General features: G+C 41.0%; 2 protein-coding genes across 6 annotated transcripts; one reads left to right on the top strand and one right to left on the bottom strand.

Moving 5' to 3' along the window:
- The first annotated feature begins 40,614 nt into the window (after positions 1-40,614).
- Positions 40,615-52,616, top strand: FGF16 (fibroblast growth factor 16). The gene is made up of 3 exons (XM_084294305.1): positions 40,615-40,976; positions 46,998-47,101; positions 50,835-52,616. Exons 1-3 carry the CDS (start codon positions 40,703-40,705, stop codon positions 51,078-51,080), a joined length of 624 nt encoding a protein of 207 aa, XP_084150431.1. The 5' UTR covers positions 40,615-40,702; the 3' UTR covers positions 51,081-52,616.
- A 4,179-nt stretch (positions 52,617-56,795) lies between these two features.
- Positions 56,796-142,010, bottom strand: ATRX (ATRX chromatin remodeler). 5 transcript variants are annotated; one of them, XM_084293985.1, is made up of 36 exons: positions 132,471-132,566; positions 131,640-131,752; positions 129,795-129,926; positions 128,515-128,570; positions 127,107-127,159; positions 125,304-125,428; positions 123,920-124,039; positions 120,299-120,408; positions 118,166-118,233; positions 114,363-117,280; positions 110,983-111,061; positions 104,442-104,572; positions 103,718-103,900; positions 102,637-102,730; positions 101,975-102,083; positions 101,139-101,318; positions 100,610-100,751; positions 99,303-99,412; positions 94,250-94,396; positions 93,867-94,044; positions 86,363-86,500; positions 85,248-85,423; positions 83,091-83,208; positions 79,191-79,321; positions 78,822-78,910; positions 78,450-78,622; positions 76,058-76,211; positions 75,656-75,759; positions 73,525-73,633; positions 72,473-72,650; positions 70,803-70,997; positions 63,602-63,751; positions 62,268-62,393; positions 61,223-61,318; positions 60,582-60,710; positions 56,796-59,749 (listed from the first exon to the last, which is right to left on the bottom strand). In XM_084293985.1, exons 3-36 carry the CDS (start codon positions 129,811-129,813, stop codon positions 59,471-59,473), a joined length of 7,167 nt encoding a protein of 2,388 aa, XP_084150111.1. In that variant the 5' UTR covers positions 129,814-129,926; positions 131,640-131,752; positions 132,471-132,566; the 3' UTR covers positions 56,796-59,470. The 5 variants fall into 5 exon arrangements, with proteins under 5 accessions (XP_084150111.1, XP_084150109.1, XP_084150110.1 ...); XM_084293983.1 differs by lacking the exons at positions 129,795-129,926; positions 132,471-132,566 and adding an exon at positions 141,865-142,010; XM_084293984.1 differs by lacking the exons at positions 129,795-129,926; positions 132,471-132,566 and adding an exon at positions 141,865-142,010 and having other exon boundaries at positions 103,718-103,897.
- Positions 142,011-144,179: the final 2,169 nt, after the last annotated feature.

The following is a 144,179-nucleotide window of genomic DNA, read 5'->3' as shown; positions in this document are numbered from 1 at the left end:
CAGTGACTTACTGCACTTGCTCTTTTTTCAAAGACTCAGCTATTGTGCTCTCAAATTAGGACTTGGCTTTTAGAACGACATGAATAATAATAAAACCATATTGCCGCACATATGACTTATGATTAAGCAGCTCTCTGGGTTATATACAGAGGAAATGTCTGAAAAGGCACTGGCTGACACTTATCAAAGAATTTGAAAATGGAAATTACAGCAAAAGAAAGTAAATTAGCCAAGAATTTTAAAAGAAACAGGATATAATGATCAAATATATGACATCAAATTAAAACCCCAGATCATGAACTAATGCAAAGAAACTCGGGAAGACTTGCTTTTAAGCCGGTGACACCATACTTATGTATGTCCTATGTCACTCAGACATATTCTGGTGGTTTCATTAAATACACAAAGCACACAATTTTGAACGCCTGTGTTTTTTTCTTTGGTGTATGCTAACAGCTTTCCAGGGCTTTGCAGATTAGTGAAGTCCCCATTCACAATTTTGCTGCTCAAATTCTACTTAAAGTCAATGTTGGAAGGCAGTGCTTTCCAGTACTGTGCTTATTGTGAACTAAGAGTACAGCATTTTTCAAGACCTGAGTTAGTAATGAGTCATACTGTTTGTGTTTCCCAAAGAAATTAATAACAACAACTAACAATTCATTCCTAAAGTTCCTGCATGCCCACAATTCCAACTGAGTGCAGGAGGAGCCAGAAATGCTCTGCAGCTCTGAAAATGAAAGCTGTCCTGTGTGTTCCAGCAGGGCTGTCTAGAGCTCAATCTGGTGATGTTTTAAAGGTGACACTTAAAATATTTGGAAACTTTACTTTAAATTTAAAAATCCTAAATTAGTAAAGCACAATAGCTTACCTTAGAACACAAAACTTCCTTTGCTTATGCAACCTGCTGCTGAATAGAAGATTCTATATTTATTGATGTTATTAACACTGAAATTGTCATTACATTTTCAGCAAATCATTTATTGCCAGTTATTCCTGACAAATTATTGACAGCATTGGTAAAGTAATCCAAATACAAAAATGCTCATTCTTATGAAATCACCAGAACATCACAAGAAAAGCTGAAAACTAAACTAATGGCCTGGATAAATCCATTTTAATAGCACTACTTTAAATGTGCCAGGCTTCAGCCTGTAGCCTTCCATCATCAATACTGCTGACTGAGACTGCTGTCCCATTCTTCTGGGAGACCAGTTTTTAAGATCTCAATGCAAGAAAGCACAGGAACATACAAAATCACTTTGGCTTCTGCAGCTGCTAGACAACTGTCTTAGCTCTGCTCTGAAAAGAAATCCCCCAAGGCTGAGACTCTTGGTTTAGCTATTAGAAACAAGCCAAAGAGAAGCAGAAATTAAGACTGACTTGTGTATAGTAAGCCTGGATGGTGGGCGAGGACGGCAGTGCTGTTTTAAGCAAGGGCAGCCTGCAGTTCACCTATGTGGGGAGAGGAAGGTAGCGCAGTGAGGATTATATAAGCAAAGTCACTTGTGGAATGTGCAGAATGTACACAGAGGGTGTGCCCGGCGCGAGGGCAGCACCAGGAGCTGGGGTGCACAGGGAAGAGGCTCTGAGCCCACGTGCAACAGGTTGCCTGCCCAAAGAGGCTTCCAAAATGCAGCCTGCGTTCTCTGCCCTTGCTGATGCTTCTGCCCTTGGCATCAATGCCACAAAAGTCAGGTACCAGCACGGACAGTACTGTGCAATATTTAATGCCACTGTGATAATCATAAATAAAATAGTCAACATTTCTCGAGTGCTCTTATACCCCTCCCTGAAAACAGGCAAGACTTCTGCAAATGTTGGCAAAAAAAAGAGGCAAAATGTACAACCAAAGGTGAAGAAAAGACTTCACACCATTTCCAGAGCTGTTTTTTTTCTCCTGCAGCTTTATATTTTTCTCCATGTCTAATTAATGTCCCCACCGCAACCCCCCCCCAAAAAAAAAAAAAGCAAATAATGCACAAAATCCATGAATATTTACAATTTCAATGAGTCCGCTCATTAACATTTAATTGCTGTAATGCTCCTTTTGTTTTCCTCTTCAGCTGCCACTTGAAACAATCAAATCCAACTGGCATTACTGAATTTACAGATGTTTGTAAAGAGAGTGCATGTCAAATCAAGGAATCCAGCTCATCCAGCTGAGCCATAAATTTATCCAGCTAATGTACAAACTGGGGAAATTTGTGTGTTGAATGCATACACTAAACATTTGATCACATTCGTGGCCCTGCTACGAGCACAGAAAAGCGAGCATGGGTATCCTCTGACTTCCAACACAAAATCAGCCAGGGGCAGAACTCTGCTCCTTCCCACTCAGCAACAACACTGCACCCTGAAAGTGTTTCACAACTGCCAATTAGAAAACTGAGTTAAACTACCTACAGCAGTACCAGAACTAGCTGTACTGATCAGAACTAATTATAAAGGAAAGCTCACACATTGGATGTCAAAGATGAATCCACAGAGGAAATATAATACATGAAACACATTCCACACATGCTGTTTAAAAAAAAAAAAAAAAAAAAATCTGAAAAAATAAGGTCAAGGGACCTGGAGTATTTCTCACAGAGATTCTGCAAGCTAAGTAGTGAAATGCCGTTAAACAAATTATAGGGTTTCAAATTACTCACTATGCAATGACAAACTACAGAAGAATATGGCTGTTCAGGAGCACCCTGCCTATCGCAGGGCAAATGTGTCTGCAGGAATAACGAGGAGTAGAATCTGTTTAACTGTTGACCACTACTTACTTTCTTGTTCTGCAAACACCAGCCCTCTGTTCATCAGGAGCAGGATTTTGGATGGACTCACCAAGCAGTTCTTCTGAAATTTCAAAGGCAACTGTTAACAGGCACTGAGAACAAAACATCCAGCATCACCCCAGCGTACACAAACACCCGTCAGCAAATAGTCCCAGACATGCAGACCCACAAGCATCTCTGAAGCCCTATCACAGTGGCTCTGGGCAGACATCGGTATAGGATCAGGGCACTAAGGTAAATTTAATTTGGAATTAGTTCACAGAATTTAGTCAATTTAGCAGGTCCAAAGCTTCACATAGGAGCACCATTTCCAGAGACAATATCGTGTTTTTCTTCAAAACAGACTGTGCACCATCCATTCAACTCCTGTGAGAAAAGGAATCCCCATTTCTTCTGGAAACTTCATATTCTCAAGTGCCATTTTTCATACAAATGGCCTCATTTTTGAGTTCATAGAAAGCGGAAAAAGCAATAAAATCCTTAGATGGGAGGTGATTTTTCATCTTGCTAGAAACACTTCAGCACAATTCTAATTCACCATCATCCCAGGAAAGGCTGCCTATAATACACTGAAAGCCAGCTTGGGCATTAAGCCAGCAAAGCACTTCAGCATGATTTCAGCTTTAAGCTCTGGTGTTGCACCGCTGACTTCACCGAGATGACTGAAAAATCATTACAATTAAACATAAACTTAAATAGCTTTGGTGCAAACTTCCTATAACAAGGATCTCAGCATACAGCAATACCAGTTTGAGTTTCTAATGCCCTACCATATGACCCAACCAGGCCCTACAGATGAGCTCCAGGTGAAATTTGATGGGAATGGACAATATTTGCAAGCGCTCTTCAGCACAGGCCTTTGTGTTCAAGAGTCTCTTATCCCAGTGAAGGTGAGAGTATACTTTATACATCCCAGGAGGAAAATAACTTAGTCAGAGAGCTCTCAAAGAAAGATAAAGAGTACAGACAGGAAAGCTATTGTACATAAATCCAGGTGGAATCATAAGTCTTTCTCAAAATGCTGAAAGAATAAATCCCCCTCCCACAAACTACACAAGATGATGTGGTTCCCATCCACAAGTGAGTGGCAAAGCAACTTCCCACGTAGTCACATCTGCCTCCTTTTTCCTCTGGTCCATCACTTAAATTTTGTCACGAAAGTAAACGCAGGAGGGGTAGGGGCTGTATATGCACATTGTCAGGGGAAGGGAAAAAGGAGGGAAGAGGATTTCTACCTCAGATGTTTGCACATGAATTTGGCTCCAGCCTTCGTCGCGTTTACATGCCTTTGAACGCTTTCTGTTTCTTTCTGCATTCTTCACTGCTCCATTTTATTTATTTTCACCTTCTGCTTCTCAGATCTTCTGCCAGACTGCTTTTTTAAATTCTACTTGTTGCACTAAAAACACCATTGTTGTCATCCAAATTAATCCCTGAACATAATAAAAACCCCAAAATAACTCAGATGACCAGTTTTCCATCCTTTGGTCTCACTTTAAGCACAGTATAAATGCCAGTACTTGGGAGCTCTGATAGTTTACACAGGACTGGTTCTAGGTATGTGACATTTCAGGAGGCAGGGAAGCTTCTTCCTTCCCTACCTATCTTTTCCTTCTGCCAGTTAAGAGTCCTCAGAATTCTCCCCCATTCCCAGCCCATTTAGCCCCTCTTCCAATGTAATCCTTTGCAAGACTCATGTTTTTCAAACAAACTTGGTGCTTTTCAAATATTGAGATGGCTTTCTGTTAGCTGAGAAGCTAGATAAACTAAGATCACCTTTACTTTTAGGGATGAGGGAAGAGAACGTTCTCCTAAGAGTCTGTGGTGAGGGCACAGACACTCTGGCTACAGATTTCTTTTTAAGTCTCCTGTGTTCCTCTCCATTCAAACTGCACAAAATAAAATAAAATAAGTAAATTAAGAAGAGAAAGAAAACGAAAGAAACGTGTTAGGACCAATATTTTCCCCAAACCGGTATCGTCGTCATCTTCCCGCATCTGTTACTTTTTCCCATAAAGGTTTCCAGAGATGAGAAGGGCTCTGAAAAGACTAAACATTCCTTTGCTACAGATCAAATATGCATCCTTCTAACTGTTGATCAGAATGGAACAGAACTAAAGTAGATGAACACAGCAGACTTTGCCCCTAACCCAGTCAAATATGCATTTCACGCGCCATGGGGAACAAAGGGGCAACACCACTGTGCTGCAGAGCAGGACAGTCCTCCTCAGGGTAATGCTTCCAGGGCCAAACGTGCGTAGGGCTGCTCTGCAGATGAAGACACCCAGCAGCTCACACAACACGGTCACAGGACAGGACCTAGGTAGCCTGTCATACTTGTAGTTTTTAAATACAAAAAATAATAATAATATTTCGTTTTCTTACAATCTCAAAACCTCACAACAACACAAATTCTGAAACTAAATAAAGAATCAGTCTTTCCTTGTTGGCTTTGTCCAGTCTGCTTGTAGAAAGCATGACTATACTTTTTCAAGGGCAGCTCATTGATTACCCTTCAGCCTTTTTGATTTGCTTGACTGGAACTAGATGGCAAGTAAATACTCTAACATGAGTTTAGATGCCACTTCAGTGAGAAAAATATTTATTGAAATATAAGCAAAACACTCACATTGGGACTACAATATTTTCTGAAGCTGTTTTTCTTTTTAAAGGACTCCTTTAGACCTTTTCTTACAGTTTCAAGGATTCCCTTCCATTTTCTTTCTTTCTTTCTTTCCTGCTTTCCTTCCTTCCTTCTTTTCTTTCTTTCTTACTTCACATAGAATTTACAATTATTCCTACCATTTATGTCATCCAGTTGCTCTTCTGAATTAGAAAACCAGACTGGAACTTCAGCAGCCTGTCTGAGCATTAACCCATCTCAGCTCCTCCACTCTGACTAAGCCCTGGCTGAGATATAAAAAAGAAATACATACCAACTTGTTAAGAGCTCGTTATGCCAACTCTTTTCCTCATCCTTCCCCTCACTACCATGCGCCAGTAAGAGATTAGAAAACATTTCAATGTTGTCAACAGAGAGCTTATGCAAATCCAGGTGAGAGAAATAAATCAGAAAAATACCAAAATCTTGGAGCTTATGTTGCTTTAGCAAGGAATTAATTTTATAGAGCTGCTTTCTAGTGTGTAGGTATGTAAGACGCCACTGCAGCAAGCAGTGTAGTTTCACAACTAGGTCCTTAACAATAAAAATTGTGACTAAGCTATTTTAAGCACTCGCTTTTTGCATTTAGGATCTTGCTTATTTTTGGCATTTGCTGATTTGGGGAAGCCAAATTGTAGTTTTCTGCATCACTTTCTGTTTGCACCAGGTTCACTTTTTAGCTCTGACACTAAACACAGCAAGGTCATGTTTAAATCAAAACCTGCAGTTGCCAGTGGTCTCGTGGATGTATTTTCCAACACACAAATATTCCCACTCATTCCAGACTCTGTAAAAAGCAAAACAAAAAGCAAAGTCTACCCCACAGTTTAGTCCCAAGATATCTGCCAGGAGTCCTTTAATCACGAAAGATAAAACCACAATAAGATCACTACACTTACAAAGAGCAAAAAACCCTCTAAACTAAAGCCTTAAAACTGTGATTTTCTTCCTGAGTGTTTTATCAGGCACTGAAATAGCCACTTGCACCACAAGGTCTGAGACACGAGCAAAAGCTCTCTCTACATCGACACTTTCAGCCTCCACAGAATTTTTTTTCTGTCATTTGAAGAAGTGTGTGTCACCTTGCAGCTGTGCCCTCCCACACGAATATTCTGTCCTCTAAAAACTGCTCGGGAGGGATGGTTTTCCTTATTTATCTGCCATCAATAAGGGGTGACAGATAGAGAGGAAGAAGGCCGTGTGCATGGCTCCCTCTCCACATCTCTGAAATCCTTTGAACTAGGAGCCCCTCAGAGCTGTCACTGAAGAGCAGTTTCTCATACTGGGACAGGGGCTGATATCCCTAAGCCATAACATTTACATTCGCTTTTCCTCAGCACTTCCAGGAGGCACTTAAAAACCAAAGGCGAGCCACTAACGGGGCAGGAGGCTACTTGGTGGCCTAGTGCTCCCCGTGGCTTGTCCTCGCTTAGTGCTTTCTGACGCGTAGGGGAAATGCCTCCTAGGTCAACTGGTGCATCTCCTCCTGCTGGTGCAAGATTGTGACATAGCTCCCCCCGTGCTGGCTCTTGCCCAAGGGACTGCAGTGTCACTTGCACAGGTTCTGTAATGAAAGCTGCCCCAAGCGTTACGCGGCTTGCTGACTCACAAAACCGAACTGGCTTTTCTCATGGACGATCCATCTGAGATGCTTCCCTGATGTATCTGACTTTCATGTCCCTTTGGCTGCTCTCCACGACTTGTTCTGCGAGGTTATTTGGCGTTGCAGCACTTCAGCATAATTTTAGGATTTTGTCCTTTCCTAATTCATGCTGTCATTATTTTTTAAGCAAACTTAGTTTTCTTTCCAAAGTCGTTTTTTTAAGGTCTCCTTACAGTAACTATCTTCTTGAACATGTAAGTCCAATAAAGAAATAATAAAAAGTACGCTCTACCTGAGGTCCTTCATCCCAGAAAGTTTTCTGCAGATGTGATCTGCTTTATATGGGGAACCTCCACACCAGTGTGAGAAGAGAGACTGTCAGACTTTTTGCTGCCTTCTCACCTTTCTTCACAGGTTGCCAAATCCTATGACACAAATGATCTGGGTGCAGTGTCAGAATGAGGTCATATCTTAACATCCCTCGGAAGAATTACTCTTATTTGGTGCACAATTGACAAGCAAATGTGCATTTACTGTGCCCATGCTGTGTCACATACACACATTTCAGTTAGAGAAAGGTAATTCATACATATACTCCTCATAGTTAATGAAAAATAATAGTCTCCAGCTGAAGGGCAACACAAAGAAGGAAGGCTACCTGAAATTGCCAGTATCAGTCAGTCATCATTTACTTCCTCAGCCTGCAGTTATACAGCTTAGAAAGCAGCAATGTTAAAGTGCATCTGATGCTTTTCCACCCTAAACGCATCTTTTCCACAAATAATGCTTAAATATGTTTAATTGGATTTCAGCTCTGAAAAGGTAAAAGTGATTTCACTAATTGTACTAGCTTGATTTTAAAAATCCAAGTATTGGTCTATTTTTTTCACATTTTAAAAAATCATAGCTAAAATAGTTCTTTTAATAAGTTTTCTATTCAACGGAGGTTTTTGTTTGTTCACATTCTTTTTCTTACAGAAACCAACAGAGTCATCCCTACTCACACTTTGCAAGACCATTTGTGTGGGTGTTTTTTTTGTAACATACAAAACAAAAGAAACATACTGGAAAAATAAAATTATAAAAGTTTCCTCCCAGGAAAACAAAACTCCCACTTACTATTTATGGTTTAAAACTTTTAAAACTCCCACTTAACAGTCTAATGCATTTAAGGACCTAAAAAACATGGCACACAACCATGAAAAAATCTATTCTGGGTATTACACAAATGTAAGGAATATACCCATTTGCACAATGGAGATGCATAAATTGGGGTTTTTTACCTGGAAGAAGACTGCAGAGTACGCCAGTCATTAGTTCCCACATTTGTGCTGTTTCCTTTATAGCTTCGCTATAAATATATCAATGTCTATGTGCATGCAAGTGCACTCTCACACACACATATCTATTTATCAGGGTTATCATGGCCCTGGGTCAGCAAAACAAAGACTGTTGCAGATCACCCTCCTGTCATGTTTACGACTAGGTTTCTCACTGCCTCCCATGCGCATTTATTCCATGGAAGTAGAACATGCCTACCTTCAGAAGCATTTCCAAGTCATTTTGAGAGCATGGTATAGTCAATATTGATACAGAACAAGTTCCACTGCAACGTCTCAGATGCATGGTGGACCCAATACACTGCCAGCTAATCCACTGCAGGCACACCTGTTGGTTGTGCCCGCAGGACCACTGCAATTTCTGCTGAACTGCACAAACAGGAACAGTGAGGGAGGCATAGTTTAAATGAAGACCCAATGCCATTTAAGCATCCCCTTGCATTAACAAAATTAGCAGGTGCTGCATTGGCATTACACACGGCTCACAGTTCGAAAATAATACTTAGTCTCTTCACAGTATCTTATATCTGCAATAAATTGCTAACAACATCACCCCATTAACTACCAATCTTTCTTATATCCCTTAGAGGTTTCAAGGCATTCTTGTTTTAATTCTCACTTCTAATTTCTATGCTCTTTCTATTTCTTCCTCCTTAAGTTTGCTGCTTCTTTGGTTTATTTTGTGTCCAAGCTTTTGCTGCTCTTTATGCTTGATTAGTTTTTCATTTTGCCTGCCAAATGCCCTCTCAATTTAGATTCCTCCTCAAAACCATTAATTTCTCCACACCAACCCCTTCCTTGAAATGTAACCAATGCCTCATCTCTGTTAGGGTGTAAATCTTTTCACTACAGCCTAGACTCTCAGTGTTTATTTGTACAATACCTGATTAATTTGTAATTCTTTGAAAAATCTTACTAATATTTTACTAGGTGGTGTTCTTTTTTTCCTCTCACTTAGGAAGTGATACAGTGTTTGTCTTTTCTGAAGCCAGAGAGATAAAATGGTCATCCATAACTAGATATACAAACCACAATGGAAAAATTAGGTGGTTTCAGCCTGAGAAGCCAGCAATCAAGAACCTTTTGGCAGGTCTGAATTTTAACTTAAAGCTGCAAAATACATCATCTGAGAGTTTCAAGTCTTGACCAAATCTTTACTGGAAATTACAGTAGCAAAACAAAGCAGAGTCTCCTGAGGCACCCTCCGTTGTTCACATCTCAGCAAACATTGTTAATCACCTGGCAGCTCACAAGCATTTATTTCACGTAAAAGGGAACGTTCCAGATGATTCTGGAATTTGATGGAAAACTTTGTTGAGCTCAATAATATTTAAAACTCTGGCAGCAGTCAATGTCAAACTTGCTGGGCCCAAAATATGATTTCCCTTCAAATATTACTTTCTTCTCACAGGGTTTAAATGCCATAGTGCTCCAACTTACACTTGTTCTTAGCAAGACCAACTGGCTAGAAATTTTACAGACAAAACCCAAACAATTCGCAGTAGGGCCCCACCATAAACAAAGTCATATATGAATGCTATTTTTATTGCAAAATCTGTAAAGGTTTCCTGGAAGCTCATCTGTGAAATTGCTGAATACTACATACCTAACCAAGGTTTCCAAGATACTGCCTCCGACTCCAGATTTGCCAGGAGACAGGAAGATTTTGAATGTCATGCTCTCGTTCCAGCAGAAGTACTCAGGTTAAAGGAGACTGTGGTTAGCCAGAATCTTATAATTTTTATAATTCTCATTAAGCATCCATTTTTTTCTTCAGGAGATGGCAGTAGCATCCATCCACAGATAACTTAATTGCCTTTCTGACATTTTATCTCTGATTTTTCATTTCATAGCCTGGAGAACATACTATTGCCTTCTATAAGTAGCTGTGACAGAGGAATATTTTTGGACTATGTAATAATCTAGCTTCATTTACTCTGCTCCCCATCTTACATCCTCAGCATGAGGAGTTTCTTCATTTCCTCTCCAATTTGTTTTGCACTTGCCTCCCTTGTCAGTCAAACTTTCACACATCGGTCACCAGCCCTGAAAAGCAGTGGGAGCACACAGGAATACATTTCTCCTAAAGCCAGACCTTTTCAAATGACTTGGTTCTATGTTTCTAGACCAAGCTTGTATCAACAATACCCCACCAAATAAATGCAATTGAGGAAATAAAAATCCCAAACATTATATGGGCAAGCTGCAACAATGCCATTAATCTGCTCACCTGCCTGTCCTGCCTCCTCCCACCCCAGCCCCACATCAACTCAAGATCTTTCAGATGTCTTTAGTGTTTAGTTAAACAAAGGTCTTTTCCCCTGTTCCAAGTCTTATCTTTCAGTTACTTGCCTGGATAGTTCTAAGTGACAGTTTTTAGCATATAGCCTTTTGTCTCCTTTCTAGCATTGTGCAGACCACCCATCACTTCAGCTCCTTTACCCTCGCTTCCCCTCCTACGGCTTGTTGCATTCCTCTGTTGCATCTTGGGTTGGATTTTTTTCAGTGGATCAACGCAACGTGTTCATCTCATAATAGATTCAGCTTTGAAGTCCTGATCCTAACTGGTCCTTGGATGCTATCATAACACAAAGTGACACCCCGTATTTTGGTTTTTAAAAAAGCTCCCGTTATTGACAAGACCACGTGAGCATGACAGAAATAAACTGTGTGACCTCCATACCAGCAGAGGATCTGTTTTAGGTTGTGCTCACAGAGCACAAATGGGAGAAGGGAGAACCAAACACACCACACTTCAAACTTCGCTCTTTTTCCCCTCTTAGCGTATACCTTAACCTATTGCAGTGCTCCTCCAGAGCTTCCATCAGACTTGAACTTACATTTGTGTCATGGTGTCATCTCAACATTGTGAGTGTCATCTCACAAAGAGATCCAAATTCTACAAACCAAGTAGCAGTAGTTTATTATTGCTTACAATCTAAAGACAAGTGTCCAAAAGCAAGCTACTGTCAAGCAGCTGAGCTCTAAATGCCTTTCTAACAGAGATCACTGTGCTGAATTAAAAGCACTTCAGAACCGAGCAATAATAATGTTTATTTTCTTAGCTCCTCAATAAAGTAGAACTAATTTCCCTTGAGCTCAAGGAGATTTTGCTCACAGAGTTCCATTTTTAGAATTGCAACACTTAGCACTCTCATTAGGTTCTCCTTGCAATTTAAACTTATGCCAGCAAAAGACATAACCTGCTGGGTGTGGTCTAATGCCCGACCAGGTCTCTCAAAACATATTTCTAATGGTTTTTAATCTGTGATTAAATCAGCCTAAAAGAGCAAAATGCTCTGTGAAAAGAGAAAACATCTCAAAAAGGGAGAAAAAGTAATGTAGTCTCATTTTCTAAAGCATTTAAAAGGTGCTGCATCTGCCAGCAGGTGCAAAACCCAGGAATTCCTTACCCCGTGCCTTCCCTCATGCACAGATGAATGGGTTGTGGCCCTCATCCACAAATGGTGAGGTTGGTGAGCAGCTTTTGTAGGAGATAACATAAAAGGATTTGCCCTAAAAAAAAAGAGTAAGAAAAAGCCCTCTCACAAGAACTCCTCTTGTCCTTCAGAACCCTTTAGAAACCCTCTTGTTAATATTTTCTTCATGTTTCCAATTGCAGGTATGTTGAGGATCACAGGGCAATAGGCATGTCTGAACCGTGTGTCCGTATGACATGACACGTTCACTTGTGCACAGGCAGGCAGGTTAACCGACACAGCGAGATACAGAATTTGTGACAACGGTACCCCAACATTTCAGGGGAACACAATAACGTGCAACTACTTCGAAACCTGTACCTCAAGGACCTGAGATGAAACCTGTTCAAACCTGTGAATACACTTTTCAGAATAGCCCTGTTTATAACAAATAGCACATACTGGATCGTATGAGAGCTCCAACAGGTCTCTTCTGAAGCACAGTGTGCCCCTTGCCTGGCTCTGTGCTGGGCCTGCACGGCTCCACCGTCGCTCCTTTTGCTCCAGCACAGCACATTCCGAGGACCCCAGCCCTGAGGGGCATTACTGAACTCGCTGTGTATTATGCTCACTTGGCTGTCTCATTAAACACCACGTTTGGCAAATTCCATCTGCCTCGGGCCATGTCTACACTGTAAAGCTTTGCCAGAGTTTTGCACACCCAAGGTCAGCTCAGGGCATGGAAAATGCACATCCTACAGCTGACACTGTTACACTGCTGGGACTCCTGGTCCCACCGCTGCTGGTGGTGGAGCTGTGCTAGCAAGAGTCAACACCAGCAAAACCTGGTGCTGCTTAGAAAGGTGAAGTCCCTGAACCTGCACAGAACTTTCTGGCAGCATACCCTGTGCCTCCACCAGGCAGCCTGTCTTGAGGCCACAGTAGAATAAATAGCTTTTGCTGGGTGCACGAGACCTACTAATTGCCAGCGCAATTGCTTGTACGTTCCCATCTGGGCTGCTCTTTGTTCACGCTCTCTTCCTCATACACCATGTAGCTCCCCTGCCTTCACTTTGGAAAAGGCTCCCAGTTGCCTCAGGATGTAACAGAAATTCTCTGTGAATTTTTCATGTCGTGTTTACAAAATACACAGGTTAAAACATGCTTTTGGAGCTCAGTTTATTGGAGATATCAATTACAAAAAAGCTCTTTTTGTTAAAAATATTATCAACATTGCACTGGGGGAGACGTCTTCGATACCAAGATCTTAAAGCAACGGGAGCCAGGGGAGTCAAACGGTGATTTGCAAAGAGGGCAACGCCAGGTCTTTTGAATTGTCACTGACACATCATGACAAACATTCCCAAACACCTTCTGTGCAAAATAAACTGTGCCCTTTCTCCCTAAAATAAACACCCTTGATATAGTTACTGAAACCAGGAATGTGCCATTAGTAATGATAATGTAGTGCGGGAGACAGCTTTTCTTAAGGTTACCCAAAATATTTTTGCTGCCTCATCAGATGTATTGTTAAAGCTCACCGAACCCAGAGCTGGGGTGCACCTGTTTTCTCTCAGACACATCTTATTTTTCTTCCTTGGAAGTCCCAGCTGGCATCCAGGTTTTCTTAAATTGCTACCAGAGCTAATTGCTAAATTGCTACCAGAGCAATGCCCCAGAAGATGGGGAACTGCTTTCTGCAGCAAGAGGGGAACAAACAGGTGGGCTCGGTTGACCAGGATGGCCAAGGAGAGGGCAAGAGCTGGAGCTACCAAGAGGGAAGAGGGGAGGCGGCAGCTGTAGCCAGGCAGGGAACCACACGAGCGGCAGGGGCTTTGACTTGGGGGTGCTGGAAGCAGAGAATTTTAGGTAGGCTGAGGGGAGAAAGCAGTAGCTTGGGGCTGGTAAAAAACTGGCAAAGAGGTGGTTCTGTTGGGAGGCACTCAGCTATGAAATCACAAACTCAGGGAAAATATTTATGAAAGCCCAGATTTACTCCACCTGAAGGCACAAAAGGCAGTCTGCTTTCTTCATTTGTTTTTAATTTCTTTTTCTTGTTTGGATGCCCTGTGATACTATTCCAACATTATTTTTAAGAGGTTTCTCATTTAGGCAGATACTGGATTCTGCCTCGTGGAATGGATTCTCAGCCTGTGACTGGGCTCCCAGGCACAAAAAATTCATCTCACACAGGAACTGCAGCAAACCCAGCAGCAGAACTAGCAAGTAGTGAAAGCAGAGAACAGACAAAGGTTTTGAACTCGCATCCAGTTCAGGAACAGAAACAGTACTAAACTCACAACTAGGGAACAGCTTCATTCAAACGCTTGCAGAGAAATTATTTACCACAGCACCATGCATCTTGTTAAAAAAAAAAAAAAAAAAATGTTATCACTAAACCCCCTGCTCTAAGGGACGCATAATAACAATAAAAAAGTAAGTCTGGGCAACTGCATGCACACACAGTAGAAAAGACTGCTTCCCTCCAGTAATCATCTCGAGAGGCTGTATCAACGTTTTTGCACTCTGGCTTCAGGAACCACATCAGGAAACCAAACAAATATCACATGCGTGCAGTGAACTTTCCTCCTTGCAACAAGCAAACAAAAATTATTTTCTTAACAAACATACAACAGACAAACGTGCTACTGAGAAAGATCTTAAGACTAAGAAAATACAGCAATACTGATGAAAACAAACACTGGGGAGAGGTGATTCAGTGTTTTCTTCCTTCCAGTCCCAAGTGGCTGGAATTTATATATGCTGATTACTTATGGCTGGTGTTGCACAGAGGGAGCTTCAGAAGGTGCTGTGGCCATGTGAAAGAGGCTGCCATCACCACGTGGGAAACTGAAATGAGCACTTCATGCTGTTGGGAAAATACCCAGCAATAATGAAGAGGAAGAAATAGATGACGCAACCAGACCTCTGTGAGCTCAAAATCACTGGAATCACTGGTCTTGCCCAGGCAAGGTAGGACTTCTCTTCAGGAATTTGATCTCAAGAAGGAAACATCTCTGCATGAAAAAAAAAAAAATCCCAGTCCAATAAATACCAAGATGTGGCATTTTTCAGCAGCTATACTGCTTGAGGGATTTCAGGGAGCATCAAGCCTCTACTGCAGGGAACACTCCCTGAATTAAACTTGCAAAGCATCTTAAAATGTAACGTGCGTTATAAGAGACAAAATTTGGTGAAAACCTCGGTCCCACCACACTGAACATAGACTGTTAAGCACACAGGCACAGTCAAGTGATGTTAAACTTGGCTTGCATCATGTTCCTGTTGATTTCACACATAAATGAGAGGCTGGGACGTTGCACTAGCGGGAAAGGAAAATGCCATTAAAGGTGATTTTTAAGAGTTATCTTAGGGATTTCTTTTAAAAAGTTTTCAATCCAAAGGCCGTTAATTGCTACCAAACCAAACCACACTGAAAACAGCAGAGGGTACTTGTTGCATTTCTCTAAGCAGCCCAGCACATCTAGATTTCTATTTGCCCACTTCCCCTCATGTATTGCACATATTGCCTCCTCCCTTACGTTAGGGAACGCAGTTCTCCAGAAGCAGGATTAGTCTCCTGTGAGGTTCCATTACTAACAGCAATAAACAAGCAATAACCATTTTAAGTTGAGGAAGATTTAAAACAAGTTTAAAAATGAGATTCAAAGCAATGCTTGTGCTCTACTTACACTTTCAGGAAAAGAAGAAAAAAAAAAATGCAGTGGAATTAAGGGGGGGTGAGGGGGGGGGGGCAATTCTTCCCTAAAGGTTCAAATATATCTCCCAGGCAGCACAAAAAAATGTTGGTATTCTGTACCACCCAGTGCCTGCCCACTTCTATGCTTGATTACCCCGATAAATCAGAAAACCTGTTTGTTACAGGCTCTCCTTCCATTACAGCTGTTGCTCTGGTTAACATCTTCTGAATCATCCAATTCATCAGGATCACACACATAGGGGTTTAATCCTTTGATTTTTTAAGTTACTTTGTTCTGAATTTTTCGCTTTATCCCCTTACTGACAGAGGAACTGGATAAAGATAAATAAGTCAGAGTAGCATTGTTTTTCTCCCCTGCTTTTTATTTTGCAGGGGGGATGAGGAGGGGGGAACGGGGGTAGCTCTCCGTTTCACAGTTCTTTAGTGGTATCACTCAGCATTGATGTTACAGCTTGAAATTCAAAGAGTATGAAGACCAGAGCTGAGCTTCTAAAGTACAGTTAGCCCAGTTGTGTTCTCCCACTCATTAAAATGCTGTCTTTGAAAAATTGTATGTTAAACAGACAAATAGCTTGGTGGTTATTCCAAGCCCTCAGTCAGCACGATGCCTTTCGGTACTAACTTCTGTAATAAGAACAAAACCAGGAATTGAGTTACAACTGAAATATAATTGCACACATAAATTATACTGAGCTGGAAAGGGAAACGGGGAACATAGTAGGTCAAATTCTCGCTAATGGGCTATCGAGTCATTCACCTGCTCAAATCAAAATCAGACAGGAGTACCAGCACTGGAAGGACACAAGATAACGTGTACTCTTCAACCCTCTTTTTCTCAGCGTGGTTTTAGGATTAACGCACACAAACACCCCCCTGGGCTAACCCGTGGAGTTAGGTTAACCTGACAGATTACAGGCAAGTGGGGAATACGAAGAAACCAGACTGCTTCGAGAACAGTGACAAGACAAACCTCCATCCCTTTGGAGAGCTTCAGGAGCAAGGCCAACTCCTCCCCAGGCAGGGCTGAAGCCAATGAACAGCAAGTCCTTCCTGCAGGAGCCAACTTCACTCGCTGTCTGCACGGTGCCCAGTGTATGGGAAGCTTGAGCTCTCGGTGCTGCTGCAATACGAACAGTAAATCATCCTAACAGCCCATAAATAAGGGGAAGACACTAACCTCTAATGGTGCTAGCTCATTTTTACAAAATCACACACAAGCATACAAAGATAGGAGAAAAGGAATGACTTTAATAATGATCTCACACCCTTTGTTTGGAAAATCAGACGTGTATTTCTCTTGAAAGCAGCAGCTCTACAGAGATTCCTGAGATTGAGTTGTTCCAAGTCACAGCTACCTTTAGGATAGAGAATTCCTAAAACATATCTGGACTATTTATTGAAGCAAAAATGAAACTTGATAGAGAAGGAACATCTCTAATATTTTACATACCTCATGTTGGATAAGACTTACACCAGCATTTATGCATTCTTTAAGAAGAAAATATGAGTCGTCTTCTTCTGTCCCTCTCACCTGCCTTTTTGGCCCTGTATTTTTCCCTTTCAGAAGTGGAAAAGCTTCATGGCACTACAAGAAAGTACTTTATTTGCCAGTATAATGAATTCAAGATCTGAATCTAAGGTTCCAAATAAAGAAGTATATTCCTAGCTTTATTACATGTATGTCAGAAAGAGCTAGTCTAATTATTGAGTTCCTATAATTAATAAGAAGAATTTTGCTTTTGATTATCTTCCCAGGAGCTATAAGGAATATATGGATCCAAACAGAAAAGCTTATGAGATCAACAAAAGTACAATTTTAGGCCTTTCAAATTTAAGCTAAGGAAAGAAGGATGAGGAAAACATGAATAAAAGTAAAAATAAAGCACATACAAAAGCCTTCCTTGAAAAATCTGCCTGGTATTTGCTCTAGGAAGATTTGAATAGCTGTTTTCGATTGAATTTATCTGGTGTATCAAGCACTTGCAGAAAATATTTTGCACTAAAGGCTTTGAGCTCTTGCCCTGATTTGGCACCACTGTGCAGTATAAATCTCACTTGTAGTGGAAAACCCTAAAATAATAAACTAAACTTCAACAGAAAGAATTTTGTGAAGACTGCTGGAATCAAAGAAGATAGTTTTTCACAGAACATCTCCTACAAGTAGGAGATCAACAAAGTATCTGGGTTATCAATAACAAACTGTAGGCCCAGTCCTGTGAGAAGCTGAAGCTAATGGAAGTGCTCAAGAAAGGCATTTATCACTTCTCAGGGCTGCACCTGTGTTCCACAAACTACAGAACAAATTAAATCCGTCAGCTCCTGAGCAAAAAACAGCCATTAGGAAAACATGTGAGAGTAATGACTAAAAGCAGCAACGCACACCATTTCCCCCATAACTTTTCCCCATTTAATCTTTTGACAGAAGACTCACAAATACTACGAATACATTGCAAATGCATGTTCTTCTGCCCAATGACACTGTTGTTCAGATAGCATCACGTCCAGTTTCATAATGGATAAACTGAGGTGCAAAACAGTTGACATAAATGACTTCAAACACAGCTTTGGGGTAGGAACCTACATTCCAGCAGCACGGGGGATCCAGAGCTTAATTTAACAGATTGACAGCCCAGGTAGCTGCATTAAGGCTATCTGAAATAGGCAAATAAATAAAAAGCAACTTTTGACTCTCAGACTCTAAATGCCTGACAGTGAGGACTATGCTGACAGCAAAAAAAAAAAGAGAGTACCTTTGCTTTATCAGAAAATGCCACCTGCTTGGTACTGTAGCAAAATTCCCTCAAACAGAACAGATTAAGAAGTAGTAGCATGTGGCATCCACCTCCAGCTGGGGAAGACAAACATAAGCTAGGGCCAAACAGCATACCGTAAGAATGAAAACAGACCCACACTAAGGGAGACAAAAATGCAGCACATAGAAAGGTAACAAATAGACCAGCGAGAACATTTATCACACCGGGATGAAGCTTGGGCTGACAAACACAAATGGCATTGCTCAGAAAAGGGGTTGGAAAAAGTGACACTTTTAGAATTACTTGCTGAAAAGAGAAGGGGAAAAAAAAAGAGAGACAAATAGCAACACATCCCTGAGCATCAGCCTTCAAAACTACAGACCGGACCTCGTAAAGGTCACTATTATTTTTTATATAACAGGAAAGCCTTTCTACTCTTAAGCCTATAATTAGACTTCAATGGAAAGTTACTTCGTAAGCTCAAGAAAATTGCCAAACTTTCAATATATTTTGGAGAATAGTACAATCTTTATTCAAGCCTGGTCTAGTCTGGCCTGGACACGCGTTGTATTTTAACAAGTACTTTGCATTGGAAAAGTTCTCAGTCACAGCAAATTTTTAGTACCATTGGAACCAGATATTTCAAAATACGTAAAGAAACAGATCATTGTAAAAGGGACATCAAAAGTTTTACCTTGAAGCTCTCCAAGGCATCCAAGTACAGCGGGGTAAGAATAATAAAGGCCTACTGCCTACCTCCATACCTCCCACCCTGTGGGACTGCATATTTTGCAGTCCTCCATGAACGTCATTGGCTCGTGGAGGCCTCAGTGGACGGTGGGTCCTCGTCACATCATCATCATAACTTTGTGCAGTTGGCAGACTTTCTCCCAAGGAAGTCAGAACACACTTAGCTCAGATACTGAATTTCCTTTTGCCTCTCCAGAGTATGGTCTTTCCAGCTCAGGGTTAAGCCTATTTGCAATTCCTGGGGAAACAGATTGCTGCTGTTGCTGTTGTCTGCACTGTGTATGGCTCATGAACAAAGAATTCTGGTTTCTAGGGTTCTTGCAACACTTTTAGCAGTCACTCCCCAAATGAAAGTTTCCTGAAATCCAACCCTGGGATACAAATTTCTTCAAAACTCACGGATAAACAGTCTGGATATAAATCGTCAAAGACCAGTCTTGAGCTTCTTTGTTTTTAATTTATCCAGATCTTGACTCAACACAAACAGATCTAACCCCGACATGGCCAAACCAGAGACCTCGGCCTTAACAAGTCTCATCCCAAAATGACAGAACCGTTTGTGGAGGAGAAAGTTGCTCCTGCAAGAGACCTGCCACCTTCCAGTCTAATCGTGCAGGATCTGGAGGCGAGATTTCAGCAGTCAGTAATCCCTGTCTCACCAGGTAGGCCTGAACACACAAACCTAAGCTGAACATCACCTCTTCAGGCTCTCTGCAGTCCTACAGCACGGGGAGCTGGACACTCCTGCAATCAACAAAGCCATAAGCAATTCATTAAAAGTAACAGTACCTTCCCCTTGCTTGAAAATAGTAGTAACAACGTTAACCTGCACTTTAATACTATGTACTATTGCAGACATTCCATAAACACCTAATATTGCTCATTTATTAAAGATTAAATATAGCTGCCGTTCTCTGCCACTTTCCAACAGCCAAGGAGACTCTCTCCAGACACAGTTTTGATTTTCCAGACAGTGGGGGTCAACCGTGGGCAGACAAAGAACTGCACTTTGAGAGCTCTGCAGCGCTCCCTCCAGTCATCATAAAACTGCTCTGATGGGATCAAAAGGCAGCGGTGTCAGATGGGACTCAGGGGAAGTTACATCAGGCCTTTATTTGCCCAAAGAAGGTCAGCAAGTCAAAGGGTAGAGAAACAGCATGCAAAACACGGCACACATTGCAGGGCGTGGAGAAAGAGGAAGGATCTTTCATAAGAAAGAAAAATAATTGACATGGCATATTTCATCTAACTACAATTTTCCCCCGTTTCCTGGAGAAACCAAAGCACGGAGATAACAATTTGCACACATTCATGCACAGCAAGGGTATCAGGACACATATCTCTTGGTCTGCACGACACACCCTCTCTGTTTCCTAACCTGCAGTGCTTAAAAATGAATGCACTGGAGACTATTCTTGTAACTCCCCTTCTTGAAGCGTTACCTTGTTTATGCTTGTCACCCTATTGCTTGAAAACCCAGGCAGTTTCAGCTGCTGGTCCTCTCAGTCCCAGCTCTGCCCAGCTCCAACCAGCTGTGCATGTATTTAGACCCTTGCTGGTGAAAGCTCCAGCAAGCTCAACAGCTACTTCTGCTTTCCAGACTTAGCACTAAAAAAAAAAAAGCAGCAAGTCTGAACAAAGGAGGGCAGCTTGTAGGTAACATTAACTTCCATTGTCAAGCACAGCTCAATTGTATTATCATTTATTATTTGTAGCAAGATGGCATCTTTGCCAGCTTGTCTGCATGCAAGATGAAATTTCTGTACATTCTCACCACACACCTGAGTAGTACTCTGCCTAGATGCTTGACCAGGACTAATTGGCAATTAAGAAAGAGGTCGGCATGTTCTGACAGTACAGCAGAAGCCACCTAGCAGTCCTTTCGGATAGTTGCACTGTCCCCTGACTGCCAGGCCAGAATTCTAGGGGTGAAGGCTCTCAGGGCAGTCGGAGAGGAGTGGGACCCATGACCACACCGGTCCCACCAGCCTCACATCTCATCTCAGCTCAACACCCCCAGGTTGCCCTGGAGAAACAGAGCTCAGCGTCCCCATTCTTGCAGTCTCCCCTCCTCACTAAAACTGCCTTAAATGAGCTTATTGTGGTACTTCCTGTAAACTACAGAACAAAAATCACTCCAGAAACCCATCTAGTTGTTTCCCAGAAAACACGCTCACCAGTTCTTTTCAGCTTCGTTACAACACAGTGAGTATTTTTCTTAACCCAGAGTTTGGATGGAGGCTCACAGGGGCAAAGACTCCTGCTGTTACTTAATTCCCTCTCCAAAGTTTGAAACAAGGTCTTCTTCCTTTCCTACCTCAATAGTTTTTAAACTCCTCTGCAATGTACATGTGCTTGAGCTCTCGCACCACTAAGAAAGTGTAACTCGGGTTTAGAGAGACCTATTTAAAACGAGATGAATGCACCAGAAATTCTATTCTGCTGTTGAAAGGCACACTGACCTTGAGGCTTGCAATAATGTCCAAAATTAGCTTGTCAGCAGCCCAGAGATCCAATCTCAGTTTTCTTGGAACCGTTCCCTGAGCAGGTAGATAATGCCCAGTCTTCAAAGTAACTATGTCTCAAGTTTATCAAACAAGCAGAAAAAAAATGACAGACCAAAGGGCCCATTCACTAAACAGTGGCTTACATGGATCGGCCAAGCATGTGAAGATCTATTTTTCTTGCTTGGGTGACAGAAACGTTGCACTAAAAAGGGCAAGAACACAAGTCGCAGGTAGATTAGGTGGGTTCAGCAGGGACAGGATTAATTATTTCAGCCTGATCACAAATCCTCTTTGAACATCAGAGTTTAGAATTTGATTCAAGTATTAAGTTCAATTTGATTAGTGAAGACCAAGAAAAAGAAAGCTAGAAAAAAAAAAGAAGAGAACCTAATGAAAAACGTAGACAGTCTCAGCAGCTCAAGAAAAGCACATTCCCTTAAACTGGGGTAACACTTGCTGGACGTTTCTATCCAGAGACTGAAGAACAAGATGTTTCAAAACCTATTTAAACAAGATTCAAACCCCCTTAAAGAAACAACAACAACAACAGAATTAGCTATAGGTTTGCACTACAGGAAGCAGGCGTTGAGACTGCCGGGTAGTTTGGGGGGTCTGTGTAAATGACACACACAAAAAGTTTCCAATGCAAAGAAAACTTGGTCTACACTTCTGCTGCAGCGTGGATGTGCTTGGAGCAGAGAACTAAGGAGGGTGGCTAAGACATGCTTAATATAAAATTCGTACCTGTAATCCTCAAACAAGCAATGCAGACAAACCCTGACTCCTACAAAGCTGTACTTGCGTTCCAGTAAAGGGGAGCCTAAACCTCAATCCTCCTAGCTTTTGCTACACACATTTTATTCCCCGCTGCCCCTGTACATCACCACACTGGCTGATACACCAAGAGACAGAAGTAGACATGGTTTTCAAGTAACTTACTGCTTCTAAAGTCTTTGTGATGAATTCTGTATTCCTCACACAGTTTTGGTCACCCCAAAGCATCATCCCCAAAACATCAAGATAGCTCTCAGTTCCACTCTTAGGCCATACTTATCAATCCACCAATCCTGGAAACTCCTGTCTCTTCTCTTCCCCTTCTTAGTCAGCATGGACACAAGATCTGCTCCTCGTCCCAGGGCTGAGACAGCAGCAGCAGCTCTTGGCAAGCAGATGGAGATGATTCAAAGCAATTCCCCTTTAGCCCACAAAAGATGCACAGCAGAACTGGCAATGCAAGAGCACAGGGTCAAAAAAAAAAAGCCCAGACCCCTCCCTAGGACCGTAAAGAAAATGTTAGACAAATGTTTCTAGCCTCAACTTTTTTTTTTTTTTTTTTTTTTTTTTGAGACAAGCCCAATCTTTTGACAGTGTCTGATCAAAATCCTTTTGCACTTTTAGGTTTAGGGAAGAAGAGAGATTATGAGGGCGTTACACTTTCTCACTGCCAAGGATGAGGGAGGGCAGCTGTACCGAGAGGTGAAGCTTTGATGTGAAGCAACACGCAAGTATTTGCCATAGCCTCTGAGCCTGACACTAAGCTGACCAAAGTAATCCATTGAAATCAATTAAATGACATCAGTGTAAACCAGAATAAGTTAAAATAAGGTCTAGGGGCTCCTCAGCCTGACTGCAGAGATTTGCCAGCAGTGTAGAGATGTTTCTGATTTAACATCTTCTTACAGGTCTAATTTTGTTTCGGTGCTAGGAGGAAATAATCAGTAGAAGAAAGAAAGAAAGTTGTGAACATGATAGGAGCACGTCATAACATTTTCCTTAACAAAGGTGGGGATAGTGAAAGGCACATGAAGTATCTGGTGCTCAAAGCCAGAGGTTGAAGCCTTTAAGCCATTCTGTGGCAACACAGGCAGGAATTTCGGAGCTGGGAGAGATGCACTGCAGGAAGTGCATTCTTGTCTCTCATCGTTTCCAAAATTTCTGAAACCCAATTGCTTCAAATCCAGAATTTAAAAGCCTCACCCCACACACACACACACACACACACACACACACAACATTGTAAAGAGACTAAAAGCTCTGTTAAGCTGATAACAGCCTGGACCAGCTCCATTCCTCTCCAGTGATGGAGCAGGTGACCAAACGTAGGCCTCCCATTTCAGGCCCAGAACCTTGTTGGTGAGCGCACCTCTGCCATTTCGGTCCTGAACTTCACAACTTCATCCTAGATTCAATCCAGATCTAGACACTGCTTCTTCAACGCATCCAGCCTGACGAACAGGAAGAAGAACTTGCTAAGAATATGCCAGGACTCAGACAGAAGTTACCACATGCCAAGTAACGAGGTACTGTGTAATGCACAACAGGGAGCTGATGCTTGCTCTGAAATGCTGGCAGCGTGCAAGCCAAGATAGAGAAGACAGACAAGGAAGAGAAGGCAGAGAAGCTGATGTTATTTTAATATATTGCAGCTTACTAACTCTGAATACGGCTGACAATGTGAATTTAAAGAAGGTTTCTGAACCCGAGAAGTGATGGTTTAGGAAAGCAGAATGAAAAATGGGATTGGCATTGAGGCACAAGTGGGAGAACCACAGCCTGTAATACAGAAACCAGTTCAGAGGAGAATGTAGAAGAGACCTGACAGGAGATAGCACAAGCAGAAAAATCAAGAGCTTAAAGCATGTTAACCACACAATGTAGTTTTGTGCCCAGTCTCTCAAGGACCAACTATTCTTTGTGTAGCTTAACAGAATTTAAATCCTAAAAGAAGCAACACAAGTAAATGTGTGTTTTCCTCTAGACTGAACTCTCAAAGATCACAACTTAATGAACAGTACAGTAGAGAAGGAACACATGACCTCACAGTTACATTAACATCTGAATATTTTTTGGGGGGGGGGGAAAAATCCTTTATAACTTCAAAACTTAAAAAATTGACTTGCTTGTGGAGTCGGGTCATGCCATTTCCTGCTGTTCCCATTTGGCATAATTAGAAATACTGTTACTGAGAGAAAAAGAAAAAACACGCAATTCACACCAGCAAATACCAATGCAGAAAAGCAGAAAAACAGATTGGGTCAAAACTTCAGCCTGAATGCATTTGTTTCTATCCATAATAATGATTAATATTACGGCAACACCCTGTATTGAGGATATAAAAACAAAATCCTCTCCCAAGAAATGACTCAATGTCTTCACTCTCAACTATCTGTGAGATTCCTTGGAAAGAATTTGAGGTCCTTAATGCACAGCTCTATTTCATCCCAAAAAGCTGTCAGTCTTCACAGAGCTGCAGGGCAGCGAGCGCTTCATCACAGTGTCACACCTGTCCCTGTACCTCCCGATGGCCACTGCGGCTCTGGAGCACAGAAATCGTCTCTCAGTCTCAGGCTCCCAGTAAGAATAAGCATCTTCACTGCGAATGACACAGACAGAAATTTCAGGACATTTTAAAAGACAAGTCAAATGAACCATGACTCTCAGCCAACGCCCACTGCAGTCTATTGGAAAGTGCTGCATTAATTTTCTTTTCTTCGTGGTTCATCTTTTTTCCACTCTTTACAGGATTACCTAGAAAACCGCAGATACGGGACTAAGTCCTATCTTATGTTTCACCATTTCTTTTTAACAGAACTTCAATTACATTAACTAAAGTTTTCTGCTTATGCATATTTTACAAGAAAGAGTAGTTTAGAAAAGGTTCTATTCTCCTCTTTTAGCTCAATGAACTGCCCATAAAATAGAAAGCCCGTGACTCATCCCTTTTCACTGAAGTTTCACTTTTTGCAGCAGAGAAAGTCAACTGTCTTCCCAATTCAGCTTCAGACATCATCTTAAATCAGATCTGCTGCTGAGTTTTCTGGTAAAGAATCAGAGAGGGGGGAAAAAAAAAAGAACAAAACAAACAAAGAAACAAACAAACAAAAAAACAAAACACTTCTGCTATGCTAAGGCTGGGAACCCCTTTCTGCTAAACACAATTCTTCCAGGCTTTTGCAAACAGACACAGAATGACCTAAAATAGGGCCTCTCAGAATAGGGCCTATGTTCCAAACATAGGGGTCATTTGAATGCTCCTGGGACCCCTAGAAATAATTTTCTTCGGCTTGGCAGCATCTACCCAAGTTTTATTTGCACAGACGTGGGGGATCAAGCCAAGGCTCCGATCATGCCCACATAGCCTCTGCCACTTGACATTGACTGCAGATGGTGCATGGCACCTATCGCCCCACTGGGGAAGCGGAACTGAGTACAGCATTTAAAAAAAAAAAAAAAAAAAAAAAAAAAAAGGTTTGGCTCTCCATTGGAGCATAAAGTCTAATATTCATGACCCGAATGGATTACATTGCATACATACAAAGTGGGAGGCTGAAAGGCTTTCTAGCCCCAAAGTTCTCAAATGGGCTGTGCAGTTCAAAGCAATGTGCAGTAGCTCCTGAACCTGCCCTGTACCCAGCTGGGATGCAAGTCCAAGCTGTGGCAGAAATCTGAAAGGAGACAGTGCTGGGGGTGAAGACGGTGTTTGTGAGAATTTTTCTCTGTGGAGGGCTATTTATTTTTTAATTATTTTTTCCTGAGTATGACAGAAAACGCTGCAGGAGCACAAACTGTTTATGAGAGCAGGATTATGTCTGCAAATGTCACAGGATGACAGAGAGGACATTAATGCACTGAATAACAAAGTGGATCAGGGGAAGGTAACTGGATTTAGGACAAACATTGCACATGGAGTATTCAGGATCCTCTTTCTATCCTCTTTCCATACGAGCTGAAGGGCGTCAGTGCCATTCTCCCATTGAGATAGGTTCTGAGGAGATCACAGCTGGAATCAGTGCATGAGAGCAGCCTGGCCATTGCTGTCTGAGTATCTCTTCCCATTCTTCCTTTTGGCCCAGGGCATTGGTATGGTCTTTGAATTTCACCTTGGAAAAACAAACAAACACATCGTGCACATGCCAGGCATCCACGTGATTTAGTAGAGAAATACTTTTTGTACTTTTCCTTGTTCTAGGAAACACTTCAGATGCTGACGTAAAACAAAAAGCAAATGAATAAACCCGGTGAATTTTCCTCAGACACCTCAGATTGGGCAGCTCATTACTCAGATGAAGCCTACTTTCCAGGTAGATTCTTACCTCCAACGGACAGGTTCTGCACAGCTAAACACCAAGTTACATTACAGCCTACATTGACTTCCGGGACTTTTCATCTAACAGTATCTGTTTTCACAGGTTTTGACAGAAATTGTAAGTCCTATGAAGTTAAGAGCGTTCGAGTTTTGCTTGCTGTAAGAGTCTTAGAATAAGATTTAAAAAGTCAAAGAAAACATCAGACAGTCATGCTTTTATCCATCCCTGAATTTGTTTACTGGAATTCGTACAATTAGCCAAATTTTCCAAAATATCTTTATGGCCGTCTCTTCGAATTACAGAACCCTGTGGCCACTGTTGCACTGCAAATGCAGCTGAGAAAAGAACTGCTTTAAGGCCAGCCAAGTTGATATTTCACGTAATCTTTCACAGCGATGAGATCATATTCTACCACCACGCTAATTCTATAATCAAGATAAGTCCTTGCTTTAGAGGGACCATGACTGACACATTCCTTCCTTCTGCCTTAAAGGCACAATCCTGCTGCTCTAGCAATCAAGTGCCTGATGCTTTAGGATTCTGAAACAACTGACAAAATCTATCTTCAGATTTTAGAAAAAGAAATATTTGGTTTACCCTTATATATAAGAATAGGAGAACAAGCTAATTTAATGAATAAAATATCCTTGAAATCCCTGGTCAGATTTTAACTTGTGTAAAGTTAGCTGATCTCCACGCCGGCCCACGCTCCGGTTAACCCTGCACACAGGGCTGCCTCGATGTACAGAAAAGGCTTTCGGAGTGCACACTACCTTAAATTCCTCCAGATAAAGCTCTTCTCAGGCAACCTCTGAAGAATTTATGCTGCAGAATTTATGCACCTTATTTTTGAGTGCTCTAGCTAAACTCACTCAAGCATATTTAGTTTTCAATCTGCAAAAAGGCAAATGTGTTTGTAATTAAGCCAGTCCTTACTTTACTGTATATAAATCAGGAAAAGGGAAAGATATTGTTAAATGAAGACAGCTACCAAAGGAACTATTTTGCTGCCAATTAGGTTCATAAGGAAAAGGCCTTTTCAATAGCTGGTTTCCGTTGTGTCTAACTAGATGCTCTCATTTGTTTTGCAGGGGCCCAAAGATTAGCCCTTCATTAGGGCAAAGTTTAGCGAAATGGCTAATTTAAAACTCATTCCCTTACTCCACAGGTTTTTGTCTTCCTTTTAAGTACAATGATTTGCTGGTAAGTCATTTATCTATTTATCTTCTCTGACAGATGCTGCTGTTCAGCTTCTGATCACTCTGTAAAGTGCATACACACACACACAAAAAAAAAAAAAAAAAAAAAAGGAATTTTTTTATGACTTTTAAACAAGAAAAAAAAGTCAGTTTTGTAATGGTGTTGATTCTTCTAACATGTTATCCTACCACAGTAGTTAGCTAGCTATATTCTCCTTGATGCAACCTCCTCCCCCGTTTTATCCATCAATCATAACTAAGCAATCACTCGGCTCAAACAGGCACAGTCACTATTTGACAAGGAAGACAGCCTTCCTAAAAGCACTTAAGAAACACCGTGGAAACTCATACAGGTAGACTTGACGTGCAACAAATTTTTCCTTCTGAAAAGGATTAAACAAAAAGCATTGCTAAACGTACCCTTTTTGAGGACAAGTCCAAAACAATAACTCTCACTATTTCTTGCCCTTTTTATTTATTCTTTTTGTGTAAACTTTGTGTGTATGTGTGTGTGTGTAAACTATGTTTCAGAAGGCTTCAGTAAGGAAGAAAGCAACTACTTCCACAACCACCTCTGAAGGAAGGGAAATGCTACTCTGCTCTAATTAAGTTATACTGCAAGAATTACTTCCACCCTCTCAGACTTGCCCCATCTCACTGCAGCTTCTAATTCACTTCCTGGCTTGAATGGCTAAAATCTAGGTGCTGTGGTAAACCATTCCTTCATTAAATCTACAGAGGCAGTAGCGACAGGCAGGCAGTTCAAAGAAAGATCTTCCTTCAGGGTTGTAGGCATCATTCTAAGTAAACCACGCCATGTCACTGCACTAACAAACACATCCAGTGTTATTCACTAACTCTAAGCTACACAATGTGGCCCTGGATAGCATATAATCGCACATTACCTCTATTCTCTGAACTCTGAAACTGAGAGGGTCTCCCTTACCCAAAGGAAAGCTGAGTAGAAACACGCTGATGTTGTTTTGCAGCTCTGTGCTATTTGATTAAATCCCCATTTGTGGTGTTCTTTTGCCACCCCTTTTCTCAAGGCTGTATCTCTCACACAGCTGTTGCACATTGGGTTGGGGAATTCACGTGGAGACTCAGGAAAGCAATAGCTTGGCAATTCCAGCGCTGCAAAGGCAAAGCTGAAATGCCTTTATGTAGCACCTGCTGAGGAGACCTTTTACTGCTTTCATAATATGGAACAGGAGTTTGGCCCCAAGGGGAGGATCTCGCTATACGCATGCAAAACCCCAGGTTCTGCCTCATTATGGTTATTGGCCTACCAATTAACTCGCTTCCTGTGAGAGCTGGGAGGAAAGCATTTTGTTCATGAAGATATTCAGACTCTACAGTTGGTGAAGTTTTTTTTTTTTTTACTTTAAGGACTGTTTATGTCCCTAATTGGCAATTGTCACTAGCCATTCCAAACACTTTTCCTAGGCCAGACAAAGCATCACACCCCACTTTTTACAGACGGGCAACCTGAGGCCCAGGACAGGACATCCCACCCCAGCTCTCCAGGCACGGTGTGCAATCTGCCTCCACGCAGCTTCTCTGCTGGCCTGGGTTTCAGGTAACTATTTGTACGTGGCTCTAAATGGGAGTGTCAGAAATACTCATTCCTGGAAATGTTCTGTGTTTGGGAATGTTTCTGGGATGCCCAGTTCTTAGAGAGTTTATTCTAGGTCATTTTAAACGTCTTTCTGGGACCATCATGCAGAATTATCCATTGGTGGTACCATCTGCAACGATCAGATACTTCATTTGTAATAGGACTGGAAAAAACATCAATATAAAAATGCCTGAAATAAAAATTCCCCTCAAAATAAGCTGTGCAATGCTATTTAACTCGAAGACTTTAATACAAGCAGCACCTATGATGTAGCACATACCTACACAGTGTTAAATCACGCTACTGCGGTAAAGCTGTTGGTCTTGATTATTTAAAAGCTGATGACCTGTAGGCTTCACTTTCATTAACTGCTGGTATCAGCACATCCCACGGGTCTGATCGGACTGCCCAACGATCCACGTTGCTCATACTACATTCGGCCCCTGCTCCTGGTTCATCAGCCGTAGATAAAAGTTTGGCTCCCACTTTCTGAGCAACAAAGACTTCTCTGCGGTCAACCGACAGTGACGCACGCCAGTTCTCAACAAATCCACACCACTGCCATCAGCACACAGCAGCGCTGCAGCCAAGACGGTGACTGTTTGTTGTGACAAAAGCTGCAGATCGCACCAGTGTTGCGGTTGATTTTGGCATATAATAGAGCTGATGTGTGAGCCGTGGTTTCCAAGCCCACTTGTTCCTTCCCACCCGCCACTTTTCTTCAGGCTTTTCCAGCTCTGCCTGTGGCCCCGTCTCATTCCCTACATCTGTAGCTCCCGTCTGAACTCAAGTCTAGCCTCTGTTCATTCCATGCACCACTGAAATGGGGAATACTATCTAGTCAATCTCTACACCGGAGTTCAACAAGCATGCTTTAAAATAAATACAGGCTGGATTATCTTTGATGTGAGCCTATAGCTGGGATTTGTATTGCTTACCAGATTAATTAGTCTAGCCAAAATTTTTAATACCATTCTGCTTGCCTCAGAGAGACAGAAAGATAAAGATTTAATTTTTTCTGAATGGGCCATTACAAACTATGAAATTGCTTGCTGTTATCTGCAGCAAAGCTCTTTGTGGTCTAGCTGTATTTGTTCTGCATAATGAACAGAATGCCAGTGGTTTCCATCTACATGCAGCTCTTCACTCAGGGCACTTTACAGACACGGCTGACTACCTTTGCCTGCTACAAACGGAGTAACCAGAGGCAAAGAAAGCTTTAGCGGTCAAAACCCACTTCTGCGGCAGAGTCAGGAATAGAACTTGGAGCTCCTAAGCAGCTCCCAAGGGCCTGTTTTAACCACCACACAGCACCACGCAGGTAGGGTGCAACCACAGGTCGAGCTCTGCTCCAAAGGGAGCAGCTGGCTGCAGCGCCGTCAGCTCCCCTGGAGCTGTCTGCGTGCATGTGTACAAACACATTTCCCTCCCATCCTCTCAGAGCTGCATGGAGGTGGGACTTTTTGTTTTGTTTTAATGTGTCACCCGAGAATAAATGCCCGAGACATTATCTGCTCATTCCAAGAGTTCAGAGAATGTGTATGACATCATGGGCACGGCTCCCCCACTAATCACATTATATGCTGTTTAACTTAACACTGCTCAGCTTTGTCTGATAACGTTGTAAATACCATTTTATTGTAAATTAGATTATACAGACCTTCCCAGAGCTTAGGTCAGTTCTTGCGTGAGGTCCTTGTTCTCCCTCCCCTGTACTATCCCAAAGCAAATCGCTTCAGTGTCTAACCCAGGGCATTTCTACAGGAGGAAGCACAAGAAGAAAAGCCTAACCCATTGCCTGTTTCTAAGTCAGCACTGCAGACTGCAGTAAGTGGACAGAAGACTCCATACATCTGTTCTTTTTCTCATTCTTTCCTCAGAATAAAATCAGTATTTTTTGTTTTTCTCTTGAAGCTGGCTGGATTTCATTACAATCTTCCTGTGAGGTAGCTTATATTTGAGACCTATCATTTCCTTCTACCAAGCCTAAGCTGAACTATTGCCGTTAGTAGCTGCTGTGTTCTTATCCAGCAACAAAAAAAACTGGCCTTAAGGTTTCTGGTTTGTTTACAAAAGAAGCTGTAATTTTTCATTTATTTATTTTTGCATTGTGCCTGAGAAGTAGATGATTTTAATTTTCCAAATTTTGACATGTTTATTGCCGAAGGAGTTATCTGAAAAGTTTCTAATCTTTTAGAAAACCTCAGCAATGGTATATCTCAATATTTTTAGACTATTGCATGAGAAGATACTCCTCGTCTTCCTTCCCTCATTTTACCAAGGCCGTAACTACCCATGCTATTAAAGCAGAGGTCAGAGAAGCCAGATTTCTGGGTCTATGCTCAGTTCTGCCCAGCTCTGTGTTTCTGTCCTCGCTACAATCAACACGGTCTCTTGGTGTCAACCTGAATTCTGCTGCACATCCAGAAGCAAAACTCTGAGGCTCGCGATGCCTCAGACAGAGCTATACCAACCCGGGACCAGAAATACCAGCTCCCTACACCGAAAGGAGGCTTTGATTTTGGCTGGTGTTGGAACCAGTTCTCAGGAAGGGTTTAGACCGTGCCTTCCCCACCTCCCATACTCGAGGCAGATAAATCTTATCATAATCAACCGAGAAAGAAAGCATAAGCAAGGCTTATCTTTCCTCAGCACAAATAAGAGACACAAGAGAGTTGCCCGTGCTTGTTGCTCAGGGCCCAACACGTCCTTAGGACAGCTTTCCTGCAAAATATGGTCTTAAGGAGTGCTAGCAGCTCGCAAAGGGAATGCAACACAGCCCAGGTGACTGCTCAGACCAAAGCAAAGCTAACACAAGTGCTAGCAAGGCACCAGTTAACTCCACTAAAGATAGATTCTCACGTCCTTGAGCGAGCCACCTGCTTTTTGCTTTCCCACATGTTCCCATCTGGAGAAAGGCCACAGCAATGCTATACAAACAGCGAAGGATGCTGTAAAATAAACATTTTGGGATCCTGCATGAAACTCAATCTGTGATTACTATATAGTGCAGTTGTGTAAGGGCAATGCTATAAAAACTGGATCCTATTAACTCCTGATTTCGCATGACATTTGAATGAAACTCACATTACAAAACTCAAGTGGCTGTCCTGAAAAGAAACACTTCTCATCCCGAAGAAAGTTAATGCACATTTCAAAGGGTGTCCATCAGATGCAAGCAAGTCTGTGCTCCCTTAGATAGCTTCTTCCTATCCATTGGCCACTGGCAGAATTCATCAAAAATGTGTCTTTACAGTGGTTTTCATAGCCAGTTAATTCCATTCTTCACAGACACATAGCGAGGAAGCAGTGTGACTTGCGGGGCAGCTGGCTGCTGGATCTCGGAAGTCTCATACAATGCAACGTTACTCGAGTCAACTTTGTGAAGTACCTGGCTCTTTTCCTGACAGCAGGTGTGTTATGCTGGATTTTAGTTAACTGATTCACTGAAGAACAAACCAATTAAAGTATAGAGGACTTATATACAGAAAAGAGTAATTACAAAATAATAAGCAAATCAGGCTATTCACTTTTTTTTTTTTTTTTTTAAAGTTTCTATGTGTCTCACAAGCATACAGCCCACTACTATAAAAATCAACTTGAGTGATGTTACTCATGTGAACCATCAGCAGTGAGGCTGAGAAGTTTCAGTCATCACAAGTGCCATAACCATGGCCTATTAGCATATTTAGGTATTTATTTATTTTTGCCCTTTTCTGTCCCTCTGTTCACTCCAGGCTATCCCATAAAAAAAATAGTCACCCAGTTCTAGAATAACTTCCAGCACAGACTTCCTGACCCCACCCCACATACTAATGCATTCCAGTTTTAGTTCTGCAGGGAGAGAACAAGTGTCACTGTCCCCAAAGACACACACAGAAAAGTTCAGCTACAGGACCAAAGATCCCAAAGCAATTTGACCACAGACAAATACAGAACTCTGTTCCAATTTGTAAATCTGCGCTGCAGTCGCAGGACAAAGTTCACAGAAACAAGAGCTTGTGGAGGTATTTAGAAAACACTTCCAGGCGATAAGGCAAGAAAGCTCAATGAATCTTTGTATCTATGTTAAATACACAAAGCTACAGCCCTTTAGCAAGGAGAATGAACTTGAGGCAGCAGCACAGATAAAAATAACAAACTGATATGAGGAATTAACTGATAATCCCTACAGGTACCACAAGGGAAATGACCAGACTATTAGCTATGGCATGAACTCAAGCTCATAAAGGAATCTCGCTGTAAGAAGAGAGAAAGAGAGAAAAGGCGACATCATGGCTGGTGAAAACATCGTAGCCAAGAGAAAAAGATGTTCAGCATCAGAGATGTAGGGAGCTCCCCAGAGGGCTCAGAACAGCATCTGTGATGTGCCTATCGCTGTTTCATATTCCATAAACTATGTGGAAATGCTGCAGGCAGGTTGCTGATGATACAAAGTCATTCCCAAAAATGAAACCTAAAATGCATTCAGTGAGTGGGTGTTAAAATAGTAAATTTAATTCAAAGTTCATAAACGAAAAATAACATATGAGGAAAGAGCCAGCCTCACTGTTCTTTAGATCAGTTATTGCCACTTCTGAAAGAGATCCTGGAGAAGTGGATAGTTCTCTGAAGAGATTGGCAGGGTGTTAGAATCTAGGAAAAAGACATCTCATTAGGAATTTTTTGGAGAACAAAGCAGAAAATGTCATTATTCCTCTGAATATACCCATGGTACGCCCACCTCTTCAACACTGAGCAGAGTTTCAGTAATTGTGGAAATACATAGCTACAGAATAGACAAGAATAATGGTGCTCCAAAGCTGCAGGTGATGTTGGGAAGCCTTAGCGTAGGGAAAACTTAAGCAAGCCAGAGCCTTTCAGCTTGGAAAACAAGAATAACAATGAAGTTCTAGACAAGCTGTTACAGCATGGAAAAGGTAAACAACAATGATTATTTAAAAACAGTCTTAACAGAAAAAAAAAAATAGGGCATCAACTCAAGCTGGCAGGCAGCAAGCAGGTTCAAAAGCAAACAAAAGGAAATTCATTTTCACACAATACCTAATGATGTTGTGGAACTCACTGCCACGGGATGTCATGGCAGCCAAAATCACAAGTGGGTTTCAAAAAACTGATTAGACAATTTTATGGAAAAAGGTCCATCAAGGAGAATCAAAAACAATGATACAGCTACAGACTCCAGCTCAGGAAGGTGCCTACACCAGAAAGCGCTGGAAGCTGGGAGGCTTTGCCAAAGGAAGTATCACTCCATCCTCATCCTGTTTTCCATACTCTTTCCATACACAAGTTATTAGCCATTATCAAGAAGCAGGATATGGGGCTAGACAGACTTTTGCTGTGACTCTTTTATATTTGACCAATACCAACTGATACAGATAGAGACATACACGCCCCCATGGTCATGGACAATTCTGTAAAAATTTGATATAGTTAACAGACACACATGTAAGAATAACACAATACATGACATTTTTCACTGGAGTAGGACTAGAACTGGCTTTTGTGTTTCCATAAGTATGTTCTGAGTCTATGCTTTCCAGAGAGGAGTTACGACATTATCCTTTTTATTACCTAACTACAGCAAGAGACAGATCCAGTAGAAAGAACTAGCTCCATATTTCACCTGTAAGCCACAAAACAATTTACATCCTGCTGACTGAGAGCTTCTCAGCCTAAAACAGAGAAGTACTGAGGTACTGAAGTACTTATCAAGTCTGTTGATCACAACCATGCTGCACAGGTGCTTCAAAACACAGATTACAGCTTTAAGTCCCACTGTAGGTCTAGGATATAATTTGAAGTCACAGTAAGGCTCCAACACAACAAAGTGAAGCAGTCCTTTAAGATGTTCCTTACAGACTTCAGCATCCTGAACACACTTTGCAACTTGAATGGCCTCCTTATCTTCTGCTTCTCCAGCAGTGAAAACAGAAAAGGAAGTGACTCACTGCTAACTGGGCGGCCCCCCCACCCCTTAGCAGCCACGACAAACATGCTGTAACAGATTATTTACCACCCTTAATTGTTTCCTAAACCATGCTTTAAAAAAAATAGATGATAACAAAAGGATTTTACCAAGATACCCTTCTTCTAACTTCTGTCATGTTCCTTGGTTCAACTGGTCTGGGAAGGACATGCTGCTGTCTTGGCATGAAATTACAGTCCAGACTACAATGTAAAAGGTACGTGCAAGATACAAGCACCGTGGACAGAAAACTTGTGCATCAGTCAGTGGCTACGTGGCAAGCTGCACTGGCATTGTAATACATGGAGTGGCACAACTACACAGGTAAATTTATTCTGGTACACTTGGCCAAAAGCAGAAGCCTAACAACTCAGCAGTCCTGTAATTCCAGCACTAATCCCAAGAAAAAGTTCCAAATGGAAACTACTGTGATATGCACCACTTTCCCCCAGTTAAGATTCCCCCTCTGTTCCTGACACAGCCTCTAGTACTGGGAAATGTATCAGTATGAATAATTCCAGTCAGGAACCAAACCTGTGACAAGGAAAGGTGTAATTTTTCAGGGTGAATAAACCTCCTCAGTTTTCAAAATGGGAAAGAACCAAGGCAGAATTGCATAACTGAGTATCAACAAAGTGCTGACGTTCCTTTACACATACATGTACATAACTTGCTCCCCTATACAGGACTATAGAGAGCTGACTTAGATACAGGAATTCATGCTAAGTGGGTTCTCGTGAGTCAGCAGTGAGCCAGAAAAACTCTGCTTCCTACTTACTGATTCATATTGGGATTACTAAAAGCAGCAGATCCACGTCTGACACTGAAATAAACAGTAACTGGAGAAGGTGGGATTTCCCCCTTTGAAAAACACATCATTCATTTAGGCACCTGATCCCAAGACCAAGGCAGGCAAGTCTGGAGCTTTATCTCCAGACCCGCACTTTAATCTGCCACCAATTCTAGACTTGCTGCAAAAATATATACATACTTCTATATATTGACTGAAATCCAGCTGTTTCATTCATGCTGCCTTCCATTACAAACCTTTCCAAAAGAGAAAGCAGTGATGTTTGTAACACACTTCTTAATGCAGAATCTGGCACAAACCAGGCCTACGCTGGGTTTAGGGCCTGGAAGTGCTACTACAAACGATAACAATAACACGAGCTTAAGTAAAAACAACCAAAGATAAAGACCAATAAACCATCCTTCACCCCCCTTAAGAAAATTTGTTTATTCACCCCCTCACAAAGGTGGTTGCCCTGTTTATCTGCCGGGGAACTTCAGACATTCCTTCCATGTGCAGCGCAGATGGTCGCCACACAACAAAAGGCAGAAGGGCTCCCTGCACACACACAGTGGACGTGTCTGGTTTCTGGATAGACAGATGCCTGGCTGGAGCTACTGCTCCAGCAGGGCTGCTGTGCACTCAAAATCTCCCGAAAATACAGAAAATCATCAATATCCTTTGAAAACATCTCTTAGTGGAAAATGAGATTGTCTGGGAAAGCATAGATGCACAGTGACCTTGGTTGTGAGTCTTAATTCATTAGTGTACATAAATTGTTTTGAGATCCTGCGGTGGGATGTGCTAGGGAAGCAGAATAATTATTCTAAAGTACAAGGCTCTGCTTTTTTCCTTTATCCTCAGATATTCTTCATGTCTGATTTTTTACTTATGGCCATTGTTACTTCAATTTATTTTTATTTTTAGCTATCCTGACCTTTTCTTGACCAAATGGAATTGCCCCAGGCAGAGGATGTGCAGTATCTAGGTTTGCTCATTGCATTTGTTTGTCTTACTCTTTTCTAATTAATTTACTGCTTTGCCCCCAGCCCTGCTCTTCCTATCATTTTATAGCAAGATATCAAATGCAGCTGCTCTCTGCAAATAGTAATTATTTTGCAAATAAATGCCATCAGTATTTTTACTACCTTGCTACACATCAATCACAGTGTATGGGAAAGGGCCTGCAACGTTCACGTGTGCCAGCTGAGAATAAATATCATTGGTAGTTCTTCCGTGAATTGAAATACAAGATAGTTTGGCAATAACCATTTCAATTACCAAGGTAGACAATACAAGCTTTAATCAATGAGTAAGCCAGGTGAACTGCATAAACTATAACACAGCAGGGCAGAAAATTAGTTCTGTAACACATCACACTTTGTGTCGCAAATTGTGTAAAAGTGTCTATCCTCGTTCAAGAAATTGCTGAGTGCATACCTGTTTTCTATCTGATATAGGAGAAAATACCTAAAAACATTTCTTTTTTCAAAGAATTTATTCTAGCTTTGAGTATTCAAAATACATACCTTTTTTTCTTCAAACAATACAGGGCACAACTCTCTCTGCTCTTTCCTCAGCTTAGTAAAAATGTAAACAAACCAGGAAATTAAAGACAAAAAAGAAAAGAGAAAGCTACCTTTTCTGCATCCTGTTGTGCCTAAATAGAACATTTTGTACCAGCCCATACAACTTCTCAATAAAACGTATTGCGGACACTTCAAAAGCTGGCCATAATCATGGAGAGTTAAGTGAGGAATGTCAGCTTGGATGAGGGATTTCTCTGCTTTTGTTATACATTATTTAAGTATGGAGATTTGTGTTTTGTTTTGTTTTTTTTTTACTTTATCTTGGATTTTACTGTAATGTAGTTTAAATCTTACTTTTTTCTTTTTTTTTTTTTTTTTTTTTTTTTTTTTCCAGTTTCCTAAGTATTCCTATAAGTGATTGTATGGTTTTGGGCTTAAGGATACTGTAACAGATCCAGAGCCTGTTGAAGTCAGTGGCAGAAGCCTCCACAGGGTTTACTTAGTCCTTTAATAAGAAACTGTCTTTTTCTCTCTCTTCTTAATACTCCTATGATCTACCTTCAGACATATTTAGGAATGAGGTGAAATCCTGGTCTCTATGAATCCAGAGGCAAAACACACTCACTTAATTCAGCAAGCCCACATTTTACAGAAGAGCGTATTTGATTGTACTGGGATCATTCACATTATACGAATTTCATGCATTAAATTCACAGCATTAACGGGATTATGACCTTAGCAGTTACTCAGATTTGGGGTGTTCCTCCTCGGGCTTCTCTCATTTTCGGCAGGCAAAGTTTGTTTCCTTCAGTTACCCAACCACACCTGAATCTTCATATAAATAACACAGACATAAAAACACCATCTTTGCTATGGGATGCCTGAACTCCACAGACAGTGGTATCCCCACATAACCATACATGACAAATAGCCAGCAAACACACTTCTGCAGATTTTACTACCTCAGGAACAGACTACGTTTTAAAAACACCCATGGTTTTAGGCTTCACGTGTCAAGTTCTGCATCAACTACACCCCTTTTACAGCCGCAGCTCTGACAGGAACAAACACCCCCATCTCACATTTAAAAACCAGATCCCTCACCCGCTGCAGATGCACGTGTGGATACTCCATGTTGTAATATCACAATTTTCTTCACGTCCTCACAACAGAGCATTGCCCGGGCCTGTGGGGGAAAGGGGGATGCATGTTATGGTCATTCCAACCCTCCCTCTGCCTTGGGATAGATGTGGGGAGAAGCGTCCCACTGCAGGGGGGCTTAGGGGTGAAAACCCTTCACAGGAGAGACTTGATGAGAGGAAGCCCATGAGGGCACAGATCCCACTGAGGGGAAACCTGTCGAGGGGAGAGACTTGATGAGGGGAAACCCATGAGGGGAACCCTGCTCCTCTGGAGGGGAGCTACTTGCAGAGCCTCTGAGAGGTGGAAGACTTGCTGAGGGGCACCCACTGTAGGAGAGACCCGTGAGGGGACAGCCAGGCTGAGCAGAAACCTGCTGAGAGGAGCTCCCCGAGGAGGGGTAAGTCACCCTGAGGGAAGCTGCCTGCCAAAACAGGAGACCAGAGAGGGGAGATCCATGAGGGGAAGGACGCGCAGAGGTGACAGACCTACCGAGGGGAACGCCACTGAGGGGTGTCCCCTCCTGAGGGGAGCTGCCCGCCAAAACGCGTGACCCACTGAGGGGGCACCCATGAGGGGCAGGACCCGCTGAGGCACAACAAACCCACAGAGGAGCGAGTCCTGAGGGGAGCTACCTGCCGAAGGGGCAGATCCCTGAGCTGTGAGGCCCCTTACGGCTGCCGAGACCCTCTGAGGAGGGGTCCGAGGCTGCAGCCCGAGGTGTCCCCAGCGGCGGAGCGGGCTGTTTTTGCGGAATGCTTTTGCGGGGGGGTTTGGGGAGCTGTTTTTTTTTTTTGGGGGGGGGGCTCTCCCCTGGTCCTTCCCCTCCCCTGGCGGGGCACGGGGCGATGCGGATCCCCCGCTGCCCTCAGCGGGCTCTCGGCGAGCAGCGGCAGCGCCGCCTGGCGGGGCCGGGCTGAGCGGCTCCGGCTGCGGCTGCGGCTCCTCGGCGAGGCTCGGGCGCTGCCCGGCCGGGCTGGCGTTTTCCCCTCCCCTGGCGTCCCGCACGTCTCCCCGTGCCTGCCCTCGTCCGTCTGCGGCGCTGCCGGCAGCTGCTGCCACGGATACGGTGTCGGAGGGCGCGGAAACACCTGTCTGCAACGGGAGGAAGGTGGCGAGCGAGCCCGGGCTGCCCAGCGCCGGCCCCGGCCCCTCAGCGCCCGCCGCTTGTAAACCCGGCCGTAAAAACGCCGCGGGATCACTTTTCAAAGAGATCGCTTTGCAGCTCGGACGCTGGAGAGAAAAAAAAAAAAATATATATATATATATAAAATAAAAAAATAAAACACGCTCCCCTACGTGTTAGTTTTTCCACAGCGGTCGGTGTGAGGCGGGGGGGGGGGAAGGATACGGCGGGGGCTGCGGGGCACTGACAGACCCTGGGGGGGCCGGGAGGAGGCTCCGGGCAGCCCCCGAGGGGAGCCGGGCCGGGGCCGCATCCCCGGCTGCGTGCGGGGGCTCCGTGCTCCCAGCCGGGACCTGCCCGGAGCCTCGCGTGGAGCTTTTCCCTGCCGTGTTTTTTTTTTTTTTTTTCATAATAAAAGAGGGAGGGAAGCTTTTTTTTTTTTTTTAAAAAAAAAAAAAAAAAGGATCAGAGAAAGGAAAAAAAAAAAAAAAAAAAGCGATAGCCAAAGGGGATGCCAGTGAGGTGTGGCTTGCATTTAAATATCCAATATGTCAATGTAAGGGGAGTGTGTACGTATATAAAGTGCCGTTCGCATCCGCGAGCGGGCCCCAGCCAGCCATGGGAGGCGCGGGGAGCCGGGGCGGGCCGCGCGGGGCCGGCCGGGCTCTGAGGGGGCCCTGAGGGGGCCGCTGCTCGCCCGCGGCCCCATGGCCGAGGTGGGCGGCTTCCTGGGGGCGCTGGACCCCGAGCTGCACGGCTTGCCCCCGGCCCTGGCCGGGCTGCCCCTGGCCGACCCGGCCGGCTTCCTCAACGAGCGCCTGGGGCAGATCGAGGGGCGGCTGCAGCGCGGCTCGCCCACCGACTTCGCTCACCTCAAGGGCATCCTGCGGCGGCGGCAGCTCTACTGCCGCACCGGCTTCCACCTGGAGATCTTCCCCAACGGCACGGTGCACGGCACCCGGCAGGACCACAGCCGCTTCGGTAAGGGCTCCCGGCGGCAGGTGGCGGCCCGGCCCGGCGGCAGGTGCCTCCCCCGGCCCCGCTCATTAATTAGCCCGGCAGCGGCCGGATGCAATTAGGCTGCTCAGCGAGCGCGCCCGGCGGGGCGGGCGGGTCGCGCTTCCCCTCCTAGCAGCCCTGCAGGTGCACAGGGACGAGCCCCGGGGAAGATAAGAGGGGGGAAAGAGGCAAAAAAATGAGTAAAAGTGGATGGGGGCACCGCGGGGTGGCCGCTTCAGCGCTGCCCGTGCCCCTGGGCTTAACCCCGAGGCAGGCAAAGGGAAGCAGGGAGCACGTCGGAAAAAGAAATTCCTGGCTTTCTCGTGTATTTTTTTTTCTCTTTCTCCTTCTTCTTTTGGCCTCGGCAGATATCTGTGAGCTAATGTGATTTCTTCTCCTTGCGTGAATTTCGTTAGGAGCGTCTCCCCCGAGCAGGCAGGGATCGGTTGGCTGGACGGGCGGCTGCAGCTCGGTTTCGGGAGGTTGTTGGAAAGGAAAGGGGAAGCTGGAGGGGGAAAAATGCTTAGGGGACCTCCGAAAGGAGCAGACGGAACAATAGGCAGAGCGCTGTGGATTTACCTTGCTGTCTGGAATAAAGCTGGAAGACTTCAGAGCCTGTATCTGTGTCACACGAGAGCAGGGATCTCTAATGAGACTCTATGTAATCTTCAAAAAATGCATCCCAAGCCACAGGCGAAGGAGTACAGTAAGTTTGAGCACAGCTAAGAAAAATTCCCGCTACTTCAGCATCTAGTGCAGGTGTCTGGGTAAGCTATCAACAAGTCCCATGCCAGTGATCTCAGCTATGTTGTCAACAGGTTGCGAGAAGTGTTCGCAAGACTTTTTACAGTTTTCAAGTGATTTAACTCCTCGGTGAAGGGAATTCTTTTTTGCCTTTAATTGTTTGCAACCGGTGCTTTCTGAGACTTCAGGAACGCCGCCGCCGCTGCTATTGTTGTTGTTAGTTTAAGGCAGGTTTTTGGAACAATTGGAAAAGCTTATCTGTGAACTGTGCTTTCCATAAACACCAGGTGTGTGTGTAACATGTCCCTGCCTAAATCAACAAGAAAGTCATAACCTGCAGGTCAGAGTAAGGTACTAATGGGCTCGTGGGGCAAGTGTTCTTTAATTACCTCCCGAAAGACACATATCTTTTAACCTTTAAAAAGAAACTGAAAGCGAACCCACTGCATCTGTTTGCTTTTTAGTTTAATCTGCCAGTTTTTTTTTTTTAAACTTATCTTTATACGGGTAAACCATTTCAGATGGCTATGTCTATCTCAGTCCCACTTTTTAAAAGATTGAGTAAAATAAACGTATTTCCAAACAAACTTTGGAAGAATGCATTAAACAGGCTAAAACTTTTCATGAATTTTGCACACTTAAGCTTAAGTCACACAGTGTGTTCAATAAATCGAAGCATTGGCATTCCCTAAGCGTTTTAGCAGTCAGCATCCAGCTACGTAAACTAGACCAGACTTCAGATATAAAATATTATAGTTTTCTGCTTCAGGGTTTTCCCAGAGGCAGTGTAAAATAAATAGTTATTTGTTGTAATTGCAGGACAAAGCCCCACAGGATTAGACTGGAATCCTCATGTTCAGATAAAGTTGGACTGAATCTCGCTGCAGCAGAGACTCAAAGCAATAACGTATTGGCACACAGCATTCACCATCTGCATTCAGTAGCCATGAATATTTAAATTCCAATGTTACTGGTATGGTTCGTATTAGGATGTCATGTATCGATGCATTCCTAAATTTTGCATGCAGCAGGCAGAAAGCAGGAACTTATTACAGAAACAGGCAGGCTGTACAGTGCTGGGGAGCTACAAAACTACACCGAGGGATCCAGAGCTAGAGAGGGTTTCAGGGTAGCAGTTTGAAGCCGCCTTAAATCTAGGGGCACCTGGGGAAATACTTAGAAACCCTGTATGATGGTTTGGCAGATCGAGCCCACATGGCTGGAAGGTGCTCCCTGATCTCCCGAGCAGATTATTAATGTGCTTGCTCCAGGGATGGCTCGCAGGGACGCCCCAGCACAGGCACGTATCCAGCTGCAGAGGGGATGGAGGTTGGAACTGGGCTCTGTATCCCTATCTCTGATTACTGGAAGGGGTTCAGGAAAAGACAGTATCTGCACCATCCCAGAAGTTAGCAGATGTGTATGTCGTCCAAGTCTTTCAAGGAGAAAAATAATGAGCCTGGCGATGGCAGCCGAGGTCCTAACAGGAAGGATTAAGGGAGAGATTAATTTGTACCACAGAAGTCAAGGAATGTGCCAGCAGGAAACAGGGAAAGCAGCAGAAGCATCTATCCACAACGCCTGAGCGGTCGCAGCGACTATTGCCTCTCACCTGTTGAGGACTGGAGCTTTCTGAAATCACACCTGTCCCCTGGAATGTGACATTTTATACTTGTAAAAACACAGATTCGCACAAGAATGACAGCGTGCAGCTTATTTTTCCTAGAGGAGGCTTAACGCAAAGTTTGGTGAAGCTCTCCAGGATCCTCGGAAGAAAGCTTAGACAACAGGAGTGCCCAAATGCTCTCTCTGAACTGGCAGCTCCACCTGAGCCATCCCAGGAAAAAAAAATAAAAATAAAAATAAAAATAAAAATAAAATGAAGTGTTTTTAAAAATGTATCTATCTTCTCACTGCATCTGCTAGGAACCTTCCTGTACAGAGACATAAAGGATGGTCAAAGGCTGGAGAGGGTTTGGACCGACATTACCACCCCTACGAGAAGAATCCTTCTGCGGAGGGAAGTGAGATCAGTCTGCCAGGAAAATCCTTGCCAGGAGGAATTGCTCCCCTTCTGCCTCGAGTCTGTTTTACACCAGCACTCAACAAGCAACTCCAACAGCGCTTCGCTGCAAGGGAGGAGAGGAAAAGGCCTCGAGTTAGTGCTGGAGACTACTAAAGGGAGGAAACAAAGCTCTTCTGGGGTACAAATCTGGTAATGGATCTGTAACAGAGCCTCTTAGAGAAGCTGGTGAAACCTCCAGAGCAAGTTTTGCAGTAGATTTTGACATTCAGACTGCGGTGCACCTGTTCCTAAACAGTTGTTGAGGTTTTTAGCTGAAGCTTTAGGTTTGTGGACATTGATACAACATCTGAGGTTGTTTCTGTACCCCGGCTCGTCAATACAGTCATGCAGGAAGAGACAGGTGCAGCGAGCTGAATTGTTCTTTGAGGGATAGTTTGGGGTAATGCGAGAGCGCGCGGGGCTGGCCGCCACAGCGCTCAGATCATGCAGTGCTCTGGTGTTAAAGGGATCCAGTTGGAGCCTCAATCAAATCTCTCCTAATATTATCTAAAAAGACTCAGCGAACAAACAGAATGAATAATCGAAGCATGAAAAGTGAGGGCAAGTCCTGAGGGAAAAGAAAAAAAGAGAAAGGGAAAAAAAAAAAAAAAAAACAGCAAGCCATGGTCTACCACAAAAACACACCGCCACAACGTGAAAGAAAATTCTTGATCTGGCCCCAGTGGCCGCTCCCTGTGCTGCTGGAGATCAGATGTACGAAGCTGCAATTTTGTCTAGCGACTGGAGTGAGCTAAGGACAGGATGGATATTTGCCCACATTTTTTCAGCCTTCACTCTGTCTCCTGACTTTTGTGGGTTTAAGTTACGTTCTGAGTGCTATTCGAACAGAGTTGTCTTCGGTGCACGTCTCCAAGTGCCATCAGAGATCAGGAGAGGGGAGTACTGACAGTGACACTGGCAGGAGAGGTTGTCACAGGTCCACCTTGCAGAAATCTCGGTTGCAAGAGCAGCAAGTGCACAGCTAACGTGCACCAGAGGAGCGGTGTCTGGCCTCCTGGGGAGGGCTGTGCTGCTCTGGGATGCCCTCACCAGGGCTTTGGAGATGGCTTCGAATCGCACAGACAGAGCCTGCTGGTGGGTAAACTCAAGAAGAGCTCTCTGCTTCCCTTTCTCCAACATCCCTTGGTTCCTAAACAGGCCTGGGAGCGTTCTCCTGTTTCCCGGGGACAACAGAAGGTAAATTTAAGAACCAAAAGCAAACCAAGCAACCCAACTGGTACCCATAGGATCGATCTATGGCTCTCCAGGTAGCAGACATTTTTCACTTGAATGTCCGCTTTTCATCAGCCTGGATCCCCATTTCTAGGGATCCCTGTACTCCTTTCCCCCTGTATTGCTTTTTCCTTTACTTTTCTGAATAACGGTGCCACTGTTCAGAGGGGTGAGTGCGTTCCCGTTACTCAGAAGTAGCGGCTGTCCTTATTTTTGTCCTGCAGGTGGGGAAAGGGAAGTGCGCAGCAGGTCAGTAACTTGCTCCACGTTTCAGGACCTGTGGGGAGCGGAGGCAGAAGAAAACCCCTCATCCTGCACCTCTTCCCTCCCTGCTCATACCTCTGTTCAGATAAGAAACCCCGAAGCTCAGTGCACGAAGAGCAGAGCCAGCTCCTGGAGGGCTGCCTGTGCCCACTGCCTGCTCTGAGGGCAACGTGTGCCCAGCCTGGGCACGCAAGGGAGAGGAAAGAACCGACTCTCTGGGAAAATCCATAGTTCTGGAGTCCCTTGAAGAAAATGTGGGACATCTGGAAAGGCTGTGCTTTCTTTGTGCTTTGTAGGACCTAATGGAAAACGAATGCACTGACGCATTGTGCTGCTCGCCAGCAGCCCAAAGCCCCACGGAGAACAAGTTACCCCGCTCTGAGTGTAGCTGGGCGTATTTCAGCCTGGCAAATTTCTGCACTGGTCTAAAATTCAAGTTGCCTGTTTGCTTTCCTGTGTGTCTCAAGGAATTCCAGCTCCTGGGTCCATATTTTGTCTCCGCCCCGCAGCACCTGCTGGCTGCAGACAGGCGAGCCATAGCGCCGACAAAAAGTCTGACACGAGGCAGAAAGTCCAAGTCTTGCACCTGACCAACCCGTCTGCGCCCAGCTGAGGGGTCTGGGGCCACATATCTGCCCTATATTTAGGCGGTGACACCCTCAGAAAGTCAGCACAGCCACACCTGACCGCGCAGAGGATCCCTTTGCAGGGCCGAGGGCTGCCTGCCGCCGGAGTCAGCCGGCTCCGGTGGCCGAACGTCACGCGGCGCTTTTAGACCCGGGGCACGCTCTGCAGAGGAGCTGTGGGAGGTAACCCGATCGGTGGGGCAATCGCTCGGGACTGGACATCTTGGGAGCTATATTAAGGCACCTGGAGCCCGGCGAAAGGTTAGAGCAACTCTGCCCTCCTGGCAGCGGACACACCCTGCCCGTTCATCAGACAGATCGGGGATGGTGCAAACCCTCCTCCTGCCTCCGCCGCAGCCTCCTGGCTGACTCATTCAGCGCTGGATGAGCACAAGCTGCCCAAACCCTCAGGATTGGGAGCATGTGAGATATTCAGAGTCTCACCCAGCCCCTCTAGGAGGCTTTTCCCTGGAGCTTGGAGGGGGCAGGTGGCGCGGGCGCGTTTCTACCTGTGCATACCAGAGGTTGGCTTTATCCCTGAAGACTCTATGCATTTTGGGGTGGCAAGCACCTCACTGCAGCAGCGGGAACAGGACAAGCCTCACAAACACATTTTCTAGTGCTTTTCATTTATTTTTATTGAAATCATCACTTTAAATTGTGTGGGGCTGTCTTCTCACGCCAGAAGTTCCGTGGCTTTTGGTGAAGAGGAAAGACCCAGGGTGGTAACAGCCTTGTAAAACTGCTCGTGGGCCAGGAACACGTTTCTGCATCTCTCTTTTTGGTGATTAAAAAAAAAATAAAAGCAACAGCTACGCCTAGCACTCCTTTTCTCATTAGGAAAGGGAATTTCCCTCGGACAAGTCAAGTTCATAACGCTGGGGAGAAGTCTGGGGTGGAAATTGAAGGATTGCATGCATGTAGGACTGCAGACTTAAGAACTGTGCAGTTATAAATAAAGTAAGCAAGGTCTGTGAGAAGCTCTGCTTGGGAAATGCCGTTTCATGTTTGTCACTTCAGCCTGGCGTCAGTTCTGCCACCTGTATGATTTGCGTTCCTTTTCTCTCCTAGGGATTTTGGAGTTCATCAGCCTGGCGGTGGGGCTGGTCAGTATCCGTGGGGTGGATTCGGGACTCTACCTCGGCATGAACGAGAGAGGCGAGCTGTATGGGTCGGTAAGTTCCAGATCTCGGGAGGATATGAAATCCACAGCAACCCGGGCTGTGGGGCCTCGTCGGTGTCACCAGCTGTGCCCGTCACAGGCCTCCAAAGTCCATGTGGTGCCACATCCCTCCGCCGTACCCACTGGAGGCAGAGCACCAGTGGCAGATACAAAACGGGGTCACAGGGAGGGGGATGCACTCCCCCAGTGATGGCCAGCGCAGGGTGCAGCACCTGGGGTGCTGTGGGGGGTTACTGGGCTTAGCCTCTTGGAAACAGGGCAGGAATGGTCAGCTAAAGGCACAGGAGGGAAAATTAGCATCAAAGCGGGTGGGGTTTGAATGTTTTCATGAGTAACGTCACATTTATTGCCCACATGCTCAGGATCTGCATGGATCTGCAGGTCTTACACGTGTGTTACAGTTCGCTCATGGAAGCTGAAAGTGTGGTGTGTTATTTTTATTATAGCATTCTCTACAGCTCCTTTTAGGCGTTTAGGGAAGTTTCTCATATTTTCCTAAAAATACCCTTTCAGACTGAAGTTTTTCCTGTTTTGCCAAAAGCCCCATGTAACCTTCTTGCTGGCTTTCCTCTCAGCACAAACTCCTTAACGCCTCATTCAGCAGATGGGGCTGAAATGGTGCAGATCCCCCGCGGGTGCACCCCGTAAGAGCTCTGCCATCCTGGGTTAGGTCCCCACTGACCTGAAGAGAGCCAAGCTGTCCTCTGCCCGCTTCTACTCGAGTGTTTAGGCTTGTAGGCGAAATGCCAAGTCTCAGTAGCTGGGCAGAGTCCTTCCTACAGGACTCAATTCCTAATTATTGAATTCAATATAAAACAATTAGTTCTAGTCAGCTAGAAGAATTGCTTCTATTCTGAAAATTAATTGCATTCTAGATAGCTTTTTTTTTTTTTAAGGTTACTTTTCTGTAGCTGCTGCGCTGCATCAGTGCTTTTTCATCAGATGCCCCCTTGCCTTGAACTCAACTCATCACCAGGGTGTGGTTTTTTTAAATGTGTCTTTCTAGATCAGCACCCTATGTGAGGACACTGGTTTTTTTTGAGGGTGGATCACAATAATTTTAAAATGACATAAAATAAATCGGCTTTAAACCAAAGTGGAAGGCACAAACTTTCTCTACCCAAGCCAGATCAACCTCATAGTGCAGAACTTGTAACCTTGTGTTCAATGCACATAGAGAAGCCTTCAGAAAACTTTTTCTTAGAGAACAGTAATGCTAAAACATGAGTTTCCATCATCTTTTCTTCTCCCTTTCCCATCTACTGAGATTGCTACAGCCACTTTCACTACTTTTGAGGTTCGGGTACCAACGCTTATATGAGATAACCAAGTGCTAACATTGATTGATAACTTTTCTTTTTCCACTTCACTTCCTTAATAACATCTACCCAAAACAAAAGAGCAGAGACAGTGATTACGTTACAAGCATGCAAGACAGATAAAAGGTGAAGTCACCAGGAATCCATAAAACACAGAAATTTTAAACTTCGGAAATCGGCTCAAGCCTAAAACCACGCAGCAGGACCCCTCCTGTTAAACTCCAAGGCTGTTCAACAGCTCCTGGAATTGCAGCTTTTACTCATTCATGCTGAAAACGAGGGCACAAACCTGCGTATCTCCTTTGCTTTCAAGCCCTGCAGCTCTGATCATGAATCAACAAACAGAGTTAATTAAGTTCCAGGGCCTGTCTTAATGCTACCTCCCAGAAAAAACAAAGATAAAATTTTACAAGGCTTTACCTGGAAACTGAATTGACTTTAAGATATCATCATGGGAGTTTTCTCTGTTGTTGCACCCTGCACGCTAGGAAACACACTGGACACTGCAGGGATGACAGCGACCCCAATCTGAATTGTGCAGAAGTCACAAGCCAGCTCCCCAAATAACCCTGAAGTTTTAGGATCTGTAATATGCGGGCTGTGCACCGATGGCTTTTCAGAAGGGAAAGCCACTGCAGTATTGCTACTTAAAGGTCCATAGAGCAGCGTGTAACAACAGCATTAGCATTACGATGGTGTTTGAGGAGCTTGCAGCAGAGGGGTATTTTTAAAGTTTCTGCAAGTGCCGTGTTCCCCTCAGTGCCAGCTTCGCGTGCTGCACGCATTGATGGAGCAGCATCAAGCACCAGAGCCAGCCACTGCCACCAAGGCACTTGTGCTACGTTTTCCACCAATTTCAGAAATAGAAGCAAGTACCTGGAGCAGTGAGTCCCGGGCAGTGCCCTGCATTGCCTCAGGCTCAGTGGGGACATCCCAGGGCTGGCAGGAAAATAAACGATGTCCTGCAGAGTCAAGATGTTTTAGAGCAACACGGTGCCTCCAAACAGCCCGGTGAAAGGCACGCAGCTGGGGGCAACGCAGCAGCGCTGCTCTGCAGTTGGTCAGTAGCTTCCAGGGTGTTTTGAGTAAGTGCCATCCCAGGAGGGAGGGGAAGAAGTGCATGTTCACTGACAGATCTGGGAAGGGAAACCCGCAGCTCCCCTGCTCTCAGATGACAAGAGCTGTGGCGGAGGCTTTTGGAGGATTCACGAGTTTCCTCAGGGTTCATTTAATTAGCAGCAAAACACTCAAAACAGGTTCTGAGTGCAGGTGAGCTCCTGTATCTTATTACAAAACATCTACTGCAGGCAGTAACATTTACTGAGCACTCCGTGCAGCACAGATAAGACACATTCCCTGCCCAAATAATTCACCGTGTGGGTACAGACTCTGTAATGTTCTAACGTCCTACGTCTGCAGCCCGCCTTTCATCTGAAAGGCCTGACCCCTCCTGGGCAATCCCCACAGGGTCTGCGGGTCCCGTGCCACTCAGTGCAACCACCCCACAGCCCCCAGGTCCTAGAGGGGCCGGGGACAGCCCCGCTCCTCGCTGTGACCCAGCCCAGCCCCACAGCTGGCCCGGGAGAGATCAGAGCCCACGGGTGACGGCCACTGCCTGAAAAGCCACCGCGTGCTGCCAACAGCCCCCGGGGCAAGGGGTCAAGGGGCTGTGGCTGCGTGACACGGGTGGCATCCATCCCCCAAACCCGACGTGTGATGCCTCGGCCGCGTGCTGGCACGCACTCATCGCCTCACCTAAATCTCCCCCAGGGTTAGGCGTCCCCGGGGCGCTGCTCCCCGTGCAGACCTCCCCACGTCTTGTTATGGCCTCACATCACAGCTCCCTGGCGCTTCAGAAGATGAAAGGCCCGAGGAATGCTTTCATTCCCATTGCAGCCTGTGTTGTTACGTGCCTTGAACTCTCACCCGCTCGCTCGCCCTGCCGGGAGGTGCCTCGTGTGCGTTCCCTGCGCGTGGGGCTGCCGGGGGGGCACGGCCCCGGCTGGGCACCCCCTGCGCCCTGTGGGACAGGCGCCGGTCCCACAGCCAAGGCCGCGAGCTCCACGTTCACACCCCGACCACAGCCACGTGGCTGCCAGGCTTGGAGTTTTGCTGCAGCCGTGTGTTATGTTCAGTGGAGGGCCTTGCAAAGCGCACACCCACCTTCTCCTTCCATCTCCTTCCTCCTCCAGCTTCAGAGGTCTCTGGGGCCGGGCTTGTGCCTGTTTCCAGCTTTCACCCACGATCATCATCCCCAGCAGCACAGTCCCCTCCTCAGGGGAGCCAGAAGCAGGTAGCTAGGAAAATTATAGGAAAAAAAAAAGAAGGAAATAGGAAAATACATTTTTTTTAATTTTTATTTTTTGACACCCGTCTTTTTCTTCTCACATCCCTGCCCCAACGCAGAAGAAGCTCACAAGGGAGTGCGTTTTCCGAGAGCAGTTTGAGGAGAACTGGTACAACACGTACGCCTCGACCCTCTACAAGCATCCCGACTCGGAGAGGCATTACTACGTGGCGCTGAACAAGGACGGCTCCCCCCGCGAGGGATACAGGACTAAGAGACATCAGAAATTCACTCACTTTTTACCGAGGCCTGTGGACCCTGCCAAAATACCTGCAATGTACAGAGACCTCTTCCACTACAGGTGATGTTTCCTGCAGCTGCCCCGTCAGTGTACATACTTGGGCTCCCGAGCTTTTTCCCAGAGCACTATATTAATAGTCATTCCATCAATCCTGTAAACGTAGATGACATAGGAAAGCACTTACATTGAATTCAGACACTGCTGTTCCTCCTTGTTTCAAGCGTATATCGAACGTGGGTTATTTATGGGGGTGGGGGTAGGGGAAGGGAGGGAACCCTGCGTATAATCTTTCATTTTCGTTCACTTTCTTTACTCGGTGGCTGTCGGAGAGGCCGAATATTCAATGTTATGGTTGCTTAAAGGAGCAAACAGGCGAGCAAACTTGATCACCAGGGGGAGGAAAAAATAAAAACAACTAAAAAAAAAAAGAGAGAGAGAGAAAGGAAGAAAACAAAAGACCACAGAACTGCTACAGATGCTGCTGATAAGCTTGGGATAGTTACCGGCAAAGAAAAAGCCTTTCAGATGGTGCCCTGCTTCAGCGGCCCAGGAGTTTGCTACGTGGATGATGCTACAAGGACTGGTCCTGATGTGTGGGGTGTTTCCTGCTGTTGGGGTGGGAAGGGGCTGAGGAACATTATTCAGATGTAAGCATGGATACTGTGCATAGGGACAAAACTATTTATAAAATGTATATGATATTTATTTTATATATTTATTTATTTCAAAATAATTTTATTTTTAATGAGAGATGCTATGACCGGATTTTCATCAGGAAGAATAAGGTCCTACTGAAACAGGAAAAAAAATGAGTTTTAAGAGCTTATCGGCAATAAAATTGTCTTTATATTGTAGATTTCTTGCTAGCCCTTTTTTTTTTGGTGCTCCTTAACAATTAACCGAGTATTTTCTGATCGATGTGAAGATTAAGACGACCTATAAAAAGGCTTTGGACTTTAGATAAATTTCCTAAACTCCAAACTGTTACAGAAGGGCAGCATCAAATTGTAGCTGGAACGGCTCTGGGAAGCGTGGCCCCAATGAAACGAGCAGCTGGACATGAAACGAAGCGTGGGAGCTGAGGACGGCAGATCCAGCCCTCCCCTGTGTGCTGCCAGGGACAAAACCAGCCCCCAGGCCACGCAGGGCGCCCGGCACCCACCGCTGCTGAAGACCTTGTGTGGGGTTTCCCAGGAATACGCGTCCCGGCAGTGCAGGGAGGAACCTCCCCGTTCACACCTGTTAAAGCCGCCCGGCCTCACACCTGAACCTGCAGCACTGTGGAAAAATCAGCGAAGAAAAAGCGGAAAGCAACACAAGCAATTAAAACCCACTCGTTTGTAAGTAATTGCCACGGATGAAGATTATCCCTGCAGGCAGCGCTTGGACGGTCACGGCTGCAGAAAGTGCCCGGGCACGCAGTCCCCAGCAGCTTCCCCCTGCCTCCCGGCGGGCTCAGCCTGAGGTCCGCAGGCAGGGTTTGCAGTGCAGGGTGGGAGCAGGAACGCGTCGCTGCTACGGCCCCTGCACAGCACGGACAAGCACCTGGTAGGAAATGTAGTCCTCTGGAGCATGCAAAAATATATACAAATGCAGATGTTGTGGCTTTGCGTTGGGGTTTTCCTTACCACAGCTTCGTTTTTCACAGTGTAGTTTCTTAGGCTCCGCTTCACAAAGCAGGCTAGGGGAGATCTCAGCCCCTTCAGCTTTAATCCTTGAATTCCCAGGGCGATCGCACTGAAGTGGGAGCGACCCACACCAGCTTGTTCGTGCGCCATCCCCGCTCCTCTCCGCCACCCCCCAGGTCCCTGCTGCAGCCTCTGCTGCCCAAACGCCCCAGCCGGTGCCGCAGCTGTCCCAGACAACAGTCTGCAGACGGCAGTGAAAAGATTAAAGGAGCTTTACCTTGAATGATCTAGACACGGAGGAATTTAATCCTGTGTTTTAAATAAAAAACGTTTATTTACCTTTTTCCTCTGAGTCATCGCTGAAACATCTAATCCTCAGCGGCCATGTCAGAAGCACGATCATTCCTGAAAAGCATCCTAAAATGTACTTTTTTACCTTAGCAAAGGGAAACTCTCAGACCTTCAGCTTCGCTCTGCAGCCTTCTCACAGCCTCGTCCCACGGGTGCTTGTGGCCATCCAGGGGGCCCCAGGGGCGCCGCTGCTGCCAAGGCCACCCCAGAGAGCCCAGCAGCCTCTGCAGGAGTGGGGCGAGGGATCCCACCTGCCGGCTCAGCCCTCTCTCCAAATACTGCTTCCCTTTACACGTGAAGGCAGTTGTAAAGCAGAAGATGCCGCTTCTCATCTCCAAAACGCAGGGCAAAACCGCATCTCAGCAGTGCACAGTACGTGTTTTTCACCACCCTGACAGGGAGCTGATCGGGCCCATGGGCGCCACGCAGCGGGCTCGGTCCTCTGGCAGCAGCACCCAAGGACTGCCACAGACGGAGGCGCCTCCTGCAAAGGGCGTGAGAGTGGAAAACTCTGCAGGCTCGGGGTTCGAGAACACAATACCAGCAGTAAAATGCACCAAGGACTCACTAAGGGTTGGTACCACCACCACCACCACCACCACCAAAAAAAAAAACAAACACAACAAGAACCAATAAAAACTATCAACAACAAAACCTGAAGGTTTTTTTCCTTCAATAGGAGCCTGATGCCTACTTGTTCCCCTTCCCCCTGGGCTGTTTTACACACGAAAAGCTGCGTATCTTAAAACACAACAATAAATGCAACAAAAGGAATTGTTTTTAACAGCTCTCCAGCTGGAGAGAGCTGGGCACGTAATAACCAAGACCTGCATAAAGCAGGAGGAAGGAGCCCGGCAGCAGAGATGGACAATTTCCCAAGTCTGGCTGCAGCAGGGTGTGGAAATGGAGGAAAGCCCTCAGCATGAGGCTGAAGCAGCACCCAAGGCATCACAGCATAAACCTGGCAAAAGCAGTCGTGCCCCCAGCTTTAGTGCGTGCTTGGAGGCATGGGGAGCTCTCCTGGGCAGGGGAGGTGGCTCAGGGCTGCCCAGTGTCTCCTCCGGAGAACGCAGTGGAGCCCAAAACACCAAGGCGAGTGGATAAACTCTGTGTGGACAGGTGAGGAAGGTGCCCTCCAGGGCAGGAGCTGCCCCGCTGGGCTGCCAGAGGTGTGTCAGCTGCTGACTGTGGCCGAGATGTCCCCAAAGGAGAAGGACCGAAATTCTTGGTGGTGACACATCCCTCAGGACAGCGCCGGCAGGAGAAGACAATCCTGGGGACCCGAGCCGAAGGGCGATGTCCTCTTCTGCATCCCAGCACTTGGAGCTGACTCCCAGCCTTGAGGCTTTGCTGAAGCGTAACAGGCTCGGCAACAGGAGCTGTCTGGAGGGCAAAGTCTGTCTCCAACTCAATCCAGAAAGCTTCGTAAAGACAAAGGCACTGCGCGGAAATAAAGGGAGGTTACCGAGCGCTTGCCCTAAGCCACAGGACATACAATACACCAAGGGTAATAACTGGGTTACCTGATAGCTCAGGGTCGTTATTAGCCAGCAGATGCGGGCAAATCATTTCTCCACACTTTGGTGAACAAAAGGCTTGCCACGACCTTGCTGGAAAAGCGTTTGGACAGAAGACAAGGTGGTGGGGACCTGTGCTGAAAATAATTCTGACTTTCAAGACAAGCACAGAGCGTGGTGCGATGCGCTGCTCCTCCAGCTGCTGCAGGCACCCGGGGCAGCCACCCAGGAGAGACACGGTCAGGAAGGCAGGCACCGAGCTCGGTTTGTTGGAGGGAGGCAGGCCCTGGTCCTGATTTTGAGATAAAAAAAACATCTGCAGTCAGGTGGGGAGAGAAAACAGCACAAGTCAGCTCGATAGCCCGCGATCCGTGCAGGCACTGTGCTACCGGGCTGGGTAACGTGAAAACTTAAATGAACCTAAAAAGTCAGAGAGAGGGACGTCAACCCAGCAGACCACGTTGTGCATGGTATCACGTAAGACTTGTTTTTCTCTCAAAGCAAGTAACTGCTCTAGAGGTGTTCAATCCTCATCATAAAAAACACCAGGGCAGTAGTTTCCAACCTGTGCTGGGTAGGTTTGAGAGAACATCTGCAAAGCCAACTCCACTGAGGCACCTCAGCTCGTTCCTGAACCACACCAAAGTATTTGTTACCAAAAATTTGTGTCCACACGTAACCAGGTGTGGCTGATCACCCTGAGAGCACCTGCTGGTGCCAAGAAGAATCCCGGGGGACAACATTTTGTGCAATTCAATTAGAAAAGCAGCCACATCCCCCGACGAAGCTTTAAAGCCCCAGTTACTGTTTCTCATGCAGCATCTCAAGGGCTCGGCTGTGCCCCTCACCCGGCACAGCACCAGGGAAGCCTCTGCAAGAGGCTGAGCACAGAAGGAGGGAGCCTCCCTTCCTGCCTCCCCCCTGCCCTTCTCCAGCAGCGTCCCCATTTTCTGCCTCAACCCCTTGCCAAAACTCCCCTGTGCCCCTTCTGCCATCACTGCCACTCCCTCGACACCCCTCGTGTCCCCCTCACCACGTGCAGCAGGAGGGGTTCTGCAGGCCCTCGAGACCCAAACCCCCTCCAGGTTTTGCTCTCAGCCCCCCCTGAGGACAGGGCTGGGCAGGGAGCTGGTGCCTTACGCTACCCCACAGCGTAGATGGGGCACGGTGTTATCGCAACACCCGCAGGGGGTTGGGCAGGGAGCACCGAGCTCAGCACTCACCCACAGCCGCTGTGTCCCACTGCAGCCAATGCCACAACGCTGATTTTTCCAAGCACCTCCAGCTAGGAGCATTTTGGACATTTGTCTTTTCCATAAACACTGAAAATTTACCCAAACTCAAAACTCTCTTTGCTTAAACTGATAACATGACTTTTATTTACTCCACTCAGACTGGTTCAGGATTTAAGGATCAAATGTGAGTCTTCTACAGACCAAAAATAAAGCAGAAAAGGAAAGCATTCAGCACCTGACGCCTCAAAATGCCACCACCACCCATGGGCGCGCCGTGCTGGCCTCACCTCCAGCAGCCTCCAGCCCCAGCACCCGCCTGAGCCTCCTGCTGACCGCGCTGGGAGCTTTTCCCAGTTCCCACTGTGAGTAATTTCCAAGGACGTTTAAAAACTTGACCCACACTGTCCTTTATGGCAGCACCTGATTCAGAACCATGATGATATTCACGTTAAGCAGCTTCCACAGCATCAGCCCCTTGTCAGCCAGCTGCGGGACCGGCTGCACCTCGTGGGGCAGCGACGTGGCTGCAGCACCGGCTGAAGAGAAAGCTTTAAGCACAGGGAACAAATGTAGGGGCAGCTTTAAATGTAATTGCCACTTGATTTTTATTTTTTTTTTTGTGGTTGTAGTAAAGGCTTTTTATTTTTTATTTTTTTGCCCAACAGGAGGGATTTATTAACTGCAAAAGTAAAAAAGAAAAAAAAAAAAAAAAAAAGTACAATTTCGAGGCTGAACTACCCAGGTACATCATTCTGAGTTGACCAAGCAGAATTTCACCTCGCTCTGAACGATTTATTCCTGTTGGGCAACTCCTTTTTATCAGAGAGACTGGCTGCAGAAGCCACTGTCAAGAGTTTATTATTTGAAAACCTGTCCCACAGCTACCCTCCCTAAAAATAATGACCGAACTGAGTGATGGGTACCTCACTGTGGCAAAAAGGAAGAGCTTAACTCCAGCGCAGTGCAAGTTCACAGCTCTCACCAGACAACTTCTCTCACCACGTCCCCGTGGAGTTCATGCTGTACTGCAAATGTAGCACAAGGCACATTGATGTATTTTGGTCACTTTATTAAATGAGATATTAAATAGTTTAAGTTTCAACTACTAAACAGCACTTTGAATGGTGAAAACACAGATAGTATATCGTCATACTTGAATGCTTCTTTTCTTTAAAAACACATTTCCAGTCCTTATATATATTACAAAACAGCCTTATAGGAAGAGGTGACACCTTTTCTATAGTAATTAAGATATTTAATACAGAACTGAAAAGCCATCTAATAGAAACAAAGGCAAGTCTTCACAGCTGTATGATTTCAGCAGCCAAAGCTGGTTGATGGACTGAAACATTACTATACAACTGGGACAAAACATATACAATATCACAATACTAAGCAAAAACGCTTTACATCCAAAGGAATAAACAGGTTACAAAATGTGGAGAATTTAGCAGGCAAAATTGTATTACAAGCAACAATTTTATTTGTCATCTTAAGCCATCTCATCTAGTTAAAACATCTAAAACAAATATAAAAATGAGCCTTTTATTATCTTATTGATGTACGTTGTCTTTAAATATTTGTTAAAGCTTGATGTTATACTCAAAGCACATTGTTATGCAGCTAAAATGTCAAGTGAGAAACATGTATGCAAAGTGGTCCAAGTTTTATTTCAATGCTCATCTCCAATTTCTTCTTATGCATTAGTCTTCTGTTATCCATAGTTTTGTCCAGAATGAAAAAAATGTGCCTTTAAATGTTGCCTAAAACTTCCACATTTAAGTCTTTGAGTTACTGTAAAACTCCATTGAACATTCCCAGGTTTGGTAGAAGATACTTCTCTTACTCATGTCACGTAGGAACATCAGTGAGAGTTGCCCAGAGTACATTTGCCTTCGATTGTTGGTTTCAAAGTCTTGTATTTTCATTAATTCGAGTGTGAATACGTCTCTTTTTGCTCCCTTCCCCCCAAATTAAATATAATTGTAGAGCTGGCAAAGCACTAGAACATACTGAGGTTCATTTGTGGAATCTCATAATAAAGAGTCCAAGATGGCAATTTGTTAGCTGGTTTTGCAACAGATCAAAGAAACTCTGTTCAGATCACAAACCAAGTTTTTATCACAAAATGAAATATCACGTAGTATTTGCATATTTAGATGCAAACAAAACAAAACAGAACAAAACATTTGTCCATTCAGGGCAAGATCTCAAACTCCTGCAAGAACAGTTCCAGAAACCAAAACAATTTCAGTTCACGTCAGCAAGCCAGAAGAGCCCAGCAATATCTACAGCAAATGCCTTCATCCGCTTGTTTGTCGAGAATTCTCTCGCTCTTTCCTATACTCGACACACCGTTGCCTCAAATGCTCCTGTCATTTATTTTAGCCCCAGATTATAAGCATTTTTTCAGGGAAGAGTCCACCAAGCTATATTCAAGAGCCCTATTTGTGTTTAGTTAGATCTCCACAAGCACAAGAAGTGTGGGTAGAGAGAGTGCTATTGATATAATAAAAAACGAGAAATTTCTCTCTGGTCTACATAAAAAACAACAACAAAATCAAGCTCTTTGCATACTAAATGATGTTGTCACACAAATGAAAGGGGATGGGGAGGAGTGCATAAACAAAACTCTTATCTAATGGAGGAAAAGTTACTTCACTGTTCTGGTAGCTCAGGAAGTTATTAGAGCACTTTTTTGGTATCAATTTTAAATTTGCAATGGTTCTGCCATTTTAAGGTTGATAATGTAACAGGGTTTGACCCTGCCCACCATCGGCATCCTAACCCCCAGAATACCAGGAATTTAGGTATTCTTGGCCTGTCTCCCATTGCTGGCAACGGGCAAAGACAGTAGCACCAGCAGTAAGGAGTTAACAGAAATGTGCTTTGCATTGGACTCCGCGTAGAGCGAATTCAGGTGAAGGAGAAACATCTCCTACTCCCAGATCACCAGCTGTTTTTCCGTCACATAAAAGTGAAAATAAAAAATGGCAGAAGACTAAGGAAGAATAATTTTCTTCCCCGAGTCACTATTTAAGGCTGTAGACACAGTTTCTATGTAACTGCACGACTCAAAAGTATCAGAGCAGTAGTACTTAAGAATATTGCACTCGATTCTGTTTCAAAGAGTATTTTCAGTTCCTATGTTTCGTTCAGCATAGATGCGATAGTATGAGTCCAGACCTCAGCCAAAAGGAAACTGAACGATTTCTGTTACAATATTCCCACTAATTTCAAGAAATGGGTAAGCAGAAAAGTATTCCATAATTTGAGGAATCAACTCTAATCAAGAACTCAGCTGTGTACAACTCACATATGGTATACTGAAACATACAGACCTGCAGTCCTTCCTAAGCTTCTCAAATTGGATGACAGCTTCACAGCTACTAAAAGTAAGCATAGGAGTTTAGACAGGAAACCTGTGGAGATGCTACTGTTACGGGAGGACTTGTTTTCACTGAAAACAACTTGATATCTCCTGTACTCAACATATGTAAGAAGATTCTAGGCAACATCACTGACAACAAGGGAAAACGTATGTCCTATTTAAACAAAGCTGAAACACTAACATGGAACATGGCATTTAAGGGGACCAACCAAACTTTTTTTTTAATTTTTTTTTTTTTTTTTTTACAGTTGAGTTCTGTTAAGCCATTGATTCCTAAAAAAATAAAAGTTCTTTCTCTGATTTTAACAATCCTTTAGGCTTTTAGTGCAAAATCACATTGATTTCCCTTGGGAAGGCCCTGGATTTTTGCCTCTCATTGGGGGTGGTGCTCGTTGTAAAGGTGGTGGTTGCATACCACCAGACACTGACTGATACATTCCTCTCATATCTATCTGTTGGTAGTTGGAAGGATTCATGATTAAATTTGGAGGCTTTGGCATCATGAGATGACTCATTGCTGCTTGCTGGTACGACATCTGCTGCTGTTGCTGCTGATTGTACTGATGCTGTAGTCTTCTGTTCATAAGTATCCTCTGAACACAACCGATTAACTGTGAAGGGAAAGCAGAGCTGTTAGAAGTGCACGACCCATCTCAATGCTGCCAGTATCAAGTTCAGAGTTAAAATCAATTTGTTCGGGATAGCATGGCTGAAGGAAAAAGCACTATTGTTATCACCATCACTAATGTGATGGTATTCACAAGCTGATTACTGCAGAAACCATTTAGTAACACCATTTAGGGCCGAGTTCTCTTAATGACTTGCCTATTGTATTGCGTGCAACATTTGGGTAAGTTCCTACAGCAAAATGCGCTATGCTGTGAAATTACTCCCAGGTATAAATTACAGCATTTTTTTGTCAGGTACCATTTATCATCCCTTTGAAAGTCCTGCATGCAGATTATCACTGAATGTTTGCTTAAGAGAAAGCTCTACCACTCGTCATAAACTGGGCAGCTTTCAGATTTTGTAAAAATAATTCTAAGCTAAAAACCATTAGCAATACTTTCTATGATTTGTGTTTCGTAAATTGCTTTCTTAGCACTGGAGTTAGATTTCTCTTTAAGCCTCATGACCTTCAGGCAAACGACTTCAACAGAAAAATATGGTATCTTTTGAAATGAACATCTCATGCAGTCTCTGCCGATGAGGCTGAGCGATCCAACCCAGCATACTGCAGAAGTCAATTCCTGATGTTACATCACATACACCGCTACTCAATGCCAGCAAATACTTGACCCATGGAAACTCATACTCTGCAAGTACGTATTTATACATATCTAAACATACACCTCTATTTTATAAACATACACATGCGAAGTTCATACTCAATATCCCAGTTCAAACTTGGACAGCTGATCAAATAATTGTTAGATATTTTACCATCTGTTGTTTAGTAAGGACGTCGTTATAGATGGCTTCTCGGCGCTTAACATCAAGCTCCTGGCTTGCCTGCCTGCTTAGGGCCAGGGCCTGTACTTGGCTCTCTGTGAGTGTTACATTCTCTTTCCACTGAAAAGGAAAAAAAAAATATCTTGGCATTAGTCATTTTGACAAAAGCATAATGGTGACTGAGGTCTTGTGTTATACTCCGAGTTGCATCAGGAGTTAAAAAAACAGCCCAGTTTCTGGAAAACGCAAAATTACACTTGCCCAGAATCGGAACTAAGAGTTATCAGTTCTTTAGATTATTGGTAACAAGTGAGAAATGCAGCCTAAGATAGATATACAGGCACAAGGAGTAGGCAGTATTATATTTGTGTATGATTATTGTACTTATTTGTAGAAAGCCATGATTTCCAGTGCATAGCAAGTAGCTGTGGATCTGAAGTGCTAGTCCCGTAAGGCTCTATCACATCACGCCATAAAGGGTTACTGCAAGCAGCAGTGAGACAAGTTAACACACATTGGAAATGACATTAATTAATAACAACTAATTAGCTGAATGACATGTATAATGATCATTTCTTCGCCTGATAATGTTCAGCTGCAGGTCTAAACCTATAATGAACTCTTTTACTCACTATTGTTGAAATGATGTCTTCAAGGGGCTGAATTCTTGCTGCAGTTACATTGTTGGTTGCTTCCACAACTTTCTCTCTTCCTTGATTAATGAGGTCCTGAGAAAACACCAATAAATTAACTATAATGCACAGATGCAAAGAACAAATTTCTTTGCCAACTGTTTCTAAGTTTTCCTCATCTTTGGCTTATGTATCTAGAAAAGTTACGTTTTTCTCCTCATTTGCACAAGTCAATTTGTGACTAACAAGACAGATTCGGACTTCCACACAACCGAACTTCAGTTCAGAATAACTGAACAGCACATACAAAACTGGCAACCTACACAGGAGACGGTATTTATAAAGAAATACAACTATTTTTGTACCTAAAGGTTTTCAGACCATCACAGGAGCGATGCTTTTCTACTCAGGCAAGTTTTCCGCAATACTGAGTTTGATGATGTCAAAACCTCAACTCGTTCTGTGCTCAAACTACTGTGCCCTATTTTAGCATAATACTGGCATGTCACAGGTATTACTCCACAGCTGTATTCAATATGGGTCCCCCGATTTGCATTCTTGGCTAGAGATTTTCAATTCTTTCACACAAACTCCTCACCAGACACTAGTAGGCATCATAAGACAACCAAATGCCCTTCCACTACTGCAGTTTACAGGGTGGCACATTAGGAAGAAACGTCAGCAGCTGCTTCAGCTAAGACCTGAGGTAACTGGGAGCGGAGCACACGTTCCTCCCTCCCACTCCTTCTCAGACAGAAGGCAGATGGAGGCACAAAGCTAGATGTGGTAATTAACGTCGGCAAGGAATGCAGTTAATCTCCCTGAACCCTGAGATACTACCCAGATAGAGGTCTTGCAGGTTACATGCATACAAGTTAGACTTCAATTCACGGATACGTAACTAAGCAAAGGAGTTAGCTATTAAAAATAAGAGACCGTTACAAAAATATCAGAATATTAAAGAATGACACGAACCACCTATGCGTGACAGAGTAATACACGCATGCTTACAGCAACACAGATGCTCCAACAGGTCGCTGCTTACCTCCAGCTGCTGGTTGCTCATTGCTGACAGAGCACCCAAATTGAAAGGAATATACGGGGTCTGAGAGTTGAAATTTGTGGGAAGCATGTTGGTCCCGGTTGGCATGTTGAAACGCATGGTCAAGCCCTTGAAAACACAAAATGCACTTGTCTGAACAACTGGAATAATTCATGTTCTCTAACAATCCTTGAAGCAGCACGCATGGACAAGTCAGCCCGTACGTGGCACAGGGAGGCTGAGCTATCCCACTGCACCAAGGAGCCTTTCCAAACCCCAGTTCAAAAGGGCATCTCAATCACAGGGGAACCCCAATTCTAGTCTTCAATTAATATGGGTGTTGAGCTTAATTATTTGGTCATTACTAAGACAAGAATAGCCAAGGTTTATTGTTATATCTGAAGTTGTTTAAGATGCATCTTTTAATTGCAAACCCATTACTTAATGCTGATTTTAACTAGATTGTAATAAAAACCTAAAGAACTGAAAAGGATAATTTACTAAAAGGAATATAAAGCTCTTCTCCCAAATTGCCTTGGAGAAAGCCACATAAATGCTCACTGAAATTTCTTGTATCCTCCTATTTCTTCTCCTTCACAAAGCCTTTTCCCAATACTCCATTTCATTTGTCATTTGTTCATTAAGGACTGTTAGTGGCATGTTATATTCCCAAGTTTTGTTGTTTCAGATTACTGATCAGGTCTGAATACCACACTTAGCCTTTCCAGATTTTTTTTGATGTTAAATTCCAGTTACACCAAGTTACCAATACAGTTTAAAATGACAACAAAACCAAACCAACCCCCACAGAACCCACCTCTCTATCCAATTTAGCTTTCTGGCTAACACCTGCTTAAATATGAAATAAACAAGATACAGGAAATAAGGGGGAAAAAAAACAACAAGACTTTAAGCCCTTTCTAGCAGATGCATGCATGTTTGTAAGATCATGGCAAAAAGTTCTGAAATCAATAGTACACCTTTCATGGAACTAGAGATTTCCTCAAGTTGTAAAAGCGAGCTATTAAACAGGACACCAGTTCAGTGTAATTATGAAATGGAATATTTCTGTGTGCAGAAGTAAAAAGTTACTTTTAAATGGAAGTAATAAAGAAGATACACACAAAATAAAAGCATCAGAAGAGTAAAGAAGACACGGTATCCTCGTTTTTCATGAGTTTACATACTCTACATATCCATTTATCCATATATACTCTACATATCCATTTCTTGGCTTATGAGAAAATAATTTACCCCAAAACAAACGGAAAAGGTGAATGGTACTTTATATAGAAAGGTTATTTTCATATGCAGCAAACTGGTACAGATAGTTTTACCTTCTTTTCTGCTTCATATTCTGCCCATGCTGCCTTCCTTTCTTCTTCAGTGAGCTCCTCTTCCTCCTTATGGTCCAGGAGCGAATCATGTTCATGATATCCAACTATATACTCTTTATTGATCTGAAGCAATTCTGCCAGAATTGTATCCTGTTCAAATGAAAAAGGGATGAGAGAATAAGAAGTCACTTGGTAGCTCTATTATATTTACTCTCTGTGCAGGCCTTACTGCTTTGACCCGATTTTCACAAACAGCAGCTCCAAGAACTTCAGGGAAACAAAATTAAAAAAGTAGAAAAGTAGAATTTTCCTCAAAGGGCGGGTAATGGATTAACAACCTGCTACAGAGATGACAGTCAGATCTCTTAATGAACCACAGGAATGCTCTCAGATTCCCCAACAATAAATGCACTTTAACAACCTAAAAAGAAAGGAATGTGCTAAATGATTTTTCCTTTGCTAGGACCGGACACCTGAGAGGACCTATCAATAATCCGCATCTGTGATCTATAAGGAGCACCGCTGCTGGTTGCAGAGCACCGAGTCGTACTTTGCTTCATCAGCTGCCTGTCGGCACTCTGCTAAAAAGGCTGCTTCCTTCAAACTGATAAATAGTCCCCCATCCATTTGGGCTAAAAAAGTTCAAAGCTCTGCTGTGAGCAGGATTTGATCAGCAGGCAGTAAGTTAGCTTTCTGTATTTCACAACACCCTTACGTTTAACTGCTTCTAAGGTTAAGGGAAATGTTTACAGTGCCCTTTACACCTACAGTCTATCGTGAAGGTTTTGTTTGCAGACATACTGAAATTGGGAGCTGCATTAACACCAAAAAACCCTCCTGCTGTTTTCCAGTAGGCAGCACTACCAGAACATCGAATGACTCCTGGGTGAAGCAAAAAGAAGCTGGCTGCTCCCCAAACTGGCTAGTGGCTACTGCTCTCCACTGGACCCCAGATGCCACATTTTGGTAGATCGTTATCTCAGTTCAGAAGGGAAATAAAAACAGAAGATGAATGGGAAAAGCTGGGATTTCAAGGCAGCGTGTTAATAACGGGTTTGCACTCCCCATTGTCACCGCCTCAACATTCCTGTCTCCGCAGCTGTTCAAAGATGACGCCTCTTTGCAGTAAATACAGGTGACGCTGCAGAGGATCAAGGGGGCTCTCTACAAAGACGATTACAGCCTGCCCCTCCCTGTACCACAGGAGTCACCATTTCAGAAGGAGTGACTGAATGCTTTTTTTTTTTCTTTTTTAATGCACCTGCAGCACTGATAAGCCCGCCTAACTGAGAAGCTCCAGGAGCCCTCAGCATTCCACCTAGGATTAATAACACAAAGCCCTCGTCCCATTGAACTTTCTGATCCACTCCTGAAGCGAATCACGGTGAATGCAGTGAACGAGATGTCTTTTTGCAGCAGAATTACACAAATACCTACAGACCCAATTGATGCCAAGCCCTTCTTCTGCCAGACCTCTGTACTTCGGGAACCTTGCACTTGAGAGTCCTGACCAGTGGCTTTGCCATGACAGCTACAGAAAGTTGTTCCTGTGCATGTTTAAAGCTCAGTTGTAGTACGCAGAAGGTAAATGTAAGTAACATAAGGAACTACGTCAGTCAGGCTTTGTTTTATCCTTCTGTTATCAACTAGTCTTACTACATTTTGACCCATGCTTTCTTCTCCAGCTCTTCGAGAAAGCATTGTGTAGGACCTGCACAACTCATGGGCACAAGAAACACGTAATGGGATTTTGGGGTGGTGGGAGAGAAGGACAAGAGGGAGAGAAAAAAAGGAAGCATTAATGGGATGTGCAGAAAACATCTAGAGGAAGGGGGTGAAGAACTCAAGGAGATATTACAAAATTAAGTTAACACGATTAAAAAACACTCTCAACACACTGTAGCTGTACATCAGCGCGTGGAGGGTTCCAGGCCATGCATATGCATTAATTTCCATGGTAACACTACTATTGAAAATAATACTGGAATATAATCCATGCTCACTTGGCCAACAGAGTCTTCAAAATGTGGTTTAAATTACATCCAACTGCGTGTTTGCTTTTCTTTGTCTAAACTTTATTTTGCATCAAATATGATGGAGCTTGAAAACTGGTATATGGAACGTATCGCCGTGTGATTTATTTCACAGGGAAGAAAAATAATAAATTCCCCTTATATGTGAAAAAATGCAGCAGATGAACATTCCCTTCATTTGTTTAGCTTGTTGATAAGACAATGATTATTGTTTATAAGCTTTTAGGTGATATCCTGGTGATGACTTAAAAATTTGAAGAGAGATTTTCAAGTTTTTTAATTTTTAAAAAGGATTAATTTGTCATTTAGACAGAAATTAAATGCTATGGAGAGGTAAATGTATTAGGAAGGAAATCTTCCACAAAGGAATCTAAGTTATGCTGTAGTTCATAAAGGTGTTTTTTCTTCCTCCACTAATTTAAAATTCAATACCAAGGTTAAAAATAAAAATAAATGAAAAATAAAAGCCAGCAAATTCTTTGGGTTCTGAAATGAAAAGCCTTCCCAGAATTCACAGAACTGTCCCTTAGTACAAAAACACAATAAAAATCATGTCCTAGGAAGAACGGACAAGGAACAAGGTGCCACGGTGCCAGCTGCGAGGGGCATGAGGGCCCCTCAAGCCTATTTTGTCCTTGTCCAGCTCCCACCTCACCTGCCCTGCTCTGAAACATCGCACTGATCACGGCACCCAGTTATCAGCGTCTGTGGTAAAGAACTTCGGTGGCAGCTACGTGATACCAGCCAGGTCTCCTGGATAGCCCAGGGTAATCCTTTGGGAGCTGAACATTAAGGGTCTGAGAACCTGCTTTTAAAAAACCAAACCAGCCTAGTCATCAGAAATCGCACCGATTTTAAAAAGGACTCCAAATCTATTGTTAAATTCAGGGCAAAGTGAAATGTAGCACCCAAAAAACAGTCGCAATGCCCCTAGGAGAACTTTCTCGCTTCACACTATCTTCTCCTTTTACTATTTCTGTAGAGTAGCAATTTAGAGAAAGTTTTTTAGCCTCTCGTCTGTATTAGGCAATGAGTCACTACATTTGCATAAAGCTCATGGGCTATATACAGTAATTAGTTCTAATTATTTCTACACTTGAATACAATGAATTTGAATCAATGATTACTCAGTCTTAAGACACCTGTTATGCCCTTCAGACAGCACTTCTAAGGCAGTCATTTTCAAATCTGCAGGGACAGCAGATGAATGAAATGTGTTTTCAAGCAGTGGAATTTAAGACTAATTTAATAATTCAGGTGAATAACATTCACGCTAAAAATACTGTGTTGAAACCCAAGTATTTACATTCTTCAAGACGTAGCAGGACTTTGAGAGGGGCAGGGGCAGAGAAATGGCACTGTGAAGTTACTGTTGTAGTGCAGCACGCCTTTTCCCCCGAGAGGGGCGTACACTGGCTCTTAGTGCTCCCGGGCAACCTGCAGGTCTTGCTCAGACTGCGATGTGTGGAAAACTGCTGCTAAAATTAAAACTTGACATGAAACTTTGATAAGCTTCCAGGAAAACCTACATATTCCACGTTTGCCGTGTGGCTTTTCATATAAAATAGCAACATTCAGCATCTTCCCCTCCACCCCCACCTATTAACAACATTTTCTAAGAAAACCCTTCTTTGACTGAACCTTGGATTATTGCATAAAGGAATTCTCAAGGATGTATTTTGAAAATCAAGTAGCATTCGTTTCTTCACTCACATAAAGGCTTTACTTCTTTCTTTTAAAACAATCCACAATGAATTCTCCTAATTTTTTCATAAGAAATTGATTAAAAATATTTTTTCTTACATCAAAGCAGCTGCAAAGCGTGTCGAATCTGCAGGTTCCAAGAGCAACCCTAGTGCTCAGCTCTGAACCACTCCTCCTCAGCACACGATTCCTGACTGCTGACCTTCGAAAAGGTGGCTTCACTCAAGTCAAGAAGTAAGGTGACTTAGCAGACAACCTGCAGAAAACTTATTTCTCTAGGGTTTTCCAGAATAAGAAAACTTATTTCTCTAGGGTTTTCAGGCAGGGCATGCTGAACTTACCACAAACAAAGCGTCTTAAATAAAGTCTTAAGTTCCAGTTGCTGTGCAATTAAGGGCTGTTACAATAACATGCTTCTGAAAGCATATCAGTCTTTATAATCCACTTTTTTCTCTCCAAAAAATGCAACAAATGCAGCGTTAAATTCATCAAATCATTTAAAAAAGATTGTTATTATAAAGGTAAGTCATGCATCTCTGCTCTAATTCCACTGAAATACGGAATAGCGAGCTTTCTGGATGAGTAAGATTACATGATTTTGATATTTATACCACCCACTGCGATGTTTTCTACAGCTGGTATTTGCTTTTTGTCGTTTATGTAGAATTTCTAGAGAATTAGATAGTGCAAAAGAAATAGGTAAATGAAACAAAAGTGAAACAAATGATACTGTAAATAAGGTATGAGCCACCGGTCAGTTAAACGGAACACAGGAATCAAGGAACAAAGCACTGCAACTGCTGCACTGGCTCACCTGTGTGCAAAGCAAGAACCTGACTGTGGATAAAATGAAAATAACAGATCCTGATCAGCTGAGAACACAAATGCAGCCAAAATAATAATAATAAAAATTGGGATAATCAAAATAGTTAAGGGGAAAGAGTTTTGTCTTTACAAATATAAAAAATGTATTAAAAAAAAATATAAGAAACAAACAAAAAGCTCTGTGACATAAATTACTTTGCAACAGTTTACTACCTTGGCACTAGTCACCCAGACATCCTAAATGTTCCTATTTCATCTCTTCTTGGATGAACTATCCAGGAATCATTAATTAGACAAAGTTGCTGCTCGTGCGTATATGATGCCCTTGCAGGACAGATTGCACTCCTGGCCTCAGACTGCCTGCTCCAATCCCAAACCACAAGTAATACTTTGTGCAATGACAGCTAGCGATGTCATTAACTCTCCTGAGACACATCTTTCCCAACTAACAATTCAACATCATTTCTCCACAAGCAGCCCAAAGACACGTGAAAGCACTGGCTACCACGCATGCTACAGGCAGCACTGCTCCCAGCTAGCAGAAGTCACGTTCCTTCCTATGGCACCTTCACACCTCACCTCCCAGTTCCCCAATTCTGCAGGAGCTGAGGGAGCTCAGCATCCCGCAGGATTCTTCCTCACTATCGCAGACCCAAGCCTGATTCAGGAACACAAAGAAAGGGAGAAGATTATTTAGGGGCTAGCTGCCAGCCTTCCACTTTCTGTGGAATCAGAATCAGGAATACAAAACCCTGCTTCCAGCAAATACATACAGAAACTGCTAAAATAAGATGAATCTACCTGATGACTTAGAGCCCTTTCAACCATCAAATGAAAACAAAACAGATGAGAAGTGTGCCCAAAGATGCACATCTCAATAATAGTAGTAATAATCCTGTTCAATACCATTTGCTAAAGCTATGGGAAAGAGCCAGGCAGAGTTCCTATACACAGATCTGCTTTACTTCTAGCCAGGGCCGTGGTTAAAGCTTTGTATTCAACTTCACTTATATGAACCACATGTTGATGGCTAAATGGAATTAAGTACGTACTATTAATTAAACTAAAGGAACGCGTTTTAGGAGGTAAAAAAATGAATTTGTAAATTTACAAAATATTAAAAATTGAATCTGTTATCTACAATTTACTGCTTACACTGTGAAACATCGTAAGAAAAAGAGCTTCGATACAGTCATTAAAAGATTGTTTTCAAGGGTTTTAAATGCATGTGTAACAGCGACTAACGCTTTATAGGGCTACTGCTTCCTAAATCCCCCTGACAGCTGCATGGACACTGTAGGTGGTCGAATAAACTCCATTTCAGAGAAAGGCCTAAATATTAAGAATGCCAATGGGATGCTTAACCACCATTTATTATACTACAGTGGTCTACAGACAGTTTTGAATGAAAAGCATACCACTTTTCCTTGAAAATTAATAGATGTAGAAACTAGGAAACCTCCTTCTCCACACCCAGTGTGCAATGACCTAAAGATAACAGCTCAGAGATGTAATCAGGTCATTAGCTGCGAGCCTTAAGTTTACTTGTTACTATTTACTAGCTCTTCACCTGGTAAGCTAAAGACAACTGCACAAGTTATACATCGATTAGCCTTTGGCAGGCCACATTACCTCAGGGTATGTGAACAACACCTAACACAAAGAATATAAAATAGATCAAGTACAAACCTTAGACTAACCTTAAATATAAACTGACTTGGAAAAAGAAAGTAAAATAAACAATCTGATCATTCTTTCCCCTGAACTTCACAGTCAGGCAGGAAAAAGAGTTACAGTTTATACTTCCAAATTAAGTTCATAAATTTTTTGGTTCCCCAAGAAGTGCACAGGATACTGAGACATTACTAAGTAGCGACAATGAACCACTACTGCGTGTCGCAGCCACTACAAATAGATTAAGGCAGTGAAAACAAACTACTGTGATTGTAAGAGTCACTCCTTCATATTACCCCAGAGCACAGAAAGTCAGCGCTCTCACCATGTACAGTAAATGACTGTCTGCAAAAGGAACAAAAATGTCACTGGTCTCTGCTAGTACGGACAACACTAAAAACACATGAAAACTCTTAGCTTGTCCAATTTTTCTTCACTTAAACAATAAATATCTCTTTCCCTATCTCTACTGTATTTCTATTAATGGTCCCTACAAGAAGAGACAAAGAACTAAAAAACAAAACCAAAAACAAACACAAAAAGGTTTGGCAAAAGAGATCATGGATTAATTTGACTCACAGCCTTACCTAGGGAGATAAAAAAAAACAGACCCCGAACCACAGCGTCTCCTGATAGTTTTGTTATCACTAACTGAGGTAATGCTAGGTGTCACCAGCACCCACTTACGCATTCATCTTGGCTTCCAGGTTCTGTTTGTTCTAATTTAAAAACTGTCTTTTAACTGAAGATCTTTTTCTTATAGCGTCAAATAGATTGAAGGGCATTAGAGCAACCACGATAGTGATCACACATTTTATTGTGTTATCTGCAATCTACCGCATTTCAAAGTAAAAAATACTGATGTGAAAATACAGCACTTCTTGCAAGACTGAATACCCCACATCCTTCAAAAGACTTCTTTGTTTTTAATAGAATATAATTCCCAGTGATCTGCATCAACTTACTTTAGGCAGCATCGGTGTATCTCTCTTCTTTTTCTTTTCTGAATTAGGGTCATCCAGCAAATCTGGCTCAAAAGTATACAGCTCTGTGAGCTCATTCATAGTGAAATGACGTTCAACTTGCTGTTGGTCAACAACCCGGAAAGACAGCGACTGCTTTGTTACCTGTCGATCATAGATCTTATCTTCCATTGTTCCCTAGAAAACACAGTTATTCACTTTTATACAAACACCGACCTTCTGTTACATAGGAAATAACTAACAGATACAGAAGAGCAAGAACAACAAAACAGTGCTCTATTTCCCTTTTTTCTTTGCTCCTTATCCACAAAGTAACCTGAAAACAATGAAGTAAACTGAAAATACTTCACTGTTTCCTTACAGGAAAAAAAAAAAGAACAAAATCCTCCTGGAAATGAATAAAAAGTAGCGTGCATTGTGTAAGCAACAGATGTCATCTAGCTGTTGACTAAGTGTAAGAAACGTGTGTTATCAGTAGTGGCCTGAAGCAATCAGGTTTTGCTCTATTTCCCAAAGTATTATTATGACAAAAATATTGATTTCCACAGCATGTACCTTTTTTGTACATTTTGCTGCTTTGGGCAGCCCATTAAAAAGGAAAACAGATACCAAGTCACTGGGGTGGAAAAGACAGGGCAAGGGAAGCAGTCAAGTCTAATTCATCATGGCTGGGTACAAACAAACCAGATCTTTGATGAAAAAAGGAAAATTACATATCAAAAAAAAAGATGACAACTACGAAAAGTATGAGAACAGCACAGCTTCTTCTAAACACTGCAACTTAAAAAGGAGACCAACAGTTCAAAAGTGCATGTAGAGAAAAACAGACTGAAGCCTGAAGAAAAAAAATCCATGTCTGACAGTAGCATGTTACAAAAAGTGATCTATTTAAGTTGGCGAGTGAATAATGATTTGATCATGAGTTAATTACTGTTACTGGGGAAAAAAAAGTCTTCAGTTCATCCTGTGAAAGCCTCAGAACTAAGAGATGAAGCAAGACACTACCTGTCAGAAGCAATGGCATTATTACTTATAAAGACGATAGATCGGTGACCATCATTACAGATCTTTAGGCTGTGATACAGGTTTTCAAATCACGATTGCATGCCTTTTTATGGAAAAAAAAATATCTTTAGCTACCAGCATCTTCATTCCATTTGGATTTTCATGGATCCAGAGACCAGTTTTAAGGGGTCTGTAGAAGTCAGCCACATTCAGCAAGGCTACTGACAAATGACAGCCATCCTCTATGTGGTCTACACAATTCAGAATTTTTCGTAATGTACAAATGAAAGCAGTAAACACTATTCCAAGTCTGAACATGTGAATCCCTGCTAGAATTCCAGGATTTGTGAAATACAAAGTGCCAGATGAAGTGGGCTTAACAGCAAATCATTTCAGTGTTGTTTTTTTTTGTTTTGTTTTGTTTTTAATTATTATTTTGCAGTGTATTTATTTATTTTACAACCATTTCCTTCAAGAGTTTTTTCAGTGATTTTGGGACAAATACTGCTATCAGATTAAGACTGGAAGATGACTGGATCAGCGTGGACCACTACAGACCTCAGCAGAAGTCCAAATAGTTGCAGTTTACAAATTTGACTGCACAACCAGAATATCACACACACAAAAAAAATCACACAGAAACCTACCTGAGCCAAAAACCTGTACACAAACACAGGTTTGTTCTGCCCAAAGCGGTAAACCCTGAAAATACTCTGGATATCATACGATGGGTTCCAAGAAGCATCAAAGATGATTACTCTATTAGCAGCCACAAGATTAATTCCAAGGGAGCCTGCTTTAGTAGAGATAATAAACAAGCGGCCTCTGGAACAGAGAAAAGTTGCAATTTTTTACTATTTTGGAAATAAATTAAATATGTATTTTTATATATTGAAACAATGTCAACTGAAAGACTGGCATGGTTAGAGTATTATTAGAATTACTGGAATGTCTGTTTATACAGAAATGCTTTTTCCTTCTACTACAAAACGATCTATTTACTGTTGTGGTACTAGAATAATGTTTGGAAAACAATCAGAACAGTACCAAAATGTAGGTATTACACTTTTATAAACTGCATCTAGCAGACTTATAAATGGTGCAGAAGGCATATTTACAATACTAGAAGCATATTCTATCACTTTTCATCTTCATGTTTGAACTGACTTAGACTAGTGAAGTACCCCCATGCCAGATTAAAAGCCATCTTTGCTACCAAACAGCATCTGCCCGTTGTAGCAGCATTGCTAGATAACCTGCCAAACCTCTCTGACCCAACGCAGGGAAACAGCTAGAGCATTCCAAAGGCAAAAGGGATAGAAATCCCAAGCCTATTTATTCTTTGTTCCTTCTCTAACATGGAAGAACCATTTCCGTTGAAATTAAAAAACAAACTGAACTGCAAGGATAGAACAAAAGACACGGCTCGTCTCAGCAGACAAAGAAACTCCAGCCTCAAATAGCAATATGCAATTGAGCCACAAGCATCGAAATAAAATATGCACACTGAAGAGTGGGGACAAACAACACTAACTTGCTTAGAACTACTATATGAAGCAGTTCTGTACTTGCTAGCATTGTGATGCTTTATTTACACAATGTTAAGAGGTCAATAAACTAATACAAGAAACAAAGAAACATGGAACAAAAGAGACAGAGAAAATCAAACACGTCAAATCAAACACACAAGAGATCTCACCTCACATTAGTTTCATCATTAAATTCTTCAGCCCATTTCTTTCTTGACTGAGCTGTAGTTGAGCCGTCTAAGCGATAGTAATCAATGTTTCTGAACCATTTTCCTTCACCTAAAAATGTTAAGAGTCAAATTATTAAAACACCTATTATATAAGTAACCAGACTGATAATGCTGGATATAAACAACTCAAAATAGCACAAAAGCAAACATGGAACATAAGATATGCTGCTCTGACAATTTAGAACAGTGGGAGAAGACTACAGGTTATTCAAGACAGAAAATCCAGGATAGAAGACATTTATGGAGAATTCAGGGGCTTTTCACAGGCATGCCTTCAGATTATATAGCGAGGATTGCATAATAAAATATAAAACGTACCATGAGAGAATATAATGCCAACTGCATTTGTAAGAATAATGTTCTACAACCTTAAACCAACTCTGTCTAAAACGATTCAAAAAGTAGACTAAATGTCAATAGCATTTTAACTTGACAAAAGCATCCAACGCCTATCACTATCCTTTTCTTCTTAAGAGTTTAATCTTGTAAAAATTAACAACTGTTATTAAATGAAACTCCTTAAAGCAGCTTTATAAAGAGCAGAATTTCAAGATGTGAAGTTATAATCAAGCTATGTTTCAAGGTTAAAATTTAGATGAAGTATTTGCGAAGACCTTAGCTTTTTTGGATGGTTCCTCTGATTTCTCACCAATTCTATTTCTATATCCACATTTGTATTGAGATGTCTTAACTCGGAGATAAGGTTACTTTTAAAAAGTAACTACATCTAATCCTCAAGTATTATACTACTGGTTTTGATCTCCATAATTTTGTATTTTTAATTAACATAAACAACGGTCTCTTCCATACAAATAGCATCCATAAGTAAATACTGTAAGGAGATTTCAGAAGTCAAGGTCTAATCATTTTGGAACTGAATTTAGAACAGCTGTTGGAGCCTAAATATACTGTGACCTATGGCTATTCCTTGCCAGATGAGAAAAAAATATATAGAAGATTCTTCTCTCCTGAATTCAAAAGTAGCGTTTCGTTTTCTTGACTACCAAGGTACATATCCACAAAATGAACCCTACTGTGCCATCAATTATAAAGAAAATAGCATTTTTAGGAGACAACACTGCTTAATTATGAGAAACAGATTTTTGAGTTGTGCCTGGAATATATATATATAAACATACACACATATATAAAATACAGTCTAATTGCTTACTGAAAGAACTATTAAAACCAGAAAAAAAGACCTTAAAATTATCTCAGACTAAAGGCAGAAACTTGAAAAAAAAGACAGCTTATAATATTTGGAGATAAATACTCAGAAGCTAAGGAAAGCAGCACGTGGGAACAATAAATCAGAAAGATACTGGAGATCTTCATCTAACTACCATGTTGATAGCACTAAGCCACTTTTCTCTTACGCAACTGTTCAACATGTTTATACTTAGAAATAAGATATTTGAAAGGAATGACAGATTCAAAGAAATTCTTCAATCCACACACACTGAGCACTGAAACTTCACATAAAAATTAACTGCATCATCAAGAGCTCTGGGAGGAAACAAAAGAAACATCCTGAACAGATGACATGTCTGGCTGGTGAGAAATTCCTTGCCACTCAAGCATCACTAGGATAATAATTAATTCAATACACTGCTCTCTTTACAGAGTCCATAAAACAATCTGCTGCAGTATACATAAAGCCCAAATTCACATTTTGCATTCAACATCAAGACACACCACTTTAAAATAGCGTAATTTTCCTTCATTATCTCTCTCCCAGTAGGAAGCATCAGAATTCGCCATGCATGAGCATACAACATCACTTCTGTACAGAATTTAATAAAATGCCTTCTCTCAATTTTGGATGATGAACATTTAATCTGCTTAGGCTACATTAAGCACAGATGATACAGAATAAAATCAGAAGCAAGAGTCCGTAATGGGATAGCACAGACCTCCTGCAGAGTAGAACAGAAGTCCTGCCAGCTTCGGGAATGGCAGAGAGCACACAATGCTTCTCATGCAAACAATTATTTTAACTCCATTCCCTTTGGACCAAATAGAGACTTGTAAGAGAGTTCTTAGCTTTGTAACTGTCCAACCTGACACTCACCTTTATAAATGGGAGCCTTATCTTTGTCAGTTTTCTCCCTGTTGGCCAGCTCCAGAAAATCTTCTATCAAATCCAGTGATATTAGGGATTGGCTAAACACTAGGCTGAAAATGGAAACACAAAACCACAATATTAACCTCTGAGGTTATTTTAAATATTGTACTGCTTTACTTTTCTCCCCTGTTCACTCTGATAAAACCTTTGAAACCTTTGAACCTCTGATAAAACCCACCTAGATACAGCAAGGGGCTTTGGTGGTGTATGTGTATAGGAAAACTCCAATAAAAAGAGCACACACATTTGCTTCAAAAACCTGAGCTACAGCATTATAAAGACTGAATGAAGAACACTAACAGATTGATGTATTTGTTAGATTGCTAAATGTTTCAAAAACTGACTTACACTTTGTCCCCAAGCTCCTCTGCCATTCGAAGAATTTCAAAGAGAAGCACCATTTTCCCAGAATGTTCCAACACTTCAGCATCTGCATCAGTGACAAAATCTTTGTACCAGTCTGGAGCTGGGCTACCAGGATTTGAAGATGATGTAGCTTTACCTATAAAAAACACAAACAAAAATTCAGAGATAAAGGCATTGTGTCCATTTAAATGCTTTGAAATGCCTTTATGTTGCAGAACATTTAGACAAATAGTTCTACTATCTGCAGCTTTTCCCCGTGAGTATTTATCAACAGCTTTGTTTCCAACAAATAGGCATCTTTGAAAACTCATTCATGTTCCAGCAATTAAAAAGAAGCTTTTCACAAAGTGATTTTGAACCTGAATGAAATTCATAGAAAGAGAATGGTCTTTTGGGTTACACCTAGGTCGTCTATCAAGATGAACTCTCAGAAGAAAGCTTTCTAATGCTACATAATATTGGTTTTCAAGACAAAATATAAACCATCTCCTCTTTCGTTATGCTCAGATTTAGAATCTTTTTCCTAATCTAATTTAGAAGACAACATTAGTATATACAGGGGAAAAACAGTAACTTTTTCCACCCTTTTTATTAATTTACAATTGAAGAAAAAAGAAGAATTGAAGAAAAAAGGCATATTCTGCCTTTTTGCGAAGTTCTTTAGGAAAGTTTCTTGCCTGCTCATCTGCTAACACACCACTACAATAACAACAGCTGCAGAACACATACATGGAAACAATCCCATTTTTAACATGTCACCATCTTAGAAATTAAATTAACTTTTTTTTTTAATTGTTGTTAATTTGACTCCTAGAAATATAAAAATACTAGAACTATAAAATACAGTTTCTCACTGAAAACTGCACCAAAATAACTAGCAAAACCAAGTACTTCTGGGTTTAAATCACCACTTGAGAGTGTCAGACACCAACCATGCTGATCCTTAATGATATCTGCATTATGTCTACTCTGAGACAGAGCTGAATTCAACCAGAAAAAGCTTATATTCAGCACTGTAATCAGAACCAGAATGGCAGACAAGAACCATGAATTATCTTTATTTGCATTACTTAATTCCTTTTTATGACATTGCAGTTTAACCTTCTTTGCATTAGAGCGATAAAAATTGATTAGATTTATGAATGCTATGTTTTTTTTTCACATAAAAACTCGTATCTTACTGAAATATTTACTTACATAGGAGAAAACTGTTCTATCTCATGAATAATTCAAAACGCTTACATTTGAAGACTATGCACAGCAAATCAATTGTGACACACCAAGAAATTTCAGGTGCAAGATAGAACCGATCTTGACAAAATTCACAGTCGAGCCCTCTTTTACACAAGCTTTTAAGGAACATATTTTTCAATACCAGACCGAACAATGAACAAGTTAAGAGATTTAGTCTGACGTGACATAGGGAGTGTGCATAAGGTTTTCCTATTTCTATCCTCCCCCCTACGCTTTGCAGAAAGGCCTTCAACAGCTGAAATGAAATACCAAGTTTGCCCCCAGACCTCATCTGGTACAGCATCAAATGTCTGTTTAGAAACATTAAACTGAACAAGGTTGCATGAGAGAGATGTAAAAATTTCACTGCTCCACAGACAGAAACTCATGCTTCCTATAATGCTAGTAATGAATTTAATACACTTAATCTGTATGCATACAGATTTTATGCACACACACTCATTCTCTCCCCCTCACACATTTTTGATATCTTTGCTGTAGGAATAGGGGATAAAAAATAAATTCTCTCCCCAAAAAAACACTTATTTAGGAAAGGTGATTAGGCATTGATACATCTGTTAAACACATGAAAAATGATAGTGCCAGAAAAAATAGCTTTATGATATTAGATACAATTTTAGAAGCAGATTATTGAAGGAAAAATAAAAGAAAATGAAATGTATAGATATACATAGCTTGAATACCAAGTCTTTAAAAAGGTTTCTTATGCCTCTGCATTATACCTGCTTGCTTAGTTATTTATTTCAAATTCCAGGTGCAACAAAAAAGGGCATACATATCTATTAATCATTCCATTCATCTTTCACCAACATACTAAACTAAAGATGAAAAGCATCCTAGTTATCTGTTAACCTTACTCCATTTTGTACTGACGACTTAAAAAAAAATATATCTGTTCAGCTTCTCTGTCACAAGACCCCTCACTTTTAAATCGATGCCCTTTATTTATCCTGTAGGAGATTATTAGGAACAGCAGGAGCTGCGAGCACAGAAGCACTTCACGGATTTAAGAAATTTGTCATTTTGCAACAAAGCAGAACTCTTGACAGCAGCACTCTCAAAACACATTTTCCAAATTTCAAGCTGCATCATATTTGATTTACTTGTATACTATACTCACCTTCATCTGATTTTGTAACCGACGGAGGATTGTTTACAAGTTCTTCTGCATTTCCTTCTCCACCTCCACGAGATCTTGAATTCCAAACTTTTATGACTTCTACATCATTATCACTGCCACTCCCACTGGAGCTACACTCTTTCTTCACTTTTTTCCCCTTGGATTTTTTTTTCCTATGAAGATAACATCGTACATCCTATTATTATTTTTTAAGATCATATTGCTAGAGGATATATTCTAACGGATATATATATATATATGTGTATGTATATATACACACATATATATATAAAACATTTACTTTATAGAAATCACTTAAGTTCTATTAGGGAAAGAAATCCAACAACAAACAACAAATAAAAGCTCAATTACTTTGCATAATCATCAGAGCTTAAACTCATTGAAGTTTCATCAGAATCTGAAGCTATGAAGTCATCCAGACTGTCTTCATCAAAATAGCCCTCAAAAGAGAAAAAAACAGAAATTTTATTAATTATGCTCATCCAGAAGCTCTTTTAAACCTCTAGCCATCTGCTTATTCTTCATTCTACAACAGCATGGCCTTTCAAAATGTTTTAAGAGTGACAACATATCCAGAAACTAAAAATATGACAAAACCAGCAGCATGATTACCCCACAGCAACAAAGGTTTCCATTAATTTGATGAAATTTTACCTAGCATTTAGCACAGCTTGTTTGAAAAATTTCTCAATAAAGAGTATTTTGATCCATCTAATTTACCTTATTTTCTTTGCTAATATAGTCCAGCTGCAAACACCAGGGGTGAGTCCAGATTCTGCTCAACATCTGGAAATCCTGGAATAGTTTAGCTCCAGCTTTGCCTCGTCCACCTTCATTGCCACTACCTACACCTGACAATAAAGTTCAGGTATGAGAATGAAACCTTGCAGTAAGTTAGCCACATAACATTCCCCCTTTGAACAATCTGGTGGTGAAGTACTGAGTGTTCTTTCCAGATGCACATCATATTGTAACAAATGTTGTAAAAGAGATCAAATTACTCAGTCACAGGCATTTTTCTCCTAGTTAAAGTTGTCAAAATTAGATTTTCCCCTTTTTCTCGACAGTAAGAAACATGATTTCATTTTTACATAAAAGCACATTTCTTCCCAGTATAGGAAAGAATCCAAATCCTCTCTAAAGGAGTCATGTCTATGCATTTAATTGTGAAATCAGCTCTTAAAGACCAGCCCAAGCTACAAAACAAAATAAAATTTGCACTAAGTTTTCAATGAGTTTGACTTATTATTTTAAGCTACTTTTTTTTTTCTTAAACTTGCAACTCTGCATTAATTTGCTACAATAAAAAAATGCAAAAATGCCCAGCCTATTTGCATTGTTCAAGCACAATTTAGAGCAAAGTGATAAACTGTGCAGAGTTGAACATTTGTTGTAGTCTCAGTGACTCATTAAACAGTAAAATAACTTTTAGGTTCTTGAAATTGATTGGCTTTCATATGCATTGTATCCATAATTTAAGGTATGCATACCTAGCAGAAAATAGTATTTGCTGCATCAAAATTATGAAATGTTTATGAAATGTTATGGCGAGGCAGGCAGAAAGCTTGTGCAGTGCATTTGCTCAACAGGTTAAGACAATCAAATAGATGTATACAGAGCACAAGTAATCAACAAAGCGACTTCTTGCTACGTTTTAATCATAAAACACAGCTTTAGAACTAACTTGTACTCCCCTAGGATGCTGGGAAACTGAATTAAAAGGAAGACAAATTCTTTGGTTCAACTTGGCTAAGCTTGAGCTAATATGACAGAGAAACATCCTCAGTCAACAACTCCTACACTACAGACTTCTTGATTTTCTGTATTACAGAAGGGTTCAGATGTGATGTGTGTTCACACATTATTACAGAAGTGTTCATATACAGACATTCATTAAATGAATCAAAAAATGACAACCTTAGAATATTGCATCTAAAACGTGCATTTTGGTATATGCCTCTGTTACAGGGCACAGGAAAACAACGTTAAACATTTGCAGAGAAGCAGCAACTTCCCTTCTATGTTTGTTTTCAGCAGCAAGACTCACTGTTAATTTAATGAAAATCAGAGAGCACATCTTCCTCAGGGGAACTCTTTAAATACAAAGGTAATCCAAAGTACTCATGCAGGCGTCAGTAACCATTTCAGAGATTTCCTCTGAAGACCTGGGCCACGGTTAGCTTGCACAGCTTTTTTCTCTGGAAGAGGCAGTTCTTCCTGCCTCCCCCTCTTGTTTTCCTCTCTCTCACGTTGTCTCTGGCCCTAAAGGATGATCTGATGGAGCTCACCACAGTGGCAGGACACTAACCCCAGAAGAAGAGAGAGAAAATGAACGATGCTTTCCAGTAGCTCAGGGTGTTGAAGCAGCTCACCAAGGGCTAGTAACTCATGAAACCGTGCAACCCGTTGTGACAGCTGCAGATTTCAGCTCAAATAATTGTGTTGAGCCCTCGAAGTTTGGACAGATTAAACTACCTGTGAGGGAGTGTGTTTTCTCAGTTAGTTACACACACAACCCAGTAATAAATTAATTGTTCCAACAACTGAACAAACGTGAAGCTCATTATATTAGGCTTTTTGCCTGAGGAAGTCTTTCCCTTAGCTTTAAGGGACACCAGATTAGAGGTTACTTCATCTTATCAGCTGCCTGCTTTATTAAAAAAGGAAGCACTGAAAGCCAGCGTCTGCAAAGACTTCTGCACCACGTAAAGCAGTTGTGAACACACAGCACCAGCTCTTATGCTAATCCACAATCCATAAAAGATATACTTCACCATCTAAAAGCATGCCAGACCAACAAAGTCAGGGCTGTAGAGTCTGAAACTGCAAAACCAGTCCTGCTTTGTATTAGAAATAGGCCAAAGGAAACCTACAGAACTATTGTAACTCTTGAAAGTTACAAGACACCATGAAGAACTAGGATGATTTAACCTAAACCATTTGGATGCATGCTTGTAGAGTAAATAACTAATGCTTATCATTTTAGGCTACTTGCTTTTGGAAGGCATTTAGAATGATGAAGGCCATGGAATGCAAATAAGCGGCGTTTCAGCACATTTCTAGAAAGAGGAGTCAATGCAGCAACACAGGACAGACTGCAATATGGAGCTCATTAGGTGTGAGCACTGCATCAAAGTTTGGGCTTGCTTGTGTACTGTTCTGAAGTACTAGTAATCTAAGAAGCTTTTACTTCCTTTTAAAAAAAAATACATAAAGCAAGAAGTTTTTACTCCCTTCGAATGAAAGGCTAAAAGGAGCAATCTGCATGTAGACGTGCAGTTATTACTGGAGATTATCACTGGAAGTGAAATTGCTTTCACAGGTCCTTTAAAACTCTACTTCCATAACTTACATCAAATGAAGGCATCACACGACACAGGTGTAGAAAGGAAATCTAGCTGGCAGTTTGGCTAGGTGATAGAAACTGCACTAACCAGAACCTAAAGTAATTAAGACAACACAGTGAACTCCATACTGCTGTAAATCACCGCCTGATTTGAGATGCAATTAATCTCTGTAATTAAATTTGGCAGAGTAACCAGAATAGAAAAATACAGTTTAAAAATTCCTGCAGCAGCAACAGGCGGGCATTAAGGCAGGTGGCTTAACAGGTGCAAAAAAAAAAACTAGAGAAAAAAGGATACCAACACTACTGAAATGGCACAACAGACTACATAATACATTTTGTAGCAACTGCAGAAAGGGAATATGTGTTTCAAGGTTTAACAAAAGCCCATCAGAGCACCTTAAACACGACAATGTAATTCAGTGTACAATCATTAAGACAATTATTCTGTGTGGTATATAAACAAACCAAATTGTTCCAGAACCCAAAAGCTGCTGCTGAGGAATGTGGCTGCACAATGCCCAGCGGTACAGAAAAGCTCCCTGAAGAGCTCCTTGAGATTCCCACTCTAGTAGTCCTGTGTGGCACCACCATACAGAAGTGTTGACATTTTGACACCTTGATACACTAAAATTACAAGCTGCAGAGTTTTCTCTCTCATATAAGTGAACAGTAGAGCAGCCCACAGTGGTACATTTCTTCTTCCCTCCTCATACACCTTACTTTTACAGTTAACCAAGTTTACATTAAGTGCAAAGAGGTGAGAATGGTCATTGTGAAAGCCAGACTTGAGGGGTTTAGAGAACAACAGAAGAGAGTTCCACAGAGGAGCCACATTTGACAAATAACAGTTTCAGGTATAACTATTAAAAAAGAAATTGCAAGGCTTGGCAGTGTGCTTACAGCAGTGCAGCTCAATTTTAATTTATCTCCCTCCAATCTTAATGCAAATATTTTGTTTCTTAGATGAACAAAATATTAAATAAATTACATTTTATGTCTAGGAAAGGAAAAAAAAAGAAAGAAGATATGAACCACAACCTGAGGGAGGACTGCTGTTGAGATACATATAGTACTATTCCTCCAAGAATATTTATGCACCACCAAACATTTTGCTAAAATTCAAGCTTCGGAGCTAAGGTCAACCTTACGGGAAGCAGAAAAATATGCCTATAGGGCTGATTTTAGATATCTAACAACTCTTCCAACCACAGCAAAAGCCCCATAGTAAATAACCATTAATCTTGTTACCTGAGCCAACTGTAGGCACATACCTGTCAAATGATCCAAGTAGTACTGGTAGAGTTTGCACTGAATAGGTGTCATTCTAACTTCTAGAACATACTCATATTTTGGTGGGAGGAACTTTGTTAACGCTGTGTAATCTTTCCTCTGTAATTTAGAAGCGAGATTTTAGTCATTATAAACATGAAAATGACTACTGAGAGCTTAAGAACTTTAGGCATCTCCAATGGCAAGGCACCACGCATATCTTACAATGATTTACGTTCTCTCCTACCACAAAGAATAAAAAATAAATAAATAAATAGAGAAATCCCTGTACAGGCGCTGTAAGGCCCACCTTACACAGTAAATGCAGTAACCCCCCGTGTCCCATTTCCAAGTCCTTGCAAAGTTGACTACAAAATAAAATTTACTTGTTTTCATCTTTTCTCCTATTACACTAGACTCCGTATCTCTCCGTCTGCACCTTCATTCAAATGGCACAGGGTGCATTGATCCTGGCCGAGACACTGCTCAGGAGCTGGGGACCCATGGAGCAGCCCCGGGGGGCTCGAGCCTGTGCTGTGCCACTCACCCAGTGTGGCTGTCGGGCTTGTGCCGTGCAGCACAAACCCCTGGGCTGCAGGATAACCCCAGCCAGCTTGCCGCGAGCAGCAGAGCCTGCGGGCAGCTCCCACCTGGCACCAGCAATTACACCACCTGCACGGCCTTGCTTTTATCTGGAAGGGTAGCGAGAAGCTCCCATGCGAACATTCCTTAGGAACAGAGTTGTTTTCTTGTGGAGAAATTACACAATAGATTAAATGAGAGTTTCTCTCCGTGGACAGGACCTGCTTTGTGCAGCATGCTGTGGGATAATCCATCAGGCTGTGGGATAATCCATCAGCGCAGAACAATGGTAAGGTCCTCAGCTAACAGGACTAGTTTTGTAGCAGGACTAATTTTGTTGCAGGACTAATTTATCCATAACAGCTCGTAAGTATTGATTCCAGAAAGTGCTTGAGGAAATTAAATGTTTTCGTATGTGTATTTACAATAACCACAGTTTTCATGCTACCTCTTTTATGAGACGAGCAGACTGTAATGGAGAATACTTTGTGTTCCTGTACTGCTGTACAGAGGTGTAGGGTTGTGTGTTATCCTCTTGCTACTACTCATACTTCCAAGATACTCATCCTATGACAGGAAGTCCTTTCCCAGCACTACACACTGCCATAAACCTTTTTATTCCTTTCAAGGAGAGCTATCTACTCATGGGACTATCCCACTATGACCATCTGACCTAACTCAAACCCACCGGGACTACTTAACCAACGATCAACTGCACATGGAAAAAAATACAAGGTGATTCTATGTGAAGGGGGCAGACTCTGCTCTGACACGACCAGAGGGTGCTGTGTCCCTGCCCTTGCCCAAAGCAAGGCTGTGCCAGGACAGGGACAGGCAGGTCTGCAGAAGCACAGCCAGAAGAGGCCCTGGGAGCCTACACAGCATCACACCTCTCCTGGTGCCCGAGTTCATAGAGGGGAACAGCAGTAACGCTGTGCTGGTGGCACATGAGGTGCAGTACTACAGCAGGTAAACTCGAGAGATGGAGGCCAGCCATCATTCCAGAAATTTAGGGAGGTTAAGGTTTCTTTGTTGTTTTGTTTCTCTTCTCATTTAAGGATAAGTTCTTCACCCTTTTAGACCCGATTAAACTGCCTTCTCTCCTCTTCCCAATTGTTCTGATTCTCTCAAATCAAAAAATAGGAAACCAGAACCAAGTGACAAACTATGGATCAAACTTTATTTATGGATCTTTCTTTATGGATCAAACTTTCTCTGCAGCTTTTAAGCAGATGAATTTTCAAGCATGTATTCTTTAAATGTATACATGAAATTAAAAGAGTGTTTCCAAGTAACTGGCATCCTACTCTACCATGTATTTTTTTTTTACTCTCCTAACAAAAACGTGTTCTCTAATATCTGGATATATCCTGCTTAGGAGATACTGGTATCAGGATAAAAACTATGTTTTTTTTAAAAAAAGGTTTTCTATCTGCAGTGAATAACACAAAAATCTAGTAACCTGGGGAAGTATTTAAGTAGAAAGTAACATGCACTTTTATCAGAAGAAGATGAAATAACTCACCCCCATGCCTGCAGCTAATTCAAGTAATTAGTTACAGTCAAACTGTTCTCACCTGAACGCATCCAGCTAACATCTCATAGAGAATATGTGCACGCTTCTTCATTACTCTGACATCTACCAGAGTGGAGTCCGCGCACTGACCATTCTGAATTGGATTTATGAATCGATTTCGGAATTCTTTAATGGAACCAAGCAAATTCTCCTTAATAAAGTTAACCATGCAGTGATCTGGAACAAAAAGATCAAGCTACAGTTGTTGAAAAGTTAAAGTACAGCACTAGGATTATTTCTAACACAAAATGAATGTGTCATATCTAAAGTAAGAGCTTTCTCTTAAGCAAAAAAAAAAAAGAAAATAGCATTTTCAGAAAAAGGCATCTTAAATTGATACGCATTGTAGGCAAAAAGGTAACTTCTAAACTTAATGTCAGATTTAACACTACCTCATCTTAGGTGCTAAACAAAGTTTGAGAGCTTCTGTACACCATAGCAATTAAATGACAAATCATATTTGTAAATATTTGGAAACAGATCCAAAAGTATAACTCAAAAGAAAGAAATATTACTGCATTATTAACAAACAGGAGCAAATATTACAAGCTAATATAGAATGAAATTCCCGAGGCAGTAAAATAAATTACTATTTTAACAAGTTTTCTAAGAACACTGCTCTATAATAGTTTAAAACAATTTAAATTTATGCTCCTGCTAGACCTGGTCTACCCATTTCCCCTCTAAATACTCCCTCCCTTTCCCTTTGGACATGTTGAGACTCATCTGATCCTTCGGTGAGCCACACCAAGGAACTGAACTGTCAGAAAGCTATTCAGCATTCATGGTCTGATACTCCTTACACTGGCTCCCTGTGGAATCAGATGTATGCAAGGCCACGCCAAGGAAAGGGATGGAGGAAAGGCCAGGCTCCCAACAGCTTCAGCTTAATTTGGTTTAAGCTATCATACAAATGCATCTCAAGACATTAATTAAGTATGCAAAATGAAAACCAAAACAAAAATCTTGTTATTTTTCTGTTGTTGTAGAAACATAGCAAACAGCTTCAGCATGTAAAATGGCAATCAAACTATCTCTACTAATACATGTATATTGCTGAAAGGCAGGAGTACATTCAAAGAAATAAAGCTGTCTTTAAACAAGAAAGCTACTCACATTCTATAAGATTATTTTGCAGTGGTGTTCCTGTAAGGATTATTCTTCTCCTGGATCGAATAGAATTCATTGCCTTAGAAACAGCAGATGCTTCATTTTTTAATATGTGCCCTTCGTCACAAACAACAAAGTCAGGGCCTAGAAAGAAATAAGAACATTAGATCTCTCCCATCTTTTATAACCACAAAGAAACTGGCAGCCTACAGAAACTGAAATTTGTTCTACTAATGTTTATTATGGGCTTTATTTACTTAGCAACATTAAGGTTCTTCTTCGGTTTTTACACAAGCACAGTAGACATTCTGGTAAAAAAGCACAGTAGACATTCTTTTACAGTAGACATTCTGGTAAACTGCAGACCATTACTTGTAAAATTTTCAAGGCAGGGTTATATACAACTTTCAAACATATACCTATAAAAATTGTCTATCCACAGACCTAGTGCATCCGTGTCTGTATTTTCATTCACCCTGTCAAAACTTCTTAAAACTGTTCCTAAATTCAGCTTATGCTGCCATCTACTGGTGCTCAAGCAATTAAAAAAAAAAAACAAAAGATCAGGTAGCCAGCAATTTTTGTGCAAGGCAACAGATCTGTATCAACACAGGCAAACGGTGCGATTGAGAGTCTTATCTAAGATGTATGAACACCATCAAATCTGGTTTGAATTAGATACAACTGAAATGCCACCCTGTAGCTAAAAGACACTGCAGAAATTTCCTCAACTTTTACCAAAGATAAAACCAGGGATTCCATACTACAAACTTAAGAGGGGTTGCACAAAGAATGACAAGCCCACGCCTAAGATGTTTGCACTGTATGTGAAGCAACTCTGGCAGAATTATTAGGAGTCCGAATCTGGAGTTCACAGAAAATACCAAATTTTGCAGAATACGCTTACACATCCTAACATTTACCAGAATTGGGTCAAATTCTGGAAACTATTTCCTTGGAAGGACATATGGAAGACGTTCTAGGATCCTACTGGTGACTGAATGAATGTCTTACCAGATCTAAAACTGACCTCAATTCCTGAACTATCAACCATGACATCAGCTGAAGTCAAGTTTACACATCTCTGAAAAATACTAACCAAAGCCATCAGCTGGGTCATCTATTCAGCTCTAAGAAAGCTGGCATTTGAGATGGCAAAGGAGAATTTACCAGCATTATCAATTTAATCTCTTGTAGCTTACTGATACATGTTTTCTTCAGTAAAGAAAATCAGTCCAATCAGGCCTTTGACCAACCATATGATTTAACACCAACCATCTCAACTGTGCCATTTAAAATGTCAAGCTGATTTCAATCTTACACGTTAAATAGGAAATGAATGAAGAAGGTATTTTTTTCTAAGCAGAAATAAGTCTTTTAACCAAATCTAGAAGGCAATCACGAAAACCCAGTACCTACATCAATTCCCAACACATTCGACTTGCCGAAGTCTAGTGATTTGTGAATTCTCACACCTCCCCCAGAAACATTTCCCCATACTACTTCACAACTTTTGTACCTTCCCCAACAAGGGCAGCACTGAGAAGCTACACACGAAGACGTTCTTCAGTTTTAGGCAAGCACCTCGTACTGACGGACCCTTTCTGTAGTCCTCATTCTGAACCACCTCGGGGCTAGTGTTTCCTGAAGAGTAAGGAGCTTGCCACAACTGAAGCATTTGTAAAGACTTGCAGCATCTCCCCACCAGATCTGACAGCTTGCACATTAATACAGCATTCTCAGAAATGGATTTGGTCTGGAACACTGCATTTACAATCAAAGCACATTAGAAAAGAGGATGATGAAATTTTAATGATGGTTAGGCAAGCAAAATTGTGCCAATAAATCCAGAAATCCATTTCAAAGACTATGATTTTAACATGAACAAGGCAGTTATTTTAAAAAAGATCAATGTTGCTTAGACTAAGTGAATGATAGCAGAAATATGAAAAAACTGTCTTAGTATAATTTTTGTGGTTTGTTTGGCAGTCGTGTAGCACTGATATTGAACTCACATCTTGGCTACAATTCAGTGACATGGATTTTCATACATTTGTGTTTTTTTCTTGTTCTTAAAAATCATTGCAGACAGAGCATTTATCAAAATATCATAAGGGAATGTAAAACAGAGACCTCAAGGGATTGTTTAGTCCATTTTCTTCATCTGAGATAATCGATACAAGAGTAGGATGTATCCTCCCCAAAAGAAGTAAAACTCCGTGACCTCTCTCTTCTCCTAAAATACTGTGTGTGAAGCATAATCTAAATGATCTCTGATGCAACTCCAGATAAATTCTGCCTTTTCCTTTCTCCAACTTGTGTAAAATCTCACTCAAAGTCTCTCACTAAGCTTTTACATGGTGGAAAGTTTGTCCTGTTAGTAATCTTATTTTCTAGGGTAGAAAGCCTTACTCTTTTCAATCTTTCTTCAGAGATCATAGTCTTCAACTTCTTAACCTTCTTAATGTGCTGGGACACATTAACACGCTGATACAAATAGAACACACTCAGTGATAGATACTTAGGTATATAGACACACACACAGTTCTCCTTCTTCTCTGAGATCTACAAGAACTTAAGCCTGCTTTATATCAATGAAAGAACTTCCCAAGTTTAACAGTAATGGGATTTTTATTAGCAGTAACAAGAAAAAACCAACACAATTTCTGAAATGCTGCAAGCACAGCACAGCAGCTCTTAGTAAGCAACTGATAAAATGCTGTGTGGTACAACGCATTTTGGGAAATAATGTCTTGCTCTGCAGGAATATACAATCATTATTTCACGTGGCAGAGCTGGTTAATTAATGAAATCACTTCTCACACTATTTCCCCACCCATAAACTTTGGCTAAACCTTCCCTCTGCGGTCCCTTCTCCTGCAGCATGCAGCACTCCGTAAGCTTCTACCACAGAACACATCCACCCTAGCGGTGTTCATTTTAACCAGACACAAACCATTAAATTATCACTCACATACCACATTTGCACCTTTTAATTTTAAAAGTGCTCCCAGAGACCAAGCTTGTCCTATCTGCAGTCGCAGCAGCAATCCAGCACGCAGGTTTATAACTTTCACTGGCAGTCTGCTCACAGCCAGGGCCGTGATTCAGATAGCAAGAGACAAGTAATGGCTGTTGCAAGATTCCTCTCATCAGTTTAGACAATCCAAACGTGTTCAAAAGGTAATGGATAACAACACTAGAACATTGCTGTCTGTTTGTATTTAGTTTAAATGGAGAAGGGTATGAGGCAACATAAAAGTAACTACTGGGTTATGGCAATGTTGGTGCTCCCGGTGGCCTCACTCCACACCACCAACCAAGTAATCCAAGCAGAATCCAACCAAACCAAGGTTTCTGTGTTCATATAAAATTAGTCAAAACCTACAAGGCCCAATGTGCTGCAATTTGTGGATTACGATTAAGCCATTAGAAGTTAACCTAATCACAGATGTTGCTCTATCGTGTTGTCCTAAGGTGTCTACATAGGCTTGGAAGCAGAAGAGAACCGCCCCCACGAGCAGGATGTAAAACCCAAAAACGACTCGGAAGAGATGGGACAGGGCACGTCACACAGGGCACAGGGTCTCCTCCGTATAAAATTCCATGGTGAGCATTCCACCTCCCTATACAGTCTGATGGTTTTAAAGCTACGTAAGTATGAACCCTTGAAGGAAGGGGCAGCATTACTGTTAAGACAGGTAAGTAAGAAACCTTACACCATGGCTCCCTGACACTTTCCACAAGAAAAATAACCTACAAAAGTCAGTTACCGTAAAAGTATCTCAACTCCTCTGTTCTTTGCTAAAGTCAACAGAAATATAGCAGGACAAGAGATCCTTCAATTCTTCCATGATTTGGGGGTGAAATTAGATGGAGATGTGAGTTGTTGTTTGTTTTTTTTTCTTTCATCGTTACAAACAAAATTTTAATTGAATATAAATACACCTGAACACAACCAACCAAGTACACAGCCATCATCAGGCTACTGTTACCACTGCTAGACGCTAGCTCATACCTTTTCTTCTACAGCTGTGAGCTTCCTGGCAACATTCTCAACCCTAAGTAATTTTCCTTCTTGCTTAAATAATGCTTGTGGCTTCAACGTGATCACAAAAACAGTTAATCAGCTATTATGCAGGAGCTTCCCTGAGTCAAACTGGCAGCTGCGCAAACTGGAGCTGGAAATGCCAGTGCTGCTAGGAAGGCAGGGGATGGAAACGTGCCCAGTGTGGGTAGAGGAAAGAACCAACCCCTTAATAGCTCAGCTTAGCTGTTGGATCATTTCAGCTCCAGCACCTCAGGAAGGCTCAGCAGGAACGTAAGCAGCAGAGGGGATTTTCATCTCTGAAGGGACAAAAGCTCAGTACAGAGAAAGGCCAACTAAGAGCTACCAAAGCACATCATCAACATGTGTCAGTAAAAACCTGCTAACAGAGCCAGATGCTTCACCTTTTGGAAACCATCACATGCTTATCAGACAATTTTTTAGAAGATAACCCAACGAAAACAAGAAGAAAGGAAGTACCTTCTGATGAGATTTTAGAGAGACAATTTAAAATAAAGGAATGGAAATCTGAAATTGCTACAATCAGCTTGCAATATGAAGCCCAAAACAACCTTGTTGAAGACTTGTTGAAAAGTCAATTTCTGATTTTTAAAACAACTGCACTATTCACTGTCAGAGGTAGCTTTCACGGCCTCTAGAGACAAAGTATTTTGTAGCATTTTATCCATTTTATCTCTCAAGCAGCTTATAAGGGAAAATCACCTTTGTTACTACCCATCTGGCCACAGCTCTCTGACCTAGATGGCAGCACCCAGCAATGCTTTCAATTATCTCAAAGTATTTCTTTAAACTACTTACTTCCTATCTCTGACAAGTTGTCATTATTCTGAGGTTTCCCAACGCAGAAGATCAGTTTATGTAGTAAATTAATTTCATTGTTGATCTGCTCAAATTTTATCAATATTTTTAAATGACGTTTTCACCTGGCTTCAAGCTTCATAACTTGATTCACTTCCATTTTTCTTCATTTCCTTTTTTAACCCAAATTCAATATTATCAGCAGCCTTGAAAGATTTTAGAAGCCGGAGCACTGACCTTGTAATCCTGCCCGAAGATGGAAGACTGCAAGTTAAGCGATGATTTGTCCACAAAAGGAGTAGGTGTGGATTTATCACACCTCGTCAGCTTTGGCTTGTATCAGCCATCAGCAGGCCAGTATGAAACAATTTTCAATGCTTTCTTAGAAATTCCTAAATTCTTCCTTCAGAACTACTACTCCAACTTTTTTTTTGTTTCCTTCTTCATCTTAATCTCAAGACATATATGTCTTTCAGAAGAATTATTCCAGAATTCCGAGTTATTTACATGAAAAATAGGTTTTCATTGCTGTATTTTAAACAACCTCGACAAGAGCTGCAAAGTATCAGAAGTGCTTTCTGCCCATTCAACTCATGAGCCACACTTAAGCTCAGCTCTAACAACTTACAGTTTTAAAAAGGCTCAACTTATTTCTAGTTAACTATGCTATTTTTAATGTGAATGAAAACCACCATTCTGTTTTGGAACTTAATCAGAAGAGCGTTTTAAGTCTTCAGCAAATGCGTTACCATTCACAAATATGCTAAATGTTAGCAATAACAGCTCACACTAACCCCTTTTGAAGCTCAAAAAGCAACACTATAGGGGAAAAGGGACAGAGAGGACTTCTACAACAACAAATTATTGGCTATAAACTCAGAGATCACATCAGTAGTATGCAAACAACAGGGCTCTGAACAACTGTTTGGGTCAGGGAGTGGCTCTATGAGAGACGAAGCAGATCTAGAGTTGCTGCTGCTCAGATCCTTTCTGAAAGAACCAGCATCACCTTCCTTCTTTTCACCATCTCTGTCAACCAGGTTATGTGTCTGCTCAATCTGAGCCAATTCAGAGAACTAAAATATATACAAACTAATAATTTTTGAAAGTTTACTTTTGGCTTATTTTATGTTCCTGAACCAATTTGTAACACGATCAGGGAAACGCCACTTTCACTGCAATGGAAGAGGCAGGAACCTGCAGAAATAGCAGGGAGGTGGTAACACAGTAATAATTAATGAGGTAATAACAGCAAATGAGACATACTAATAGTGAACTGACAAACTTCCAGACTAAGAAGGAAACCAATCCATCATAAGCTAAACAATAGCTTACAAAACACAAGAATGAGCAATTATTTTATTTAAGAATCACAGAGTCTGAATTTGCTCAGCTGTGTTGTTGAAATATATGTATACAGAGAGCTAGGAAACAACCTTTCCTGGTCAGGTTGCGCATAGAGCTGTTTGATTTTCAGTGTCTTTTATGACTACAGCATACAATCAGGACCCTAGGCAATTACACCTTCTCTCAAGTCAACTTCTATTTTACCTTATCATTATGAAAATGTAATTTTTAAAGTTTGTAACAATAATCACAAAGTGTTTTTTCCCCATATGTTTGCAAAAATCAGTCACCAAGACCAAGTACAAGCCAGACCAATGCTGTATTTCACATAAATCAGAATGTTTAAATAAAATAAAATCAACCCTACGCTAACAGTCACACAACTTAAAGTCCAATCAGATAACTAAACCCCAAGAACATCTACCTCAAGAATCAGATAAATTGTTTCCCTTACCTACCACATCAGCATTCCCAAATTTAATCAGCTCTAAGTACAATATCAAAGTTATGGCAAAGTTATCTTTTAAATAGGGTATTTAAAACATATTGTGCTGTGAATAATCTTATGTAGTTCTTGTATCAGTTACTAGGTCAGGATTTGGAAGAAAATGTTGCCATTTTGGTGAAACTTGCTAATCCTGAAGTTTTTAATTGTTTTTGGTGATCACCTGATAAAATTGGTTTTTATCACCAGTATTTTCAAGTGCTCATACACACATTTTATAGAAATTTGCCCCATTCAGCTGAACTTAAAACCAAACATCAATTTCAGAGACTGGAAAAAAATACGAAAAAGTGCTTTATCTGCTATCAACTAATTAGCACTTAATTAATACTCATTTCTTCACACTTCTGAGGTATGTGTTTTCAACTATTCTTTGTGTGTAGTTGCTCCTGTACGTGTAGAATTCTAGCGAAGATCAAGTAGTTTGTGGCTGTAATAAAATTGCAGATTACAGTAACCATCAATTCACACTTGAAATTCCCATGCAAAGAAAGCAATGCTTGCAAAAAAAAATACCCATGAGAAAAAGTTTCCAGCATGTGTTCCTGTGGCCATTTCCATATTGGACAAAACACCCTTACAGACAGGCTATTTACAAAAGCACTGTGCAGCTTCTGAAAAACCACCTCTGTAATTCAGCAAAGGGAAAAAAAATTGTGATAAATCTTGCCAATCTTACTGTTTAAAATCATCTGCCCAACAGACTGCCATTTCCGTGATTACTTAGCTCATATTCTCAAACATAAAAATTCATTACTTATAATGCATACCTTCGGTAATTTCCCACTTACCTGGATCAACTAAAGCTTTATTAAATATTTCTTTAAGTTTTCTACTCTTCACATTCCTGCCTTGTGCAAGATTGCGATACATCTCATAGCCTATGATCATCACACCTCCCTCATCTTGCCAACGCTGGAGCATATAGCTTCTCTCTTGGGGGCGTTTCACAGTTGCTAGTTCACAGACCTTTCAAATAGGAAAAAAACATGCTTCAGGTCCTCTTAAAATTCCAAAGTAGTGGTGTAACTTAAATACCTTAAGGCATATTAACGCTAGTGATTTTTCAAACAAAGCGCATTCCTTAGCCTGTATTTTGAGTAGTGGAGCTTCCCAATTATGCAAATCATTCAGTTATTTCATTTTTAAGAAATCTTTTTAAGCTTTATAATACCTCTAATTTCTCATCATCTTCTAAACCTTCTTGCCATTTTTCAAACTCATTCAACCAGTTCAAGGCAGTGTTCAGCGGACACACTACCAGAGCCGTCCGGAAATCCAGCTTGTCACAAAGCAAGACCGTGTGAAGAAAACTTACTACCTGCAAGAGGAACAACAAACAAAATGCCAAACTAAATGCTGAGCACTGAAGGACAGGAAAGGAACACACAGGTACATATTTGTTCACATATAAAACTTACCAACCGCAATCTTACTCACACATACTTTTTCTGTTTGTTAAACAACTTGATGCTTAAAATTCAATACATGTGTATTTTGATTTCATATGATTATTCATTTGATTCATTTCATTTTATATGATTCATATGATTCATTTGATTATTAATTTGGGTTGCACAGCTGCTTAAATCCTTCATATAGTGATATAGTTTAAAATTGTATAGCTGAACTAATTGAATAGTTGAATTGTAAACCTCCCTTTATATTTCATCAATCATTTTCATAAACTAAGAATTTCTATTAAGTAATTTGTAAGCCTTTCCCAATAGTAACCCCAAACCTTAAATAAATTCACCTCTATGGACTTAATAACTGTGTCAAAGGTCTTTAAAAGTGACCTTCAGTCTTAAATTATGTTTTCCATTATGTTTTGTTGGTTTTTTTGTTTTGTTTTGTTTTGTTTTTTTCCCCAACATACTGGCAAATTCTGCATGGGATTTTTTTTTTTTTTTTCAGGATTCAAACCCAGGTTTTGCTCTTGCAAATGAGCTCTGAAGCAGGTTATTGAAATGCTTCCTGATATTCACCCTAAAGCCAGCCTGGGTATATCCTACTTGTGATAATACCTTCTTGAGGCTTGGAAAAAAAAACACAACTAACTCTTTTCCTGCCATTCAAGAGTATTTCTGTTGGGCTGCCTGTTTTTGAGCAATAGCAAATAAAACCAGGACTGGAGGTAGTACGTAAAGAGTCAGGAGCAGAGCAGCCAGAGATCCCAGAACAGCCCCAGCTCTCACGCTGCCATTTAATGGTGAAGGCTGCCCTGTAACCCACAGCCATACAACTCCCAGGAATTTCTTTCTGGATTAGAACCTTTTATCTCACAAGCCTGATTCAATACACTGCATCAAAGTAATTTTAAACTGCATGACTAAGTTTTGAGCCCTGGGCACCAAACTGTTTTTAGATGCTCCAATACCAGAATTAATTGCTAGTGGTTTTGCTATCAACACAAAAGCATCTTATGTTCAGATACAGAAAGAAACTCCTCATGAAGACTCATCAGGAAAGTCCTATTAAGAGCTAACCAACAAATGGCATTATTGAGTACAGTGGGGGGATTGGCAAATAACCATGTAAGGGAAAATAGAAAAGATTATTTAGCTACAAACAGGATCCAGAAAAACATTTGATTATCAAAAAGTCACAATGCAGCCACTGTGTCATGATCGCAATCGCATATAAAAATATCTTCCAGGATGAAATATTTCAAGCTATTAACTGAAGTTTAAAGTATATCAAGTATAAATGTACAAAGTAATGCGGGTTCCATTGCCACAATGAAAAGCTCTACACTTCTGCACTACTTTGCAGATCTCCAGGAAAAGCTGGGATCTAACTCCTGAGGAACTGTAACGTGTAAATCAGAATTAGGCATGTAAAAATACACTCTTCAAGGTATGAAAATTCTCTTCTGTGGGATTCTGGATTGTTTTAAGAGGTGAGGTCTCCTGCCTCAGCTTCCACCAACAAAGCAAAGAGGTATGCTGCAGCTGGAGTTCTAAAAAAACAAAAACAAGAAACCAAACCACACACACTGTACTGCCCATGTGCTGTGCTTCACAATCAAGACTGTAGCTTGTTTTACCTAAGCAGAACACAGAGGCATCCAGGAAATGACTGCAGTTTCTCTATTCATCTACGGCTTCGTATTACTCAAAAAACCGAACCAGACAAACAAACAACGCTAAAGAAAACCAAAGCTAAACTTTCTCTGATTCACTTCTTTACAAAGGAATCCCAGGAATCTAAAGAATCTGAGGGAGCCAACTAAGCGCTCGTGACTGCATCCTGCAATTCCTCGATCATGAAAGAAGATTTTCAGGATCAGCAAGTCTGAAATAAAATTTATCTCAACTAGATCAGAGGAGGGCAGGATTAGGTATTTCCTATGCCACTCCACTTGCTGAACTGAAGAATCGAAGGCTCAACTGCAGATGCAGAAATGGAAGAATCCACTCTGAAGACTGGATTAGAGGGAAGACACAAGCAGCAGGAAGCATCTGACCCAGTAAGGCACAGCAAATGCCAGCAAAAAACGACAGATACCCCCTGCTAGATTTGGGGATACCTCTCCAAAGATTTTGTCTTGGAACACATCTCCAGACCCTAAAACTAATAAAGGAGGACATCAAGTCTAGCCAAGCCTATGGTCTAGCAGTGTCCACATGTGCTGACTACACCAAACACCACCTAGTAAGGCCAATAAAAACTACTGACAAGCCTCATAAGCCAAACATAAAGGTGTCCAAGACCAGCTGTCAACAGCACTGTACAGCGTCTGGTTTGCTAAGTTACTACCCTACCAAGGTTGTAACGCTGGCTGTTGTCACCTGCGGATGAATCCAGCTGCGGCACAAAAACGTGGAGACATCTTTCATAGAGCACGGAATTCCAGGACGTGGGTATACTGACCTCTCTGGGAATGAACAGATCTGGAGCCTTCAGGTCAAGTGAGAGGGCTTCCCAATCCAATGGGGGAAGCTTTCACCACAACTGACCAAGACAGAAGAGGCCAGTGAAATGGCATTTCCTCACAGACGCTTTGAGGATCCCATCCTCACTGTAGGAAGAAAACAACCTCTTTGAGAACCATCATCACCACGCCAAAGAGACTGCACTCCAAGGAACGACTGAAGTGCATCCAGACTCGGAGCATTTGAAGAGGGAATTCGGAATGAAGTGCTGTACAAGCGCTGGCTGCTACATCAGCTAGACTCAGACTCACCAGAGGCACCTGGCAGATCTCCTGTCAAGCGACTTTACAGCTAAGGACTGCTCCTGGTGGAGGAAGGCCCTGATTGAACCCAAGCTGAAGTCAATTCTGATCATCTCCTGTGTCCGCAGAAGTAGCAAATTAGATTTCTAATGATTCACCTCAAGCTAAAGATCAAAAATGTTCACAACGACTTGTTTCAGCAGCCAGTTGTCCTGGTAGACCTAGGAGTATGTCCCTTCTCCATAAGTGAGGAAACAGCATCAATGAAGCCAACGAAGACAACAAGTCCACAGCGGCCCTGCTTTTTACCAGCAGTGATCTTAGACAAAGAGTAAATGGCAGACTTTTTTTGGATATACACACTAATGGTCAGCTTCCTGCAGGTCAAGAGGCATTAAACAGTTTCCTTTTTGAAGGCAAGTGATGACATCACCTAAAGGCACCATCTTTTCCACCTTTCGATGCAAGATTTCAGCCTTTTTAAGCACTGATAAGACTGTTATCCTCCTTTATTTTTGAGAGCTCTCTAGATTTTCCATTTCTCCTCCCCAAAATAAAAGGGAAAAGTTCTTCTGTCAAGTGACTTCTGCTAAAGGAATTCTTGGGAACAGACTGGGCAACATGGCAACAAGACAAGCAACTTGCCTCAGTTCTCTGCTCATAGTGATGCTAAACATGGCTAAATGCAAAGCCAAAATTCATGAAGACAGATACTTGGGAACAAGCAAAAAGAAAAGGAATTCAACACTCTCAATTCCCCTGAAAAAGTAGCAGCATGAATACCGAGATGCGGGGTATTCAAGAAAACTGTTCTGTATCTTTTCTTCCTTTTGAAGGTCAAAGTAAGCTGACGGAGGGCATAAGCATCTTCTAAGAGACTCAAGAAAAAGAGCTACGAGTGCTGTTTTACAACAGCTGCTTGGGTGATCAGTTTCAAAAGAAACATTTTTAAGATGAGGATTGAGCTTCAGGTTTTAAAGATGTAATAGAAATGGGAAGCTGTTCACTGTGCAACTTTTAATAAGGCGGAAAAGCCAACTGTAACAAAATGGAAATCTTTTTAAAGAAATGTGACAGTATTCTGTTTTAAAGAGTTTTAAGAAGCAGTCTTCAGTGGTATAAAGGAGAAGAAACACACTAAAATGATATTGAAGGCTTGACCCTGAAGATCTGAGAAAGCGAAGAACTCTAAAGCCAAAGAAAACAAATAAAGAAGCAAAAAAAGGCTTTAAAGCGTATCGTATCTTTTTACTGCTATGGCAATGAAAGCTCCTGGTCTTATACGTTTGTGATGCACAACAACGCAGAAATAAGAATGTAAATACAAAAGATTACTGGAAAAAAACAAAAACACAACAGATTACTGAAAAAAAAAAAAAAAAAAAAAAACACAGAGAACAAGCCAGTGTTCCCCTCCTCCAATCCAGAAGAGTCTAAATTATAACAAAACATTGTTTATGTTATAGCACAAAGCATCTAAGTTTAGACAGTAAAATCCTGGCATAAAACAAAAAAAGCAGAACCCAATGAACAGATAAACATCTACTTTATCAATGCAAAAAATCCAAAATCCAAAAACCACTGAGGAAAAGAAAAAAATTATAGGGCAACACATGAATGAAGAAGAATGAAGAAGACAGTAAAGAGTAAAATCTGCTTAAGGTTATTAAATTGGCTTAGAAACAGAGGTTTCTGAAACTGTTTCCTACCAGCTGCATTTTGTTATTCTGGGTTGTGAGTGAGCTACACATCATTTACAATTACATATGAGTTTTTAAGTGACTATCAAATCTGAAACTAAATAAGGTAATTGTTATTTTTTTAAGTGGAGGAAGCACAAGTGCTTATCAGAACTTGCACACCTACATACTACCAAACGCAACTTCTTTATGAAAATCTTTTTACAAATCCTTTTCTCCGGTAACCCTCATCAAGTCACAGCCTAGTACATTTTACTATGTTCTGAAAGTCATTAAAATTGCCTTTTGCTGGATCAGATTTGAGAGCAAGCTACAGACCAGAAAACACTAAGACTTTTGTTCCTTACCTGTAATGTTTTCCCCAGACCCATACAGTGAGCAAGAATGCATCCTGAACCAGGAGACGTCTTTGTCTTTTTAACAGATTCACAACAGCAATCCCACATGAACTGAACACCTGAAAAAAAATGTTGAAAAATTATTTATTAATCATCCATTTTATTAAAGTTCACCTGCTAAGAGCAGTCACTGTAAGATCATGATAAATCTTAGAAAAAGCAGTGCTCAGGGTAACTATTAATTTCTGTCAGATGGATAGCATGAGAGATGAGCTTTGTCTTAAAATCAATTATATTCACAGTTTTCACTAAAGATGTGGCAACTGGATTAAAGAGTATTACTGTGCAGCCTGCAGATGGCTTCAACCTTGGGGGCAGGCAAAATAGAGGAAATAGAACAGCAGTGGCAAATGATCTTGGTAATCTGCAAAAAGAAATTCTGTCGAGACAGATCAGATGTAAATCTCTATGCTTAAAGAAAGAAAATTCAAATAAGAACTATGACAGCTGAAAAGGAAGAGAAAATATAATCCTAATAACAACATGCGTTAATATGAAGGTCTGCTGGGTGATTTCTTCTTTTAAGCCATGTATTTACTGGGGAATTGTATTCTACAATGCTATACTCAGTACAGACGAAGCTTCAATTCAACTATTGTGTCTGGTTCAGGGCACCTCCCGTTAAGAGCTGAAATAAGCCCAAAAGATTCTTACTCAAATGGAAAGATATTTTATGAACTTTCTAGAATTTAGAAGAACAGAATGAGCCATGAAGAAAGCTATGATTGGTCATTCTCTTCTCCTTCTTCACTAAAAGTAGAAAACGAAAAGAAGTTGGGTTAAGCTGCAGTCAAGTCATATCAAGTATCAGAAAAAAGATTCTGGATGAGAAAGCCAGGAAAATACTATGAGATTTTTAAATCAACACTGAAAACTATAAAATTGGGGGGTTGTACCCAATGATCTTTCGAGGTCCCTTCCAACCCCTACAGTTCTGTGATTCTGTGAAAATCAAACAGATACTCCTGAGCAGGATGGTTAACTTATATTTGATTCTGCCTCAGTGCAGAGAGCTGTATGATCCTAAAGACTCTTCCAACTTGAAATATCTACGACTCTTTGCTTGCAAAACAGAACTATGTATTTATTCGTGATCTCATTTGTTCAGATCTTCCAAAATAGAACATTAAACACAATGCTTTGGTATTTGCCTGCCAAGGAGTTTTTCTTATGATTCTATTTCAGATCATACATAACACTGTGCCAGTGTAAATAAAAATAAAATTAGAAAAAAAAAGTTTTAAATCTCTTCTTACCATCTACTTGGTGTGGTTTCAGTCTGGTAACTATACTCCTGTGAACCTGCACTAATGGTTCTTTTGTTTCTTCATCTTCATCTAAAACCAGCTTAGTTGTAATGGGACATTTCAGAGGTGAAGCATCTTCTATCTCTATCACCTATAAGCAGAAACAGTACACCACAGGAATACTTTACAAGTGAATAATGCCAAGCATTTGACAAACACTAGCTTTAGCAAAAACGGATGTCATTACTTAAGTAAAGAGAGACCTTTAATCCTTTACCATGCATCATCAGCTTGCTTTGGGGGATTTCTTTTTCCCATGGAAAAGCAAAGAAATACGCAACTGGAACAGCTTTTTAAATATCTCAGTAGGCTTAAATAAAATGTTACCTGCAAACTACAAACTAAACTTATGGCTTACAAGACTACATATAAGTACTTTAAAAATTACTTATCAAACTAAACTGAGGTAGAAATATGACATCTTATATGTCATCAGCAATTCAACTTCCTACCATTTTGCAATGAAAACAGAACATACCTCTCTCAACTTCTCTCTCTCCCGTTCTCTTTCTGCTATCCGTTTTCTTCTTTCTTCTTCCTCTTTAAGTGCATTTTGTGTTTCTGTTCTAAGCTTATCATCTTTAATTATCTTCCTTATTTTCTTTCTGCCTTTTCCAGGAGATTTTGAATCATCATTTTCTTCATCCTCAGAATTACTCTATTACAAATTAAAGTATTAACAAGAGAATTACGACACAGACCATGAAATCCTTGATTTTCAGATAAGCTCTCAGTAATTTCAATACACACTGGTAGTTTAGTTCATAGGAAAAAAGATACTGATTTTTGTTTGTTTGTTTTTTAAAATGGGTAGTCAGCATGACAACAGAAGTGGCACCTTAACTATAATGTATTCTGCAATATTAAAGATAAACGCAGCTGTGCAAAAGCAGTACTGAAGGTACTGTTATCATATAGTATCAAATAATGACTTAGTAAAGAACTGTTCTTCTGATTTAGTGCTGCTAGATAAGCCAGCACCTACCCTACACAGGAAAAGAAACCTTATTACTAGAAAAATCTTAACCTACTTTGTGTCATCTTCTATATTTAATTTCTTAAAATTCCATTTACTTAGAAGTTGTTTTGCTTTTTGTTTCCAAATTAACAGCTAAACAAGGAAACAAGAAATGTGATGTTGTTTTTGCCCATAGCAGTGCTACTTTACAAATTTTAACAGTTAACATTGAGAAAAGTTTTAACTTTTTACTGTGCTTTGTACAGAGATGTTTGAGATACCTACATCCCTGAACAATTAGCATACAAAACAGGAACTCCTTTTCCCATTTATTAATTTGAAACACAATACAGTACCTTGTTGTTGTTTTCACTTGAAGAATCCTCTTGAACCTTTATACGCCTCCGTTTCTTTTTCTGTTTGTAACTGCGCTGATTTTCTTCTGCCTCAGCTTTCTTGGCAGATCTATAATAAAGGCAGTCTTACTGACAAACAATAATAATAGATTGCCTCATTGACAAACAATGATAAAAAAAATTACATGAACTACACTGCTAATCAACAGAACATATAGTCCTTTTGTGCAGTCAGGGTTTTACTTCCAAATCCTCTCCTCCCCCTCATCTCACTGGACACACAGAATAACAGACTATTCCAGACAACTCTGAAGAAGGTCAGATTCATTAAATATCAGTTTGCTACTGCAACCCACCATTCCCCAAATGACATAATTGGCACAAAAACGCTATTTGTTTTGCTACATTTTTCCTACCGGCTTATCAAATTGCCATGTACCACATGCTGTGGTACAAATGCAAAATTCTCACATCTGCTGCAAATGTAATCAGCAGATAACAAAATCATATACAAGAAGAATCAAAGGTTTTAAGGACTGATCCAATGTCTCCAAAGTTACCACAAGTCTTCACGTTTTACTGTCTCACTGCCTAGACAGCAGGGCTGAAAAATAAAGCCAAAACCCAAAGATGAGGTAAGAAGAGTGAAGTTTTATTTATACCTTGTTCTTGGACGCTGTTCATCTTCAGACTCGCTGACTTCTTCACTAACAGCTGATTCGTGAAACTCTGATTCATTTGAATCATCGCTGCTCACTTTAAAAATGAAGTATGATTTCATGTTGAATATTATTGCAAAGGAAGCAACATGACATTTTCTAATCATACAAAGTATCTGAGGTCAACAAGCACTGTAGAAGTTCACTTCAGACAGTACTGGACCCATTCAACATACCAAGAAGCAGCATCAGCAATATTAGGGGTACAGAGCAGAAAAGCTGAGTCCTGATAGCCTATTAGGCCAACAAGACTAAGTTTTTTTTGCATGAAAATATCTAAGCATGATTTAAAAGCAAACAGAATTGTATTGGAAAGCTTCAGAGACCATGAGTAAAGAGGACAGAACATAATGGGGAACAGCGCTGAACTTAGGAAAAAAAGATGATTTTTAGTTAAATAGAAGCTTTCCTTTCAAATGTTTCAGATGTCATTTTATAATCACACTTCACACATAACACAGACGAACAGTTTACTAACAAGGTGGGCAATTATATTACTGTGTTTATGGCTTGAAGTTTCTTCAGGCATAGCAAGTTTAGAACTGACTCAAAATGTTAGGGGTTAACAAATTCTTTGCTCTTGCATGCAAGGAGGAAAATGAGAAAGCTAAGGCAGGCATCCCTTCACAGTGCCATCTGGTGTCAGCTAAAGCTCACAACATTTAAAGCAGGTGACACAAGGGCCTATTAACAATCCAAGGAAAGGAGAAATCACATACAAGGCAAGATTGATTTTCACAAGTGAGGCCTACTGGGTTTCACTCTGTTATTAAAGATTAATATTGTAAGACTCAACAGGATTAATCCAATTCCAAGGATACAGTAGTAAAGAGCTGTAACCTGCTGCATGCACATCTAACGTTTTAAATAAAACTGTTTATCAAACAGAAAAATTAATTCAGATTTAATACACAAGGAAGCTTATACAGAGATTAAAAATTAAGACTTTCAGATCTGCATTTTGACATGCTTTGGGGTTATTTTATAGAAATACTTTTTTGACAGAAACATTTGGATTGTGTACCTTTCCTTCTATTTCTGCGCTTCCCCTCTTTTGTGTCTTTAGGTTTCCCCTTTTTTTCTTCACCAGATTCTCCATCACTCACTGTCAGCTTGTGCCTCAGCAGTCTGTGTCTGTATCTGGGCTTCTTTGAGTCTTCTTCCTCTGAATCTGATTCAGAATTATCCTCCTCCTTTTCATTCTCTTCTGTCGGAGATAAGAGTCAGTACAACATGCACAGTGGTCATTTTTTTCTTAAATTTGCCAAGAATTCACATCAGAATTAATTTAGGTTAATTTCTCTGCTTTTCCAGGAAGATACAGACAACAACATACAGTTGTTCCCTCAAACCATATTTTACACTGCCTGAGCACTGAAGTGTCTGTTGCAATGACTACATCTGTTAGCCAAATCACTCCTGTATATTTGCATATCTTACTGTTCTTCACAGAATATTCCTCACAAACCCACAGAATTTCTTAATTGGCTATAAAATAAGACTATTAAAAAAAAACAACCCACAAAAAACAAACAAACAAAAAAAAAATAAAACCACTTTCAGAACCACAAAAGGGATGATAATCCTCACGATCATGTGCACTGTCTTTTATTTATTTGTCTACCAGAAAGCGACATCAGGTTTTTGTTGTTGAAAATTGAAAACATTTTAATAATTTCTCAAGTGACCCTTGAAATTATGACAGGCACTACAGCACCACTTTTTTTCCAGATGCGTTTGGTGCTCACCATCATCTGCTGTGTTTTCATTTTGTTTTCCAGTTTTCTTTTTTCCTTCATCCGACTCTTCATCTGAAGATGCATCCTCATCAGAGGAAAGATTGGCTTTGATTTCTTCTAAAAGCATTTTCTTGGCAATTCTTTGAAGTAAAACAGAAAAAACTATGTATTCCATTGTTCAAGCAAATCTATGAACGATAAATGTAATCCTATACCATTCAGAACTTCACAAAAAGGTTTGAAAGCTGAACAAAAAAACATATGATGAAAAGTCACTGTGATAAGACAGGATATAAAAGCAAAAACTCAGGTTAAATAAATACATTGCGTTAACTTGCTTTTAGAAAGCAGATCTGTATCATGCTTGTTAAAAGTTAAGTACTTCACAGTAAGGCTGCAGATAGTTATAAAGCGTAGAAACAAACATTTCATTGTATTCATGGTCTATTTGCTCTATTTTTTCCATTCTCATCTCTTGTGATCTCTGCTGGGACAGGCACCTATGTGAATTCTAATCGTAACAAGAAGGAGAAGATCAAATCTTACTACTCAAATCATTTCCCCCTGTCAAGTTATCATTCTTGATTGATTCACATCAATGGGATTCAAATGCCTTCATTTCCTGAGGCACTGAATTTACACCATTAAACAGCCCTAGTTTTAAAAACAATGCAGCACGGAATGCACGTTTTAAGCATAAAGGATTGCTGCGATATGCATTAATTCACAGGTTTTAAAATATATGTATTACCCTACATCTACATAATTACCCTTCAGTTGGGTTACCATACTAAGTGTAGGACAACTCTATTGCAAAAGAGATGCTGCAGTAATGGATGCAACTCATGATGTCTGAAGATGAACATCTAATAAGTGCCTGGGGGGGGAAAAACACACTGAATCCCTCATGTAACTACAAGCACTTGCCTTACAGTAAATATAGCAAAAAATTAATTATACATGACACGAAAGAGATTTATCAAACATTACGGGACCTGAATTTCAAGGAAAATAATAATCTTATTTCCTGTTCCACAAACTGCTCAGCTCCCCACAGTTTCATTCATCTCAGCACAAGAATGTTTTCCGCTAATATGCAAGAAGTTACTATGGAAAAATGGTTTCTTTATGTGCTCTTGCAACATTAAAAAACAAAAACCAAACCAAAAAAAATCTGTGTGAATATACATCCAAGGGAAAATACGAAATGATGTATCAAACACACAGGAAAACAGTGGACTTATCTGAGAACACTTCCTTCCAGAGGGAAAAGTCCTGAAAGAATGAAAGCAGGACTTCCCCATATTAATATTAGAAATATTATAATTTTCATTCTGTGGTTATCAATGTTAAATGATTTTTTTTTTTTCCCTAGGTTAGAACTGGTCTGTCTTGCCTTTCAGGAGAATTAATGTATACTGCATGCACACTGTTCACAATGGGAAAGTTGGTGCCAGTCCAAACAACCATTTCAAACCCATGAAACTCAGCCACCATCAAGGCTTCACTTGGAGCTGCTGGAGGAACAACGATCTCTTAAATACAGCTTCTTAGGCATTAGAAAATTAAAGTTGTTACTGTTATGGGAGGACAATAAAATCAGTTTTAAAGAATTTTGTATTTCATTTTGCAACATGTAGCACGTCCCTAGAACAAAAACCTTCAAAGGGAGTTTTCCCAAGGCATCCTTACATACACTTCTAACAGTATTTTCTGTTTTTAGCTTAGTAGAATATTCTCTGGAATGATTTTACGGCTCATGTATACTTAGTTGTTATTAAAAGATGGAAGTAAAATGGTTTAGTAAACAGCACAAAGCCATTTGAGATTGCTTAATGAGTCACAAACCATCCAGCATCCAAAACACCCCTCTCCTGCCTCCCCCTTCTTTTTGTAGGAATGGCTTGCAAAGAAGTAATTGAAATAGTTGATTAAAACTTTACAATGCAACATTCTTGGTAAGCTTGTAATTCTGCAATATATCAACAGATCACACTGTAAACCCTATGAACACTTACTGAAGTCCATAGATAAGTAACATCCGCTTCTGAAAGTTTTTGCATTAGGTCCTTCCAGAGGATTTGGAAAAGGGACTGCCTTTTTATTTTTTAAATAATCATCACAACGTGTGTATATAAGAAACTAAGACTATGTTTCTTCCATCTTTTAATGGTTTGAAGAACTTTCTGTTGAAATTGCTTGAAATGCCACTGGTTGGCTTTTTTAGAAAGCTTTTCACATAAACTATCAACACCGAATCCTACTCCAGGAAATGGAGACAGAAGCAGTTTGATCAATTTTCTCATTTAAAAACCAACAAGAATATCACCAAAGCTTTTTTTTTGGCTAGAAGATAAAAAGCAGCAAAGCTAAAAAGAATTGCAAAATTTTCAGACGAAATCCTGAAAGTACTGCCTAGTAACACTGCCTCTGACTAACTTCATGTCATGCTCTATTGTATTAGCAAAATTAACAGACTTTGAATGTGGATAATGATACTTACCTTTCATATAAGTCACCTTTAAAAAATCATTTATTTTTAAACAAAGATCAACTTTGGTTCTTAACAAGAGAAGATGGGCATTTTTATTTGCTCTTTACTTCCGTGAAATGTTTAAGAAAAAAATTAACTGCAAATGCATCATCCACCAAAAAAAAACATGCATAAGTGTCCATAAACAAAAGATGCTGCTCTTTACCTACTGATCATCCTCATAACCACCAATCCTCTTGACCTCTTCCAACTGGGCAGGTTTATTAGTTTCTAATTAATTATCATAATCTTGATTAAAAAGTTAATGTTTTTATACTCTGAGGTGCATATTTTTAGCTAGGATAAAGATTCAACCCCTTTGGATCAAATGGAAATGGAACTGTTTGCTTAGCAAAAACACCTGCATTCTCTTCAATGCTGGTATGATGTTGGGCAAAAATTGGAACACATTGTTCAGACATGTTCAGAATTTAAAAGATTCCTACTTTTAATGTAACCACAAAACTGATTAGAATTAAACGTGTAAGCAATATTAGAACCAAAGAGATTAACCCTTGTAAATGCATCTGAAAAAATGACTGATGTAACACATGGCTTAAATGATACAGAGGAAATTGAGTACTGAACTCTTGGAATTTGTTTTCAAGTTAAAATATGTCACTCAGAATAATATAGTACATTTCTAATTTAAGATGTAAAACCATTTAAAGTGACCGGGTTTCCAAGCAAGGAAACGGAATGCTCTTGATGTAACATTTGCAGGAACATCAAACTGCAAGTACCAAGAAAAATAAAGTCATGGTAGTGTGAAAACTCCTCCCTTCCCATTCTCCCCAGAGACACCCATAGAAAACAAAAGATATTGTAATATTTACTTGTGTCAAGGGTTTAGAACATATTCTTGGCCAACCAGATTTGAACACGACAAAGAACATTAAATAAGAAAAAGCACAGAGCTGTGCAACCTCCAGCAACCCCTGCTTTGTATTCATTTCTGCCACAGTGCTACTGCCATCCTGTTGCCTAGACCCACTCTGTTTTTATCTAAACATAATGTAAGATTTGTAAGAAGGACATTTTATGCAGTGCCATAAAGGGGGCTATAATCCCACCAGGACATATAAACCATCTCTAGAGTAAAAGTATGTGTGTTCAATTTTATATAAATAATTATTTAAATACACTACACTTTTGCAAGAACGATACTGAAAACACAAGTTTATAAATGAATTGGTTACCATGTATTTTCTAACTTACACTAAAGGAAAATACCATTTGAAAACAAGAGGCAAATAGGAAGTTACCTAGGAGTTGCTTATTCACAGCACAGGACTACCTTAAATTACCCTTCAGACATTTCAGCAAAAATGAAATAGTAGGTGCAGCCTCTCGTGACGTGGAGTTTAAGCCCACAGGATAATTTGCACCATTCTTGTTTATGAATTTTAGAGTGCCAATACGATGGACTCGTAGCTTGTCAAGAACCTTGATGAGACAATGCTACACTGTAAAATAATTTTCTTTTTAAAAGTTTAAAATATTATTTGAATGTGATGTATTATTATTACCAATTAGATATCAACTCACACGTAGTGTTCATAAATACCTACTAATTATATGTAGAAATAAAGTTGCCCAAAATAAGCCTTTGAGGACAAAAAAGAAAAAAAGCCCCATCACGTGGCTAATAAAAGCCACCTTTCTTTCAACTAGAGCATTCCTGCATTAAATGGGCTGCTGGTACATTACTGAAAATTTAGATCCATTTAAAACATATTTTGGGAGATGAATGTTTGGATGGAATGTCATACATGTTTTAAAAAAGTCAAAACTGCCAAACACCTTCTTCTAAACACTGTACTGTCTTTGTTGAAACAGTCTGATTTTCAAGCTGTCAGAGTTGTATTAAATTAAATGCTTGGACAAGAAAAATGTTTTACAAAAATTTATTGCATCCATCAAATACTTAAAGGCATTCTGCATTAAATACACTATTTACTTCTTAATAAACAAAACTACTGCAAACATATTAAACAGTACCATTTAAAAGATCAGAAGGACCAGTAATAGATCATTACACAACATAAGATGAAAGCATACAGCACTGTCTGTCATATTATGACCCACTTGGATATTGCATTTTGGCAAAAATGATTTCAAGACTATTAATATTCATGTCATGCACATCCAAAGGTATGCAAATAACAGAACATCTAAACTAGAGACTTGCAAACATGAAAGCTCCCACGCTACAAATACCCAGTAGGTACTACATACCCTCTTTGGCCTGGAAGAAAATAGGCAACTTATCTGAATAGTAGGTAAACTATTTAAACACTTTGTGTTGAGTAAACAGAAAAACAAGCTTTTAACTTCTGGAAATTTGTTCCATCTTTTTACATTTTATCTCTCTGATTTTGGTGCTAAGTACATCGCATGCTGAATGTAAAATTAGACTGCAGTTACCAGTTAACATGTCTGAAGGTTGACAAAACTGTTTATTGACAAAATACCTCCCCGTATCATAAATATATAGTCAAAATATTCCCTAAATATAAACTTAAACAAATATTCAGCTTTAAAGGAAATTACAGAAACTGATTTTTAGAACCTAATTTGGTATTACTGATTTGTTCATTATCAGTTGGGTTAACTCTTAAACTAATGGTGAAGGTCTGTCAGTAACATTTGTACTGTGAACACTGAACTTTGACAAAGTGTATTGGCTTAGTTATCCACCAGAAACACTTCAGAAACAAGCAAAAAAAGAAAAAAAAAATCAAAACAGGACTGAAATTAAAGCATCGTTTAAAAAAAACTTGTATTACCATTGCTTACACGTTCTGCTTATGACCCTGTGCTGTCAAGACCCTAAAGAGCATCTTTCTTTAAAAGTTAAATTGATTAAATTTGATGACTGAAACTACATCATCAGCACCATTTTGATGCCAAACTGAGGTCCGTAAAGGATATAAACCAGTGTTTTTAAAATTTACTTCAGCCATATACCAAAAGATACAACTCCGTGAAACAGATACCGTGTTCTAAACTAGTAAGGCTCAGAAGCAGAAAAAGACTCCATCAGCAATTGTGCAAAGCTACAAAGCTGGTCCCATACATGCTATATGGCAAAAAAAATCAGTTTCTGAAATACTGTATAAAAATTTGTTGAACAGCTCTTTAGTCTAACTACATTAAGTTCAAAAATCAAACTCTAGCTCGTAACTGATCAATACTTTATGTTGTGCATTCACTCGTTAGGAAATGAAGCTTTTACATTTTCTAGCCAGGCTAATTTTGATAACTACAATGATAAAATATGACATGTCTTAATAAACTAACTATATCTTACATAGATTTGTTTTTATTGAACTCAAACTGAAGCGATACATAAGCCACAAATCTGAGAACACTTATGCAAGACTAAAAATTTATATGCATACTTAGTCTCTTTGATACCCTATGCACAAGTGCTTGTAGAATCAGGTCCTTAGCTAACACATTAGTGACTTCAGTTTTTCTTTAATGGATTAAAAACTCATTTTAATTAACAGCTGAAAGTATTTGTAATACTGCTTTCTCCACAGTTTTCTCTTTATTGAGAAAAGACGTTTCAAATAAAAAAAGCTAAATTAGGCAAAAGCAATAACCAAGTGCAATCTGTAAAGATCTCAGCACTGCATATTGCACAGATCTACTCACTAGCTGAAATTCACATTTGTCAGAAGTAGGTTTTAGACCTGCCTGAATGAAAACACTTGTCACAAAACCCACGTTTTTCAATGGGAACATAAAATGGACAGTGCTGCAGTGCGTTTATAACACACCCTATGCAAGGTGTGTTAGCTAACACTTCTAAATACTTTCTTTGCATTTCTGGATTTTGGCCTCTGTTTTCTGGCCCCTTGTTCAAACTTGCGGGAAGCCTGTGAGCGAGTCTTTACAAGGCAGGCAGTCCTGGTTTTTACAACCTGCTTGCTCTTCCGTTGCGCCGGTTTGCGCCCACGCCTAGGGTGTGTTATAATCTTTTTTAAGTCCTTATGGATGGAATCATACCTATTCTCAGGATCGTCATCATCATCATCTTCCTCCTCCTCCATTGGAACAGCCCTTGATTTAGGGTCTCCCTCATCTCCTGGGGGAGGAAGGGGAAACAAAAGAAATAAGAAAACGCTTGATACACGCGAAAGCAGCAATAAGCAACACAGCACATGAACTATTATCTCCATCAAGGTATCCCACGGTAGCCAGGCTGGAACTAGAGCATCTGTATGGTCCCTTTCAACCCAAACCATTCTATAATTCTATGATGAAGAATTCCCATATAAAAATAGCTCGTTAACACCACAACATTTTCACTATATAACCAAAAAGCTATCTGGACAATACAAATAAGTACTTTTATTAGGACAAGTACCTAGCTTTTCAAGTAGCCCGTTTGTCCATGATATTTTTGCTACTACACACAACATGCAATTGTTTCCTTATCATATACTATGAAATTATTTATTGTTTTTACACTAAAACGTATAAATATTGAATACTCCAGTTACAGAACTTCATTTCTGAACTGTAAGAAGTTACTAGCTCCATTTCAGGAGCTCTGCCACTGAATTTACAGAAGCTAAAAAGAATATATATATCTATATAGAATATATACTATAATGCAGAATCACTTACTACACTTCTCATCTGCCTTGCTGCTACTAAGAATTATCTGAGAACAATAATCCTTCCCTGTTTTTCCTTTCTCTCAAAGACAATGCACATACATTTGCTGTGTATTTGTGAAGACCTATTTTGAAAAATGAACGTTATCCTTACAGTAAATATCAAAACTCAGCTGTACAACATGGTTATCATCTCAGATGGAAAGCATGTCAAACAACACTGAATGCAACACAAACTGGGAAAGACTAGCACAACATGACACCTTCTCATTCCTCCACACTTTCCTAGCTGAGCTGAAAGAAATTCAGATAGCACACAATTTTTAGCACACTCCCAGGCCCTCCCACTTTCTTTTCTCTGACCTGCACACCAGTCAAATCTTCAGGACAGTAATATTAAGCATTCAGAAAAAAAAAAAAAAAAAGAGACCTTAACATCCTAATCAACTGAGATCCCCTTGTTCATTTCTACAGTGCATTTCTACCTGTCGGGAGCAGACCAGAACTAGGCTGTGCAAGGCTTGCTCTGAGGTGTTTCAACACACCCTTGTCCTGGAATTAGTGCTACACGGTCCTGTCAGACATCTGGTTAAGAGGTGATCAGAGAAGTCCCTCAATCTCAGGCTTGGATAAATAGAAATATCCTGCTGCTTAAAATGGATTCTAAGTCTCATTCACTCAACACCTTGAGCTTGTTCAAACACAGAAGTAAACCTGAAGTCAACTGAGAGTAAGTGCAAGCTTGCCTCCTCATGAAGCACTATAATCAAGTTGGCTTCTCATAGAACAATACAACAAACGAGGCTGGAGGAGACCTCTGAACGTCATCCCCTCCAACTCCCTCCTCAAAGCAGACCTAACTGCAAAGCAAGACCAACTGCTCTGGACCTTGTCAAGCCTTGAGTACCTACAAGGTTGGGGAGTCCAAAATTTGCCAAGGCAACCACTTTCAGGCTTTGCCCATCCTTCACGTGAAGAACTTTTTCTGAGAGTCTGATCGGAATTTTCCTTGCTACATGCCACTTGTATCTAGCCTCCCATCCTGTCGCTGTGCATCTGGCTCAGCCTTCTCTATACCACCCCTAGGGAAGTCAGACGGCAGCAGTGAAGATTCCCCAGCTTTAGCACTGACTCTCCAGGCTAAACCACTCGGTTCCCTCTCAGACTGGCTCTCCCATCAGTCATCCCACATCACTGCCTCATTCTTCTCATTTGTAAGCTGTTAACCCTCAGCCTACTTGCTGAGCCAGCGATGCTGAGAACTGCTGCATATGGGTTACTGTCAGAGTACAATCAGTTGTGTATCTATAGGAGTGTTAGTCCATTACTATGCAAAGAGTTCACATTATTTGCAATCTTCCTCAGCAGTGGTGTCATTGGGGAATTACCATTTTGGCAGCTGCCAAGGAAAATCCCTGAAAATCCCAGTACTATATGCAGAGATTCAACTGAACGTACTCCATCAGAAGACCTTGAAAAACAAGCTCAGTACAGGGCAGTATTATGCAGATTAAGAAAGTTATTTTCCATCTATTATTCTACAATGACACAAAATACCATTAATCAAGCTTTGCTTTCTTGCAGGATCATAAATCCAAGGAAGCATATGAAATGCAACCGTTGCATCTTTAAAAATTAACAGCTTCCCAGAAACTAAATTGCAACATAACCCCATGAAGAAATGGGTGGGCGTCAAGTTGGTAGGAAAAAAAGAACGTGATGTCTTACGGATGAAATTTTAATTTGTCTCTCCCTAGAAAATATCCTCACAAAAATAAACTCCCTTTGCACTCAGCAGTAACACTTAGAAGTGTCTGTCTACAGAGGTTTTCCGGGAAAGCCAAAACTCTACAATGTCCCTTCTGCTATCTGCACAAATACATTGCAGTTTTATTGGTTGTTTAGTTGCAGTTTCACCAATGCCTGGAAGTATCTGAGCCAACAGTTACAGTAAAGTCACGCACAGAAAGTTCTATGAAACATCATCAGAAGCAAGTGGAAAACATCTTCCCTGTCACTGTAATCAACAAAAAGATTTCTTTTTTTTTTTTTGGTTGCAAATTAATTTCCTAAAAACACCTGTGGTGTCCAGCAACGTGAAAACTCCCTTCCTTTTGATGTTCTGTAAAGCCAAGCACTCAAACCCAGCAGTTCTGTATTTCTATTAATTTCCGAAAGACATTAGACATCGGTGAAGAAGCAGTTTATCTTGGCAGGACAAAAACAATTCTTACTATTCAATCTGCTATGAAAACATTAATTGGTGACACTTCTGTGAACAGGTGCTCTAATGCCCCATGGGTCTCATCAGGAACAATCGACGTGATTTTAAGACGTACACTCTATTACCGCAAGTTTGAGTCATCTCCACTGCATAACCAAGTGTCACTGCAGTTCAACACATACCTACTTGCTTAAAACTAGCTTCTGCTGAACTGTACTGAGGCAACCAGAGAACAGACAGGCTTTTGAAAGCCATGCGGCAAGGAAATACCTGCTGGGATTAGACTATGATTATAGCTTCTCAAGTCTCTCCACTTCCTAAAGATTTCCCCTGACGTCCTTTACTCCAGAAGCGACAAACACCACAATAAATTGTAATGGTGCTTCTAAAATCAGCATCAGAAAACCTAACTGGCTACAAACTTTTCAATGTTTGCTTGCTTATGAATATTTTCACTGCTACATGAGTAAAACGTTACCCAACTCTTACAATTTCCTCCATTCATATGCTAATAATAGGCGTAAATGAAAATCTTTGCACACCTGATGACTGACAAAATCCTGTGCCAGCAGACAGCATTAAATTTTCAGTCACTGGCATAATTTTCTGCTCATCACTGCTTCCATCACCTGTGGAATTCTGCTCATCATTTTCTTCCTTATCAGATGAGGATGAAGAAGTGACAACAACCTTTTTTGACACTTTCTTTTTCTCTTTCAAGTTATTCTTTTTACTTTCTTTCACTGACCCTCTTTTAACCTTTTTCTTATTGCCTTCATAAGACTCCTCATCAGAAGAGGATGAGTCATTCTGTTCTTTCTTGGTGATTTTCTTTTTGTGACTTATTTTTTTCTTTTCTTTAGTTTCACTTTGTTTTTTATTCCGCACAGCATCTTCAGAAGAACTCTCCTCTTTCAGAGGAGATTTCTCAGCATCGGAAGACAAATCAATCTGTTCTCTTTTCGATCCCCTCTCTCTTAAATTCCTCCTTTTCTTTTCTTTAGCCATTGTTTCATTTTTAGTTTTGTCATTTTCAGAAGAATTGCAACTGCCTTTCTCTGGGGACGACTTTTCAACATCAGAAGAGGAATCATCATGTTCTTTCTTGAAGCTTTTCTTCTTCAAATTTTCAGATTTCTTCTCTTTTCTTTCTAATCTTTTTTTGTTCTTGAATTTCTCTTTTGGAGAATCCAAATTCTGTTCTTTCTTTGCATGTTTCTCAGCACTCTCTGAAGAGGAATCTTCCTGTGCCTTTTTTTTCTTCAAATCCTTATTTTTCTTAACTTCACTTGGCTTTACACCTTTAGGAGAGCTCTCCTCTTTCTCAAGTAAAGACTTCTCCACATCAGAAGACTCATCTTGCTTTCCCTTTACAGCTTTTTCTTCCAAGTCTGTGTTTACCTCTTCCTTAGCATCTGACCCAACACTAATTTTTTTATCTTCAGAAGAATGATTAATCTCCTTCTCTGGGGATGACTTTTCAGCAGCAGCATCTTCAGATTTACCTCTCTGTTTCTTCAGATTTGTCTTTCTTTTGCTAACTTTCTTCCTCTGCTCTTCCTCAGAGGAATCATAACTGTCGTCTTTTCTGGAGTATTTTTTCTTAGCTTTTTTTGCAGACTCAATTTTACTCAAGCTTTTTATCTCTTTTTCTAACTCAGAATCATAGTTTGAAGAATCTGAATAGTTCTGTCGTTTCTTTTTTGCAGCAGCAGAATTTTTGGCAGATTTGCCCCTTTTAGCATCTAAATCTGAACCAGAACTGGAACTTTTTCTTTTTCGCTTTCCATTTTCATCCTTTACTGGTTCTTTCTTCAGAACATTGGAAGGCTTCTGATCATTTGCTAGTGCTTCGCTATTGCTATCAATATCCGAAGAACTGCGACTCATCATAGCTACTTCTTTAAGAACAGCTGGCATCTCATCAGAATCTGAGCTATTATCTAGTATATTTGGCTTTTTTGATTTAGAAAGCTTATTAGGCTTAGGACCATCAACAGTACTGTCAGAAGAGTTTCTTTTATCTTTTTTCCTCCTCGGTTGTTTTGATGATTTTCTCTTACGTTTTTCATTACACGTGTCATTGCTATCTTCTTCCGAATTTGACGTTAAAGGATTCATGTCTGTTTGGCGCCTCAGAGGCGTGGTCTTCACACGGGGTGATCTCCTGAGATCAGATTCCTCTGCAAGTGAAACGGTTTCATTCTCTGTGGAACGTTCACTGCCAGCATTATGATTTTGTTTTACAGAGTCACAGTTTTCTTTTGCAGGTACTGCATCAACATTCTTACTTCCCTTCTCGAGACTGCTGTTTTCATCTTTAACTGAAGACTCCGAAAGGGAAACAGGAGTCAGTTTTACAATCAGTTCCTTTGATCCCTTAGCCGAAGCTTTTAACTTAGATCCACTTTTGGTATCTTTCAAAGGAGCGTTCAATTTCATATTTGAGTTTAGAGTCTCGTGATCTGTTCCTGCATTTCCACTGCCTTGCTCATCCGCTGTAGTCTGAATTTCCATGGCAGATTCTAGAGTCTCAAAAATATCTTCAGGAACAGATGAGGGAACAGACACTATATCCATGTCTAAAGCCTCTGTACTATTAGGTTCATACTGAGGTTCTTCATTTCTGCCAGACTTTTTCTCTTCACCAGTTGCACGTTTGTTATCTGTTTGTTCCACTGTTGGAACACTTTGATCCATTGGCTCATTGTCAGGCTGTTCTGATGCAACTTTTTCCTTCTTCTTTACAGTGTCATCCTCTTCTAATGCTGCATGTTCCTTTCCTTCATCTTTCTTCACCTCATTTTTTTCTGATCTAACATCAGTTTTTTTCTCTTTGGTATTTTTCTCTTTGATTTTAATATCCAATGCTTGAATCTCCAGGTTCAGACCTTCTTCTAGTGCCAGATGACATTTTTTGATGTCACCCAGCACAGATTTAAAAGCTTTTAGCTGACGAAGCTGCACAGCTGGGCTTATTTCTAAATTTTCTGCAGCCTTTTTCAAAAAGCTTACAAAGCTAGAATTCATATTTGCTGTAGTCTCAACCAGTTTTTTTGTTTTTTTAAGCATGTCTTTTGGCACCATTAGTGCTTTATAAGAGTAAGTCAGTGAACCTGAATATGAATCATCTAGTTTTTTTTCTTCACCATTGCAATTTGAATTATTTCTCTTTGGAGAAAATTTGACTGTGTGGTCGTATATTTTACTTTTTTCACTTTCCACCTTGATCTTTTTTTTGTTTTGCTGCAGTAACTGTTCCAAGTTTTCAAAGACACTGTCACAAGCAGTGACCAAGTCCAACAGAGGCTCTGGATGGCAAATATAGCAGTGCCACTGATTATTTTCATCCAGTATGGTTGATAGCTCCTTTCGACCCAGGTTGCGCAAAATGCACTTTTTACAGAAGGCGTTATGGCAAAAGTCACAGCAAATCAAGTTTCCACCTTCAGCACACCACCTGAAACAAGACATTAGAAATATGAAAGTCTTATCTCCACATAATCAAGGCCACATATTTGAGAAGTTTGCATATTTTTCACTATTTGATAATGAATCTACACTTTAAAAATTCAGGTGATAAACATTAAGAAAAGCATGACTGAAAAGTATTTAACGGAATTAGAAAGTCAGAATATTGAAGTGTTCAACCAACAGTTCAAAAAGCTGAAAGGGCCAGCAATATCCAAACACTTTCAGCACCCATCTTAATCGCAAAACCAAAACTAATTAAATTTGATTTTCCATGTTTCTTACGAGAATTAAGAAAGTCTTTCTCTTCTGTTTTAGAGCAAAATAATCAGCTTAAATCTTTTTCTAGGCTTAGCTGGTATATTACTAGTGCACATACACAGCAAAAAAAAAAAATCACCTACATACAGATTGCATGGTCTTCAACAAAGACCTGAGAAGTGACTGATATGAAAGCTCACGAGCAGCACAAACTGCACAATTTTCACTGGATTACTCATTTAAATGTTTGGCAGGTACACAATAAAAATACTTTATATCAAAAGTGGGAGATGCATCTGGAAAAATAAAGTTACTGTGTCTCACAAGGCTTAGAATGTCATATTTTATCCCCAGCTTTGAACTGACGTATTTGTATGTTAGATGCTATTTAGTTAAAAATGTGTTGTCTTGCAAGTGTTTACTACTATATTTCTTTATAAAATGTTTTCTTGTTCATTATTAAAAGAAACTGTGAAATATTTACAAAAACCCTCTTGGTAAGAAACAACTGTTAATTAAAGCTCTTTTGTACTAGTCTTTATTCAATAATTTCATTAATGCAAGAGAAAGAAAACACGAACTGGGGGTGTTTATTCAGGTTCTATATACCTACCTACACTGTTCATCCATTCCATCTGAATCACGGCTTATGTCATCACTCATGTAATACTTGTAGCAAGTCTACAACGAAAGACAGAACAAGGAATTTTTCATTCAATCTCAAATGCACTCCAGTAAGCCATATGATTTCAACATGCACTAGGAGCAGACCATTAAAAGCACCAACTGAAAGGTATTCAGCATTCTACCCCTGAATGTTTATTATTAATCTAAAAAGAAAAAAGAATCATAGGTACAACAGGTCCTAAATCATCACTTATTTAGATAGCTCCAAGTTTATTTGAAAGTTATGTAACAGGCTTTTGTTTGATGACTGCATATTTGCATATTCTAGAACATGAACTGAATGTTTGTCTTCAAATTTAGGAAAGATTTTCTGCCTACATTCTAGGGACATCAACAACACAGTAAAGAAAACCATGTCTCCCTGATACACTTAATCCTACATAAATTAGTTTTCAGCTCTATGTTATTTATTCATCAATCCCGTACGATTTTAAATAAAAAGATCTTCAGTATTCATCCCGATGTTAACATCGAAGGCTTCAATTTCCAGGTGCAGATAGCATTTTAATTAAAAAACTGGTAACAAGAGGAAAATAATACACGCAACTCAGCTAGCAGTAGCAGTGGCTTCAGGTGCTGAAGTTTTTAAACCAAATTTTCAAATCATTTTCCAATCATTGCTAAAGGAAGTTCTCCTAAACTTGAAGGTCTGCTTATACTTCTGGGATTAATACAAGCTATCAGCTAAATTCTGCCCTTACACCCAGTGAATTCAGAATCCAGAAGAGACTTCCACCTGAAGTGATCTGGAATACAGAGTTATACACCACCCGAACACCAAGAAAAGCCAACAATATAAGCTGATGTTTGGACTCTTAGCAGTATACTTAAAGTCAAAGGAAAACATTCTCTGAAATAAAACTGGAAAGTCTAGGGCTTTTTACCTAAGCAGGAGGAAAGAATACATGGAAGACAGAATATGCAGGTCAGGGACTTCCATTCCCCTCTCACACATTAAAGTATGGCCATGTTCAATTAAGAAAAGATACAGAAAATTTGTGGGAAACAACAAATGACATCATTACTTAGCAGAACGCAGTCAGGAGCTGTTAGGGAACCCAACAACCTAAACAAGTTTCAAAACTGAACTGGATACTTGCACATATCACACGAACATGTACAGTTACATATCAATGATTCTCAAGTCTTGGAAAGAGTTAGGACTCTAATGGAGATTGAAAACAGTCATCCTGAAAGCTAATTTGCCTGAAGCACGCTTTATAAAAGAAACAAGCCAGAATAAGTAGAAGAAATGAGCCAGAATATTAGACTATATGGACACGTCTGAGACAGTAAGTCAGCCAAATGCCTAACATTATTTGGGATCTGGGGGAGAAGCAGGAGAGAAGGGGAACGCTAAATATGCACAAATCTGTATCTCTGTATCTTCAGAGTTATCTGTATAAATACAGAATCTCTACAGATACAGAGATATGTAACAGAGAGATCTCTGTCTCCTTGAAAATCCAAAGGTAGGTCTCTGCAACAGGAGGCAAAGCCAGTTCCTTCCTCCCCTGCTCCTCATCTCTTGCATTGCTGGCAACTTACAACCCAACTGAAGCCACCATCAGCTATGTAGCTGAAGACCCAGATGTTAGCTTAGGGCTAGAGACTACATAATCGTTACAGAGGTTGCCATAAATTATGACAGTCCTGAGTCTGTATGGCAGTGAAACTGAGACGGTGTTGAAGCTAGCTTTCTACTTGTTGCTCTGATGGTGTTTTACATACAGTGTGCTTTACCAGGAGATCCAGAATCCAATTTGTTCTTATAATACAAGTAGCAGAAATTTCAGACAGACTATTTAACATCACTAATACTCTAGTCTTAAAACTGTAAAAATAACTTACAAAGAAATCACAATGAGTTTAACTGAGGTATACAAAAATATTTTTTGTTGCTTTCTGCTTTAGTTTCCTTAATTATAACAGCTGATGACTGAAAGGTTTTTATGCTAAAAACCAAGAACTACTCCCACAAAAATCCCACCCAAATCAACTTATATGACATTTCAAACAAAAACAAACAGTACAAACTGTAGAACTGTTTACCACATACCTTACAAATAAGAACTTTCAGTGTAGGATGTCTATAGATTGAATCCTTTTGAAAATGGTTCACCTGTTGCCCACAAGCTGTACAGCTTACAATTCCATGTAGTCCTTCCTCTATAGAGAGGATTATAAACCACACATTAATTCTTTTTATTAATTTTTTAAAAGAAATCTGTATATCTATTTCATTTTCTTACAGTATGTTGGCCTGTTATGTTCTTTACCACCCAGTGTCAGAGAGATGTTTCTGCACTGCTCACCAGTTAAAGATTGGAAGAATTTTCCTCTAATTATTATACTCCACTTGGGATCAAAATACATCTTTTCCTTTGGGAGACCCAATTTGAATTAACTGGTCATCTCCTGAGATCACACCTAAATGTGCAAGTCATCACTAAAAATCTTTCAAAGCCCTGATATCCTGTATAACCTTCCTCTTTTATTCTTTAAATGGAATTTTATGAACACGGTTTGTATTACGATGGTTCTTTCACACACAGCTTTAGTTTCTCAGTGAAAAAGACTGGAAACCATTACAGAAGGTATATGTAATGCTTTTAAATAATGTCTGAAAAATCCTCTTTCAGTTTTGTTCCCTTCTTGATTTCTTGTTTTTAAAGTACTGTTTTGCTGTAACACGTACGTTCTCAACATCTTGCTGACTGTTCTCTTAGTTCTGTACCACTCTGGTGCCACGTATACATTTGGTCAAGAAACCATCTCTATGTTAATCCCTCAGCTCACTTCTAAAGGCAGTGAACTTAGGGTTGGAAGGCTTGCTCTCTGCCAGGCTATTAAACCAACTAATTAATACTGTGAGATATGAGACTCTTTTCTTTTCAGCAGCAATGATGCTTCCAAGGAGGAAAATCATTTGAGAATGCTTATACATTAAATTAATATGCTGTCACAAACTTAATCTGGGATCAAGTAGACAGAGGTTTGATACAGGCTTAACTGTGACTTGCCATTTGCTGTCATGTTCAGTAAGTAGTACAGGGAAATTGCCTCAAATATTTAACTTCATGGTTATAGTCTGAGTACAGACTATCAATAAAAAAATAACTACTACACAGAGTAAGAACCAAGCACCAACAGAACAATGTTAAGGAACTGAGTGGACATATACACAATACAAGCTACTAGCTATTAGCTCCTGAAGCACAATCTCAAATAGACTACAGTTCAGTGAGAACAGCTAATACATCCTTACAGTTCAGTGAAAATACCAGGTCTGAAATTATGAATGCAAAATGTGTTGATTTTAACTTCAATGCATGCAATCACACATGTACTGCAGAGCTTGTAGATTTTCAAAACATCCCATATGACCTCGAAAGCTCAAGTGCCTGTTCCAAATGCTGCACTGTCCTTACTGGGTGTAAGAAATGGAGGGAGAACAAGCTATTCGCTATCAAGTCCCAAGCCACTTCCACCTTCTCTACAAATTTGAGGGGATAAAATACTGCCTTCTTCCTAAAATCTGCAAGTTAGCACTAGAAAAAAAAAAAAAAGGTATTTTTGAGGCATACCTTTGTAAACCATATTACTACTACAAATGATAGAGGTCCGAAGAAATGAAGTAACTATTTATTCATTAATACTGAGAAACTACTTTAAAAAAAACATTTCTAACTAGTTTGTTAGGAATTCCTAACGAGTTTGTTAGTAAAAACACAACCATAACCGTGCTGCAGACACAGAAGTTGCAAATAAGGACTGACACAATGCCTTTTAAGAGTGCTGGGTAAGACCATTTGGATGCTACAAAGGCAAGAGAGTTCCGTTACTACTGACATTTCTAACATAAAAAGGACATGTAACTCCTAATGAAAATGTGTAGATGCAGTCTGCAAAAAAAACAAGATGCACTGGCTTTTTTTCTTTTTAATTTTTTTTGTTCTTGTTTATTTACTCATGCTGTGCATAGAATTCAGGATGTCAAGCAGCTGGGACTACATGCTTGCCTGCTTAAATCCGTAAATGATCGATCTTGCATGTGCACAGGCCAGGCACCTCACTGTGGCAGCAAGAGAGAGGCAGAGGGCCACGTCCTTTAACTAGGCCTGCTGCATGCAGCAGGTGCAGAATAAATGGATCAACACTATCTTTTCTGCACAACTGTTTAGACACATTCCTAATCCAGCTGTTCTTGAGGTAGGCTGTAGCCACAACTCTCTCCTGGTTACTCTTCCTGTTCTGGAAATGGGGACAACTAAGGAGAAGGCACTACCTATTCCATTTTATTCAAAGTCAACAGGAGCTTAACACATATATGGGAGAGCTTTAAAAATAAATCATACAAAGATTACCAGCAGTGACACAAATACAGCTGAGTTTGCCCTGGGTAAAGGCATGGTCTATAACTCTTACTATTCCTTCCAAAATAATTGTCTTCTGCAAGGCACCAACACATAAGTAACCAGTCCACATACAGAAATGAGGGCCCTCAAATTCTCTAGGGTCAGAAAACTAAAGCTGGAAGGGCAAGTTATGAACTGTCCTGAGGATGCGCACACAGTCCACAAAGCTCAAGCAGAAGTCCTAGCTTTCTGATATTATAGCCCTGAAGATTTCAGTTGGACCTCTTGTAAACTGTTATAAACACAAATGTAAAAAGTATTTCCCTACATGCTAAGTAGGATGTCTTCCATTAATACCACCGAACTTTCAAAGACAAATAACTTAGAGAAAGCGTTAGTGCTCAAAATGTGATCAAACACATGCTTGTGTATGCACAAGCAAATTTCCTCGCAGTTGTGTTTTACTTCTCATCAACCACATATGATAGAAATAACACTTATAAAATTACAATGACTTTAAAAAAGAGTATCTCAAATGACACAATGGGAAAAGTTAGTGTCCTGGGTACTGCTGCTGGTGTGTGAACTAAGGTACTGCTAGGAGTATTAAAGAAAATACCTGATTTCTTATTGGCTAGTTTGTACATAACTCCCTCCTCATCCCCTTAAGTTTTGGAAAAATATGAGAGAGAGGAATTTGTTATCCTTAGAAGCTACCTAACTTCTCCTGAGTTTTAGTAGAGGTTATGAAAAACCACGCTAGCAAAGCAGCTTCTCCAAAATAATCTTTAGAAGGGCACACCAATGGGGAATCTCCCCCAAGTTTAAAAAATAGACAAGAGAAAGCCTTTGAATTCTCTCAGAGGCTTCAGCTTTCTTGTTAGCTCACTGATTGGTAGCTATGTCTATACGTGCCCCTGCTCAAACACAATCATTTTCTTGGTGAGTCAGTGACCATCCCCTTACCAATGCTGTTCCAATAGAATTCCTTAAAAAAGGAACCATTAACACCTGCTTGCAAGCAAGCAACTGTTCTCAATACAAAGCAAGAAGGGTCCATATGGAGTACCTAATGATGCATCCTATAGCTACTGAAAATAAGAAGTGTAATGAGAACTAATCTTAGCTTTCACTGCTGCATTGCAGGGGCAGCAATGGAGGCTAATTTCAGCCAGCTAGAATCCTTAATGAACAAAAAGCCAGAAGAGTGGAGGTATTTTTAGGATAATTTATTAGAAATATGAACAATTTTTAGATGTACCAAATGTGGTCATAAGCAGCAATTTAAACCCGTTTTAATAAATGTTTTAAATTGTATTTACCTCCACGCTTTTTGGGAGCTTCGGGTTTCATTTTAACGGTATTTCTGCTTCTAAATTCAGGCCCTTTAAAATCATCTTTGTCTTCATTCAGCACTGGCTCAGGCTGTACAACCACTGTACCTAGAATAATTCCATTTAGAAATTGGAAACCATTACACATCCAAATGAAGTGCAAGAGTCTTGTTTAAATAAATGCCAACATAGTATCTTTAAAAAAAAGTGCAATTTGTTGACAGTTTCAAATGCACAGGTGTTCACAGCACAAAAAAATTAAACACCACACACTGCAAACTGTGTCCATTTTGTAACTGTAGGACAAAAGCCAAAGGCTATGAGGAGCAAGTTGTATGCTCTCTGTCCTGGTGGGATATGTGCAGAAGTGGATTATCAAACTGCTGGGAATTTATCAGTACAGGAATTTGCAGTGCAATGCTGCAACTAAAGAGCTTGGGTTGGGTCACTTAAATCTAGTAGAAGCCTAAAAGTAACTACTCTTCTCTCTCTCTTCCCCCTTCTATCCGGTTTCCCTCATCTTAATTTATTTCAGCATGAAATAAATAAAAGAACAATGGAATAAAACCTTTTTTCATCCTAGTAAAATTTAGAAAATCACTTTTTATTTAAACAAAGACCAGTAATAATCAAAATTATGTGAATTAAAACACATCTTTCCTACTTAGAGCTCAGTTTTAATACTTTTGGTGTGAGGACACTGGAAATAATTCAACATTCTGAAAAAAAGTAATTTTCAAGTGACTGTTTTAATGACTGCTACTCATGGAGTAAAACAGTAGCAGTCCCTCCAATGTTTCCTGTAACTTTCAGAGGTAAGAAATGGAGATTAATCAAAATCACACTATAGTTAAGAAGAACAGGATGTAAAGCTTATAGTAACAACTATTTAAAAGGTTGCTTAAAAATAGATTTAATAATTAAATTTTTCCCCCCACATTCACTTTTACTTCTTTTGATCTATTTCTCCTCCAAAGACAGAACAGTAAAATAAGTAAGACTTGCAAGTGACAGAGTTTGAGACTTCTACCCAAGAACAGAAATATTTTCTCTGCTATATGGTGGTTTCGTACACATGGCCATAGACATCTGAAATTAAGCCATCAGCACATCCTGGCATATCCACATATTACAGGATGCTGGGTTCAAAATTAAAGGTGCTTGGAAACAGGACTTCGTCTTCTAAGTGTTTGTGCAGGGGTCGGGCAGGGAGGTGTGCACGTGTATGTGAATGTGAATGTTTATACATAAAAGCCAACAGGACCTAGAAGAGGTATTTTACTAATACTTGTGCGTTCTAATTAAATATTTACACTGCATCATAATCTTCGCTAATTTGCTGAATTCAGATACAAAGAAAGACATGAACTACCTTTAGGCAAGCTTTTCATATCAACATCATTTTCTGAGTTTTCATTTGAATTATCTTCATTTACAGTCTCATCTAAGATTTGTTCATCATCTGATCCAACGTATTTTGTCACAATTGTAGGTTTCCTGCACAGACAGAAAAAAAAACCATGCTGTGACAAACAGTACATCCTGTGATACAGGTAAACCTAATTGGGGAAACCTCTATTTTAATTCATTTAAAGCACAAGGGGGGATGCTCTGAGTTATTACAGTAAGTAAGCTTTACAGTAATTTTCTTATTAGGAAAAGGAACTCTTCCCTCCTATGCAAAATAAAAAGATACACTAATAAAGGATTTTTGTTTCACATTATTTGCTGTATGGTTTTGTGGTCATATCAAGGTTTCACATGCTTTTAAAAAGGTATACAGGAAGTCACATTTTTATAAATAAAAAAAAAAAAAAAAGCCAGAATGAAACCCAAGTGGATGTCTACTCAGAAATGTTATACATGGTTCTAAGTTTAAGAGGCAGCCCGAAGAGAACACACAGATATTAGCAAATGACAAAAAGCAGCTTGGCAGAAGAGACACTAGCAATGAAATAAAGGAAATGCAGAAAGAAATTAAAAAGCTGACTGTTGAATATAGAGATCAGTCTCCAGAATTTCACACAAAAGTAACTCAGAACTAACACCTTAACGTGAAGGAATACACTATGTCAGGGCAGGGAAAAAAAATAGTTTAATTTCAATAATTGTCAGTAATACCTAAGTATTACTGAAGGTAACAAAGACTACTTAGGTCAGTGCAGGATGCTGGTTTTTTCAGTATCAGGCACAGCGTGGTAAGTACATGAGGGACACTACATTTAACGATAGACAGGAAGCAAAAACAAAACTGCCAAAATTATATAAACAAAAAAGTTTATCAGGAGACTGCATTCAGAAGACGAGGGAGAAATTAAAATCAAATATGAAACCACATTTGCAAATACAGAATCAAGCCAAATACAAAAAGGAAGAATGAAGAGTGTTATTTAATTCCAGCAAATATGATACAATAAACAAACTTTGATAAATACGAGACTGAAAAGAGAGATATACCGCTTAAGAGCAGTAAGAAGGAAGATGCTCAAATTGTGCACTTAGAAGAGCTCACCTATCTACACAGCATAGTAGAATAATTAAAAAAATCATGAAGGACATAACCTGAATGAGCATCAGCTGAGAGTAAAAATGAGGAGTTCTATTAGAATAAGCCTGCTGTTATTTAGGTCACACATTTGTCTTCTTCAAACTGCAAACAGTTAACTCCATACTTTGTTATAAAAAAAAAAAAAAAAAAAAAAAAAAAAAAAAAAAAAAAAAAAGAGCAAAAAGGGATTATGCAGAAATGCAGCAAATGGCAGCTGCTGCACAGGACAAGTTATTAGCACATTTTGATTCTACAGTCTCTTAATAAGGTACATGAAGCTTTTTTTCTGTATGCCCTAGCTTACTTTTTTGGGAGAATCCCATGTGTTGAAAGAGCAAGAGTAAAGTAATTGTATAAGCACCTTTGTCCCAAAGAGCCCGAAGCTGCAGGATAATCTTGTCATCTCATTATAAATAAATAAAAAAAATAGCTTTATGATCTTAGCTTCTTGACCTTGAAAGACTATTGGAATTGTAAATGTGCTATAAGGCATTTGTTTTACCAGAACTCTGTTAACTTAGTGGACCTAAAGTGGTATACACCAAAAGCATCTGGTATAGTACAAAGACTTGGCAATACTTCCATAGGACTAAAAGTAATTTATTTCCTTTTCTTTTCCGAACCAACCTTTTTGAACGTGATGATCCTAAGGACTTCATTCTTTCTGAAGAGCTGCTGCCCTAAAAAGAAGAAAAAAAAAAGTCACTGCATTGTGACCATGACACCTGTCAACAGAACAAGCTTCCTACATTAACTCAAACACCACCGAAACATCTCAGAAGTCTCCGGCTCTTACAAAATAAAATAAATCAACAGAAGCAATAACAAGAAGTGACACAATTTCAATAGTCAAGCCAGTTCAGTTAACCAAAACCCACAGATTTAGTTTAAGCAGACTTAAGACTCCAAGGAGTCGTAATTCCTTTACAAATATGTTTTAAAACAGATGTCACCAAACTCTAAGTCACTAATCTAATGCCCACAAACCTCACTAACCATCTATCTTGAGAGAAATTAAGAGAGAGTGCTGCTGTAAATTAAATTGAGACATTCACAGAAATAAACTGCACATCTCAAGCACTCTCTCCATGAAACTGAGGGAATTTTGCCCTTGCTATTGTCAGCTCCCACCAATGTGCTGTAAGTTCTCAGCTTTCTGGAGCAGGGAAAAGAACAGGTCAGATCAATGACCATTCGGAATCACAAACAGGTCTGGGGCCTCTGAGTCTGTGCATCTTCGCCGCAGCGGTAACTCTTCCGCGATTAGTGCACAGAAGAATGGTCTAACTCACCTCACAGTGTAAAACAACACTGAGCACACACACCTCTCTGTCTCTGTACTGCTGCACACTTTCACTTTTTATAAAAGTCACTGGGATTCCTCACAGCACCTCAGTGCTGCAGTAGCTTACACAGCTCTGTGAGCATCTATTGTTATCTCAGTAATATGGTGCGAGTGTAAACAAGGGAGACCAATTCTTTTAAGCAAAAATTAAATAGGAGCCTGTTTACAAGCAAATCAAAGAACAGAATTAAGGAGAAAAATAATAACTGAATTTCTTTAAAAAGAAGTCACTTTGCAATACACTCAGTCTGAATAAATTAACAACACTGTGTTTCCTAGCAAAAATGCAGTTGCACACTTTAGGTAAGCATAAGTTAACTCTCTGAAGTGCATTAGAGACATTTTACCCAGGAATTATTGTACATCAGAAAAAAAACAGAGAAATCATCCAAGTAAACCTGTGTATTTCAATAATTTAAAGAAGGGGATGAGGGAGAAGCAAGATGGCTTGCATATGCCTAAATCACATCATCATTCAGAATTTTAAATTTACTTTTAAACCCATTCTATAATATTTTACAACTAAAGTTTCTATTCAGCAGACAGAGTGTTTTCTGCATACAATTCTGACAACGGTTCTTTAAGCATTTATTGTAAACAGCAACCAAGTGAACTCTGTTCCCTACACACCCACACCATTCATTCTGTACTAGTCATACAACTGAAATTCAAAAGCATTTTTATTCCTACCTCTTCTCTGTTGTTCTCCATTGATGTTGGACTACTCTCAGGTTCTCTACTTTTACCTACAGAGATAAAGGAAAGAAATCCACTGAAACGCAAGAAATATTAGCAGTTCTTCACATTGCAACTCATAGCACTGTTTATATTTCATCGGTGTAAATACAGATGACTGTGTAACTTTCACAGAACTTTGCACAACAGCAAAACACAGCTGACTGCATGGCATAAATCTCACAGAAACCACACAGGAATTACTTTCAGTTTTTTAAGTTGCTGCTGGGCTGAAAGAGAGCCTTCCCATTGCTGAAGAAATGAGAGTGCAGCAGTATATGCAAAGATAATATAGTCAGTGTATTTAAAAAAAAAAAAAAACTCTAAGTATTTTTCTTACATGTTTTGACATTAAAAACACCATTTTAAGTCTAGGATCATGGAACTGCACACAAAAATCAGCGTATGATAGAGAATTCTCATTTCTTGATCTTAGTACCTGTGGAATATAAAACCTAAAGACAGGTAACTTATGACTACCTGTTCCATGCACCCGTCCTGGTGATGGAGGGGAGTTCAGTGATTTAACGATACTCATATACAGTTGCTTAAAAACATAGCAATAGCACTATTTTAATAGATGCACTACTAAAAAACATGCAAATATAGTGATAGTGTATTAAAAGGATGAGTATCTTTACCTTTTGTGATAATAGAATGAGACTGCTGGTATTGCAACTTACTATTTCCTGATCCTTTACTCTTGGGGGAAAACTAAAACTATAGTATTTTATATTAAATAAATAAATAGAAAATTGCATGCTGAGTATTTGACTTTGGCTAAAATGTACCCAAACAATTTAGCCTAAATTATCCGGCCATTTCTGCATGCAAAGCTGGAGAGGGGAATCAAAACAGATAAACAAAGCTTCTGCCCCCACCCCCTTTCAATACATAAAATCTGTACGGAATAGTAGTGGCTTTCCCCCATTTTGAGGGGAGAACCTGAAATCTGGCAGAAGGGTTCCATTTCCTTTGGAGATGGGACCCTGCCTCACTTCTACTTTTGACCAGTTTTGCCCAAGTACTAAATCTATTGAAGATAACCCAGTTTGTATATGCTTAGTACAGGTTTCTTCGATTCTGGTAGATAAAGCCTGCGGATTCTGCCTTCTGGCTGCCCATGCGCTGTTCCCGAAAGCAACTGAACATGCTCCCTCATCTCAGCTTCTACATGCGCCATCCCCGCATTATGACCGAGCATGCTGCATCCCCTCCCAGCTCCTAGCGCTGACCAAACTGCACATGCTCCATCCACTCCAGGGCTAGGGGAGCACAGGATTTCCCCTGTGACTGCTGCTCCAGGGCCGGTCACTTGAAACAAGAGCAGGAAGTCAGTCTCTCCTACGCTCTCAGTGATCCTCCTGCTGGCACCCACGCAATGTAGAGGGAGACATCCGATTCGAATGCAGAGAGGATAAAGAAACATTATTAAGGCTGTAAAATCAAGTGCTCAAAAATTAAGAAAAGCCAGAATCAGGGTCTTATCAGTGTAATTTCACTTATCACTCCTACAACCTACAACACAGTACAGTTAACTCCACAGAAGTGCACAAGATCAAGTGCTCAATGAGCAACCGTTTCATATTTCAGTTGAGCTGTGTTCAATTGACCTGTGTGCGTGGCAAGGACATGCTCCAGCTTCCTTGAGCCACAGCTAACCATCTTCATCTTCATCATCACCTCTCCCCTTACAACACCCCAGTTAATAAGCCATATATCCTCCAAATTCCGGAACACTATGAGATCCCTGACTATAAACAACTGATCTGGCCCCAATCTTGTCCAGTATTTACACGGGATAGGCATTCTGTGGTAAAACATACATATATATATATATATAGTGTAGTTCCTAGAGACATTAAAATTACAAACAGAAAGCTGGGAGGGGAAGTAACTTTGCACAGTTAATTCTGGCATTTCCTAATATTTAATTCTTGACTTTTCAACTTTAATATGTTCTCTTTTTAAAGAATAAAATCTCAAAAACAACACTGAAGCATGTCTGCTTTTAATTAGTCGGCGTACCTCTGTCTCAAAGTAAATGTGTATTCTGAGGCAAGTATCCAAATTTTACTTCATAACCACAGTGGATAAAAGCAGAAGATTTCTTTCAAAACAGTATGCTCCACAGCTAAATCTCACTTGGAAACATGTACATCTCCGCCAGTTTAATTTATTATTCTGTTTAAGAAGTTATTCGTGGGATACTTTCTCCAGTGTTAACATTTAATCGGACGTTGACACAAGGCAGATAGCACCACATGGCAGTAGACTCTCAAGATGAAACACTGAATGAAAAGCCGCACACACGGGTTTATTACTTGTGACAACAGTTTGAAAATAAACTCCACAGCACGGCCAACACACTCGCATTCTCCTGTACCCTATCATTTCAGCACAATTTTTAGCTCATGGAACAGCAGAGTCTGAAAAGTTGTATACCTGTACCCAGTCCCAGTTAAATTTGGAAACAAACTGTACTTGGTACTGTTATGAAATAGTTTCACTTTTTTTTTTAATGACTGTAACTAAAATAAAACGTTTACAATTTGTTACTGATTTCCAACTAGGAAGTAAAAATTTCTAACACCAAATCTGACATACTACAGCACTCTGTTGGTTTTGTTTGTTTGTTTTCTAATGCTTCCAGACTACATGTAAAAGTAGTTTTTAAGTAATTACAGAAGCATAACCTTAAGAACTTCTTCCTCAACTAGATGGATGGCAAAAGCTTTACTTAAGCAGAAGAAATAAAATACTGCCCTTAAACCTTGAGGAAAACTGACCATGGAATCCCTACCACAGCAAACACATGCATGTTTGCTTTCTCAGGTTTCACAGAAGGTAGAATACACCACCAGTATCAGCTCTATTCACAGTGAGAAAACATTCATAACTGAAAGAAATATTGCATCAAAGGCTAGACGTATTTATCAAGATGTCGCCACTTCATTAAATCACATTAGGACTTGGCATAATTGCCCCAGCAAAGTGTGATATAATGAAATCACAACACAAAGCTCTTTGACTTCAGAATCATGTGTATGTTCAAACTGAAAACAAAAGTGTCTTTTTACCTATGGTTTTGTTTTTAGATAACGCTGGAGGAGAATTTGCGTCCTCAGATTCTTCCGATGAGTGAGCCAAGAAGTCATGGAGTTTCTGCACCAATGTATTCAACTTGCTTTCACTGTCAAAACACAAGTAGAACTTGAAGTTAGCTACAGATCTTACGCTAGTCAGCAAGCCTGAAAGAAGAAAAGGGAAGTCCCGATTAATACATACCTACAGGAGAAACACAATTATCACCCAAACATTTGGTTCCACAAGGGGAATATCAAAGAAAATTTAAAAAAGATGTAGTTTTATTAAACATTGTGTTTAAAAAAAAAACACCACCACACAAACACATAGGTGCAGCCTTTTTGACAAAGTACTAAGGATGTGTTAACAGAAACAAGAAATATATTTTAAACTGTTTTAAGCTAGACAAAAATGACTTAAAAAACTCAAGGAAATCTGAGTTGCAATGCTACTGTGACATGAACATAGTGGAAAAACTAATTTAAGATTCTACTTTGTAAGGAGAATCTAAGGCAGTACAAAGCTGAACAGGTAAAAAAAAATAAAATGTTGACTTCATTATTTAAAAAGTAATAATCTCCGGGGATATAAAACTCTACAAATAACAGCTTTTTTTTTTTTTTTTAATCTACAATGTAAATAACAGGTACACTAAGTGTGACGAATCTACATGCTTACACAAACCTTATAATAAATCAACCTCACACATTTACACACACACACTGTATCCTATATTAGTTCTGCTGAAAACCAACCAGGTACGATCAGATCATGCCATGATCTTTGTGTACCAGTATTCGTAATTAATTTATACAGTGTACTACCCTGGGAATGCTCACGAGGCAGTTTCAGATACCAGGAACCAGTAGCCATGTATCTCTACTCAGTAGAGAGTAAAAGTAGTGTTTGTAGTAAATTATTTGTAGTAAAAAGGCCCCACTTTTCCCCTATGTTTCCTCATGATGAGCACTTTATTCCCTCACATTTCATGGTGCTTATTTCAGACTTTTTTTCCACCCACAGCTTCTACAACCTCCCGAGACAAGTCTGTTTTTCTAACAGCAAGTCCCAGAGCAGGGCCAAGGGCAGCCAGCCCCCAGACCACCGCTATCAGAAGTCACCACTCTCGGCTGCTTGGCTCTGCTTCCCTCCCAGCCGCTATCAATTCTCCGAAATCTGCCAGCCGATATGTCTGAGTCATCATCCCTTATCTGCTATTAGATACGGCTTCCCAAACTGCTGAGCTGCACTATCTGCTTCATAAGTTAACCCAGTTAAAGGACAGAGGCTTCTCTTCACTGTTTTCTAATCTCCTCATTATTTCCAAAACAGTCTTCTGATAGTACGAGGAAATAAGATTTTCTGTCGCCGTTCTACAGTTTGTGGGATCTTTTGAATATTTATCAGAAACTCAATCCTCTCACCTTTAGCATCTCTACTGTTTTTCTGAACCCATCAATAAATTTATTAACTCCTGACTCTCAAATTAACTCCTACTGCTAAGGAAAATCACCCATTTCATAAAAAATAAGCATGCAGGTGAGAGATCCCTTGAGCAACATGTAGAGGGCATCATCATATTAATTCAAGTAACTACTTAAAACAGTGAAAAGTAACTGTTTGTACAACAGCATTAGGCATCCATCTTTAAAAAAAAATCGTTTAAAATGATTTTCTGAAGGACTCAAAACAAAATTGCATTTTGTCATGAGAAGATTTTTGTGAATGAGGACAGTTTTCTTTTGAGACTGTAATTTTGGACCATATGCCATCAATCGCTCAAGCAACTCTGGAAGACAGTACCAAAGCCTGGGTTATTCTTAAGTGCATCTTAAAATTGGTCTCTCCGTCTGTCTAAAAGTCTTCGGCTCTTACTACCAGATTGATGCTGCTATGCAACTGCCAGCCCTGGGACCTGTGCTTCCCTTCTTGTCACAGATGGAGGGCACACCTGGAAAACACTGCAGAAGATGACAGTGGTACGCACACTTCAGCTTTCAGAGACTGCATGCTCTTCAGAAAGGAGCTTAAATGGTGATTTGTCCACAGGAAGTTTTAAAAAATGGAAGAGTTGCTCAGGATTATTTGACCGTAGAAGCATGTAAAGAAATTTTATTTTCTTTCTAGGTGAAGAATTAATGCATATAAAGAAAGGCAACACAAAGTTAGTCCTTGGCACTAATAAAAAAAAAAAAAAAACATGTGGAATATAGTTTATAAAGCATGTGCTCTTTTAGTTTATAAATAACTTGTTTTGGTAATAACATCTTAGAAAATGAGAACTATAGCCAAGTTATACTATTTTTCTCAACATAAAACACTCGGAACACTGTGCGTGCATCTTCATGACCAACTTGGAACATGATCAGCAGCCAGCTATTGTCTCTTATCCTAACTAGCCTACAAGTATTGTTTTCCGAGCAAAAACATTCGTGCTGACACACCAAAAAATCTACGAACTAATACTAAGAAGCCTCCTCAGCTTGCTTTTCCTCTAGATTATTCAGCATTTTGTACCATAAGCCTGTATTAGCAGTAATAGGTCAAATTTAAGTAAAGGCCTTACACTTAATATACTTCTACACAAAGAAATTGTGATTTAGGGCAATGCTTTCGCACAAAATCCTTATTCCTTGTAATGTATTATCATAAATTGACACAATAGATTCATCCCAACAGTTAAAATGGGTACTAAAAAAATACAGAGGAGCCTAAAAACTTCAAAGCAGCTCAGGAGCACTAAGGGGAGCAGTCTCCCTCTACCGTGAATCAACTATGCCTACGCTATTTCCTCGAGCTTCCAGGCTCACACATAAAGAAACAGCTTCACCACCACTCTAGAGCTATTTCAACACTGCTCAGCCTAATTAGAACAGGAACGAAAGGAGAGGTGTCCTACTATTATTGGTTTGGCCATGAACCGGATTTGTGACCTTGAGAAGTTACCGTGCAAGAGCACACTTTCTTACCTAAGCTCCGAGCGGGTGCTGGATGCTTAACCAGCACAGGCCTGGCCCTCAGTGGGAGAACAAAGTCTGCGTCAGGCAAACCATGCAGGAGGCTGAATGATGCTCCAAATGAGCCGAAGAGCAGAGAAGAACAAGGAGGTGGGGGCATGGGGAAGAGGTGGAAGTGTGGTATCCTCGTTAAGCTAACCAAGACACACACCCGATTCCACGTGGCTGTCACCCGCCGTCCCCCTGCGCTCACCCCATCACACAACTTGTTAGTGCATTCGTTTTTTGTCTGCTCTCCTCAGGCACCCTGAAAGCAGAGGTGGGGAATGCCCCATCTACCGTCAAGATCCAGAAGAACGTTTTAAAAATATTTTCCTTTCAACAAACAAATTCCCCATTCTTCCACAGCATCCCACCAACTTTTAGCCTAAGTGCTGCTCATCTGAATTTCAAATGGCTCTGGCAGTCAGCGGTCCAGGAGCCTTCCCAGCTTTGTATCCATCTCAGTTTGTTTACAAATACGTCTTGCAGATTTTTTCCTTTGAGAGTTCTCAACTGCCTTAAACTCAGCACTCGTCTGAAATCTTTGTTTACACCCTAGAAGTAGTTCAAGGGCACAAGTTTTTTAATCCATCTTTACAGTTGCTTCAAGTGAAATCCCAATTACTTTTCACTTTGGAAGCTGAAAGGAAATGCTGCAGAGCAACAACTATTAAGCGGACAAAACTAAACAATCCTTAAAAAATACAGAAAATTAAAACCAGATGTTCTTTCAAACCCCTGAACTGCAGACTAGCATCCTCTCCTTCAAACAGTACCGTCTGTGAAGGACAACTACACAACCCACAGCAGAAGTCTGCATGTTTTAATTAAGACAATGGCAAGAGAAAAGGCAAAACAGACTGCGTGTTAGGACACAGTAAGGTTTGGTGCTGCTGTCCCAACACAACTGAAGGCACCTCTGATGTCAAATGCTAGTGGAGATGCATCTAAGGCTCTCAAGGAGACCAGAAACCATTTTTCCTAACCTTTCCTAATTCTAAAGCATTACTAACAGGGTCACCTTTAAAAATATCTGCTTTACCATAAAGAAAGCTGAAATCGATGCATTTAATAGAACATCCAGATCCTAAACTGTTAGGAGGTATCCCTTTCCCCCCCTAAAAAGTGTCATTTGCTGTCCTACTGCCTAATTCTGAATGTAATCAGGCCACCATTCTGTCACCTGCAGACCTTCAAAACAGATTTTCCTGAAGGAAAGGAGAGGTGTTAGACTTGCCCCAACACCGTGATTTCAGTTACAAGGGCAGAGGCTGTACAGCAGTTTCAAACAAAAGCGCATCACCATTGTGGCTGAACACACAGGAATGAAATGGCTCAAAACTGCTGGAGAAGGAAAGATGATAAAAATCTACAAAAGAAGCTGCTCCCTAATCAGAAAAGGAGTGAACACACCTGAAGTGCCATAAAAAAAAAAAAAAGCCTACTTCTCTCAGAGAAAATACATAACCAGAAAATAAAACAGCCTCTTGTATCACTTGAACACAAGCATGTGTTTTACAAGGGCAGGGCCATAAAGCACTATTAGCTTTTATTGGGTTTTGTGGTGTTGTTTTTAAACTCAGCAAGGGTTTTCCAAGAGCAAAGCAAAATGATACAGCATAGCTTAAATCAGATGACTATTTTGCAAAACACTTGTATCGATACACCAGCCACACCAAAACGAGTGCAGCTTCACAGCCAAGGTTCTCGCTGTGTTTTCGGGCTGACATGACCCGGCCCCACTGCCCAAGGACACAAACCCTCAGCGCCTGCCCACAAACGCCTGGTGCCACACTCACTTCTCTCCTTCCCCCTCCACTGCAGCACAACAATCGGGGTGATCCACGTGCTGAAACCAATCCAGATTAGAAGTAGCTGTTCCTTCTGCTGAATTCATTTCCCTAATCACCGCTCATTGTACAAACGTCTCTGCAAGCGCAGGCAACTGAGATTTATGAACTTCAGTGGCAGCAGTACATGAACTTGAGCTGCCGTGCTAGGCTAGAGCTGCTCAGGTAAGGGAGACAAAAGAGCACAGCAACCTCTAGGCTGGGAGGGAGCTCTGGAGATCTGCTAGCCCCACGCCCCGCCAGCAGGCTGCCCACAAACACGTCCCGCCGGGCTCTGGACACCTCCAGGTGGAAACTGCACAACCTCTCGATAACCAATTCCATCGTTTGGCCTTTCTCACAGCAAACTAGTTCCCCTGTGGTCAGACAGACCCGTGCCGCGCTGCATTTACTGGATCGAACACAGCCCGGAGATAGCTGCACACTGCAGCTCTGACTGAGAGGAGAGGCGGCCACCAGCACGTCACTGAACACACAGCTTCTGTTCTGAAGGCTTCATTAACGCAGGTTCCCTCTTATTTGGGTTAGAACTGACTCTGATCCACAGGGGCTTAATCAAGTGATACCTAGCAGAGTTCAAGACACTTGATGATGTGGATGAAATAACTCTGGAGTGTCAGCACAGCACAACAGGCTCAGACAAGTAAACAGAATTAGTTCTCTCCAGACACACAAGGGGAATGGTTCGAAGTCACTAAGAGACCCTTTATCACATTCAAGGAAAATTACACAATTTCTTTTTCTTTAGAGGGTACCCAAACAACCCTAACATGATTTGGCTGAGTTACCACGCTTCAGTGAGAAGTGAAGTTTGTTTTTTCTAAATACACACACACACACCTCCTTTGTTAGTGGGCTTGACTGCTATATGGAAGTCTCTAACTTCCATGGCAAAACAGTCTGCCAACTTAAAACCACTGACTGAAGTCAACCCTTTGAAAACCTAAATACTGTGTTTTCATCTTTATGAGACAAAAATCATGGCAAACTGAGTACCTTCATACATTAATTCAGGAAAGGAAGCTGAAGCTAGCATATATTTAACCTACAAGAAAAAATACTGCTAAAAAAGTGGAAGTATGTTTCATTTAAAGGAGAAGAAGGGCTCCATCCCATGACATCACGTCCCTCTAATTCTAGAGGGACGCCTTCTCCTAAGCCTTCTCCTAAGCCTTCTCCTTCTAAGCCTTCTCCTTTGTTTCAGTTGTCTTCCATTTTCTGGAATTTGTCAAAGACTCTCAACGAGACCTTATTCATTACAAACTATAAGAAATAAAGCATGTTCCTTAAAGTCTTCCAGATACTCCCCATCGGGTTTGTTATCAGGTTTTAAGGGTTATCATCTTCCTGAAATGCATCTTCCTGAAATGCAAGCTTTTCATTTTCCAAGGTAACAGTCATGTCAGTTTGCCCCACTAACAATGCCGAATTTATTGCCAAAGTTTTTGTTTCGCTTTACATGACCGATTTTATCCACCCAACAAGACTTCTACTGCTGGATGTGTTGAGACAAATTCCTACAACTGTGCAGCTTTCAGACAAATGAACTGCCTAAACTGCACTGAAGTTGACACCTGGCAACAACCGGGGAAATCAAGGTCTTGATTTTCAGTTTCACTCCTTTTCTTTAAAAATAATAATTAAAAAACAACATCCATCAATCCGTCATCCATCTTGCACGACAACTGCCTGGGGCTAGTTGTTATAACTAATTATGACAGCTTAGTACTCTCTCTTTAGTAAATTAGAGAGCTTTACCTACCATCTCTGGAAGTCAATATAAAACCTTCTATGACATTCGCCACTGACTTTTTGTCAATTTCATCTTTTCCCTCCTGACTCACCACCAGAACAACGTGCAGTGACCTATCCATGAACCAACTCGTACTTCCACACCACCTACGGGCACCAACTCCAGTGATACGAAACATGATTTCCTGAGGTTCAGCACTATCCCTAGGCTTCCCTGTTCATACAAGGCATATCTAGTGATCCCAGCATTTGTCGCAGGCTTTTTTTTTTCCTGGAGAACACAACACATTAGTGTTATTTTATGTTTTGACATTTTCTTTTTGGCGGGTTACACGCAAGCCAAAAGCACCAGCTCTTCCTCCCTTCTGGCAGAGGCCGCGAGTGCACGTGGAATCTTATCCTCGTCTGTAATGAAAATGGGAATTTCATGTTACAACAGTGTCAAGGTATCCCTGTACCACGGCAAATTATTCCACAAAGAATGAAGGTACCTTCAGTCAACCCCTACAGAGACCACAAGATAAAGTTCACAAAACCCTACGAGATGGAGCTATGCTGAAACAGAAACAACACGGCCCCTGCAGGAGGATTCTCCTTCAGAGGGATTTCAATTTCACTTCAGCAGTGTGAACGCATTGGCTCACGGGCATCTCAGAGAGAAGATGACAGCCAGCCTAATGTTTTGATTCTTGAAGAGCAACGGATCTGCTTACGCCCATTGCACAGGGCTGTGTGGAAGACTGCTAGCTTCCATGCACCTTCAGAGAAGGAGGACGATTACTCCGGACTTACTTCCTGTTAGATTACTGTGGCATTCAGCAGCACGCCTCATACAACCTGTAGTGACAGGCACTTGGGACAAAGACATTCAAGTGACCCAAAAACTTAAAAGCTGCAAGTTGGAAAGCCCGATGCATAAAAAAAGTTGCCATGAAGTTTATTTTACCAGCTTACTACTTGGTATCACTACGCTGCCTCCTCGACAGTCCAAGCGAGAGTAAGATCCAAAATTTCTTCTTTTTCTATTGTTGTGCTTATACAGCATGATCTCCAAAATGGTAGGAACAGGTCAGGTTACTATGACAAAAATTCCTCCACTCTTAAAAAAATAAAATAAAATCAAGTTTCATATACGATTGTGGTCCAAATATCTTCATCAACGTTTACAGAAGCAGGAATTTTTATGTTTCTCAGTCAGTTACTCCAATTCTCATCGTGTTTTTCAGCATTCCAAACTTCTCATTTGGATGCAGAAGATTCCTAGGTTCTTATAATTAAATAAGGTTATTTCCTATATTGTAACTCGAATGCTCCAGAATCAGTGAACTAGTAGAGAACAATTACTTTACTTTTAAACAGGAAAAGTCTTCCAGAAGTAATGGGAGATTTTCAAAAACTCTACTGCCTGCGCATCCTCTAAACAATTCCACCAACAACCCCCTAGCTGTGTTTCTGCACACTTCTTAAACAGAAGCTGAAACGAACACGCAGGGATACCGTGCAGGTTGACACCGACGCAGCAGCTGCCAGGCCAACAGGTCTCGCTGGAAATGGGAGCAAAGTGTGTGCGCGTGTGTGAGGCCTTGCTAAAAATGGGAGCAAAGAAGTCTGTCTGTGCATCCGTGTGTGTCTGCGTGTGAACAAAAGGCAGGAAGAACACCTTTGCTTCTCCATCAAGATGTTACCATATCAAGGACTCCTTCGTGGTGCTTTTCTTTTCCCTCTCATTCTCTCCAAGTCCAGTATTATTAGAACTTGAATTGACATAAATAAGAAAGCCCTTGCAATGTGTTCATCGGCTCACAAACCCTATGGCATCCGACAAAATCATGCCTACTTCCTAACACAGAACTGTTTTTACACTCTTCAAGATGAGCTCCATGTGGGATAAGGATTACCAAAAACATTTGGACTGAGAACTGAGTTCATGAACAGAAAAAAAAACTCTGGAGCACCAAAAAATATGATGCCAGACTACTACGGAGTAGTTTGTCAAGGCCCATTTACTATGTGGGACAGATTCAATCTCAAATTGACCTCGTACGTACTTTTTGATCTTTGAGTTTACAAATGAAACACTGCAACGATCCCATTTACCTTTCTGTCTGCAGGTCATCTGAAAAATTGAGTGGAAAACATACGAGCTTCTGTATCCTCTTAATTCCACTGAAGCATAAAATAAAGCAGCCTCTTAGCATTCATGCCAGTTCTTGTGCCAATGACAATCTAAGAGCACGGAAAGAGTTAAGTACAACACATTCATGATGTAGACCAGGAACAAGAAGTTGATAAAGAAGGAAGACAAAACAGAATATGGGAAAATGGGAAAAAAATACAACAGCCATGATAAAGTAAAAAGCAGAGAGGTCCAAATAGAAGAGTGTTTTTCAGAACATGCAACACTAATTACGACTGTAAAGCAGTCAGTAATTAGGCAAGTTCTTTTTGCTACGGAGAAATCAAGCTCTATCCTTGATTTTTCAAGGCCTGGAGATGAAAGAAGCAAAATCCGTCAACCAGTATTTCAGTCTACACATAAAACAATCGATCCAACACAAAACTGGTTTAAGCTGTCAAAGTACTTTAAGAACACAGGGTAAGAAGAGGAGTAATAAGGAGAGGGAGAGATGGGCAATCCCTGTCTTACAAAATGAAGACAACATGCCGAACAAACTTAGCTGCTGGGGAGTCGTGCACCACATAACGCGTATTTGTAATGCTTATGAATTGCACCTAGCATGTGATCAACACCAGCAACGATGACGATCGCCTTGTAAACGTTTTCTGTGAAGTCCACGTATATAATGTCCTCTGAAGTTATAAGGCTGTAAAACCAAGTTGTACCCAAGAGCACAGCACTACTGTTTTGGCACCTAAGTTTGGGCTGAAACGAAACGGTGGTTGCGAGCTGCTCAGGTCCGAGGCGGGCGAGGATGCACAAACACACAGGGAGGGGAAAGTTTACCCGAGTTTCCGTACCAGGGCTGCGTGATGCTCGCCCTAACGCTACCACACGGCAGCCACACGCAGCGCAGCACCCCCTGTGCACAGCCCTGTGTACAAACCCGTGCCTCCCCGGCCGCTCCGCACACGCGTGCGGCTGTCAGCAAGGCGCGGAGCCCCCTCAGGCACACAAAGCGCGCTCCGTCCCGCTGTAACATGGCGCCTCCCTCCCACAGGGGCTCGGGCGGCCGCCGGACTTCGCGCAGCCCCTCGCCAACGGCGGCCCGGGGAGCCCGGGAGCGGGGCAGGCGCCGTGAGGGGGGAGTCCCTGGGGCCGGGGGGGGCCGCCTGAGGCAGCGCCCCGCCGCCTGAGGGGCCGCTCCCCGCCGCCGCCGTCCCCTCCCCCGGCCCCCCGCCGCCATCCCCTCCCCCTGCCCGGCCTCCGCCAGCCCCGGGCCGGGCCGTGCCGAGCGCAGCCCCGCCCCAGGCGGGCCGAGGAGCCGCCGAGCCCCGGGCCGGGCCGGGCGGTGGCGCCGCCGCCGAGGGCCGCGCGTGAGGCGGGAGCGGGGCGCGGGTCCCCTCCCCTCCCTCCCTCCTCCTCCCCCCCCTCGTCCTCCTCGATCCCCTCGCGGCCGTTTTTGTCGCCGCGGCGGCGGGCGGGAGGCGGCCGTTACCTCATGGGCTCCGCGGTCATGTCTCCGCCGCCGCTGCTCGGGGCGGCCGGGCCGGGCCGGGCCCGGGCTCAGGCGCTGGAAGCAGACAAAGCCGTTAGGGCCGCCATCGCCAGCCCCGCCGCCATCTTGTCGGAGGGAGGCTGAGGGAGACCTGCCTCCTGCCGCCTTCCCCTCTCGCCGCCTCCCATTGGCTCCTTGCCGCCCCCAGCGATTTTCCAATTGGGCGGCGGCGGAGGGGGCTGTTGCTAGGGTCGCTCACGTCACGCTCCCGGCTTCCCCGCGCTGATTGGCGGAGGGGAGGCTGACATCACCGGAGGGGGGGGCTGACGTCATGCGGGGAGGGGCGTGACGTCATTTGCAAACAAGGTGCAATGAGGAGGGCGGCCGGCAGGGGGCGGCGGGGGCGGCCTGGGGCTGGGGCCCTGCCCGCGGCCGCAGGGGGGGCAACAGCGGGGGCCAAGCACCCCCAGAGCCATCCCCGGCCCCCACACGGGGCCAGCAGCAGCTGGGGGCACCCATCTTGTTCTCCAAGCAGGGCACGAAGGCAGCGCGCTATGGGCAGCGGGCGCCATGCTGAGGGCATCCAGGCTGGAGGTGTCAAACAGCGCCCAAGGGAGCCCGCTGCTGCCTCGTGTCAGCCCTGAGTTCTCCCCTGGCTGCAGCTTCCACGTGAACTCATCTCCCCGCCTGCCCAACGCAGAAGGGTGCACCCCTACCAAGTCCCGTACGGATCAGAAGTACAGATGGGTGGCAATCAGTCAGCTCTGACAGAGATAACCAGCTGCCATAGCTTTTTTCCTTTCCCCCTGCGGAAATAATGAAAAGTTTCACCTCGTTTCATATTGCAATGTGCAAAATGAGGAAAAAATCTTAAGGGAAGCCTTGTCACCTAAAGCATAACTTCTCTTTAGTACGTATTTTATTCTAAAAGGCAATGGCAATAGAATAAATAGCATTCGCAGAGCTCTCGGACATACAAGCCTGTAAATCCCAGTGAAATTCTACAAACTGGTCTAGAATTTGCTTTAAAACTTCGCTTTTTACCCAAGAACTGCACCCCGTATTTGCTGATTTTTATTAATGCCAAACAGGAGACTTAATAATAGCTTTTGGTACCAAAAGCTATCTCGCGGTCAATACTGCCATTCTAAAAGACCAAAGCATCACTTGCCTTTTAATCCAAGTCTCAGAAGGAAAAACAAGTCAGCGTTAACTCTGACTCCTACAAATTCACCCAAGAAAAATGCCAAAAGCCATCGTAATTTTTAGCCACCCAGCAGATTAAACTGGAAGCATTACCTATTCTTAGCTCTGCATCAATATCTCAATTGTGTGATTAAAATAAGACAAAACGCTTACTTTCAAGGGATTCAGCCTTCTTTATGGCAGACTATTGATTTACAACTACACAGAAACAACACTAGAGTGGTAAATACATCTATATCCTTGGGAGATGGCAGGAGGTATTTAAAAAGCAGGTTAAAAATAAATTTGCCTTGAATTCCTAACTTGTACCAAAACATGCACATTGCAAGGAAACTGTAGTGTCAGACAAAGGCCAGATAAAGTAAGAATCTCCCAACAACTACCCCAAAAGACAAATTCTGATGCTATCAAGTTGTCAAAAAACAGGTTGCAGGAAAACAACTAAATGCAGATGTGGATAAATATTGTGTGCATCTCTAAAAACCATTCTGCACAGCTAGCATACCTACATTCAAGACTGCCTTGCCCAGAGGACCACTTCCCCGGAGGCTCTAATAGGCACTGCTGCTCCCATATACTTGGAGGAATAAAGATTCAGAGCTTAGCGAGCAAGAGAAACCAAGGACCGCTGTTGAGCCTCATCGCCGATTTCTGTCACAATAGTAGTAATTAGTTTTCTTAAGTAGATATTAGCCTACTTTTACGGAGAAATGGTTGAAAGATGTGTATACTTACCAACTGACAAGAGAATATTTTAACCGTATGTGCTCTTGACCTAGAAATAGGAACTATGTATACACTTTTTTCAGATTCTTCTCCGTGATAAAAGTAGCACAATTCATCGAGAACAGCGTGACACTGTTTGAATTCGTTTTATAGGAATGCTCAAGATCTCAGCTTTTGAATAATACAGATAACGTGCAATAAAACTCATTCTCTATTCATTAGAGAATAAGCATGATAAGAAATGAAAACAAATGACTGCTTACTCAAGAGCCTGAGTTTGTTCTTTCTTTTGCTGTTATTCTTTTCCCATTAATAAAGTTCAAAGTGATGGTGTGCAACCAATTCAGTAGTAGTTTGTATTCAATAGTTGAAGCTTTTCAACA

This window comes from Netta rufina (assembly GCF_964035555.1).
Source record: "Netta rufina genome assembly, chromosome: 12".
In the NCBI taxonomy this organism is placed as follows: Eukaryota; Metazoa; Chordata; class Aves; order Anseriformes; family Anatidae; genus Netta; species Netta rufina.
Note: the sequence above shows the minus strand (reverse complement) of the source record. Positions and strands in the feature narration are given on the sequence as shown.

What these genes read in the sequence shown, in the direction of transcription:
- ATRX (XM_084293983.1), bottom strand. Translation starts at nt 141,884, where the DNA reads ATGACCGCGGAGCCCATGAG. An exon ending in GCAAAATAATCTTATAGAAT is followed by an intron (nt 85,424 to 86,362) that starts GTGAGTAGCTTT and finishes TTTTTGTTCCAG; the next exon opens with ATCACTGCATGGTTAACTTT. An exon ending in ATACACCGATGCTGCCTAAA is followed by an intron (nt 63,752 to 70,802) that starts GTAAGTTGATGC and finishes TCATTTGAACAG; the next exon opens with GATACAATTCTGGCAGAATT.
- FGF16 (XM_084294305.1), top strand. Translation starts at nt 40,703, where the DNA reads ATGGCCGAGGTGGGCGGCTTCCTGGGGGCGCTGGACCCCGAGCTGCAC. An exon ending in GCAGGACCACAGCCGCTTCG is followed by an intron (nt 40,977 to 46,997) that starts GTAAGGGCTCCC and finishes TTTCTCTCCTAG; the next exon opens with GGATTTTGGAGTTCATCAGC. An exon ending in GAGGCGAGCTGTATGGGTCG is followed by an intron (nt 47,102 to 50,834) that starts GTAAGTTCCAGA and finishes GCCCCAACGCAG; the next exon opens with AAGAAGCTCACAAGGGAGTG.